This window comes from Mustela erminea, chromosome 15 (genome assembly GCF_009829155.1).
Source record: "Mustela erminea isolate mMusErm1 chromosome 15, mMusErm1.Pri, whole genome shotgun sequence".
In the NCBI taxonomy this organism is placed as follows: Eukaryota; Metazoa; Chordata; class Mammalia; order Carnivora; family Mustelidae; genus Mustela; species Mustela erminea.
The window spans coordinates 85215643-85326846 of NC_045628.1; the positions used below are offsets into that span (position 1 = coordinate 85215643).

Sequence of the window (111204 nt, forward strand, 5' to 3'; positions counted from 1 at the left end):
ATAAGCAAAGGGGAAAAAATGAAAGACCAATCAAAAAACAAACTCTCTTAATTATAGAGAACAAACTGATGGTTATCAGAGAGGAAGGGGGTTGGGAGAATGGGTTGAATAAGTGATGGGGATTAAGGAGTACACTTGTTGTGATGAGCACTGGGTGGTGTATGGAAATATTGACTTACTGTATTGTACACCTGAAACTACTATAACACAGTATGTTAAAAAAGAAGAGAAAAAGAGAAAAAAGTCCCTGAACTAGAGGATATCTCAAAACAAACAAAAACCCTCCAAAACTGAAAGCAAATAAAACAAGAAATGGGCGGGGTGGGGGGCGGGGAATACCAAAAACACAGAACAGAAAATCTAAGAATCCTGGGACAGCTATGAAAGGTGTTAAAATGAGCAATAGGAAAACCAGAAGAAAAAGAAGAGAGAGAAACAGAAGAAAAGCTTGAAACATTAATGTCTGAGAATTTTCTCAAATATCAAATACCAAACTACAAATCCACAAAGTTCTAAGAACATCAAGCAGGAAAAATTTTTAAAAACATTCACGGGGTACCTGGGTGGCTCAGTCATTAAGCATCTGTCTTCAGCTGGGATCATGATCCCAGGGTCCTGGAACTGAGCCCCATGTCCAGCTCCCTGCTCAGCGGGGAGCCTGCTTCTTCCTCTCCCACTCCCCCTGCTTGTGTTCCCTCTCTCACTGTGTCTCTCTCTGTCAAATAAATAAATAAAATCTTTAAGAAAAATTCAGCTAGGCATATCATTTTGAAACTACAGAAAATCAAAGTAAATAAAAATCTTGGAAGAAGAGAAAACAAACAGCCTGCCTATAGAGCAATAAAAATAACTTTGATGTTTGTTATTTCTTCTCCTCAGAAGCCATGCAAGCAAGAAGAGAATGAGTGAAACATTTAAAATGTGGAGAGAAAAACCTCACCAGTATAGAATTCTGTATCCTGCAAAAATACCTTCAAAAAGTGAAGGAGAAATCAGCTTACTCAGACAAACAAAATTTGAGAGACTTTGTTTTAAGTAGTGCATTCATGTAAGAAATACAGGTGCTTTCCCCCATATAAGAAATGTTAAAAGCATGGTGCTTTAGGGCACTGGGGTGGCTTTGTCCATTAGGCATCTGCCTCTTGATTTCAGCTCAGGTCATGATCTCAGGTTCATGAGATTGAGTCCCTCTGTGGGGCTCTGTGCTCAGTAAAGAGTCTGCTTGAGATTATCTGCCACTTCCTCTGACCCTCCTCTGCTAAAATAAATTTTAAAAATCTTTTTAAAAAAATGTTAAAAGATGTTATTTATCTTTTTAATTTTTTAAAAAGATCTTATTTATTTATTTGACAGAGAGACCGCACAAGAAGGGGGAGCAGCAGGCAGAGGGAGATGCAGATTCCTCACAAAGCAGGTGGAGCTGGATGTGGGACTTGATCCCAGGACCACAGAATCATGACCTGAGCTGAAGGCAGCCGCTTAACTCACTAAGCCACCCAGGCACCCCTATAGTTACCTTCTGATACCATACAAAGTTATTGTAGTATAATTGATTATATTCCCTATGCTATGCTTTATATCTCCACAATTAATTTTTTTATAACTTTAAGTTTGTAATTCTTAATCCAGCCCATTTCCAAACTCTCATCCCTTCTGGCAACTACCAATTTGTTCTCTGTATTTATGGATCTGTTTCTCTTCTTTGTTTCATTTGTTTGGATTTTTAGATTCCACACATAAGTGAAATCATATGATATCTGTCTTTCTATGTCTGACTTATTTCACTCAGCATAATACCCTCTAGGTACAACCCTGTGACAAATGGCAAGATTTCATTATTTTTTATGTCTGAGCAATATTCCATATCACATATCACATATAGCATATATAGTATCACTTATCAATAGAGTTTGTATATGTGTGTATATAACATATATGATATATATATATATATTATATATATACACTGCATCTTCTTTATCCATTCATCGATCAACGGACATTGGGTTGCTTCCATATGTTGGTTATTGTTTTTTTTTTTAATATCTTGGTTATTTGAAATAATGCTACAATAAACATAGGAGTGCATGTATCTTTTTTCATTTAGATTCAATTAATTAACATATAAAGTATTACTGTTTCAAGGGTACAGGTCTGTGATTCATCAGTCTTACACAACACACAGTGCTCACCACAACTCATACCCTCCCCAACATCTATCACCAGCTACCCATCCCCCACACCCCTTCCCTCTAGGAACCCTCTGTTTCCTAAGAGTCTTTTATGGTTTGTCTCTCTCTTTCTGGTTTCATCTTGTTTCATTTTTTCCTCTCTTGTCCTATGATCCTCTGCCTTGTTTCTTAAATTCCACATATCAGTAGATCATATGATAATTGTCTTTTCTGATTGACTCATTTCACTTGATATAATACCCTCTAGTCCCATCTACGTTGCTGTAAATGGCAAGATTTCTTTTTTTTTTTTTTTATGGCTGCTGCATAGATACTTTTGAATTAGTGTTTTCACTTTCCTTGAGAAAATACCCAGAAAAGGAATTGCTGGATCATTTCTATTTTTAATTTTTTTTAAAGATTTTATTTATTTGACAGAGAGAGATCACAAGTAGGCAGAGCAGCAGAGAGAGAGGGGGGAAGCAGGCTCCCTGCTGAGCAGAGGGCCAGATGTGGGGCTCTATCCCAGGCCTGTGAGATTATGACCTGACCCAAAGGCAGAGGCTTAACCCATTGAGCCACCCAAATGCCCTTTTTAAAATTTTTTTGAGGAAACTCCATATTATTTTCCATGGTGGCTACACTATTTCACATTCCCACCACCATGGTTCTCTTTTCTCCATGTTTTTACCAATACTTGCTACTTCTTGGTGTGTTTTTTTTTTTTTTTTAAGATTTTATTTATTTGTCAGGGACAGAGGGAGAGAGAGCGAGCAGGCAGACAGAGAGGCAGGCAGAGGCAGAGGGAGAAGCTGGCTCCCTGTGGAGCAAGGAGGATGCTGGGATAATGACCTGAGTCGAAGGCAGCCACTCAACCAACTGAGCCACCCAGGCGTTCCTTTTTTTTTTTTTTTTTAAAGATTTTATTTATCTGACATAGAGAGAGAGAGAGAGGGAACGCAAGAAAGGGGAATGGGAGAAGCAGGCTTCCCGGCAAGCAGGGAGCCCGATGTGGGCCTCCATCCCAGGTCCCGGGGATGGTGACCTGAGCCAAAGGCAGATGCTTAAGGACTGCACCACCCAGGTGCCCTACTTCTTGTCTTTTTGATACTAGACATTCTGACAGGTGTGAAGTGGTATCTCATTGTGGTTTTGATTTGCATTTTCTTTGATGATTAGTGTTGTTGAACATCTTTTCATGTGTCTGTTGGCCATTTGCATGGCTTCTTTGGAAAAATGTCTATTCAGGTCCTCTGCCCGTTTGTAAATTGGATTGTTTGGGTTTTTGGTGTCAATTTGCATGAGTTCTTTATATATATATTATTTATCCTTATCTGATATATCACTTGCAAGTATCTTCCCATTCATTAAGTTGCTTTTTTGTTTCATTATGGTTTCCTTCATTGTACAAAAGCTTTTTAGTTGGAGGTAGTCCCAATTGTATTTGCATTTGTTTCCCTTGCCTGAGGAAACAGATCCCACAAATATCACAGAGATTACTGCCTATGTTTTCTTTTTTTTAAAAAAAATATTTTATTTGCTTATTTGAGAGAGAGACAGAGGGAGAGAGAGCACAGAGGGAGAGTGAGAGGAAGAAGCAGACTCTTCAGTGACCTGGGAGCCCAGTGTGGGCCTCAATCCCAGGACCCTGGGATCATGACCTGAGCCAATGACAGACGCCTAACTGACTAAGCCACCCAGGTGCCCCTGCCTATGTTTTCTTATAGAATATTTATACTTTCAAGTCTTTAATTTAGGTCCTTAATCCATTTTGAGTTTGTGCATACAGCTGTCCAGTTTTTCCAACACCATGTATTAAAAACTATCTGTTACCTATTATTTATTCTTGCCTCCTTTATTATAGGTTGATTGACCACATGTGGATTTGTTTCGGGGCTCTGCATTTTGTTCTATTGATCTATGCATCTATTTTTGTGCCAGTACCATATTGTTTTGATTACTGTAGCTTTGTAGTATAGTTTGAAATCTGTGGGTGTGATACATCTAGCTTTGTTGTTCTTTCAAAAGATTGCTTTGGGTATTTGGAGTCCAAACAACTTTTAGGATTATTTATTCTAGTTTTGTGTTTAATACCATTGGTATTTTGATAGGGATTGCATAGAATCTATAGATTGCTTTGGGTAGTATGGACATATTAACAATTTTAATTCTTCCAATCTGTGAGCATGGTATACCTCTCCATTTATTTGTGTCATCTTTAATTTTTTTCATTAATATCTTACAGTTTTCAAAGTATAGGTCTTTCATCCATCTAGTTAAATTTATTCCTAGGTATTTTACTCTTTTTGAGCAATTTTAAGTGAGATTATTTCCTTAATTTTTCTTTTTACTAGTTCATTATTAATGTATAGAAACATAACAGATTTCTATATATTAATTTTGTATCCTACAAATATACTGAACTCATTTATTAGTTTTTGTATTTATTTTTTTTTCAAAGATTTTATTTATGTATTTGACAGACAGAGATCACAAGTAGGCAGAGAGGCAGGCAGAGAGAGAGGAGGGGAAGCAGACTCCCTGCCAAGCAGAAAGCCTGATGCGGGGCTCCATCCCAGGACCCGAAGGCAGAGGCTTTAACCCACTGAGCCACACAGGCACCCCTAGTTTTTGCATTTAAAAAAACACTTAAGGTTTGTCCGTCCTTCCTTCCTTCCTTCCTTCCTTCTTCCCTCTGAAGGGAAGAGGGGGAGAGGAAGAGAGAGAATCTTAAGCAGGCTTCACTCCCAGTGTAGAGCCTGAGGTGGGGCTTGATCTTATGACCCAGAGATCATGACCTAAGCTGAGATCCAGAGTCAGTTCCTTAACCGACTGACAGGTGTCCCTAAATATTTAGGATTTTCTGTATATAGAATGTCATCTTCAGATAGTGGCAGTTTTACTTCTTCCTTGCCAATTTGGAATCTTTTTCTTTTCTGATACTTTGTCTAGGTCCTTCAGAGCTATCTTCAGTAAAAGTGAGGAGAGTGAGGGGCACCTGGATGGCTTAGTCAGTTAAGCATCTGCCTTTGGATCAGGTCGTGATCCTAGAGTCCTGGGATTGAGCCCCGCATTGGGGGTCCATTCTCAGCGGGTAGCCTGCTTCTCCCTCTGCCTCCTGCTCTCCCTGCTTGTGCTCTCTCTCTGTCAAATGGATAAATAAAATCTTTAAAAAAAAAAAAAAAAGAAGAAGAAAAGAGTGATGAGAGTGGGCATCCTTCTCTTATTCCTGATCTTAGAGGAAATGCTTTCACCTTTTCTCTGCTGAGTATGTCAGCTTGGGTTTATCATATATGGCTGCAATTTTTTTTTAAGATTTTATTTATTTATTTGAGAGAGAGAAAACACAAGTGTGTAGAGGAACAGAGGGACAAGCTGACTCCCCACTGAGTGAGGAACCTGATTCAGGGCTTAATCCTAGGGTTCTGAGATCATGGCCTGACTCAAAGGCATTTGATTAACTGACTGAGCCACCTAGGTGCCCTTCATATATGGCCTCTATTATGTTGAGGTATGTTTCCTCTACATTCACTTTGTTGAGAATTTTTATCATGAATGGATGTTGAAATTTGTCAGATTTTTTTTTCACCTGCTAAGATGATCATATGATTTTTTAATACTTTACTTTGTTTATATAATGAGTAACATTGACTGATTTTCTGATATTGACCCATGCTTGCACCCCTGGAATAAATTCCACCTGATCATGGGGAATGACCCTTTTCATGTATAGTTGAATTTGGTTTACTAATATTTTAGCATGTATTGTTGAGGATTTTTACATTTGTGTTCATCAGAGATACTGGCCTGTCATTTTCTTTTTTGTAGTGTCTTTGTCTGGTTTTGGTATCAGAGTAATGCTTGTCTTGTAGAGTGAATTTGGAGGCATTCTTTCTTCTTCAATTTTTTGGAATAGTTTGAGAAGGATAGGTATCAACTCTTCTTTAAATGTTTGATAGAGTTCACCTATGAAGCATTTATTTCTGGGCTTTTGTTTGTTGGGAGCTTTTTGATTACTGATTCAATTACACTCCTAGTAATCAATCTGTTCAGATTTTGTATTTCTTTCAGATTCTTAGAAGATTGTATGTTTTTAGATACTTGTCTATTTTTTCTAGATTATCCAATTTGTTGGCATGTAATTTTTTTGTAGTTGTCTCCTATAATCCTTTGTATTTTCATGATGTTGGTTGTAACTCCTTCTCTCTCATGTCTGATTATATTTATTTAGGCCCTTTATCTTTTTCTCTTGATGAGTTTGGCTAAAGATTTATCAATTGTGTTTAGCTTTACAAAGAACCAGTTCTTAATTTTTTTTAAAGATTTTATATATTTACTTAAAAGAGAGTGAGAAAGAGCATGAGAGGAGAGAAGGTTAGAGGGAGAAGCAGACACCCCATGGAGGTGGAGTGTGATTCGGAACTGGATCCTGGAACTCAATCCTGGGACTCTAGGATCATGACCTGAGTGGAAGGCCGTTGCCCAACCAATTGAGCCACCTAGGCAACCCCCAGTTCTTAATTTCTTTGAACTTTTCTATTTTTTTACTTTTATTCTTTATGTGATTTTTTTTCCCAGTGTGATCTTCAGTATGCCTTTCTTATACTTCGGGCTTTGTTCTTCTTTTTCTAGTTCCTTGTAGGTGTAAGGATACATTATTTATTTGAGTTTCTCTTGTATCTTGAGGTAAACCTGTATTGCAATAAACTTTCCTCTTAGAACTACTTTTGCTGCATCCCTAAGATTTCTTGTTTTCCTGCATCCCAAAGATTTTGAAATGTTTCCATTTTCCTTTGTTTCCATGTATTTTTTACTTCTTTGATTTCTTTGTTACTCCCTTGGTTGTTTAGTAGCATGATGTTTTGCCTCCAAATGTTTGGGGTTTTTTTTCCATTTTTTTTCTAGTTTCATATCGTTTTGGTCAGAAAAGATACTTGATATTATTTCAATCTTGTTAAATTTACCGAGACTAGTTTTGTGGCCAACATATGGTCTATCCTGGAGAAAGTTCCTTATGCACATCAAAAGAATGTGTATATTGCTGGTTTGGGATAGAATGTTCTAAGTCCATATGGCCTAATATTCAAAGACATTTTTTCCTTATTAATTTTCTCTCTGGCTGATCCATTGATGTAGGTGGGGTGCCAAAGTTCCCTACCATCATATTACTGTTGATTTATACTTTTATGTCTGTTTATATTTGTTGTATATATTTACGTGCTTTCATGTTCTGTTTATGGAAGGTTACACATAAAGACAAAATTCTCTTACTGGATTGTACTCTCTTATTGGATTGATTCCTTTATCATTATGCAATGCCCTTCTTTTTATCTTGTTGTAGTCTTTGTTTTTTGTTTGTTTTTTTCTTTTTCAAATTTTTATTTAAATCCTAGTTAGTTAACATAAATGTAATATTGGTTTCAGGAGTAGAATTTAGGGATTCATCCCTTACATATAAGACCTAGTGCTCAACACAAGTACCCTCCTTAATACGCATTACCCATTTGGCCCATCCCCTGCCCACCTCCCCTCCATCAACGCTCAGTTTGTTCTCTACAGTTAAGAGTCTCTTATGGTGTGCTTCCCTCTCTTTTTTCCCCTTCCCATATGTTCATCTGTTTTGTTTCTTAAATTCCATATATGAGTGAAATCATATGGTATTTGTGTCTTTTTTTTTTAAAGATTGTATTTATTTATTTGACAGACAGAGATCACAAGTAGGCAAAGAGGCAGGCAGAGAGAGAGAGGGAAGCAGGCTCCCTGCCGAGCAGAGAGCCCGATGCGGGGCTCGATCCCAGGACCCTGGGATCATGACCTGAGCCGAAGGCAGAGGTTTAACCCACTGAGCCACCCAGGCGGCCCTGGTATTTGTCTTTATCTTATTTTGCTTAGCATAATATACTCTAGCTCCATCCACGTCATTCCAAATGGCAAGATTCCGTTATATATATATACAGATATATGTATATATATATCTCGCATCTTCTTTATCCATTCATTAGTCAATGGACATTTGGGCTCTTTCCATAATTTGGCTATTGTTGATAATTCTACTATAAACATATAATCATTGGGTGGCATGTGCTCCTTCAAATCAGTATTTTTGTATTCTTTGGGTAAAAACCTCATAGTGAAATTGCTGGGTTGTAGGGTAGTTCTACTTTTAACTTTTTGAGGATCCTCCATACTGTTTTCCAGAGTGGCTACACCAGTTTGCATTTCTACCAACAATGCAAGACGGTTCCCCCTTCCCCACATCCTCGCCAGCCTCTATTGTTTCCTATATTGTTAATTTTAGCCATTCTGACAGATGTGAAGTGGTATCTCATCATGGTTTTGATTTGTATTTCCTGATGATGAGTGATGTTGAGCCTCTTTTCATGTGTCTGTTGGCCCTCTGGATGTCTTATTTGGAAAAATGTCTATTCATGTCTTCTGCCCATTTCTTAAAGGAATTATTTGGTTTTTAAGTGATGAGTTTGATACATTTTTTTAAAAAGATTTCATTTATTCATTTGACAGAGAGAGGCAGAGGGGCAGGCAGAGAGAGAGAGGAGGAAGCAGGCTCCCTGCCAAGCAGAGAGCCCAATGCGGGACTCATCCCAGGATCCTGAGATCATGACCTAAACTGAAGGCAGAGGCTGAACCCACTGAGCCACCCAGGTGCCCTTGATACTTTTTATTTTTTTTTTAATATTTTTTTTTAAAGATTTTATTTATTAATTTGACAGAGAGAAATCACAAGTAGATGGAGAGGCAGCCAGAGAGAGAGAGAAGGAAGCAGGCTCCCCGCTGAGCAGAGAGCCCGATATGGGACTCGATCCCAGGACCCTGAGATCATGACCTGAGCCGAAGGCAGCGGCTTAACCCACTGAGCCACCCAGGCGCCCGCCCTTGATACTTTTTAAAAATAGATTTTGGGTACCTACCCTTTATCAGATATGTCATTTTCAAATATCTTCTCCCATTCCATAGACTACCTTTTGTTTTGTTGATTTTTTTCTTTTTAAAAAATTAATTAGTTAATTTATTTTTTATTTTTTATAAACATATAATGTATTTTTTAAAAATATTTTATTTATTTATTTGACAGAGAGATCACAAGTAGGCAGAGAGGCAGGCAGAGAGAGAGGAAGGGAAGCAGGCCCCCTGCTGAGCAGAGAGCCCGATGCGAGACTTGATCCCAGGACCCTGAGATCATGACCTAAGCCAAAGGCAGCGGCTTAACCCACTGAGTCACCCAGGCGCCCAACATATAATGTATTTTTATCCCCAGGGGTACAGGTCTGTGAATCACCAGGTTTACACACTTCACAGCACTCACCATAGCACATACCCTCCCCAATGTCCATAACCCCACTCCCCTCTCCCAACCCCCCTCCCCCCAGCAACCCTCAGTTTGTTTTGTGAGATTGAGAGTCACTTATGGTTTGTCTCCCTCCCAATCCATCTTGTTTCATTTATTCTTCTCCTGTCCCCTTAACCCCCCCATGTTGCATCTCCACTTCCTCATATCAGGGAGATCATATGATAGTTGTCTTTCTCTGATAGACTTATTTCGCTAAGCATGATACCCTCTAGTTCCATCCATGTCGTCGCAAGTGGCAATATTTCATTTTTTTTTTTAGATTTTGTTTGTTTTTTGGCAGACAGAGATCACAAGTAGGCAGAGAGGCAGACAGAGAGAGAGAGAGAGGAGGAAGCAGGCTCCCTGCTGAGCAGAGAGCCCGATACGGGACTCGATCCCGGGACCCTGAGATCATGACCTGAGCCGAAGGCAGAGGCTTTAACCCCCTGAGCCACCCAGGCGCCCCAAGATTTCATTTCTTTTGATGGCTGCATAGTATTCCATTGTGTATATATACCACATCTTCTTTATCCATTTATCTGTTGATGGACATTTAAGTTCTTTCCATAGTTTGGCTATTGTAGACATTGCTGCTATAAACATGCAGGTGCACGTGCCCCTTCAGGTCACTACGTTTGTATCTTTAGGGTAAATACTCAGTAGTGCAATTGCTGGGTCATAGGGTAGCTCTATTTTCAACATTTTGAGGAGCCTCCATGCTGTTTTCCAGAGCAGTTGCACCAGCTTGCATTCCACCAACAGTGTAGGAGGGTTCCCCTTTCTCTTCATCCTTGCCAGCATCTGTCATTTCCTGACTTGTTGAATTTAGCCATTCTGACTGGTGTGAGATTGTATCTCATTGTGGTTTTGATTTGTATTTCCCTGATGTCGAGTGATGTGGAGCACTTTTTCATGTGTCTGTTGGCCATCTGGATGTCTTCTTTGCAGAAATGTCTGTTCATGTCTTCTGCCCATTTCTTGATTGGATTATTTGTTCTTTGGGTGTTGAGTTTGCTAAGTTCTTTATAGATTTTGGACACTAGCCCTTTATCTGATATGTCGATTGCAAATATCTTCTCTCATTCTGTCAGTTGTCTTTTGGTTTTGTTAACTGTTTCCTTTGCTGTGCGAAAGCTTTTGATCTTGATGAAATCCCAATAGTTCATTTTGGCCCTTGCTTCCCTTGCCTTTGGAGATGTTCCTAGGAAGACGTTGCTGCGGCTGAGGTGGAAGAGGTTGCTGCCTGCGTTCTCCTCAAGGATTTTGATGGATTCCTTTCTCACATTGAGGTCCTTCATCCATTTTGAGTCTATTTTCGTGTGTGGTATAAGGAAATGGTCCAATTTCATTTTTCTGCATGTGGCTGTCCAATTTTCCCAGCACCATTTATTGAAGAGGCTGTCTTTTTTCCATTGGACATTCTTTCCTGCTTTGTTGAAGATTACTTGAGCATAGAGTTGAGGGTCTATTTCTGGGCTCTCTATTCTGTTCCATTGATCTATGTGTCTGTTTTTGTGCCATTACCATACTGTCTTGGTGACTATACCTTTGTAATATAGCTTGAAGTCCAGAACTGTGATGCCTCCAGCTTTGTTTTCCTTTTTCAAATTTGCTTTGGCTTTTGTGGTTCTATACAACTTTTAGAATTGTTTGTTTTGGTTCTGTGAAAAATACTGTTGGTGTTTTGATAAGGATTTCATTAAAAGTGTAGGTTGCTTTGGGTAGGATAAACATTTTAACAATGCTTGTTCAGCCAATCCATGAGTATGGAATGTTTTCCCGTTTCTTTGTGTCCTTTTCAATTTTTTTCATAAGTTTTCTATAGTTTTCAGAAGACAGTTCATTTACCTATGATTAGGTTTCTTCCAAGGTATCTTATGGTTTTTTGATGCAATTATAAATGGAATTGATTCCTTGTTTTCTTTTTCTGTGGCTTCAGTATTGCTGTATAGAAATGCAGCAGATTTCTGTATATTGATTTTATATCCTGCGACTTTGCTAAATGCATGTATTAGTTCTAGCAAATTTTTGATAGAGTCTTTCTGGTTTTCTACATAGAGTATCATGTCATCTGCAAATAGTGAAAGTTTATTTTCTTCCTTGCTGATTTGGATGGCTTTTATTTTGATTGTTGAGACTATAACTTCCAGTACTATGTTAAATAACAATGGTGAGGGTGGACGTCTCTGTTTTTTGTTCCTGACAGTGGAAGAAAAACTCTCAGTTTTTTCCCCATTGAGGATATTAGCTGTGGGTCTTTTATATATGGCATTTATGACATTGAGGTATGGTCCTTTTATCCTTACTTTGTTAAGGGTTTTGTCAACAGTGGATGCTGTACTTGGTCAAATGCTTTTTCTGCATCTACTGAGAGGATCATATGGCTCTTTATTTTATTAATGTGGTATATCACATTGATTGATTTGCAGATATTGAACCACCCCTTCAGTCCAGGAATAAATCCCACTTGATCATAGTGAATAGTTCTTTAAATGTACTGTTGGATTCATTTTGCTAGTATCCTGTTGAGAATTTTTGCATCCACGTTCATCATGGATATTGGCCTATAATTCTTTTTAGTGGGGTCACCTTCTGGTTTTAGAATTTAGATAATGCTGTCCTCTTAGAATGAGTTTGGAACTTTTCATTCCATTTCTATTTTTTGGAACAGTTTGATAAGAATACTTTTTTTTTTTAAGATTTTATTTATTTATTTGTCAGAGAGAGAGAGGGAGAGCACAACAGGCAGAGTGGCAGGCAGAGGCAGAGAGAGAAGCAGGCTCCCTGCTGGACAAGGAGCCCAGTGTGGGACTCAATCCCAGGACGCTGGGATCATGACCTGAGCTGAAGGCAGCGAGGCTTAACCCGCTGAGACACCCAGGTGTCCCAATAAGAATAAGTATTAACTCTTCTCTAAATTTCTGGTACAATTGCCCTGGGAAGCCATGTGGGTCTAGACTTTGGTTTTTTGGAGATTTTTTTTATTACTTATTCAGTTTCTTTTGCTGGTTATGGGTCTGTACAGGATTTCTTTCTGTTTCAGCTTTAGTGTTTGCATGTTTCTGAGAATTTATCCATTTCTTCCAAATTATCCAATTTGTCGGCATATAATTTTTCATAATATTCTCTTATAATTGTTTGTATTTCTATGGTGTTGGTTGTGATCTCTTCTCTTTCATTCATGATTTTATTTATTTGGGTCTTTTCTCTTTTCATATTGATAAATCTAGCTAGAGCTTTATCAATTTTACTAATTCTTTTCAAGAACCACCTCTTAGTTTCATTGAGCTATTTTTTTTTTTTATTTGACAGAGAGATCACAAGTAGGCAGAGAGGCAGGCAGAGAGAGAGAGAGGAGGAAGCAGGCTCCCCGCTGAGCAGAGAGCCCGACGCGGGACTCGATCCCAGGACCCCGAGATCATGACCTGAGCCGAAGGCAGCGGCTTAACCCACTGAGCCACCCAGGCGCCCCTCATTGAGCTATTCTACTGTATTTTTTTGTTTCTATATAATTTATTTCTGCTCTAGTCTTTATTATTTCCCTTCTTCTCCTGGCTTCAGGATTTATTTGTTATCCCTTTTCTTGTTCCTTAGTTGTAAGTCTAGGTTATATATTTGAGACTTTCCTTGGTTTTTGAGGTAGGCTTGTATTGCTATATACTTCCCTCTTGTGACCACTTTTACTGCATCCCAAAGGTTCTGGACTATCATGTTTTCATTTTCATTTGCTTCCATGTTTGTTTTTTTTTTTAAATTTCGTATTTAATTTCCTGGTTAACCCATTCATTCTTTACTGAGGTATTCTTTAACCTGCATGTATTTGTGGTCTATCCAAATTTTTTGTGGTTGACTTCAAGTTTCATAGAGCTGTGGTCTGAAAATATGTATGGTATGATCTCAGTCTTTTTGATTGTTGTTGGATCAACACAATCAGGCATACTTGTTGAGAGCTGATTTGTGACCCAGCATGTGATCTATTCTGGAGAATGTTCCATGTGCATTCAAAAAGAATGAGTCTTCTGCTGGTTTAGGATGAAATGTTCTGAATATATCTGTTAAGTCCATCTGGTCCAGTGTCTTACTGAAAGCCATTGTTTTTTTTTTTTTTTGATTTTCTGCTTTGATGATCTTTCTGTTGCAATAAGTGGGGGTGTTAAAATCCCCTGGTATTATTGTATTATTATCAATTAATTTCTTTATGTTTGTTACTAACTGACTTACATATTTGGGTGCTCCCAAGTTGGGGACATAAATATTTACAATCGTTAGATCTTCTTTTTGGATAGACCTCTTTATTATGATACAGTGTCCTTCTTCGTCTCTTGTTACAGTCTGGTTTAAAGTCTAGTTTGTCTGAGGGGAGCCTGGGTGGCTTAGTCAGTTAGGTGTCTGCCATCAGCTCAGGTCATGATCTCACAGTCAGAGGACTGAGTCCTGTATTGGGCTCCCTGCTCAGCTGGAAGTCTACTTCTCCCTCTTCCTCTGCCCCCAACTCCCCACTTGTGCTTGCTCACTCTCTCTCTCTCAAATAAAATAAAATCTTTTTTTTTTAAATCTTTTTTTTTTTTAAGTCTACTTTCTTTCATATAAATATGTCTACTCTGGCTTTCTTTTGATGCCCACTAGCATGATGTTGTCATAGAGGTCCCTTACTTACTCTAACTGTTAAAATTCCCTTTTGTTTTTGCTGTTCAGTTTGAAAGATTTCCACTATCCTGTCTTTTAGATCTTTGCTATATTCTTCTGCATTCTCTAATTTACTATTGGCTCCTCTAGTGTATTTTTAATTTCATTTATTGTATTCATCAGCTCTGATTAGTTCTTTTTAATATTTTCTATCTCTTTGCTAAAGTTCTCACTGAGTTCATCCACTCTTCTTCCAAGTTCAGTGATCATCTTTATGACCATTACTTTGAAATGTTTATCAGGTAGATTGCTTACCTCTGTTTTTGCTTAGTTCCTTTTCTGAGATTTTGTCTTATTCTTTTGTTTGGAACATTTTTTTTTTTTTTAAGATTTATGTATTAACTTATTTGACAGAGAGAGATCACAAGTAGGCAGAGAGTCAGGCAGAGAGAGGGAGGGAAGCAGGCTCCCCGCCGAGCAGAGAGCCCGATTCGGGCCTCAATCCCAGGACACTGAGATCATGACCCGAGCCAAAGCAGAGACTTAACCCACTGAGCCACCGAGGCACCTTGGAACATATTTCTCTGTCTCCTCTTATTGTATGACTCTGTGTTTTTCTCTATGTATTAAGTAGGTCAACTATGTCTCCTGACCACATAGTGCCTTATGTGGAACGTACAATTTCCCCTGGCTTCCAGAACCAGGCACTCCAGTGATGTTCCCTGTATGAGTTGCATGTACCCTACTATTGTGCTTGGGCCATGACTGCAGCAGATGCAGTGGTGGGCAGGACTGACTGTGAGGTCTGGCCATGACTGGCATGGGTGTCCTGTTGGGCCAGGGTGGCCTTCCTTCTGTGAGAGCAGGAATTGCTTTGGAGGGGTGGTGTTCCCTGGTGAGGTGCCCACTGGGTGTGGCAGAGCAAAAACTGCTTTTTTTTTTTTTTTGTCAGACAGAGATCACAAGCAGGGAGAGAGGCAGGCAGAGAGAGAGGAGGAAGCAGGCTCCCCACTGAACAGAGAGCCTGATGCAGGGCTCAATCCCAGGACTCTGGGATCATGACCCGAGCCGAAGGCAGAGGCTTTAATCCACTGAGCCACCCAGGTGCCCCCCAAAACGGCTTTTTGAGGGGTGTTAGTATGTTAGATGTAAAGTGTCAGAACTGATGTTCATCAGCTTGATGTCAAGTAGGCTGAAAGAGGGCAAGAAAAAATGGCACCCATAAGCTTTCTGTTCCCAGAGAAAATTTCTACAGATCTCTGTGCCAGTGGCACATGCCCTAAAATTAGTTAATAAGTCTTCACTTTTGGCCCAGGCTCTTTTCACACTACTGCCTCTGTGTTGGGTCTTGGAGGGGGTGAGATTGTGTGCAAGACCTTTAAGAGTAGAGTTTTGGTTTCCTCTAGGCCTCTGGCTCTCCTGGGGTTAAGCCCCGTTCATTTTCCTAGCCAGACATTATGGGAACTCATCTAGCTGGTTCGGATCCCCCAGGGCAGCGATTACCCAATGTGAAGCTTGAACTCTCACTCCTCAGGAAATACCCTTGTGCCAGTGACATGCCTCCTGCTTATGGGTTGCCATGGCAGGGTTTTGGTTCCTGATTAGGCAGTGTATTTGCCCCTCCAATGCTTTGGTTTTTTTGTTTATATCTTCAACCATGGAAGAACTGTTCTGCTAGTTTTCAGGTTGTTCCCAGAGAGAGTTTCACTATATAGAGTCACAGCCCTGCTGTGTCCATGGGAGGAGGTGACCTCAGGATCTTACTACTCTGCCACCTCCCATTTTTCTAGGAATTCCATATTTATAAAGGGGTCATTTTCCCCAAGAAGACATAACAAACTTTAACTTTTAATATGCCTAACAACAGAGCATCAAAATACATGATGGATAGAACTCCATGGAGAACTAGATGAATCTGCAATTACAGTTGGAAATTTCAATAATTTATCGGAAGTGGATTTATCAAAAGTGGATGGATCCATCAGGCAGAAAATCAGTAATGACATAGTTGAACTTAATAATACCATCATTCAACTGGATATAATTGACATCAGTAGACTACTCCATCCAACAATAGCAGAATACACATTCTTCTTAAGATCACGTGGACTGTGGGGTGCCTAGGTGGCTCAAGTCAGTTGAGTATCTGACTCTTGATTTCAGTTCAGGTCATGATCTCAGGGTTGTGAGATCAAGCCACGTGTCAGGCTCTGTGCTAGGGGTGGAGCCTGTTTGGGATTCTTTTTCTCCCTCTCCTTCGTCCCTACCCCTTTCTGAAAAAAAAAAAAGATCACATGAACCATTCACCAATATTGATCACATTGTTGGTCATAAAATATACATTAACAAATTTAAAAGAATAAAAACTGTAGAGGCAGGCAGAGAGAGAGGAAGGGAAGCAGGCTCCCTGCTGAGCAGAGTGACCTGAGCTGAAGGCAGAGGCTTTAAACCACTGAGCCACCCAGGCACCCCTAAATAGTATACTTCTAAATAACACATGGGTGAAAGAAGAAATCTCAAGAGAAATTTAAAAATATTTGAACTAAGGGAACATGAAAATGCAACTTGCGAAAATTTCTGGGATACAGTAAAAACAGTGCTTAGAGAAACATTTATAGTGTTGAATGCATAAATTTAAAAAATCTAATATAGTCATCTAAGTTTCCATGTTAGAAAACTAGAAAGACAAAAGCAAATTAAATCCAAAGTTAGCAGAAGAAAAGAAATAAGAATTAGAGTAGAAATCAATTAAATTGAAAAGCAGGTATTAGAGAAAATCAATAAAACCAAAAATTAGTTCATTGAGAAGATACATCAAATCAGTAAGTCTCGGGGTGCCTGGGTGGCTCAGTGGGTTAAGCCGCTGCCTTAGGCTCAGGTCATGATCTCAGGGTCTTGGGATCGAGTCCCGCATCGGGCTCTCTGCTCAGCAGGGGGCCTGCTTCCCTTCCTCTCTCTCTGCCTGCCTCTCTGCCTACTTGTCCTACTTGTGATGTCTCTCTGTCAAATAAATAAATAAAATCTTTAAAAAATCATCATAAGTCTCTAGTTAAGCTAACTAAGAAAAAAGAGAAAGGACACAAATTACTAATATCACAAATGAAAGAGGGGATATCTTTACAGATTCTATGGATATTAAAAGGATAATGAAGATATACTGTGAACCCCTCTATGCCCACATATTTGATAGCCCAGATGAAATGAACTAATTCCTGGAAAGACACAGTCTGCCAAAAATCACAGAAACACTACTAGACAATCTGAATAGTCCTGTATCTTTTAAAAGAGATTTAATCATTAGTTAATAACCTTCCAAAACAAAAAGCACTGATCCCAGTTAGGTTCAGTGGTGAATTCTGCGGTATGTTTAAGGAATAAGTTACACCAATTCTCTATAATCTCAGAGAGTAGAAGCAGAGGAATTCTTCCTGACTCATTCTATGAGGCCTGCGTTACCTTAATTCCCAAACTAGAGAAAGACATTGCAAGGAAAAAAAAAACACTACAAATCAATAATTCACAGGAACATAGCTGCAAACTTTCTCAACAAAATATTATCAAATTTAATCTAACAATATGTAAAGCAAGTGGCACATTGCAATCAAGTGGGTCTATTTTTTTTTTCAAGATTTTATTTATTTATTTATTTGACAGAGAGAGAGAGCACAAGCAGGGGGAGCAGCAGAGGGAGAAGCAGACTCCCTGCTGAGCAGGAAGCTACATGCCAGGCTCAATCCCACCCCTAGGACCACCACCCAAGCTGAAGGCAGATGCCCAACCGACTGAGCCACTCAGTTGCCTGAATCAAGGGGGTTTATCTCAGGTATGCATAGCTGGTCAACATTCAAAAATCAATTAATGTAATTCATCGCATCAAAAATTCAAAGAAGAAAAATCACATGGTCTTATCAATAGATGCAGAAAAAGCTATTTGACAAAATCCAACACTCATTTATTATAAAAACTCTCAGTAAACTAGTAATTGATGGTAACTTCCTCAGTATGATAAAAATATCTATAAGAAACCTACAGCTAACATCATACTTTATGTTAAGAATCTCAAAGCTTTCCTAGTAAAGTCAGGAACAAGACAAGGATATCCTCTTTCTCCACTGCCATTCAACATTGTTCTAGAAGTCCTAAATAATGCAATAAGATAGGAAAAGTAAATATAAGATATGGATATTGGGAAAGAAGAGATAAAACTATCTTTGTATGCAGATAAAATGATTGTGTATGTAGAATATCTGAAAGAATTGACAAAAAAACTAATAAACAATCATAGCAAGGTTGTAGGATATAAGGCTAATTTTCAAAAGCCCATTACTTTTTTATGTACCAGAATGATGAAGTGGAATTTGAAATAAAAAATACAATACCAGGAGCCTGGGTGGCTCTGTCAGTTGTGTGTCTGCCTTCGGATTAGGTTGTGGTTCTGGGGTCCTGGGATAAAGCCTCACGTTGGGGGGAGGGTCCCTGCTCAGCGGGGAGTCGGCTTGTCTTCTCCCTCTGTCCTCCCCTTGCCCCATTCATGCTCGTTCTCCCTTTCTCACATGCTCGCTCTCTTTCAGATAAATAAAATTTTTTTAAAAATACAATACCAAAGCAAAGGCAGTCTTAAGGGGGAAATACAAAGTCATCCGAGCCTCCCTCAAAAAAAAACTGAAAAATCCAGAATACAGCTGTCTTTACACCTTAAAGAACTGGAGAATTAACAACAAATTAAGCCAACTCCACACACAAAAAGGGAAATAATCAAGATTAAAGCAGAGATCAGTGAGGTAGAAACTAGAGATACAATAGAACACACCAATGAAACTAGAAGCTGGTTTTTTGAAAGAATCAGTAAGATCGATAAACCATTGGCCAAACTAATTCAAAAGAAAAGAGAGAAGACCCAAATTAATAAAATTATGAATGAAAAGGGAGAGAGACAACTAACACTAAGGAAATAGAAACAATCATCAGAAATTATTATCAACAGTTATATGCCAATAAGTTAAGCAACCTAGATGAAATGGATGCATTGCTAGAAAACTATAAAATTCCAAAACTGAATCAGGATGAAACTGACAACCTGAATAGACCAATATCTAGTAACAAGATTGAAACAGTGATCAAAAACCTCCCAAAAAACAAGAGCCCAGGACCTGACGGATTCCCTGGGGAATTCTACCAAACTTTCAAAGAAGAAATAACACATATTCTCCTGAAGCTGTTTCAAAAAATTGAAGCAGAAGGCAAACTTTCAGACTCTCTTTATGAAGCCAACATTACGCTGATCCTTTTAAAAGAGATCCCAGGCAAAGATCCCACCAAAAAGGAGAATTTCGGACCAATTATCACTGAAGAATATGGATGCTAAGATTCTCAACAAGATCCTAGCTAATAGGATCCAACAGTACATTAAAAACATTATCCACCATGATTAGGTGGGATTTATCTCTGGGTTGCAACGATGGTTCAACATTCGCAAATCAATCAATGTGATAGGACAAATTAATAAGGGAAGAGAGAAGAACCACAGGGTCCTCTTGATTCATGCAGAAAAAGCATTTGACAAAATCCAGCATCCGTTCCTGATTAAAACACTTCAAAGTTTAGGGATGGGGGAACATTCCTCAACTTCATCAAATCTATCTGTGAGAAACCCACAGCAAATATCATCCTCAATGGGAAAAAGCTGACAGCCTTCCCTTTGAGATCAGGAACACGACAAGGATGCCCACTCTCACCACTCTTGTTCAACATAGTATTAGAAGTCCTAACGACAGCAATCAGACAACAAGAGAAATAAAAGATATTCAAATTGTCAAAGAAGTCGTCAAACTCTCTCTCTTCGTAGATGATATGATACTTTATATGGAAAACCCAAAAGACTCCACCACGAAACTACTAGAACTCATACAGCAATTCAGTAATGTGACAGGATACAAAAATCAATGTACAGAAATCGGTTGCTTTCTTATACACTAACAATGAAAATACAGAAAGGGAAATTAGAGAATCGATTCAATTTACTATAGCACCAAGAAGTATAAGATACCTGGGCATAAACCTAACCAAAGAGGTAAATGATCTGTACTTAGGAACTATAGAACACTCATGAAAGAAATTGAAGAAGACACAAAAAGATGAAAGACCATCCCATGCTCATGGATCAGAAGAAAAAACATTGTTAAAATGTCTATACTGCCTAGAGCAATCTATACTTTTAATGCCATTCTAATCAAAATTCCATTAGCATTTTTCAAAGAGGTGGAGCAAATAATCCTAAAATTTGTATGGAATCAGAAGAGACCTCCAATTGTTAAGGAAATGAAAAAGAAAAACAAAACTGGGGGCATCATGTTGCCCGATTTCAAGCTTTACTACAAAGCTGTGATCACCAAGACAGCATGGTACTGGCATCAAAACAGACACATAGACCAGTGAAACAGAGTAGAGAGCCCTAATATAGACCCTCAACTCTATGGTCAAATCTTCAACAAAGCAGGAAAAAATATACAGTGGAAAAAAGACAGTCTCTTCAATAAATAGTATATTTTTGATATGTACAAACTGCTTCTTAAGTTTATAAGGAGAGGAAGAAGACCCTGAATAGCCAATACAATATTGAAGGAAAAGAACAGTTGGAGGACTAACGGTACCTAACTTTAAGACTTACTATTAAGTCACACTAATCAAAACAATACTGTATTAGAGAAAGAGTAGACAAATAGATCAATGAAACAGAATAGAGAGTCCTGAAATAGGCCATCATAAGTAAAGATCAACCAATCGGCTGGCAAAGAACAAAGGCAATATATGGAACAAGACTGTCTTTTCAATAATGGTGCTGGAACCATTTAATATGTGAATGGTCATTCAATATATGAATGGTCATTCACATTCAATATTAATATGTGAATGGTCATTCACATATTAAAAAAGAGGGAGAGAGAGAATCTATACACAAACCTTACAACCTTCATAGAAATTAATTCAAAAGGGATCATACACCTAAATGTAAAACACAAAACTTTAAAAATTCTAGAAGAAAAATTGAAGAAAATTTAAATGACTTTTGATTTGGTAATGACTTTTTATTATTTATTTTTAAAGATTTTATGTATTCATTTGATGGAGAGTGAGAGCAAGCACAAGTAAAGGGAGTGGCGGAGTGAGAGGGAGAACCAGGCTCCCTACCAACTAGGGAGCTTGATGTGAGACTTGACTCCAGGACCCTGGGATCATGAGCTGTGCCAAAGGCAGATGCTTAGTTGGCTGAGGCACCTAGGCAACCCATGGTGATGACTTCTTATATATAACACCATAGGTATGATTTATGAGAGAAAGAACTGATAATCTGAACTTCATTAAAATGAAAAACTTCTGCTCTGCAAAATACAGTCATGAGAATAAAAAGACAAGCGCATAGGTTGCAAGAAAATGTTTGCCAAAGACATTTGATAAAGGACTGTTACCAAAGTATACAAGCAACTCTTAAAACTCAACAATAACAATCTGATTAAGAAGGGGCCAATAGCTTTAACAGGCACCTCAGAAAAGACATATAAATGGCAAATGAGCATAAGAAGAGGTGTTCCATATGGTATATTATCTGCAAAATGCAAACTAAAAAATTTAGGTATCACTATATCCATAACAGAATGGTCAGAATCTAGAACAGTGACAACTCCAAATGCTGGCAAATGTGTAGAGCAACAGGAACACTCATTCATTGCTGGTGGGAATGCAGAGTGGTATAGCCACTTTGGAAGACAATTTGTCAGCTTCTTAAATGCTAAACATAATCTTACTGTAAAATCCAGCTATCTCACTGCTAGCTATTTACCCAAAGGAGTTGAAAACTTATATCCATACAAAAATCTGCACACAAATGTTTATAGCAGCTTCATTTATAACTGCCAAACTTGGAAACAACCAAGATGTCCTTCAGTAAGTGAATGGATAAATTGACTGTGGTACATCCAGACAATGGAATATTATTCAATATTACAAAGAAATGAGCTACTGAGCCATGAAAAGACAGAGGAATCTTAAATGCATATTACTAAGTGAAAGAAGTCAGTCTAAAAAGGCTACATACTATATGATTCCAATTATATGACATTCTAGAAAAGGTAAAACTATGGAGACAATAAAAACTTCAGTGATCTCCAGAGGTTGGTTGGGGAGAGGGACGAATAGGAGGCACACAGAGGAGTTTTAGGGCAATGAAAGTACTCTCTATGGGGCTCCTGGGTGGCTCAGTCGGTAAAGTGTCTGACTTTGTTCAGGTCATGATCTCAGTGTCCTGGGATTGAGCCCTGACTGGGCTCCCCACTCAGAGGGGAGTCTGCTTTCCCTCTTCCTCTCCCTTTGCCCCTCCCCCTGGTCCTGCTCTCTCTGTCTCTTTCAAATCAATTAAGAGAAAGCACTCTGACCAGACACATGAAAAAATATTCATCATCATTAGCCCTCAGGGAGATTCAAATTAAAACCACATTGAGGGGATGCCTGGGTGGCTCAGTTGGTTAAGCAGCTGCCTCAGGTCATGATCCCAGCGTCCTGGGATCGAGTCCCACATCGGGCTCCTTGCTCGGCAGGGAGTCTGCTTCTCCCTCTGCCTCTGCCTGCCATTCTGTCTGCCTGTGTTCGCTCTCTCTCCCTCTCTCAACACATTGAGATATCACCTTACACCAGTTAGAATGGCCAAAATTAACAAAACAGGAAACAACATGTGTTGGAGAGGATGTGGAGAAAGGGGAACCCTCTTACACTGTTGGTGGGTATGCAAGTTGGTGCAGCCTCTTTGGAGAACAGTGTGGAGATTCCTCAAGAAATTAAAATAGAACTTCCCTATGACCCTGCAATTGCACTGGTGGGTATTTACCCAAAGATACAGATGTCGTGAAAAGAAGGGCCATCTGTACCCCATGTTTATAGCAGCAAATGGCCACAGTCGCCAAACTGTGGAAAGAACCAAGATGCCCTTCAACGGACGAATGGATAAGGAAGATGTGGTCCATATACACTATGGAGTATTATGCCTCCATCAGAAAGGATGAATACCCAACTTTTGTAGCAACATGGACGGGACTGGAAGAGATTATGCTGAGTGAAATAAGTCAAGCAGAGAGAGTCAATTATCATATGGTTTCACTTATTTGTGGAGCATAACAAATATCATGGAGGACAAGGGGTGTTAGAGAGGAGAAGGGAGTTGGGGTAAATTGGAAGGGGAGGTGAATCATGAGAGACTATGGACTCTGAAAAACAATCTGAGGGGTTTGAAGTCGCGGGGGGGTGGGAGGTTAGGGTACCAGGTGGTGGGTATTAGAGAGGGCACGGATTGCATGGAGCACTGGGTGTGGTGAAAAAATAATGAATACTGTTTTTCTGAAAATAAATAAATTGAAAAATTAAAAAAAAAAAAGAGAAAGCACTCTGTGTAATCCGTAATGGTGGATACATGTCACCATAAATTTTTCCAGACCCATAGAATATACACTACTGAGTGAAACCTATTGGACTCTATGTGATCATGATGTGTCAATATAGTTCATCAACTGTAACAGATGTATCATTTTTGTGGGTTATGTATATAATGGGGAAAACTGTGCATATGTAGGAGCAGGAAGTATATGGGAAATCTCTGTACCTTCCTTTTAATTTTGCTGTGAATCTAAAACTGCTCTAAAAAATGAAGTTTGGGGACACCTGGGTGGCTCAGTGGGTTAAAGCCTCTGCCTTTAGCTCAGGTCACGATCCCAGGGTCCTGGAATCAAGCTCTGCATCGGGCATCGGGCTCATCTGCTCAGCAGGGAGCCTGTTTCTCCAACTTTCCCCCCACCTGCCTGCCTCTTCTGTCTATTATATCCCTGTCTGTCAAATAAATAAATAAAATCTTTAAAAAAAGTAAAAAATGAAGTTTAAAAGTGACAACAATAGGGACTCCTGGGTGGCTCAGTTGATTAGGATCTGTATTAGACTCAGGTCATGATCCCAGGGTCCTGGTATTGAGTCCCTCATCAGGCCCCTTGCTCAGTAGGGAGCCTGGTTTTCCCTCTGCCTGCTGTTCCCCCCCCCCCCCCGCTTTTGTACTCTCTCTCCGCCCTCTCTCTGACAGATAAATAAAATCTTTAAAAAAATAAACAAAAATAAAACTGACAACAGTAAGAAGATATTGTCATGAAGATTAATGAGTTAATAAGTGTAACACAATTGAAATAATGCCTGGCAGGTTTTGCTTTGTCACAGCTGGGAGTGGGGTGCTACTGGCATCTAGGTGGTAGGAGCCAGTCACACTTCAAAACATCCGCTCACAACAAATAATTATTTGGTACAAAATGCAAATAGTGTCGAGCTTTAGAAAAGATGCTCTAATGCTTCTGAGGTACCATGATGTGGATGGCCTGACCTAGGGAATGAATATACTTAAAGAAAAGAGAAGGACTTCAACTTGTGGCTCTCTAACATACTAAAGATTCCTAAGAAAGAGGGCGCTTGGGTGGCTCAGGTGGGTTAAGCCGCTGCCTTCGGCTCAGGTCATGATCTCAGGGTCCTGGGATCGAGTCCCGCATCGGGCTCTCTGCTCAGCAGAGAGCCTGCTTCCTCCTCTCTCTCTCTCTGCCTGCCTCTCTGCCTACTTGTGATCTCTCTCTGTCAAAAAAAAAAGAAAGATATAATGCCTGAGGAGTGTCCAGTGAGGTGTAAGAACATGAAGAGAAGATGATAGTACAGAGGACAGAACAGTGTTTCCAGAAGATATGAGAAAAGTGACCAATAATAACACTTAAGGTACCAGAATATTTTCCAAAGATAATACTGTAACTCATTTACTATGCACAATAACTCTGTTAAGTAGGTATTATTACCAAATTATACATGGTGAAACTCAGGCACGGGTCTACAATGGCAAATGGGGCTGAGAAGTCTGAGATTTGACTGTTGCACCTGGTAAAGTAGAGGCTGTCACCATTGCGCCAAGCGAGGTTTCAGAGGAATAGAATGTGGGGACAGACATCTGATTAATGTGGCTTAAGGAGATATCAAATTAGCAAATAGAGACAAAATATAGACAATTCTTCTGCTTTCACTGTTTCTATCTTTCTAGTAAAGAAATAGCTAAAGGATGGGGCGCCTGGGTGGCTCAGTGGATTAAGCCTCTGCCTTCGGCTCAGGTCATGATCTCATGGATCCTCGGATGGAGTCCCGCATCGGGCTCTCTGCTCAGCAGGGAGCCTGCTTTCCCTCTATCTCCCTCTCTGCCTGCCTCTCCGTCTGCTTGTCATCTCTCTCTGTCAAATAAATAAATAAAATCTTTAAAAAAAAAAAGAAATAGCTAAAGGATAACATAGGTCTAAGAAAGGGGTTTTTTCGTTCCTTTTTTTTTTTTTTTAAGGTGACAGTTTTATCAGCAGTTTGTTTTATTTTGCAGATGGACACAGTTGAATACAGATCAAGTGGCTGATTACTTGGGAAGGTGACTAGATAACTGCAGAAGCAAAGTGCTTGGAAGAAGATGCTATCCCATGGGTTGGCCTCCCAGGGGATCACTGGCAATTCATTCTTGTTACAGGAAGGCAGGCTACATATGAAATTAGGTTAGTTGATTTGGTGCTGATCGAGTGAGGCAATTTTATTCTGATTGTGCCTTTTTCTTCAGCAAAGTTAATAAATATTGACAATATTGGCTATGCATTCATATGCATTCCTACCTCACATTTGTGGTTGTAAATTTAAAGAGTGGTGAAAAGTTATTATGGGGGGGAAGGGAGAGTAAAGAAGAGGGAGAGCGGGAGAGGGAGCATAAGCTTATGTTTATGTTGGCATGAGAATTTTGGAGCTGGGATTTTTGCTGAAGGAGAGGGGATATGTTCTCCAGCTTGTAAGGGATCATTGAGAATGTCTGTGCCTCATCCTTAAATCCAGTGACACATGGGAAGTAGGAAAAAGGTCCATTTTTAGGGAGGGCTGTTGGGGAAGCAATCTTCAGAGGAAACCATATTCCAATAAAGCAGGAAGGTGAAGATGTTCAGAGAAAAAAAATAAAAAATAGGGGATTTTGCTGATTACAGAGAGTGAGTTTCCAAGCACTCAATAGGTGGCTTTGGAGCAACTGAGAGGGGTGTGGGGAATTGAGTCAGACTCAGGAATTTACAGACCTACATGGGGATTAGAGTCTGGATGATTAGAATTTGGATGGTAACTAAGGTAAATAGGGATTAGTCTCGATGGTATTTTATTTTTAAATTTTTGAATAGTTAAAAATTTTTAGGGGCGCCTGGGTAGCTCAGTGGGTTAGGGCCTCTGCCTTTGGCTCAGGTCGTGGTCCTGGGGTCCTGGGATCGAGCCCCGCATCGGGCTCTCTGCTCCATAGGGAGCCTGCTTCCCCCCCCCCTCTGCCTACTTGTGATCTGTATTTGTCGAATAAATAAATAAAATCTTTGAAAAAAAATTTTAAGGCATAATTTACATACAGTAATACTGACCCTTTTAGTTTACCAAGTTTTGACAAACACATAAAATTGTGTAGCCACCACCTCATTCAGAATATAGTTTCATCATTTCAAAAATTTCCCTGTGTCCCTGTGTAATCACCCCCCACCTTCAGCTCCTGGCAACCACTGATCTGTGTTCTGTAGTGCATTCCTTTTTATTGCTGAGCATATTCCATTATATGAGTGTCACGCTGTTTACCTATCACTAGTTTGGACATTTGGATTGTTTCAGTTCTTGTTGATTACAAATAAAGCCCCTATAAACAGTTGCATGTAGTTTTTTGCGTGAATACAAGTTTTCATTTCACTTGGATAATTAGAAGTGGGATTGCTCTTCTTAAGTGAGCATATGTTTAACCTCATGAGAAACTACTGAAATGTTTTGCAGAGAGTGAATTCATCTCTTTTTAACACTCACTGGAGTGCCTGCCCATGTCCCAGGAGATGTACTGAGTGGAACTGAGTAGTTTGGCAGACACTGCATGACTCACAAATCTTAAAATATTTGCAGTCTGACCCTTTACAGAAAATATTTGCTGGCCCTTGTTATGGAGTATGGTCTATAGGAGTTCAGAACTTCATAAGCAATTTCATGGAGTCCTTCTCTGAGGTGAATAATCAACAGTATAATTATTTTATAGAACGGATAGTTTTATCAGTAAGTATAATAAAAATCTTGCTGTTGATGGACAGAAATGAATGTCTTAAGGTTTCAATCACCGAGAAATATCTTCTTATTCAATGCCATGCGTAAAATTTGCAAGTTTTCGTTTTTCCATAGTCATTGAGAATTGAGCTGGATATCTAAAAGAATTTGGATATTCCCCAAATCATTATGTTTTCACACACTGGTGCACATATAACAATTTTTCTCATAAGTGCAACCCAACAGTCAGCTAATTTAGAAGGGTGGGAAACCGCATTTAGCGTAGCCTAGGAAGTGGTTTGGATCCGCACCTCATGTTATATTGTGCTCATGCGCATGTTAGTTATCGTGCCGTTGGCGTGCAATAATGCGCAGGCGCGTTGGCTCCGGCGCCGGCCTTTGCGGAGGGGCGGGACTTACAGCCGGCGTCTCTTCTTGTAACTGCGGGTGGTGGCAGCGCCATTTTGAACGTGCAGCTACCGCGGCGGTGATCCTCACCAGGCAGAGCAGCGCGCTAAGCGACTTGGTCGTCTTCTTTGACTTTTTCCTTCTATATTCCGTATTTGTAGGTATATATAGAGATACGGCTGTAGCTCTAGAATTATATCCGAAATCTGAATTGAACTAAGATGATGTTAAGGGGAAACCTGAAGCAAGTACGCATTGAGAAAAACCCGGCCCGCCTTCGAGCTCTTGAGTCTGCCGCAGGCGAGAGCGAGCCATCGGCCGCCATGGCCCTCGCGCTGGCGGGGGAGCCGGCGCCACCTGCCCCGGTGGCTCCGGAGGACCACCCCGATGAAGAGATGGGATTCACCATTGACATCAAGAGCTTCCTCAAGCCGGGCGAAAAGACGTACACGCAACGCTGCCGCCTCTTCGTGGGGAACCTGCCCACAGATATCACGGAAGAGGACTTCAAGAGGCTCTTCGAGCGCTACGGCGAGCCCAGCGAGGTCTTCATCAATCGGGACCGTGGCTTCGGCTTCATCCGTTTGGTGAGTGTAGTGCCTGGCTGGCGGGGTTGTGAGGGGGAAGGGGGCGTGAAGGGAGGCCCCTGTGAGGAGCGGGGCGCCGCGGGCAATCGTCCACGTTCTTCAGCCGCGGTGGAGAAAGCTCTTGTTCCAGCTGAGGCCTGTGCTATGGCCTGTGAAAATCGGGGCGCCTCGCGTCCTTGTTTTTCCCGCCGCGTTGAATTGTCCTCTCACCCAAGGCAGCGTTTTAGCCCGGAATTTCCGATTAGTGGGCTCGGTTTGCCGTCGCTTCTTGGTTGCTGTAGCCAACATTTTCTGCTCTGCGCGCGTCCGACTTTGCTTGCCCGGCGCTACATATAGGCTACGGCTAACCCGGCCCAGTTTGGGATTCTAGTTCTCTGATTCCCACAAGGGTCAGGAACGTTTTGGGGTGAGACTTCTTCCAGGCAAAATTGTGTTGTAAGCGAAGTAGATAATGAATTTGGAACGGAAGCTTCGTCTTACCAGAAATTTCATTGGGCATGGAGAACCAACCAGCGGACTCGCTTCTTAAAAAATTTCCAAATCATTTCCTTGGTTGCAACCAGACTTGGATGCGTTTAACGGTAAACCATGTTTCTCACCTGACCTCAGCGCAGCCCACCTTTAACTGCTTCGTTCTTAAACTCTGCAATATTGGGACGGTGTTGAATTGTTAACGTATCTACGGTAGGGTGCTCTCTTCCCAAACATTCTGGAAGTTTCCACGTGTTGGGGGGGTATGAATTATATACTGTTTTATATTTTACGTGCACATCTTAATGCTAAAAGAGCATGCATTTTACTTTATAGTTTAAACCTTAAAACTTTTCCAATAACATGCAAAATTTGTGCCTCCCTTAGATTTTTTTTAAATTCAGAGAGAGGGGACTTTCCTTTTGCAGGTCAAAATATCTACTTTATTTGGTTTTCCCATGTGCTTTGTGGTGAATTCCATCAGTGTCAGTTATATAGCTTTATTGTAATTCGTATTTAGATGCTGGATTTTTTTCCAACAAAATATTTTTCTTGGAGACATTTTTACACAAAGACTTCTTATGTTGTATTGCCTTTCTAGTTTGACCCTCAAATTTTATGTGCATGGCAGTTTGTGGAAGCTTTATTACTGAAGTTTTAACGTTCCAAATCGGGTTCTCTTCGTGGTTGGCCGAGGCAAAGTTTTAACATGTAGATAGAATTGATTGTAATTTAATAACATTGTATTTTTTAGGGAGAACATTTGACTTTTTTTTTTTTTTTTAAGATTTTATTTATTTACTTGACAGAGAGCTAGAGAGCACAAGTAGGCAGAGGGAGAGGGAGAAGCAGTTTCTCCGCTGCGCTGGAATCGCGACGTTGAGCTGGATCCCAGGACCCTGGGATCATAACCTGAGCCGAAACAGCGGCTTAACCGACTGAGCAACCCAGGTGCCCCTGAACATTTAAAATCTAAATGGCTTCAGGAGAAGGGTAAATCTTCACAGGGCATTATTAACAAGACGGGGAAATTTCCTTAAAATTGAAGTTAAGTAATCAGTGCATTTTGAACATGAAATTATAAGTATCTTTTGGATATTAGAGAAACTGTCATTTGATAAAATTATTTTTGATACAATTACAAAAGTTATCTTAAAGGAATTTAGGTTTCTACAATGAAATATTTTAGGCAGTTTTTAGTAAACTTTCCAAAAAGATGTTACTTAACATTTTCATGGTCTTTGTAGCCTTTGGCACCCTTTGGGTCTGTTTTAAAGTTGACATTCTGGAGAAAGAATGGTAGGCCTGGATTTCCTTTTGTTTTGGAAGCCTTACACTTAAAAAATAAGCCAGTAGTAAACATTTTGACATGAAAAAAACTTCTGTCTTTAAAGCTACTAATAGGGACGCCTGGGTGGCTCAGTTGGTTAAGCAGCTGCCTTCGGCTCAGGTCATGATCCCAGCGTCCTGGGATCGAGTCCCACATCGGGCTCCTGGCTCAGCAGGGAGCCTGCTTCTCCCTCTGATTCTGCCTTCCACTCTGTCTGCCTGTCTTGCTCTCTCTCTGACAAATAAATAAATAAAATCTTAAAAAAAAAAAAAATTGCTGCCTTTCAGTAAATTCTTAAAAAAAAAAAAAATAAAGCTACTAATAATCCTTTCTTTACTTTAGTATATTAGCCCTGTCCGATAGAACTTCTGCAGTGATGGAAATGCTATGTGTATGTGCTGTTCAGTGTAGTAGTTACTAACCACATGTGACTGTTGAGCACTTGAACTGTGGCAGTTGTGCTGGAGAATTTAAACTTTAAATTTTATTTATTCTTAAATAGCCACATGTGTCTAATGGATATTTGCTTTTAGTTTCTTTAAAAAGAATAAAAAGTCTATTGGATTATGAAATGGGGAGGTGAGGACTGCTCTTGTCTGCTTCTTTGGGGTAGGCTCCTCCAAACGTATCATGTGGTATTTTTTGTGTAGGCATGTTAAAAATAAGTCATTGGGAAATGAGAATTTAGCTTACAAGGTTTGACTTTATGGATAACTTTACTGTTTAATCTTAGCTCTGTGATTAACAGGTACATTTAAAAGCCTTAAACATTTCTGAGTGATTATGTATCTTTTTCTACTTAGGGAAATCATAGTGTATACCTGATTTGAATGTAAGTAATGGTGTAGTGGCTCTAGTGTGTGGTGGTGGTGTAGTGGCCCTATAATAGTGGTGTAATTTTATTTGATTTATATTTTTAGGTATATTTTTTAACTTGTTCAGCAATTAATCTTTAAAATTAAATTTTCTTACATTGGTGGTTGTAGTTTTTTGGTTAATTGATGAGGTGAGACAATATTTTGGAGACGGTGCAGGGTCAGCATTGCTACAATGTAACCGTGAGGAAAAAGAATTGAAGTGGCATTTCCTCATAAGGTCCTAATCCAGATTCTGAATCCATGGTACATTAGGGTTGAAATTGTTGTTTATTTTAGATACATTTTGTGGAATTTTAGACCCCCAAAATTCTTTTTTAGGATTTGACTGGTTACTGACATTAGATTTGCTAAACTAACTGAGAAGTTGTAGTGCATTTTTAAAAAAATTTGTTTATTTAAATGATCTCTACACCCAGTGAGGGGTTCGAACTGCAGACCCTGACTGAGATTAAGAGCCACATGGTTCTCAGACTGGCTCTGCCAGGAGTCCCAGTGGTGCATTTTAAAGATAGTTTAATGTAGTTAAAACTGGTTATTAGTTTGACCTGAACTCTCTTTCTTTTTTTTTTTTTTAAAGATTTTTTAATTTTATTTATTTGTCATAGAGAGAGAAGCGAGAGCAAGCACAGGCAGACAGAGTGGCAGGCAGAGGCAGAGGGAGAAGCAGGCTCGCTGCCAAGCAAGGAGCCCGATGTGGGACTCGATCCCAGGACGCTGGGATCATGACCTGAGCCGAAGGCAGCCGCTTAACCAACTGAGCCACCCAGGCGTCCCCTGAACTCTCTTTCTGCTTTTATCTCTTCCCTCCCCTACTTTTAGTTCAGTACTAAAACCAGATTTCTGGAGTGGTGAGTCACAAAAGTGTGGGTCCTTTCCAGCATATTCATCTCTCTCTAGTGCACTTATATTATTTTCCCTATCATTCATGCTAGCAATGCTGACCTTAGACCTAAAAATTGTTAACTGGGATTTGTTAGAAATGCAAATTCTGAGACCCTACCCTAGATTAGATCTACTGAATCAACTTGTGGGGTTGGGACCCAACAATCTTATTTTTGTTTTTGTTTTCCTTTTGAATATTTTATTTATTTATTTGACAGAGATCACAAGTAGGCAGAGAGGCACGCAGAGAGAGAGAGGGGGAAGCAGGCCCCCTGCTAAGCAGAGATCCTGATGCGGGGATAAGGCGTTGTACAGTCTCTGGGGGTCTCAATCCCAAGACCCTGAGATCATGAACTGAGCCGAAGGCAGAGCCTTAATCCACTGAGCCACCCAGGTGCCCCAATAGTCTTGCGTTTTAATTAGCCCTCCATGTTATTCTTATGCTTGCTAAGATTTCAGAACCACTATTGTAAATAAAGAGTTAAAAATCTACTGAATTTACATTAATTTAGCCACTGGGGACTAAACCCTCTCCCCTTGGGTTTGTTTTTAATAATGAAATGCTGTGTACTTCTTACGGAATGTCAAATACTAGAGAAGATCTTGTAGAATTTCCTTAGTGGCCTGTCCAGCATATAATTTCAAGTGCTCTTTTAGTTCAGGGAAGTTTTCTTATTACAGTTTTAATTCTAGTGAAAGGTTGTCCCCTAACACATTAAAAGTTTTCTTTTTTTTAAAGATTTTATTTATTTATTTGACAGAGAGAAATCACAAGTAGATGGAGAGGCAGGCAGAGAGAGAGAGAGGGAAGCAGGCTCTCTGCCGAGCAGAGAGCCCGATGCGGGACCCGATCCCAGGACCCTGAGATCATGACCTGAGCCGAAGGCAGCGGCTTAAACCACTGAGCCACCCAGGCGCCCCTAAAAGTTTTCTTATTACAGTTTTAATTCTAGTGAAAGGTTGTCCCCTAACACATTAAATGTAATCACTGTTAAACTTTTTTATGGTTTTTCCATATCAAACCGTACTGTACACATTTTGCTGTGATTTGAGGTTTTCATTTAATATCTCTTTGACATCTTCTCATATCATTGGATTGATTTTTAATGACCATATTGTATTTCACAGTATGAGTGGACTGCCAGTTACCCAGCCAACTTTCTGTTGATTGACTTTCCATTTTGCATCGGTGGATTTCCTTGTACTTATTAATTTAGTACTGTTGGCAGTGGTCAGTTTTAATCACTAGCAAACAATAAAAAGATCTGGTCTTTGTAAAGAGCCTTTTGAAAGGGTTCAGTGGACATCATGAGATTCTAATTCAAGCAATCTCTATCTTGGGGTAGTCAGTTTCTTGTTATTTTTTTATATTCCTTTTAAATTGAAAACCTGTAATTTTACTTTTTATGCAAAGTGACGCAGGGACACTAGCTGGAAGGAGGAATTTATAGTGTATTGGTAGTATGAATTATGTATAGATCTGGGGGTGAGTTACTTCAACCTGCTAGGCTTATTTCCCCATATGTGAAGAGGGGATATTAACAACACACTTTGTAAGGTTGTTGATGAGGATAATGGAAGCTAATTGTATAGGTGTGTATGTATATGCATATTTATGTATATTTATATGAAATAATGAGTGGCTAGCATATAGTATCTACTTAGTAAAATTTACCTTATCATTATTCTGCGGTATGAAGTAAAGAAATCTTTGGTTTCATTTCAAACACGTAATTTTAATTGAATTTACAGATAACTTTAGTACACATTTATAGCAGTGGTTCTTAAATGGGGTGGTTTTGTTTCCCGGGGGACATTTGACAGTGTCTGGAGACATTTTTCATTGTCAAAAGTGGGGGTTATTCTACTGGCTTAAACCTCCTGTAATGCACAGGATAGCTCCCCACAGCAAGAATTATCTTTTCCATAATGTCAAGAGTGCTGAAGGTGAGAAATCCTGATGTAGAATTATTAATGAAAATATAAGTTTTGGAAAAAAAAATATGTTTTGAAGAAGGATTATGGCTTTGAAAATTCATGACAGCATAAACATTTTATTTGGCCCAAAAGTAATTTAATTCATTGCCAACTTTAAAATAAATTACTTGAGGGGCGCCTGGGTGGCTCAGTGGGTTAAAGCCTCTGCCTTCGGCTCAGGTCATGATCCCAGGGTCCTGGGATCAAGCCCCGCTTCGGGCTCTCTGCTCGGTGGGGAGCCTGCTTCCTCCTCTCTCTCTCTCTCTCTGCCTGCCTCTCCGCCTACTTGTGATCTCTCTCTCTGTGCCAAGTGAATAAATAAAATCTTAAAAAAAATAAAATAAAATAAATTACTTGATTTAACATAAAAATTGGGACTTCCTGCTTCTCTTGGGGAAATAATATATGATGTTGTGAATATACTTGACTGAATCTGAGCAGGAGATGCCCTCTGGAAGCACTTTTCAGTTTTATTTATTTACTTATTATTATTATTATTATTATTTAAGTCTGGGAGCCCAGGTTTTTTTTTGTTTGTTTTTGTTTTTTAAGATTTTATTTATTTGACAGATAGAGGTCACAAGTAGGCAGAGAAGCAGGCAGAAAGAGGAGGAAGCGGGCTCTCTGCTGAGCAGAGAGCCTGATGGCTGGGCTCGATCCCAGGACCCTGGGGTCATGACCCGAGCCAAAGGCAGAGGCTTTAAATCACTGAGCCACCCAGGCACCCCTTATTTATTATTTTCTTAAGATTTTATTTTTAAGTAATCTCTGCTCCCAGTGAGGGGGTTGAATTCACAATCCCAAGATCCAGAGTGACATACTCTACCAACTGAGGCAGCCAGGTGCCCACCAGTGTTCAGTTTTAGAAAGTCCTCATCAGGTTCTCTTTATCCTCCTATCCTTTAACATTTTATTATGAAAAAATTTCAGATATATAGTAATGAACATCCTTTGATTCACCATCTAGATTCTCTAAGTTTTGTTATATATTTTTTTTCACTTACCTATTCATCTTACTCTACCCATCAGTTCTTGATTCTCTGAACACTCTAGCATGCTTATCATTAACTAGAGTCCAGTATTATTTTTTTGAGGTGTTTGAAACCTGCATACAGTGAAATGCACAAATTTTAAGTGTACAATTTAGAAAAATTTAATTCAAACTCCTATCAAGATAGAGAACATTATCATCCTTAAAATTTCCTCATGCCTCTTGCCATTCTCAGTCATACCCAACAATATTTTTAAAATCTACCTCTTAGAGTTGTTGGATTTTATATGACATATCAGGTACAAAGTACCTATCCCTTGTTAGATATTTATTGAATGGTTGTTGGTACATTTTTTTTGTTTTTGAGATTTTATTTTTTATTTTCAGAGGGAGATACAGTGAGAGGGAACACAAGCAGGGGGAGTGAGAGGGAGAGAAGCAGGCTTCCCACTGAGCAGAGTCTGATGCTGGGCTCCCATCTCAGGACTCTGGGATCATGACCTATGCCAAAGGCAGATGCATAATGACTGAGCCACCCAGGTGCCCCTGTTTGTTGGTACTTTTAAGAATAATTTAAATTAAAATTTTTTTTTAAAGATTATATTTATTTATTTGACAGACAGATCACAAGTGGGCAGAGAGGCAGGCAGAGACAGAGAGAGGGGGAAGCAGGCTCCCCGCTGAGTAGGGAGCCTGTCGCTGGGCTTGATTCCAGGACATTGGGATCATGACTTGAGCTGAAGGCAGATGCTTAACTAACAGCCTTCCAGGTGCCCCTGAAATTTTATTTTTAAGTAATCTCTATACCCAAGGTGTGGCTTGAAATTAAAACCTGGAGATCACGTCACATGCCCTACTGACTTAGCTGGTTAGGTCCCCCAAGAGTAATTTTTAGAAATAGCTTTTTTGAAAATCTGTAAAAAGGTTAGATTCATTTGTCTTTGTAAAATTAGTTCTGTAGATAGATTTCTGCATAAATCCAGTAATTTAAAGCTGTCATTAATATTTTAGGTATTGAATAAGGATCTATTATGACGTTAAGACTTAAATAAGACAATATATTTGTTCTCTTACAGATGCATATAAAACTTCTTTCAGTTCTTTCTGGAGAGTTCTCACAACACAAAGAAAAAGAACATAACTATATTGAACTTCCAATTTGTTGATTATGTTTAGATGTCTATATTCTATACCAGCTTTGAATTCTTCAAGAAGGAAGTTCCCTAGTGGTTTCAGCAATGAATGTATTTTCTAGTTTATAAATGCACGTGCACTTGATTTTTCTCTATAATGGGGAGAGCACATGGCCCATGAATGTACACGTTTGCTTCTGTCAATATAATGGAGAAATGTGTAGTCCATGAAAGTATTTCAGAAGTGGTTATTAACATCTGATAGGAGTTTTCATAGATGATAGAAGAAAGAAATAAAAAGGAAAGGGATTTTCTGGCATTGGAGGAGTGAGATGTTTTATTAAGATGTAAATACAGGGGGCGTCTGGGTGGCTCAGTGGGTTAAGCCGCTGCCTTCGGCTCAGGTCATGATCTCAGGGTCCTGGGATCGAGTCCCACATTGGGCTCTCTGCTCAGCAGGGAGCCTGCTTCCTCCTCTCTCTCTCTCTGCCTGCCTCTCTGCCTGCTTGTGATCTCTCTCTGTCAAATAAATAAATAAAATCTTTTAAAAAAAAAAAAAAGATGTAAATACAAAAACATGGAGTATATGGGAAATTATTCTGTTTTCAGTAATAGCTTCCAGTAACTGGTGCTTGGTCTGAAAAAGTAATTATTTTCTTTTAATATATGTAGGAGATTTAAAAAAGATTGCTTCAAATATTTAATAGCTGGTAATTTCTGAATAGATAATCTTTTAGTGATGACTTGGGACATTGGGGTATTTAAACATACTTATTTTTGAATAATTAGTACAATGCATGTGATACCAAAGTTGAATGACACAAAAACAAAGTGACCCTATCCGCCATTTCCAAAAGCTACCCAGCTCTTCTCCCTAGAAACCGCTATTTAAAATTATTTGTGTTACTATCATCTTTAAAAAGTGATTTTTCCTCCTAAAAAGGAATCCAGAACACTGGCTGAAATTGCAAAAGCAGAGCTGGATGGCACCATTTTGAAGAGCAGACCTCTCCGAATTCGTTTTGCTACACATGGAGCAGCCCTCACTGTCAAGAACCTTTCGCCGGTTGTTTCCAATGAGCTGCTAGAGCAAGCATTTTCCCAGTTTGGTCCTGTAGAGAAAGCCGTTGTGGTTGTGGATGATCGTGGTAGAGCTACAGGAAAAGGTTTTGTAGAATTTGCAGCAAAACCTCCTGCACGAAAGGCTCTGGAAAGATGTGGTGATGGGGCGTTCTTGCTAACAACGTAAGTTTTAAACATCTCATCGTCCTTCTGTACAGTTGCAAATGGGCTTCTCTCTGTTCTGAACTTCTTTCTTTCCTTGCACAGTTCATACTGTTTTGGCATATGGGTAAGTAGGTGTTGAATAAATATTCACTGAATATAAATAAGGAATTTTTGCGTATCTCCAGGAGGCAGGAGTCATACTTCAGACTTCAGTGTGTTGATTCACGCTTGATTGAATTTTAGAAAAGTTTTCTATTATGATTTTCATTCAGCTGACTGTATCTATTATATGCAAAGGAAAGTTTTATATTTAAATAATGGATGAATGACATTATAATCAACTTTATAAATGCTTTTTTTTAAGTCTTAGCGGAACTGGATTTGTTATGTATTATTAGGTTGTTTACAGAATTTCTGGAAATTCAAGAGAATCGAGCTTTGATGCTATGGTTTCAGCAGAAATACAGCTAAAAGTAATGCCCAACCTCTTCATGAGATTGATAATTTGCATGAATTAAAATGCACCCAATTTTGTGTTTTTTTTTTTAAGACTTTATTTGACAGAGCACAAGTAGGCAGAGGGGCAGGCAGAGGGAGAAGGAGAAGCAGGCTCTCTGCAGAGCAGGGAGCCTGACCTGGGGCTCGATGCCAAGATCCTGGGATCATGACCTGAGCTGAAGGCAGCTGTTTAACTGACTGAGCCACCCAGATGCCCCAAAATGCACCCAATTTTTTTTTTTTAAAGATTTTATTTATTTAATTTGACAGAGATCACAAGCAGGCAGAGAGGCAGGCAGAGAGAGGAGAAGGCAGGGCTCCCTGCTGAGCAGAGAGCCCAATGCGGGGCTCGATCCCAGGACCCTGGGATCATGACCTGAGCCCAAGGCAGAGGCTTGACCCACTGAGCCACCCAGGCGCCCCTGCACCCAATTTTAAATATAAAACATAATGAGTTTCAACGAGTGAATGTACTATGTAACTTAGAATCACAGTCAAATAGAGAACATTTTCATCATCCAAAAAAGTTCCTTTATTTTCTCTTGCAGTTATTCTCCACCCCTTAACCCTGTCCTAGATAGCTACTCATCTTTTGCACTCCTATAAATTAGTTTTGTCTTTTCTAGTTATTTCATATAAATGAAATAGTATATACTCTTTTGTGTTCCTTCCTTCCTTTCTTTTTTTAAGATTTTATTTATTTGAAAGAGAGAGAGAGAGCGTGAGCAGGACAGAGGGAGAGGGGCAGGCAGACTCCTAGCGGAGCAGGTAGCCTGACTTGGGGCTTGATCCCAGGACTCTGGGATAATGACCTCAGTTGAAGGCAGACACTTAATTGATTTAGCCACCAAGGCGCCACCTGTTTGATTTCTTTTGCTTAGGATAATATTTATGCGATTTCATTCATACTACTGTATCAGTATTTTATTCCTTTTTATGGCTGAGTTTTATTCTATTATGTGGACATAATCATAGTTTGGCCAGTGATCTAAGGGTCGGTCAATGTTCAAGTTGTTCTAACTGTTGGCGATTTTGAATAAAGGTTTACACAAATGGACATTTGTGTAAAGGCTTCTTGTAAACATTATGTTTTCATGTGGCTTGGGTAATATTTAAGGGTAAATGGCTGAATTTTCAGCTTTATAAGAAACTGCCAAATTATGTTCCAAAATGGTTGTACTGTTTCACATACCTACCAGCAATGAGTGGGACAGAGTTCTAGGTTAGTTGTTCCATACCTTCACCAACACTTGATATTTTTAGTCTTTTGGATAGTCTAGTGAGTATGAGAACTTCTCGTGGTTAGTTTAAACTTTTATTTTACTAACTACTAATGATCAGCAACTTTTCATGTGCTTTTTGGCTATTTTTATACCTCTTATGAAGTGTCTGTTGAAATTTTTTGCCTATTTTTTTTTTTAAAGATTATTTATTTATTTATTTGTCAGAGAGAGAGAGAGAGAGAGAGAGAGAGCGAGCGAGAGTGAGCACAGGCAGACAGAGTGGAAGGCAGTCAGAGGGAGAAGCAGGCTCCCTGCGGAGCAAGGAGCCCGATGCGGGACTCGATCCCAGGACGCTGGGATCATGACCTGAGCCGAAGGCAGCTGCTTAAACAGCTGAGCCACCCAGGCGTCCCTTTTGCCTATTTTTTAATTGGGAGGTTTGTCTTACTGATTTAAAACATCTGGATACAGGTCTGTTTTATGATGATTTCTCCCAGTCTGTGGCTTGCTTTCAAATTTTCTTATTAGTGTTCTTCAGAAAACAGAAGTGAATTATAATTTTATCATTTTTTTTTTTCTTTTCTGACTTGTGCTTTTTGGATCCTTGTATGAAATTTCTGCCTCTCCCAAGGTAGCAAGTTTTTCTTGTGTTTTCTTGAGACATTTTATAGTTTCTTTTTTAAATTTATACCTGTGGTCCATTTTGAGTATGATATGAGATAACAATTCATTTTTTTTCCCCATACAGATACCCATTTGTTTAAGCATAAGTAATTGAAAAGATGATTTCTCCTTTTTTAATCTTTTATCTTTATCAAAAATCTTGAGGGGAAGAATCTGCACTATTTTTTGTTTCATTGATCTGTGTGTCCGTTATACCAGTACCTTTTTTTTTTTTAAGATTTTATTTATTTATTTGACAGACTGAGATCACAAGTAGGCAGAGGGGCAGGCAGAGAGAGAGGAGGAAGCAGGCTCCCTGCTGAGCAGAGAGCCCTATTCGGGGCTCTATCCCAGGACGCTGGGATCATGACATGAGCCGAAGGCAGAAGCTTTAACCCACTGAGCCACCCAGGTGCCCCTACCAGTATCTTTTTTTTTAAAAGATTTTATTTTATTTTATTTTAGGTTTTATTTATTAGAGAGAGTGAGCATGTTAGAGCAGGGTGGGGGGAGCTACTGAATAGAGAGGGAGAAGCAAGCTCCTGGCTCATCAGGGAGCCCCTGAAACAAAGACAGATGCATAACTGACTGGGCTGCCCATGCGCCCCTTAAAGATTTTATTTTTTAGTAATCTCTACACCTAACATTGGGCTTAAATTTATAACCCTGAGATCAAGAGTTGCCTGCTCTACAGACTGAGCCAGTCAGATGTGCCCCACAACAATGCTCTAGTTTCTTAATTTATGCTATTTAAGCTTTTTTGCTAAGCTAATTTAATTTGCTTATTTAAGCTTTGCTTAAATAATTTGCTTTATTTAAAAATAATTTGCTTTATTTAAGCGTAATTTGCTAATTTAAGCTTTTATGCTAAAGTTTGAAATTAGGTAGTATCACCTTTTTTTTTTTTTTTTAATGGTTCTGGGTGTTGTTGTCTTGTATATCCTTACTTATTTTTTCTATCCATCCGTTTATTTCTCAATTTTAGTATAGTTAATGTACAATGTTATATTAGTTTCAGATTATTTTTACTGATTTTAAAATCGACTTGTCAATAAAAAGAAATTCTGCTGGGCTTCCGATTGAAATTGCCTTGAGTGTAGAGGTCATTGGGGGGAATATTGACATCTTCACAATACTGACTTTTCTATTCCATGAATGTGGTATATCTCTCCATTTATGTAAAAATACTTGTCAGTAATAGTCATGAAACCTCTTGCCGTATTAACATGCCATTCTTTCAGTTTTCCCACAGCAAAGTTCTTGATGTTCATCCTTAGTCTTTACACTGGATTTGATATAAAAGTTCCTTAGTTGATTATTGTATTGATTCCTTTTATCTCTGTTAGTAATAAGATGTGCCCATTTACTGTATTATTGGTTGGGATCATGGAAATATTTTAGGGTTTGGGGAACTGGCTACAAAGACCATGTAAAACATCTGTTTTTGGCCCCACAGCTTAGTTGTGTGATTTTTTTTTTTCTTAGATTTTTTAAGATTTTAGGCCTTGTTCCATTTTATTCACCTTTTGCTAAGATGTTATCTTCTCAGAGAGGTAACTTCTTTTTTCCCCAAAGATTTTATTTTTTTTTTTGACAGAGATCACACATAAGCAGAGAGGCAGACAGGGGGCGGGGGAGCAGGCTCCCTGCCAAGCAGAGAGCCCGATGTGGGGCTAGATCCCAGGACCCTGGGATCATGAGCAGAGGCTTAACCCACTGAGCCACCCTGGTGCCCCTCAGAGAAGTAGTTTTATCTTGATACAGTCATCCCCTCTGCAACATCACTTATAGTCTCCTTTCTCAATTTATTTTTTTTCTTAGCATTTACTGTTTTAATTTGTATGTCTTTCTCTGCAGTAGAATTTTTAAGTTCCATGAGGACAGGGGTTTGTCTTGTTCTACATTATGTAATCCTAACACGTATGTTCTTCTTTTTTTTAAAATTAAATTTATTTTAATTCCAGTATAGTTAACATACAGTGTTTTATTAGTTATGTGTGTACAGTATAGTCATTCAACAGTTGTGTGTCTTACTCAGTGTTCATAAAAATAAGTGTGCTTTTCCTAATACCCTTCACCTATTTCACCCATTCATACCCCCCTCCCAATCATCTGTTCTCTGTAGTTAGAATCTGTTTTTTGGTTTGTCTCTTTTTTTCCCTTTGTTTTTTCTTAAATTCCGCATATGAGCAAAATCATATGGTATTTGTCTTTCTCTGACTTACTTTGCTTAGCATTACACTGTCTTAGCACCTGTAGTGTCATAATTCCTGGCCACAAACTAAGCTAATAATAGTTATTTAATGAAGGAAGGAAAGAAGGACCTAAAGCAATAGGCAAGGCATAAGATTAGTATTTTTTTCACTGGAGGCTTTGATTAATTGGTATTTTTTTAAAGTTACACCCAGGCATTGGGAAGTATTTGACTATTTTTTACAGGTAGCTTTTGGAATCACTTAAAAACACTTTTGAGGGAATGGACAAATTGTTGAACACTGTACTGTCTCATCTTTCATAATCATGATCATAGTCATAAGCATTTGGATTCTCATAGCACTATTATTCCATTTTTTAGGTGAGAAAACTGGCCAAGAGATGTTAAGTAATTTGTATAAGATTGCACAACTGATTAATGGAAGATTTTAGTCTGACACTATATCCCTTTTATGCTATAAGTAGAATTTTTTTTTTAAAAGATTTTATTTATTTATTTGAGAGAGAGATAGTGAGAGAGAGCATGAGAGGGGAGAAAGTCAGAGGGAGAAGCAGACTCCTTGCTGAGCAGGGAGCCTGATGTGGGACTTGATCCTGGGACTCCGGGATCATGACCTGAGCTGAAGGCAGTAGCCCAACCGAGTCACCCAGGTGCCCTACAAGCGGAATTTTTAATATCTATCCTTTCTGAGAACATTGTTACTTAAACCTTCTAATGGAATTCAGGATGCTCTTTTCCCTGTTTGAGTGGCTGGAATCAACTGAAATGTGACCTCATATAATTTCCTCACTGCCGTATCTAAAGTGGGCTCTCTCTATTCTTTGTTGACAGCATTGTGTTTTTCCTTCTTAGCTCTTAAAATTATTTGTTTACTCATTCTTTTTTGTTTTGGTTTTTTAGAACACTTCAGGGATTGTTTTGTTTACCCTGATTCTCTAGCCGAAGGTAGGGTTGTCTTGGTACATTTTGGGTAATCAAGTATTTATTGACAGACTGACTCTCAGATGTCAAGAATAATACAAGTGATTTATAAGAGTGGTATCATAAGGATTTAATTTCTAAGTGTAGACTTCTTGTGTAATCAAAATGTCTCCTGAAAATACTTTTATCTCTCTTTTTAAAAATTTATTTGAGAGACAAAGAGAAAAGGGGGATGATAAAGGAAGAGGGACAAGCAGACTCTCCACTAAGTGCAAGCCTGATGCAGAGCTTGATTCCAGGACCCCCAAGAACATGACTTGAGCTGAAACCAAGAGTTGGATGCTTAACCTGTGGAGCTACCTAGGTGCCCCAGAATACTTCTAAATTGTTATAAGGTGCTGTATACTATATGCAGTTTTAGGTAAACAGTTTTGTACAGTGTATGTAATGACTAGTGCATAGTATGCAAACATGTGTTAATTAAATATTTATGCTATTTTAAAATTACAAAAAAGAAAGATGGCAGGAAAAAAAGGAGAATTTAGAACCTTCATCCAGGGGCGCCTGGGTGGTTGAGTGGGGTAAAGCCTCTGCCTTCAGCTCAGGTCATGATTCCAGGGTCCTGGGATCAAGCCCCGAGTCAGGCTCTCTGCTCAGCGGGGAGCCTGCTTCCCTTCCTCTTTCTCTGCCTGCTTCTGCCTACTTGTGATCTCTGTCTGTCAAATAAATAAATACAATCTTTTTTTTTTTTTTAAGATTTTATTTATTTTTTTTGACAGATCACAAGTGGGCAGAGAGACAAGCAGAGAGAGAGGAGGAAGCAGGCTCTCTGCTGGGCAGAGAGCCCGATGTGGGGCTCGATCCCAGGAGCCTGGGATCATGACCTGAGCCGAAGGCAGAGGCTTCTGCCTACTGAGCCACCCAGGCGCCCCTAAATAAATAAAATCTTAAAAAAAAAAAAAACCCTTCATCCATGATAATAATGGTATGTTTATATCTTTAAACATTCGAATTACACTTAGAGCAGAGATGCTCAGGCCCTAGAGCTACATAGGAATTGAGTAGGCATGATGCTAGCTGCTCATTAAAATTTCTCTCTGGCTTTTCTTGTTTTTTTTTTTTTTTTTTTAAAGGTTTTTTGTTTTTAATTATTTGTCCTGGGTTGTGGGGAGAATAAGTCAAGCAGGGGGAGAAGCAGGCAGAGGGAAAAGCAGACTCCCCGCTGAGGAAGGAGCCTGATATAGGGGTTGATCTCAGCATCCTGGGACCATGACCTAAGCTGAAGGCAGACCCCTAACCCACTGAGCCACCCAGGTGCCCCTGTTGCATATTTTTCCCCCTATGGACCATTACAGGTTAAATTAAATCAAGATACAGTGTTGTTTTTACCACTTGCTAACTGATACCCTAAAAATGATATTGTAGTTGTTCCCGTAGGAAGAGAGTTAAGCCCTTGCTCTAGGTTTTGGCGTAAGGGAATGTTGAGGCTAGCTAGTTTGATCTGTCAAGGCCACTGAAACATCATATCAGCAGTAATTAGTAATTTTTTAAAAAAGATTTTATTTACTTATTTATTTGAGAGAGAGCACGAGAAGAGGAGTAGAGGGAGAACCAGTTTTCCTGTCGAAGGGGAGCTCAGTCCCAGGGCCCAAGGATCCTGACCTGAGCCAGACGCTTAACTGCTGAGCAACCCAGGAGCCCCTGTAATGTTTTGTTTCCATATTCGTGTATTCACTAGAGTAGCACTTCAAGGACTTTTTCCTTTGCAGTCACAAGGTGGCTCATGTCCTGTGCAAGAGACCCTAGCTTTCATTCTGTCTCAGCTTTTGGCATACCTTCCTCACTAAGTTTAATCATTAATTGCTTTTTATTTATAGTGAGAGGTACAAGTTTTTTTCTTTGACTGAATACTTAGAAGCCATTGAAGGGTAGTTTATTGGCCTAATTTCAATATTGTTGTGTCTCAGGGAGTAGGGAGACACCCAAAGAGAGGGAAAGATAGGAGAACATCTGGTCTTTGGAGTAGTCAGAAAACACATAACATTTACTGGGTAAGTTTGCAGTCTTTTATGGGTGTGGTTCATGTCACACCTGAAACAATTACAATATTGACATTAAAGATCACTGATAATGGATGATCCTAACAAATGGAATAATGAAAAAATTTGATATACTGTGACAATTATTAAGATGTGACACAGAGACACAAAGTGAGCAAATGCTATTGAAAAAAATGATGCCAGTAGACTTGCTCAATGCAGGGTTGCGAAAACCCTTGTATTTGTAAGAAATGCAGTATCTGTGAAACCCAGTAAAGCAAAGCACAGTGAAGTGTGGTATTGCCTATATGTTACCTAATATACAGTCTGTATTGAAATTTCTCCTGTTCCTTAGTAGTGTCCTTTATAACTTTGTAATCTATTCAGTCACTGATAGCACATTGAATTTGGTTTTTATGGCTGTAATTTCCTTTTATCTTAAGTTTCCCAAATGACAAAAATGTCACTGTCATGATACTGACATTTTTGAAGAGTCCAGGACAAGTGTTTTTCAGAATTGCTTCATTTTGGATTTGTTTTCCTCTTAGACTTTTGAGGGTTTATACTGTTAAACTCTTAGCTTTGTAGGAACAGATTCCAAGACATTTTATTTTAGACTCTTGCCTTTATATCACTAACCTACTTTGGGATTTATTTATTTATTTATTTATGTTTCTCCTGATTAATAAGCTTCCTTTTTTTCTATGAAGTTTTCCTGACTCTTATATTTGAGTCTTTTTTGATATTACTAAAAATGCACGGGGCACCTGGGTGGCTCAGTGGGTTAAAGCCTCTGCCTTGGGCTCAGGTCATGATCCCAGGGTCCTGGGATCGAGCCCCGCATCCGGCTCTCTGCTCAGCAGGGAGTCTGCTTTCCTTCCTCTCTCTCTGCCTGCCTCCCTGCCTACTTGTGATCTCTGTCTGTCAAATAAATAAATAAAATCTTCCAAAAAAATGCATAGTATTTCATTACAGCTATGCCAGACTTAACTATTCCTTTTTGGACACTAGACATTCCATCATTAGACATTTAGGTGGTTTCCCTTTTTTGCTCTAATAGCTAACCTGTGGCAAACATTATGGACCATGGATGTTTGGTTGCTCTTTGTTTCGTGGGTACAGTTGTATTTTTTAAAGATTTTATTTATTCATTTGACAGAAATAGCTGAAGCAGGGGGAGCAGTAGGTAGAGGGAGAAGCAGGCTCTGCACCAAGCATGGAGCTGGATTTGGGACTCAATTCCAGGACCCCTGGATCATGACTTCAGTGGGAGGCAGACACTTAAGTGGCTGAGCCATCCAGGCACCCCAAATTTTTTTTCTTAAGTTTTAAAAAAATTTTTTAAGTAGTCCCTGGACTCAGTGTGGAGCTTGAACTCAGAACCCTGAAATCAAGAGTTGCATGCTCCATTGACTGAGCCAGTTAGGTGCCCCTTCTTTGTTTAGACTTATATGGCGCAAATGTAGCCTGGAATTTCCATGGAAAAGCTTAAGTAAATAGCTTACTTTTTTTTATTTATTTTTTTAAGTTTTATTTATTTAAGTGATCTCAGGCTTGAACTCAAAGCCCCAAGACAAAGAGTTATATTGTCCTCCAACTGATCCAGCCAAATACCTCTTAACTGGTTCCTTTTAAACCAATTGAACTTGGTAACCCAAACTTTATGAGGAAATCAAAGATTCATGAGTGTAAGATTAATTGTAGAGAGTAACTTTGAAGGAAACCTCTTAATCTGTTATATGATGTAGCTGAAATCCTTACTTTGTGTAGCATTACTTTATTTGCTAATTATTTGTTGCTTTTATTTTTCTTAAAATCCCTGCTTTGGGGGCACCTGGGTGGCTCAACCATTAAGTGTCTGCCTTCGGCTCGGGTCATGATCCCAGGGTCCTGGGATCGAGCCCCGCGTTGGGCTCCCTGCTCAGCAGGAAGCCCGCTTCTACCTCTCCCACTACCCCTGCTTGTGTTCCCTCTCTCGCGGTGTCTCTCTCTGTCAATTAATAAATAAAATATTAAAAAAAAAATCCTTGCTTTGTGTAGCATCACTTTATTTGCTAATTATTTGTTGCTTTTATTTTTCTTTTTGAGAGAAAAAATGTTTTGCTTCCTATAGCACTTCTCTTAAGTTACAGTTCTATGCTTTCTTTTTATTCATGAGGGAAACATTTTTTAGGGCTGACCGCTAGATATTTAAGTGATCTTTTGTTGCTAATCAGAGACAAACGAAATCTTTTTTCTTTTATTATTATTTTTTTAATGTGTTGACAAAGATTTAAAAATACCCAGTGAGTGAAAATGAAGTTACATTGAGTATTTTATAACTCCTGGCACTGATGAAAATTTGTTACTCTGTATCTGGGAGGGATTTAGTTACTGAGTAATAAAAATCTTAAGATTCTTTGACTGTTGGAGGTATATGTTAAGTAAATATTTTGACTCAAAGATTTGGTATATCACTTTAAATGTGGTTTATCACTTTATTTCTAATAACAAAATATTGACCAAATCTGAATTTCTTAATAGGGAATTAAGTAGATCATTTTTGTGGTAGATTAGTCTATAGTTATTTTGTGAATATTTCATGACACCAGGAAATGCAACACTCCTGAAAAGAATTTCTTTATTATAATTTTTAAAAAAGATTTTATTTATTTATTTGACAGAGATCACAAGTAGGCAGAGAGGCAGGCAAAGAGAGATTGAGGGGGGAAGCAGACTTTCCTGAGCAGAGAGCCCGAAGCGGGGCTGGATCTTAGGACCCTGGGATCATGACCAGAGTGGAAGGCATAGGCTTTAACCCACTGAACACCCAGGCGCACCTGTTATAATTTTTAAAGTAGTTTCTATGGGGCTCCAGCTCATGACCCTGAGATCAAGAGTCCCGTGCTCAAATGACTGAGTCAGTTATGAAAAAATTTTCTTAAAGGGCAGTAGGCTAGTAGTTGCCAGAGGTTCAGGGAAATGGGGAATTGATAGCAAATGAGTTTAGGGTTTCTTTCTAGGGTAATGAAAATGTTCTGGCATTAGATCATAGTGATGGTCATACATACTAAAGCCCTCTGAACTCTACACTTTAAAATGGTGAATTTTATGGTGTGTGAATTATATTTCAATAAAAATACAGACTAAATTGCAAATCCCCTGTTAATGGCAGAGCATTTGGCTGTGCATCCATGCTGTGTAAGAGCTGCTCAAAAATCTATAAATAAATTCAGCATAGAAATAAATGTGTATATTTTCTATAAATAAAATAATGGAGCAAATTGTTACAAAACTCTTTTTTACTTCCAAGAGTCATTTTCCAGTTGAGTAGCACAGGACTTGTCTTAATTCCTCCAGCAATTAGTTGAAATAGTGTTAGCTACCAAGTAAAGTTTAATTGACCCCAGTGATGTGTGCAGAGGGTTGGTGGGGTAGATGGTAGAGTGTCAGTTTTGTAAGTTTCCTCGACCTGGCAAATACCAGAATCTAGGACTCCGTGAAGGAAATAAACTTAGGTGGTTTATATTCAACACAAACCACATTGTTTTCACAGTTTCGATATAGAAAATCAGCTTTATCTTTTAAGATGGTGGGATAGCTGTTTCAGGTCTGTTTTGTTAACTCTTTTTCTGCATACAAGGGATTGTTCCATTAATAATTTTTTAATACCTTTTCTATTTTATACTCCTACTTCAAAAGGATTACTTTTCCATCATTTTATTTGCTTCATCACATCTGTCCATTAAATGGGATATAGATTCAGAAGAAATATTTCTTAATAACAACAACATTATAATACTGCTTTTGCTTATATAATAGGAAACACAAGAGTTACCAAGGCATACCTGCTGGAGGTAGAAGTATAAATTGCCCCTTACCTTTGCAGAAAAACACCCCTAAGCCTAATTATACTGTCAGTGTCAACTGGGTCCAGTTTTAGTTTATACGTTCTTTTTTGAAAAGTCTTAATTATTTGTAAAGATCAATAATTTATTATCTTAGAGGTCTTCAAAAGAACAAAAAAGAATATTTAAACTTTTTTTTTTTCCTTAAAATTTACTCTAAGGGTCCGCTGGTCCATTTTATAATCTAAGATAATATCCGGTCTAATTGTTCTATTTTTCCTCTATCATAAAACATCTTTTTTTTTTTTTTTTTAAAGATTTTATTTATTTATTTGACAGAGAGAGATTACAAGTAGGCAGAGAGAGAGAGAGGAGGAAGCAGGCTCCCTGCTGAGCAGAGAGCCCGATGCGGGACTCGATCCCAGGACCCCGAGATCATGACCTGAGCCGAAGGCAGCGGCTTAACCCACTGAGCCACCCAGGCACCCCAATCATAAAACATCTTATTTCATCTTTCTAGGGATTACTTTATCATTATTCTCTAATTCGCAACTATATTAAAGACTAAAATTGAAAAAAATCCTGCAAAATGGTATATATCTACAAGGATTATTTAGTAGTGAAACAAGTTGTTATCCTTACATAATCACTTTTTAATTCCATACACAAAATGTTGCATCATCTTTTAAGCCATTATGGTTTTAGTACTTTATATATAACACCTTGTTCCCACCATTCTGCTTCTAAAGAGATATTTGAACAAGTGAGGAAAGGTCAGTCACAAATATGTCAATCATTTTGTACCGGTTCAGAAAACATGGAAACCTTTAATGTCCACCAGTATTTATGGTTAACAAAATTACGGTGCATGCATACATCTGAAATGGTGCCATTTTTTTTTTTTTAAAGATTTTATTTATTTATTTGACAGACAGAGATGACAAGTAGGCAGAGAGGCAGGCAGAGAGAGAGGAGGAAGCAGATTCCCCGCTGAGCAGAGAGCCCGATGTGGGGCTCGATCCCAAGACCCCGAGATCATGACCTGAGCTGAAGGCAGAGGCTTTAACCCACTGAGCCACCCAGGTGCCCCAATGGTGCCATTTTTTATTGAGTGATACAGGATGTCTGAAGAAGGCATGGATAGGTGATGCATTTTGTGTAAAATTACGTATATCTAGTGGAAAGGAAAATCTAAAGAGATGTTTATGAAATATCAGAGGTCCCTTCCGAATGATACGATTTCACAGGACTGATTAATTTTATATAAAACTTGTTAATGCACCAGTATTAGTATAACAACCAAACTAATGATTGGTTAATTTGGGGGCAAAGTGTGGAGAAGAAAAAGTCTACAGATAACAACTCCAGATTTAACATTAATGGTTGACCACTTTGATTTGCTTCCTTATAGTCTTGTGTTCTATGAAATATTTTTCTACATTTATAAAAAGAGTAAGTAATTTTATCTATACACAGAATTTAAGTTAGGTTGTAAAAATTACTTTAGGGACACGTCGGTGGCTCAGTTGGTTAAGCATCCAACTCTTTCTTTTTTTTTTTTTTTTTTTTTGTCCCTGACTTTAATAAAAATATAGATCTATGAGACAAATTCTAATGAAACAGAATTTCTCAAATATACACATATATAAGGCAAATTTATTACTAAGAATGATGCTATTTTAAACAAAAATACATATTTGTATCACATTAAGGGAGAATCCATCTATTTGAACCATAAAGACTTGAATTGAGGCAAAGTTATTAATTTTTCAAATTTCTTTTCATTATTTTTAAAATGTCTTTTCTCTTTTGACCTATTTATATGCCAAATTATATTAACAAAGGCATCAGCTCTTGATTTCAGTTTAGGTCATGACCTCATGGGTCGTGAGATTGAGCCCTGCATTGGGCTCCAGCTCTAAGCTCATTGGAAAGTCTGCTTGAGATTCTTTCTCTCTCCTTCTGACCCTTCCTCACTTGCATTCGCTGTCTTCCTCAGATAAATAAATCTTTAAAAAAAACCCTTTTTAAAATTTTTATTTATTTATTTATACAAGATTTTATTTATTTATTTGACAGAGATCACAAGTAGGCAGAGAGGCAGGCAGAGAGAGAGGAGGAAGCAGGCTCCCCGTTGAGCAGAGAGCCCGATGTGGGGCTCGATCCCAGGACCCTGGATCATGACCTGAACTGAAGGCAGAGGCTTTAACCCACTGAGCCACCCAGGTGCCCCAAAAAACCCTTTTTTTAAACACCAGAAGATCAAAGTGAAATAAACAAGATGTCTGAGATAATGGGCAAGGGGAATTTTTCCAGGGAGTAGTGCATACTGTGAAACCTTAAATATTCACATTGCTTTTGCTTATGTAAATAGGAAAACAAGAGTTACCTAGGCATACCTGCTGGTGGTGGAAGTATAAATTGCTATGTTCACATTTTAGCATATAACCCAACAAAAAAAACAATTGAGTCCCTTTAGGACTTCTCTTGAACACTACATGTAGTCATTTTGTTTTATGTAATGATGAATGTGGTTGTGACTGATGGATCTTTGCTTACTTACTCATGTATCTCTTTAGAAATGGAATTCCAGAAACAAGGTATAAATATATGCTTTGGTCAAGTTTTGTCTCAGAGGGCTGTATTCACCCCCCATGTATTAGTGTGTCTGGTGGTCTGTATTCATATGTTGAAAATTGAAAATTTATGGTTTAAAAACTCAACATTATTTGAGAGTATAATAGAGATGTCATTATATTCTCTAATTTTGTTCACATTTCCTTGACTTCATAAAATTAATCTTGTCAGTTTTAAGTAATTCTGTCATGTTCTGAGTGTGAATGATTTGCTTAGTATGTTTTCCTTCTTGAGTCTCCCGATTTTTCTCTTGAGGGGTAATGGCCTTCTGGTATTAAAGTGGGGTGGGGGTGAGTTTGTCTTTGTTGGCTTCTGCTGAGGTGTAGTTTTTATCTGGGCCTATTATTCTGATGTTTGTGGTCCTGCAGTGGCTTCCAGTGGGTAAGTAGTCAATATAATGCATCTTCTTTCATTTGTCCTTGGGCCTTTCTGGGTCCTCTTAGAAGTACCATGTCCTCCCATGGGTATAGGAACTCTTAGCTATTTTTTTCTACGTGATTGGGTTGCATGTGATATTTGAAGCTGTATTTACTCATTCTTTATCACACTTTAATTTTTTACATGTTGTACCAATTGAGGCCTTTTTTCTTTTGGGTTTCCACTCAGTTTATCTGAGGTTTCTATAATCCCATTGTGTCCATCACTCCAAGGTATTCCACATTTGCTTCTATTTCCTTTTCTCTCTAAAATGTCTTTACTAGCAGGGCACCTGGGTGGCTCAGTCAGTTGAGCGTCTGCCTTTGGCTCAGGTCATGATCCCAGGGACCTGGGATCAAGCCCTCCATCAGGCTCCCTGCTCAGCTTTTCCTTTTTCCTCTGCCATTCACTCCACTTGTGCTCTCTGGCTCTCTCTGTAAAAAAAAAAAAAAAAAAGAAAACAAAGAAAAAACAATTAAATGTCTTTACTAGTCCAGGAGTCATTTTTTAAAAATAAGTATTTTATTTTTAAGTAACCTCTATACCCAACATGGAGCTCATACTCAAAACCCTGAGATCAAGAGTTGTGTGCTGTACCAACGGAGCCAGCCAGGTGCCCCCCCAAGGAATCTTTTTTTTTTTTTTTAATGATTTTATTTATTTATTTGACAGACAGAGATCACAAGTAGGCAGAGAGGCAGGCAGAGAGAGAGAGGGTGAAGCAGGCTCCCTGCCGAGCAGAGAGCCTGATGTGGGGCTCGATTCTGGGACCCCGGGATCATGACCAGAGCGAAAGGCAGAGGCTTTAACCCACTGAGCCCCAGGAATCATTTTTTTTTTTTTTAATCTATTAATTTGACAGACAGAGGTCACAAGCAGGTAGAGAGGCAGACAGAGAGAGAGAGAGAGGAGGAAGCAGGCTCCCTGCTGAGCAGAGAGCCGGATGTGGGACTCCATCCCAGGACCCTGAGATCATGACCTGAGCCGAAGGCAGAGGCTTAACCCTCTGAGCCGCCCAGGCGCCCAGGAATCATTTTTAATGATCACTTCCCCCTCCTTTCTCTCTCTTTTTAAAAAAAATATTTTATTTATTAATTTGAGAGGGTGAGAGAACATGGGCAAGCAGGGAGGAGGAGCAGAGAAATGAAGTAAGCACACTGCACGCTGAGCATGGATCCTGTCATGGGATTTAGTCCCAAGACCCTGAGGTTATGACCTGAGCTGAAATCAAGGGTCTGATGCTTAGCCCACTGAGCCACCCAGGTGCTCCAGTAATTATATTTAGTAGCAGTTTAGGATTTAAAATCTCTGCTATTCTCAGGATCTTCATTTATTTGTAAGGGGAAGCTTTTGGAATCTAGAAAACCCCTTCACCTCTTAGCCCTTGGGTTAATGCACAGATTTACTACTGCAATAGATTTACAGTTATTTTCATGGTAAGAGACTGGTAGCAAGGAAAAAAAAACTTTTAACATAGGCAAAGATCCTTTATTTTTGGTTAGCCTTACATAGTTTCAAAAAGTAGACAAAATTAACAAAACAACTGGTTGGAGGTGGTGCTCTAGTATCCGTAGAAGGCCCTATCCATAAGAAAGCTTGATGTGGATCTTCATGTACAGATGCCATTTTGAACCTGTCAAATGCATAAGCTGTATTCTGAGTGTGACAGTTGGGAGGCAGGACCAGGAAGAACCAAAGCCTCTTCTAGACTGGATTAGGCAGCCATGCCCTTCAGATGATATGAAGATGGTTGTGATGATAGCAATGACAACAGTCCCAGCTATGAAAAAGAGGGTGTCATCACTAATAGTTTGACAGTATCTATAAATAGATAGGTGCTTCTTTCTCACCCAGCTGATCATCCCTGATTCATTGTTTGGATGGGGCACAAAATCCTCTCAGAAAAACTGAATCCAGTGTATTCTTTTGTCACTGAAAATGCACCAGTCCTAGTATTTGCTCATTTGAAAAAAAACGTTAAAAATATTTTTGCATCATTTTGGAAATAAGTCGAACCTAAGCTACAAGAGAGTATTATTAAAAAGCACACATGGATACTGTATTCAGTAGTTGTGGTTTTAAAATCCTCTGCTTGGCTATAAAAGCCTTATAAGCAAAGCTAATGAGTAATAGTGCGAAAATTTTAAAATCAGCGTATCATTTGTTGATATCTGTCTGATTTTCCTGTTTTGTCTTCCTCAGTGAGTTTTCCCATCCTTTTGTTTTACTTGGGAAAGTAGCAGAGAAGGAGGATTTTTAAGTCCTATTACCCCACTGTTGTTTCCCCCTGTCCCCAACCTCCACCTTGAACGTGTCTTTGTTTTCTGGTTCCCCTCCTTCCCTTTTGCTTGGTTGCTTGGCTCATGTATTTTAGATGTCACTTTAGGTTTTTTCATTTTTATTATTTTTAAGATTTTATTTATTTACCAGAGAGCACACACAGTCAGGGAGCAGGAGAAGCAGGCTCCTCACTGAGCAGGGACCCCAATGCATTTCTCAATCTCAGGACCCTGGGATTATGACCTAAGCTGAAGGCAGATGCTTAACCACCTGAGCCATCCAGGCATCCCTCATTTTAGGTTTTAGAAAGGCTTTTCTGAGTAAGGCTCAGGGAGGCTGGGAGGTGGGAATTTGAGGTGGGTAGGATATGGGAGTGATGATTCCACAGAAAATGTGAATTAGGTACTCATTCTTTTCTGTTATAATTTGTAAAAGTTAACTATAGTGATTATGCAGGTTCAGAGATGTTGATTTACTCCTCTGTTTTGAGTGAGGTATGCTCTATAAAGCATTCATCTTTGACTTAGATGTTTATTTGTATCTTGATGCAAGTAAATGTTTACTGACTGATTTTAAGAATATGTGACATTTTTCTCAAGAGAGAAATTTCCCACATATATATCTTGGAATTATTATAAAGAATTTCTAGGGGGATGTTAATTCCAGACACCATATTAACTTTTACACTTTTACTTACCCAGGACCCCTCGTCCAGTCATTGTGGAGCCTATGGAGCAGTTTGATGATGAAGATGGCTTGCCAGAGAAGCTAATGCAGAAAACCCAGCAATATCATAAGTAAGATTTTATTAATAAAGATATTTTATTTGCCATCAAGAATATTTATTACATCACATCTGTTATCAAGTATTGTTGGATTATAAGGTGTTCTGTTCAGTCATATAATCTGGTTAGTAGAGTGTCCTGGTCTACGAGGAGTTTATTCTTCTTTTGTATATGAGTAGAACATTAACTTAGAAAAGTCTACTTTTATAATTGAGGCAGGTGTAGGTAGGTAGACGGAGGCTATCAGTAATTATATCAAGGAAACTATATAATTTAGACATTTCTTTAATTAGTATATTTTAAAAATATTTTTTAATTAGTGTATTTTAGGTATACTGTTTCTTTAATTAGTATATTTAGGTGTACTGTAAGTTAAAGGGAGACTTTTGGTGGGGGTAAAGCCTGGAAGATCCTAGTTACTTACCTAGGATAAGCCCACAGTAAGCAAAAAGAAAAGTAGCCTATTTTTGGAATGTGCATTATTCTTTTACCAGTTGCTTTTTGCTCAGTAATTGAGAAATATCTCTTATAAAATGCCATATTTTATTGTTTTAACCAGTTACTTGTTCATTATGCTGAATAAAACTAATATATTTGCATTCATGAATTCAATAAATACTGGAGAGCTTTTGTGCTAGGCACTGATCCACGTGCTATCTGTGCAACTTTGAACTGTTTTTTGCCTTCCTGATGCTTATATTTCTGGTGGTGGAGATACAAGAAATAGGAGCCAAAAATTATAAAACTTGTATTAAATTGTGAGAATTACTATTTAAAAAACTTATTAACATAAGGTGTAAAAACAGTGTGTGTATATTTAAAGTTGATGAATCCTGGCAAATGGTTTTCCAGAAATATACCAATTTTCTCTCCTTGGTGTATGTATAAAGGTGTTTTTCTTCATTGTGATAGAAAGATGAACGTATGATTTTAAGATTGATGGCAGATGTTCGAAATACTTTATGCATTACTTTAATAAATAACGTTAGACATCATTTTAATTAGCATATTTTTAGTGCAGTTGAATGGTTTTCTTTGCAGTTGATTTTTTTTTTTTTAAAGATTTTATTTATTTATTTGACAGAGAGAGATTACAAGTAGGCAGAGAGGCAGGCAGAGAGAGAGAGGAGGAAGCAGGCTCCCTGCTGAGCAGAGAGCCCGATGCGGACTCGATCCCAGGACCCTGAGATCATGACCTGAGCCGAAGGCAGCGGCCCAACCCACTGAGCCACCCAGGCGCCATGCAGTTGATTTAAATGAGTAATATGAATGCTTGTCATATGCCTGGGGCAGGAGATGTATCAGTGAGCAAAATAGACCAGAAATTCATGCTATGTGGGGGTGGTAAGGAGGGTAAAGATAAAATTAGTAAAACAGATATGGCAGAGAGACGGGAAAGTGGATGCTGTGGAGCAGAGTAGTGTGCTGTAGTGTACGGGTGGTTGGGGAAGCCCACCTGAGAGGGTGACATTTGATTAAGAGCTTGAAGGAGTGGGGAGGAAGAAGCTAGCTATGTAGGGTCAGAAGTGGGATGAAGTAGAATAGTGATCTCAGCGGAGGAAATAATAACTCTAAAGGCCTTGAGGGAGGACTCTGGCAAGTTCTAGGAATAGTAGAAAGGCCAGTTTAGCTGGACAATAGTAAGTAAGGAGGGGAAATAGTAGGGAGGAGGTAGGGATAGGACCTTGGGAAGAGTGTAGATTGTTGTGCCTTACTGCCTTGTATTTTATGAGAAAGGAAGGAACAGCATAGTGACTTAACAGGAGCTTTTGGGCTACCGTTTTAAGAATAGATTTGTAAAGAACCAAGAGTGGAATTGAGGGGATGGTAAATTAGGAGCCTGCTGAAATGGGAGCTTATAGGGGTGATGGTGAAAAGTGGTCAGAATCTGGATATAGTTTGAAAATAGACTTTGGATTTTGCTGATGGATGTGGGAGAAAGAGAGTTAAAAGCATAATTACATGGTTTTTGGCAGAAGTAACCAGGAATATGGAAACTGCTAATGATCGTTCTAGAGAATCTTGTAGCCTGAGCAGTTTTGGGGGAGGAAGTTCAGGAACCTTGTTTTAGACATGGTAAGTTTGACATGGTTTTGAACACCCAAATGGAGATGTCCAGTAAGTAGTTGGATTTGCATTTGGAATTTAGATGACCTTTCTGAGGTACAGTTACTGTATGTGATATGTAACTATGTCAAAGGATTGAGCCCTCGAATACTCTAGTATATAGAAGTTGGGACGCACAGGAGGGATTAGCAAAGAGTGGAACAGTCATTGCTGTAGCGGGGAATCAACCAGAAGTGTGTCCTGGAAGCAAGGGAAGAAAATATTTTAGGGGAGAAGGATCAGTAGTATAATCATAATTCCGAACCATTTTAATATCTCATATAATGCTATTTAATATCTCATATAATGCTATTTTTCAAAGACTTAACTATGATTTCCTAGTCACTTGACTTTTTTTCTGGTTACAGTTTACCATTACAAATTTGAACTAGAGCATACTTGGGGATTCAAGAATCAGAAAACTGGAATTATAAGGGCATTACAAAAAGTGGAATTTATATGCATATAGGAATATTTATTTATATAATGATTTAATTACCCAGCAAACCTTACAAATCTCATTATAGTTCCAGTTTTGCTACTAAAGAGTTATGCTCAGAAGGGTATGTTCACAAAGCCCAAGCAACATGATTTAAAATTTAATTCTAAATCTTCAAATCCATATTGGAGAAAATGAAGATTTTTTAGTATTTGTGATTATAGTCAAAGTCTGATTTAGGAACTACTGACAGATAATTCTTTGAGAAAAATTAGTAGGTGGTTGATTCCCACCCTCTATTCCTTTGCCTTTTCCAGTCAGGGTTTTCAAAGGAAAAAGTCCAAGTCGGTTTTTTAGGTATATAATACCAGGGGTTAACTTTGATTTTCCTTATGTGCCTCTGAAAATCTTTAATGCTGTTTCTTGTTATTATATCTTTTCTTCTGTGACAGCCTCCCTTTTTATCTCCCAAATTTGTCTGCCTACCCATTTTCCCTAAAATAAAAGTTAAAATTTAGGATTATAAGGCATCTATACTTTTACTGGTGGGATAGGGATTATGTTTTTATTAATATTTCTTTATAGAAGCTATGATAGGGAAGAATAATTAAAAATTCTTTGAATTTCAGGTACATTCATAAATCTTTTTTTCTTAATTTTTGGTCATTTGTTTGCTGATCTTTTATTCGTTCAAGAAATAAATGTTAATTGTATACAGTATGCCAAATAACTGTGCTAAGGTTAATTGAGGTACAGCAATGAACAGACATATTTATAAGTGAAGCCTTTATTTTTTGGCATTGCCTATTAATCTAGCACAAAACACTCAACTATCTGCTTTTATTACTATTCCTAAAAGCTAATACTTTTAGAAAAAAAATTTGATCTAGACTATTTAGGGCATATTTGTTTCATGTGTTGCAGGTTACCTTATGTAAAATTATTTGTTGAGTGAAAATCAGAAAGCCTTATTAAAGTTGATAATTAGGGGAGTGCAGCTTGTAGTATCAGATTGCTTAGGCTTGAGTCCTGGTTCTCTTCTTACTAGCTGCGTTCTTGGGCATTTTCTTAAACTCATGGTTGTTAAAACATGTATTATAATACTGACCGAGGTAAATCATGTGGAGTACTTACTTGCCTTTCACAGTGCCATGAACATTATAAGTGCTTAGTAAATGGTAGTCCTTATTATTCATACTTGTTTTGACTTTTTAAACATACATTTCTGTATGTTTTCAAATGTAAACTTAGGGAAAGAGAACAGCCACCACGTTTTGCTCAACCTGGAACCTTTGAATTTGAGTATGCATCTCGATGGAAGGCTCTTGATGAAATGGAAAAGCAGCAGCGTGAGCAAGTTGATAGAAACATCAGAGAAGCCAAAGAGAAACTGGAAGCAGAAATGGAAGCAGCTAGGCACGAACACCAATTAATGTTAATGAGGCAAGGTAAAAATGGGTTTTCATGTAGATATAGTATTTCTTTTTTTAAGGCTTATTTATATTTCCCAGGGATACCTGTTATTTAAGTTGCTTGTTATGAGTTTTGAGCTAGTTGGAACTTCCACTGTGTTAGAAACAAAAATCTCCCTTTTCTAAGAGAACTTCCTTTAAAAAAAAAAAAAAAGCAAAAATATTTTATTAAAATAAGTTTTTGGGTGCCTGGGTGGCTAAGTTGGTTTGTTTTCTTTTTAAAAGATTTTATTTATTTATTTGTTTGTTTTTTGTTTGTTTTCTTTTTAAAAGATTTTATTTATTTATTTGACAGAGAGAGAGTGAGAGAGGGAACACAAGCAGGGGGAGTGGGAGAGGGAGAAGCAGGCTTCCCACTGAGCAGGGACCCCGATGTGGGGCTTGATCCCAGGACCCCAGGATCATGACCTGAGCTGAAGGCAGATGCCCAATGACTGAGCCACCTAGGCGCCCCACAGTGTCTTACTGTTGTTCTTAACTCAGGTCTTGATCACAGGGTTGTGAGTTCCAGCCCTATGTTTAAGAAGGAAAAAAAGGGCACCTCAGGGTATGTAGATTTGGCATAAGTCACATATCAGGATTTTGTTTTGGTGTACACCTGACACTAATATAACACTGTATGTTAACTAACTGGAATTAAAAAGTTTTAAAAAAGATTTTGTTTATTGGAAAGAAGAATTATAACAAATGCTGGCAATTTAAGATTGTACTGTGGGTCAGAAGATTACAGATCACAGATGGATATTCTTTGGCAGGGGTGAAAAAGATTCGTGTGTGCTGATAAATATGGGGATTCATGCAGACTGAATTCTTTGTAGTTGGCAAGAATATTTGAAACATTTGAAACAGAGCTCACTGAACCTTTAAGAGCGGTCTTAATGGGTGATCATCTGTTTTCATATTCACTGGTCAAATACCTAACATGACAGGCTGCTTAAATATATGTAGAAGCTCACTTATCCCCTATCTTCTTGGTGGTTTCCTTTTACGCCTATCTTTCTTTATTGTTTATCTCTTCTCCTCTTTTCTGTTCTTTAGTTCTCCATATAATTTCTTCTGGTTATTCCTGTCCCTCATTTTTCAACTATCCATAATAGGTTTTATATTTCTTAAAATAAGCATTTGATTGCTTTCTATTTGGCTGTTAATTTTTTTTTTTTTTTAATTTAACATTTCAGTGTACCTACTTTCTCTTGGCTACCCCTAGAGATGAAGGCACCAGGATGCCTAGATTTCTTCAGTAACCTTCTTATTAGACTGTCATTTAATCCTGGTCTCCTCTGAACTGTTCTTTATACTAGAGCCATATTTCTTTTAAAGGTCAAAAATATGATCATCTTTCAGTCCTTTTGTTAGATTCTTGATTCCTAAAAGTCTGCGGTTTATTTATTTTTTTCTGATCACTAAATATTTATTGAATACATGATCAAGTCACTAAGTAACTGCTGAAACTATAGAAACTAGTCAGACATTTCTGGTTTCACTTGGATGCTAAACTTAGCAGTTCTGTAAGTTTACTCTTCTAAGAAAATTGAACTCATTTATATTACATGATATAAGTCTCTTATCTAGCAGAAAATTTTAAATTGTTTTATAAGATAAAGTTATAGAATCATTGACTGCTTAGAAATGGAAGAGAGATTTTCGAGGTTATCTAGTCTGGTGGTTTTGTGGTTTTAAAATTTGGTTATACATCACAATCACCTGGGAAATTTTTAAAAATTTAATTTCCTGGGCCCCATGATTACTCTAGTACTTCTGTCCAGTATGAATTGTTTTCTCCTCATAGTCTGCTGGGCACTTTGCCACTGTCTAAGGTCATGTTATAGTTAGGATATAACATTGATTAAATATGGAAGCATTTGTACTACAAGATACTTGTTGCTGATGATGACAAACAATAGTGTAATAGTCATTACTTCACTTATTTTTTAATGTCAGCTGTAGAAGACACTGAGATATTTGAGGATATAGTGATGACAAAGAACATTTCTTTTGGCCTCTTATATAAAGCTCTTCTGAACTCTTAGATTTGCCTCATCCCTAAGGCTTAACTTTTGAAGCAGAATAATTTTGCAAAGTTATTTTCCATGAACTTTTTTTTTCCACTGCTTTTTGTGTGTTTCTTTATAACCCCTGTTAACAATATTTTGGTTTACAGTATTAGGAAAGCACTTTGTGTAGTGTAGCCTACTCCTTCTGGGTTTACTTCTGTTGAAGTACATCTTGTATTTTGGCAAAAGTCTGCAGGTGATAAATTTTAGCGTTTGTGTAAAATTTTTTAAAAAATTTATACTTTAGTTCTACAATTTTATATTTCATACAGCATTTCTAAGGATTTATTCAGGTTGAGGAGGAACTTTAGGTAATCGTTGTTCTGTTGCTGTGCAGAAACAAACAGCTCTTTAGTTCACCTATCATGGAAATAGGAAACTCAAATAGTGTAGAAAAAGTGTCTCCTCCCCTTCCTTCCTCCCACTTTCTACTGTCTTGTAGGAATCATAGTTTCTTTTGTACCTTGCAGTTTCTTTTGTATATCCCTTAATAAAAAGAAAACTTGACTATGTCAGTAGATATGTATATGTATTTATAACCAAAAACTCCCCTATTTATCTTTTTCTGTACCTTGCTATTGTACTTTCTACAGAAGATCGGCTTCATCTTTTAAATGGGTGCATGATACTATTAAATGGATATAATTAATTTAACTCATCCTCTGTTGATTGATATCTGGTTCTTTTTCCAGTTAGTAACAGCAGTGCTTCAGTGGATATTTATGTATGGATCGTAGCAAAATTTTGTAAATTTTTTAAAAAATTTTGTACATCTTTTTTATTTTTTTAAGGATTTTATTTACTTATTTGACAGAGAGAGGTCGTAGTAGACAGAGAGGCAGGCAGAGAGAGAGAGAGGGAAGCAGGCTCCCTGCTGAGCAGAGAGCCCAATGCGGGACTCGATCCCAGGACCCTGAGATCATGACCTGAGCCGAAAGCAGCGGCTTAATCCACTGAGCCACCCAGGCGCCCATTTTTGTACATCTTAATTCTTAATAGATACACCAATATGTTTTAATAATTGTACTTTTAAAAAAAATTTTATTTTTTATAAACATATATTTTTATCCCCAGGGGTACAGGTCCGTGAATCGCCAGGTACACACACCCCACAGCACTCACCAAAGCACACATCCCCCCTCCAATGTCCATAACCCCACCCCCCTTCTCCCAACCCCCCTCCCCTCAGCAACCCTCAGTTTGTTTTGTGAGATTAAGAGTCACTTATGGTTTGTCTCCCTCCCAGTCCCATCTTGTTTCATTTATTCTTCTCCTACCCACTTAAGCCACCATGTTGCATCACCACTTCCTCATATCAGGGAGATCATATGATAGTTGTCTTTCTCTGCTTGACTTATTTCACTAAGCATGATACGCTCTAGTTCCATCCATGTTGTTGCAAATGGCAAGATTTCATTTCTTTTGATGGCTGCATAGTATTCCATTGTGTATATATACCACATCTTCTTTATCCATTCATTTGTTGATGGACATCTAGGTTCTGTGCATAGTTTGGCTATTGTGGACATTGCTGCTATAAACATTCGGGTGCACGTGCCCCTTCGGATCACTACGTTTGTATCTTTAGGGTAAATACCCAGTAGTGCAATTGCTGGGTCATAGGGCAGTTCTATTTTCAACATTTTGAGGCTCCTCCATGCTGTTTTCCAGAGTGGTTGCACCAGCATGCATTCCCACCAACAGTGTAGGAGGGTTCCCCTTTCTCCGCATCCTCGCCAGCATCTGTCATTTCCTGACTTGTTGATTTTAGCCATTCTGACTGGTGTGAGGTGATATCTCATTGTGGTTTTGATTTGTATTTCCCTGATGCCGAGTGATATGGAGCACTTTTTCGTGTGTCTGTTGGCCATCTGGATGTCTTCTTTGCAGAAATGTCTGTTCATGTCTTCTGCCCATTTCTTGATTGGATTATTTGTTCTTTGGGTGTTGAGTTTGCTAAGTTCTTTATAGATTTTGGACACTAGTCCTTTATCTGATATGTCGTTTGCAAATATCTTCTCCCATTCTGTCAGTTGTCTTTTGATTTTGTTAACTGTTTCCTTTGCTGTGCAAAAGCTTTTGATCTTGATGAAATCCCAGTAGTTCATTTTTGCCCTTGCTTCCCTTGCCTTTGGCGATGTTCCTAGGAAGATGTTGCTGCGGCTGAGGTTGAAGAGGTTGCTGCCTGTGTTCTCCTCAAGGATTTTGAAGGATTCCTTTCTCACATTGAGGTCCTTCATCCATTTTGAGTCTATTTTTGTGTGTGGTCCAATTTCATTTTTCTGCATGTGGCTGTCCAATTTTCCCAACACCATTTATTGAAGAGGCTGTCTTTTTTCCACTGGATATTCTTTCCTGCTTTGTTGAAAATTAGTTGACCATAGAGTTGAGGGTCTATTTCTGGGCTCTATTCTGTTCCATTGATCTGTGTGTCTGTTTTTGTGCCAGTACCATGCTGTCTTGATGATGACAGCTTTGTAATAGAGCTTGAAGTCCGGAAATAATTGTACTTTTGTACCTTGCTAATGTTTATTTAATCCTTTCTATATCTAAATTCCATTATACTGTTATAGGTTATTTTTTTCCTTCTCCCTGTTTTTGATCATCAGCATAAGAAGCAGTTCGAGTTTTCTTCATTGTTATTTTTGTATTATCTTTGTTCCTATAGTTTATAAACTTTGAGTAGATGAGATTAATTGCCATACATTTGTTATTACTCTCTCCTCTTCCACCACTGGAATTTTAGCTGTTTATGTATGTCCTCATACTGATAAATCAAGTAGAGGAAGTAAATTGCCTTTTAAGTGTCTTTTGATCCTAATTACTGGAGGGGGAAAAAAAACAAGGATATTGGCATAATTTATTCCTCCTTCATTCTCTTTTCCTCTCAAATTTTATTTTGCATCTGATTTGTCTACATTTATGACATTAAGTTTTTTCTTTTTATTTTATTTTTTATTTTTTTAAGATTTTATTTATTTATTTGACAGAGATCACAAGTAGGCAGAGAGGCAGGCAGAGAGTGAGAGGGAAGCAGGCTCCCCGCTGAGTAGAGAGCCTGATGTGGGGCTTGATCCCAGACCCCCGGATCATGACTTGAGCTGGAAGCAGAGGCTTAACCCCACTGAGCCACCCAGGCACCCCAAGTTTTTTCTTTTTAGTGTAAAAGCTGATTTTGTTTATTTTCTGGTGTTGCAGAACATTTAGTTTTTACTTAGTAGTTTTCAGTTACGCAATACAGTATTATCAACTCTAGTCACTAAATTGTATGTTGAATTCTCAAGCCTTATTATTACAGGTGAAAGTTTTTACCTTTATATCAACCTTTCCCTATTTACCCCACTTCCCAGCCTCTGACAGCCACTTTTTTACTTCTTTGTTTCTATGAGTTTTTCAGATTCCACATGTAAGTTCTAGGCAATATTTGTGTTTTTTGGGTTTTTTTTTGGCATATTTTAGTGAGCTATAATGCCCTCAGGGTTTATCCATGGTTTGGAAACGTAGGGTTTCATTTTCTTGTGGCTGAATAATATTCTTTTTTGAGTATGTACATATGTATGTACGTATACACACCACATCTTTATCCATTAACTCGTTGATGGACATTTAGGTTGTTTCCATGGGTTCACTGCTCTGGATAATGCTGGAGGGAACAGGGAAGTGCACATAACTCTTCAATATCATGTTTTCATTTCAGCTTAATGTTCTTTCATGATAATCCTCACATGTTGAAATCTTAACCCTACTTTAAATAGATGAACCATGACTTTTCTGTTCATTTGATTGATGTTTATCCTCATGATTTAAGGAAGGGTTCATAAAAACAACATTCCTTGCAGTCTGTGTCTTCTAAAATACTATGTATGAGCCTTATATTTTATACTGGTGTTTGAAACTCATGATCTTTTTCTCTCTTCCTTTCTTAAGTACTTGATAGCATGTTTCATTGTCTTCTAACATTGAATGTTTCTGTGGGGATGTTTTTCTGAAGTAAGCCTGAATTTTTTTCTGTCTCGTAAGTGACTTGATCTGGATTCTTCTTCTATTTTATTTTTTGTTTCTTATTATTTATTTTGTTTTTTTTATTAACATATAATACATTATTTGTTTCAGGGGTACAGGTCTGTGATTCATAGTATTACACAATTCACAGCGCTCATCATAACACAGACCCTCCCCAGTGTCCATCACCCAGCACCCGCATCTCTCCCACCCTCCTTCACTCCAGCGATCCTCAGTTTGTTTCCTAAGATTAAGAGTCTATTACGTTTTGTCTCCCTCTCTGGTTTTGTCTTGTTTCATTTTTCTCTCCCTTCTTCTAGGATCCTCTGTCTTGTTTCTCAAATTCCTCATATCAGTGAGAGCATGTGATAATTTTCTTTCTCTGACTTATTTCACTTAGCCTAGTACCCTCTAGTTCCATGTCATTGAAATGGCAAGGTTTCTTTTTTTGATGGCTTGATAATATTCCATTGTATATGTATATATATATCTCCCCATCTTCTTTATCCATTCAAGTGTTGATGGACATCTAGGCTCTTTCCATAGTTTGGCTATTGTGGACATTGCTGCTATAAACCTTGGGGTGTATGTGTGGATTCTTTCTTCTTAAGTCAAGTCCAGTAATTTAACCCAGGATGTGTTCCCTGCCCCAGATATTTTGTTAATTTTTTTTCCTTTTCTTTTTTTCTTTTTAAGTAAGCTCCATATCCAGAATGGATGGAGCCCAACACAGGGCCTGAACTCAAAAACCCAATATCAAGACTTGAGCCAAGATCAGGAGTCAAATGCCCTTGTTAAGAGAAATTTTAAACATAGTGTTGAAGGAATTTTAAGGTGTTTATTACTTAGATTCTGTTACTAACATTTTATTGTACTTTATTATATTTTTCTGTCTTTTCGTTCTAGTAATTAAGATACATCTTGTTTTAATAGCATAGTGTTTTCAGCTTTTCTTTGGGACTAAATACGCCCTTAAAATCTATAGATTCAGTGCCTGTATTTCTGGAAATCAGAGAGTATATATGAATTGAGAAAACACAGTCCAGATCAAACTTTAAATTTGTCTTTATTCCCATAATATTCCCATATATTTATAGTATATTGAAATTATAGATGTAATTTTATGTTCTTTGTCATTAAATTAGGAAAGAACTTTCACATATTTTTTTGGCCTAGTAAGAAGTAGTGCTGCAGCTGATTTCTTTATGTGTATGGATGGATGCCTTTGGATTTTTTTTTTTTTTTTTTTAAGAAAAATCCTTGTGACTGTGATTTACTGCATCAAAGATTGAAAACATCCCAGATATAGATATATATATATATATATCTATATATATATATAAAAATTTTTTTTTTTTGGCAACTTATTCCCCCATAGGGTATTACTTTGGCACTATACAAATATGTAAGCTTTATTAAAATTTCAGGAACTTCAGATATTAGCAACTTGAATAATTTACTAAATGTAAATGGTAGTTTTGCTTTAAGTTGATAGTGCTCTTATATTGGATAATGTACTTTTATGAAAACTTTATTCTTGGATTCTTTGAGCTATATTATATCAGTGTTAACGGATGAGGAAATACTACCTGAGAGGTTAAAGTAGTTTTCTCAGCCGGCACAGCTTAGAAGGAGAAAGTCCATTTGTCAGAAGACAAATGTTTATGTTTTTTTCTTACCCCTGGAAGAAACTGTAATGCATATTTTTACATTATTATATATGGTAATTTGTCCCTGATTTAAGAGCAGCTAACCTGCAAAACCATGACAAAATTGTTACAGGATATACTGGATAGGCTTTTCTTCGATAATTAGTGATCGTAGTACACTTTCTATATTTTGGCTTATTGGAGCATTTCCTCTTAGGAATATAAGCAGATTATATATTTTTGGTGTCTACCAGGTTTCTCCAGCTAAAGCAGTTATCTAATAGTTTTATGGTTCTCAATGTTTGTACAGTGGATCAGCCCTGGTGCTTCAAAAAAAAATTGATGTCTCCATCACAAGATTTTGATTTAATTGGTCTGGTTAAAAGGTACTTAGATAGTTCTAAAAAGCAATTAAGGTTGACAACTAATGGTCTCAATGTTTGAGATCATTGTAGTAGGTTTTGATGGTTTTTAAGGTAGCTAAGTGTTTTGAGGCATCTTGTTGGAATCCCCTGATCACTACCTTACCCTTGCTGGATGGTTATAATACATTGATAAATCTTAATCTTTTTTCTTTGACATAAGTAATACATAATTCATTCTGTTTTCAGTCATTAAAATGGGGAAGATAATGTTTACCTTGTTAGGGTTATGATGCCTACTTTGTTATGGTTATATTATTAGGGCTATTGGCACGTAGAATAACTAACTGTTAGTATTTTGTTTTTTAAGTTTTTGATATAGTGATTTATTAAGAAATGCTTAATTGAGGTAATTTATGTTTACATTAGAAATTTCAGATAATGTGATAAGAGGAAAGGGAAATAAAAGCAACCAATAATTGTGCCACCCAGAGTATTTCGATATTTTTTAATCCATATGTGTATGCACACATAGTTTGGTAAGATATTGCTAAGATTTTTATAGCACATGGGCAAAGATGTACTTTTTCTAATCTTAAACTACTCTGGAACCCCTGTTCTTGATGATATGTTAGGGATTGGTGACTGTGGGACTGTTCATCTTGTTTATTTTTAAATTTTTTTTTTGCAAGATTTTATTTATTTGACAGATCACAAGTAGGCAGAGAGGCAGTCAGGAGAGAGAGGGAGAATCAGGCTCTCCACTGAGCAGAGAAGCCCGATGGGGGCTTGATCCCAGAGATCATGACTTGAGCCAAAGCAGAGGCTTTAACCCACTGAGCCACCCAGGTGTTCCTGTTCATCTTGCTTAAAGTAATCTTGTTAGTATCAGAATTCAGCCCTTCCCCACTTATAAGAATTCTCTCATTGCCTTTTTTCATAAGAAATTGACTTTGTGTGGGAGGAATCTTATGCTAATTTTATTGGCAGAAATACTCTTTGGAAGTTAAACAGTGTCCCATTATTCTTACTGTTTGTTCTTATGTGCCTTCTGCTCATGTCTCCCAAGGCATCTTTCTGGGCTTTATATTCCCAGCTGAATATATGAAAATATAGCTACCATTTTTTCAGTTTTTAGTATATTCCAGGCTTTACATTAAAACAGTTACTACCCATTTTAATTTCTTAAAATTAGGATAAATTTTATTGTTTTCTTACATATGAAGAAACAGGTCCAGAAAACATACTTACTTGACTAATTACATAGCTTATAATCTTCCCATTATAAAATAATATACAAAAAAAGCTAGCTGTATGAGTATGAATAAGTTACTAAATGTATTGCCAGCAATAGAGAACCTGTGTGATTATGGATTTAAAAAATACAGAAAGGGAAGGTAAAAATATTAATGTATAATCAATATTTTATAGATCTCATGAGGCGTCAAGAAGAACTCAGACGCTTGGAGGAACTCAGAAACCAAGAGTTACAAAAACGGAAGCAAATACAACTGAGGTAAAAGAACATCATTTAATATATATGTGAATATATGTAGTTTTCATTGTGTTTTTAATAAAATTCCCTACTGCCTACTATAAACAAGTTGTACAAGTTGGAAAATACAGAAAAAATAACAAATGTATCTATATTTTGACTGTACTCTGGGAATCATTCTATAAATTATTATAATTTTTGGAACTATGATTTTTTTAAGCTGGTTATGGACATTTGATTGCATTCACTGTGAACTTACCTAAGGGGCTTAGGTATTGCATATAATTTGTTGTAAGAATGTACTGTGATTTACTGGATCATTTTTCTAGAGATGGACATTTTAGTTTTTAGTTTCAGTTTCTGGTTTTTCCATCTGTATAATACTATTGTGAATGCTTTTATATATCTTTGTGCTTCTGATAATTTGCTTAAAAAAAGGTTTGTGGGAGTGGAATACATGATAAGGGATATGGGTATTTAAAGTCTCAATGTAAAATGGGCAACTGTAATGGTCAACTTAGTCTTCTAGGTTAAATAAGGACCTTGAGGAGTGGTTGATCCAAGATGTATTAAAAAAAAAAAAAATTAACAGGGCACCTGGGTGGCTCAGTGGGTTAAGCTGCTGCCTTTGGCTCAGGTCATGATCTCAGGGTCCTGGGATCGAGTCCTGCATCAGGCTCTCTGCTCAACGGGGAGCCTGCTTCTCTTTCTCTCTCTCTCTCTCTCTCTCTCTCTCTCTCTCTCCCTACCTCTCTGCCTACTTGTGATCTCTCTCTGTCAAATAAATAAATAAAAATCTTTTCAAAAAATAATAAATAAATAAAAATTAACAGCTTTTCTTGTACTAGCAGTATTTAATTGTGAAATATGAGATAAATGTTACTCTTAAAAGTTGTTAAAAATCAAAATAGTTAGGAAATGTTATGAACAGAACTATGATAGATTAAAGAAAACTTAACATTTTGTTTTTTTGTTTAAAAGAACTTTTTTTATTTCTAAAGATTTTATTTATTTGACAGAGAGATCACAAGTAGGCAGAAAGGCAGGCAGAGACAGAGAGGGAAGCAGGCTCCCCGCTGAGCAGAGAGCCTGATGTGGGGCTCACATCAGGCTTAGTATTCCAGATGATTGGTGTGCATCATAAAGTTCGAGAATCACTATTATATAAAATTATATAAAATTCCCCATATAATTTCCTTACACAAGGGACCTTTTTCCAATTTCTTCATCTTTGTTTTTTTTCCTTTTTATGTTGAGTTGTAAGTATTTAAGTATGTTAAAGTGTGTTCTACTTGTACAAAGAAAAAGAAGCCTTCCCTCCCAAATATAAAACTCTGACTCCATGTTTCCCTTGTATTTATATTTGCCAGTTAGGCTTTTAGAATTAATAATCTTACCCTTCATTTGCCAAAAAATAAAATAATTTAACCAGACAATGAAGGAGAATCATAAGAAGGCATTAAAAAAATCCACACAAATGGGTGTTCCTGGTTAGCTCAGTCATAGGGCATGCAACTCAGTCTTGGGATTGTCAATTTGAGCCCCACATTGGGTGTAGAGATTACTTAAAAATAAAGTCTTTAAAAAACAAATGAATAATTGCAATTGCAAGTAAGTAATATTGCGTTTCAAGGTTAAAGCCTCTGCCTTCAGCTCAGGCTCTCTGCTCAGCAGGGAGCCTGCTTCCTCCTCTCTCTGCCTTCCTCTCTGCCTACTTGTGATATCTGTCTGTCAAATAAATAAAATCTTAAAAAAAAAAAAGAATGTATATACTTTTTTGAGCGAACAGATCAGTAAATATAGGTAAGGAAACACGGGTTTCTCATTGTTGGAGAAAGAAAAAAGAGAAAAGGGCTAAAACTAAAATGAATCCTGTGATGATGAATTGGGATCAAGGTTATCAGTAGAACTCAGTGGTATTTAACTTAGAGAAGTACAGATGTGTGTAAATATGTAAATTCACACACATACATACATACATTCCATAACTCCTGTCTACCTAGAAGCAATGATGGGATGCCTCAGTAACAGCACACATAGAGGGCCTAGATTCTTGTTCCAAACACTATTCTCTAATAAAAGGAGCTAGGGTTTTGTGGAGAAGTACTTGATTCCTGGACTAAAAAGTCCAGCCTGAGCCTGGAATGTTGTACCAGGGAATAAGAAAGTACAGGTGTATCTCTCATACACTGCAGGTTCAGTACCAGACCACTGGAGTAAAGCAAATATTGCAATAAGGTATATCAAATGCATTTTTTTGCCTTCCCAGTGCATGTAAAAGTTATACACTATAGTGTAACAAGTGTGTAAAAGCATTAGGTCTAAAAAAATAAACACACCTTAATGAAAAAACACTAATTGATAAAAAGTGCTAACCGTCATCTGAGCTTTCAGTGAATTACAATCTTTTTTTGGGTGGAAGGTCTTTCCTTGATGTTGATGGGCTTCTGCCTGATCAGGGTGTTGGTTGCTAAAGGTTGAGAAGCCTGTGGCAATTGTGGACTCTCTTTCAGCTGACTGATCAGGGTGGTGGTTGCTGAAGTTTGGGAAGGCTGTGGTGGTTTTTTACTTTATTCCCCAAACGATTTCTCTAGTTGTGATGCAGTTTCATAGCATTTTACCCACAGTAGAACTTCTTTCAGAATAGGAATCCTCTCAAACCTCTCTTACAGACAGACATACCTTGGAAGATAACTGCAGATTCAGATCTAGACCAGTGCTGTAGAGTGAATATCACAATGAAGTGTGTCACATGAATTCTTTGGTTTCCCAGCACGTTAATATGTACACCTATAAACTGTAGTTAATGAAGTGTGAAATAGCATTATGTTTTTAAAAAGTGCATGCCTTAATTAAAAAAATACTAATCAGGTTGGTGGTTGGTGAAGGTTGGGTGGTTGTGCTAATTTCTTAAAATAAGATGATACTGAAATTTGCTTCATGAATAGTCTTCCTTTCAGAAAGGATTTTTCTGTGGCATGTGGTGCTGTTTAGTACCATTTTATCCACAGTAGAACTTCTTTCAAAATCATGAGTCCGTCCTCTCAAACCCTGTTGATGGGTTATCAACTACATTTATGTAATATGTTCTTTGTTGTCATTTCAACAGTCTTCGCAGCATCTTCATCAGGAGTAGATTCCATCTCAAGAAACCACTTTCTTTGCACATCCATAGAAGCAGCTCCTCATTTGTTTAAAGTTCTATCATGGGATCGCAGCAATGTGCTCCCATCATCAGGCCCCACTTCTAGTTTGCTTGCTGTTTCCACCACATCTGCAATTACTTCCCTCACTGATGTCTTGAACCCCTCAGCCTGAAAGACATCCAGAGGGTTAGGTCGGAATGAGTTTCTTCCAAACTCCTGTTAATGTTGATAGACCTCTTCCTGTGAAACACAGATGTTCTTAATGGCATCTAGAATGGTGAATCCTTTCTAGAAGTTTTTTGTTTTACTTTGCCCAGGCCCATCAGCGGAGTCATTGTCTACAGCAGCTATAGCCTTATGAAATGTATTTATTAAATGTATTTATACATTTATAATATGTATTTATTAAATAATAAGACTTGAAATTGCATTTGCTCCTTGATCTGTGGGCTGCAGGGTAGATGTTGTGTCAGCAGGCATGAAACCCGCATTAATCTTGTTGTGTATTACCATCAGACCTCTTGGGTGACCAGGTGCATTGTCAGCGAGCAGCAGTATTTTGAAAGGGATCTTTTTTTCCTGATCAGTAGATGTCAGCAGTGGACTTAAAATACTCAGTAAACCACGTTGTAAGCAGATGTGCTGTCATCCAGGCTTTGTTGTTCTATGTATAGAGCACAGGCAGAGTGGATTGAGTGTAATTTTTAAGGGCCCTAGGATTTTCAGAATGGTCAGTGAGCATTGGCTTCATCTTCAGGTTACCAAATAGCATTAAGACATTCAGCCTATCTTTTGAATCCAGGCATTGACTTCTCCTCTATGGCTATGAATGTCCTAGATGGCATCTTCTTCTAGTATAAGGTTATTTAATCTACACTGAAAATCTGTTGTTTAGTGTACCCACTTTCATTAATTATCTAAGCTAGATCTTCTGGATAACTTGATGGCAGCTTCTGGATCTCTGCTAGCGTCAGACCTTTTCCTGCAGCTTCCTCACTTTTTTCACCTTTTTACAATTGAATAGCATTAGGGCCTTGGTCTGGATTAAGTCTTGGCTTAAGGAAGTATTGTGGCTGGTTTGATCTTCCATGCAACTACTTAAAAGTCCTCCATTTCAACAGAAAGGCTGTTTTGTTTTCTTACCATTTGTATGTTCACTGGAGTGGTACTTTAAGTTTCTCTGAAGAACTTTTCATTTGCATTCACAGCTTAGCTAACTGTTTGCTGTAGGAGGCCCAGCTTTTGGCCTTTTTTGGCTTTGGGCAAGACTTCCTCACTAAGCTTAACCATTTCTGGCTTATGATTTAAAGTGAGAGACATGCAGCTCTTCACTTGAACACTCAGACCATTTTAGGTCTAGGCATCAGCCTAATTTCCATATTGTTGTGTCTCGGGGAGTAGGGAGGCCCACTGAGAAGGAGACAGATGAGAGGGAGAGACATGGGGGAACAGCTTGTTAATGGAGCAGTTAGAACACACAAAGTATTTGATAATGTTTGATCTTATATGGGTATGGTTTGTGGTATCTCAAAACAATGAGCAGTGTCAAAGGTCACACATCACCATTACAAATATAATAATAATAATAATGAAATATTGTGATAATTACCTACCAAAATGTGATAAAGAGACTCAAAGTGAACAAGTGCTTTTGGAAAAAATGGGGCCAATAGACTTGCTTGATGTAGAGTTGCCCCAAACCCTCAATTTGTTTAAAAAAAAAAAAAAAAAAACCACCAAAAATCTCACAGTATCTGTAGTGCACAGTAAAGCAAAACTGAATAAAACAAAGTAGGCCTGTACTCATAAAACATGGGGCATACTGAAACTACACAGGAGGCAAACTGAAGGTGCTCCTAAATGGTCAAAGTTGGAACAGTTTCAGCAACAAAATAAGAAATTATAGTATTAGATTTTAAACTGTAGAATAAAGCATATAACCATGAATCCATACTGATAGAAGTAAATAATTCAATGAATAAATAAATGGAAGAGAATGAACAACTCTTTTTATAGTAGAATTCCAGTTAATCAGTATGGAAGGATTGAGAGAAAAATCACCAGTGGGAAAGACACTGTAGTAATAATTAGTTACAGACATAAATAATAAAAAGTTACAAGATTTACTGACCAATGTTCAAGTTTCTCTTGAAACTTGAGAAACACAACTTGAATACACATTTGTATTAGGTACAAATGGAAAAACAGTAAATGTAGAGTGGAGAAGCGATAGCACCATTACCATGTATTAAGGTTCATATCACTTGTAGTAAGACATCGGTACCAGGAACTTCTTGATACTATTCAGTCAGAGAGATACATTGTCATTTCTTTGGGCGTTTTTGGCAAAAAATTTATAACCTCAGGCTAGTCCATGAGGAAATATAACAGGAATCCTGATTAATGACATTGTACAAAATTATCAGTTCTCTTTAAAAAAGTGTCAAGTTCACTCTGAAGGGAGTGGAGAGGAAGGTGTTTTGCGCACCCAGGCTGGAGACCGTGGCCTGGCTCTGTGTGCATGGTAGACCTCTCCTGCAAGGCTAGGAAGTCAGGGTGGCAAGTGCTAGACACCTGACTATGGCACCACCTGGGTGGGCTTCTGCCTCAGCTGGGCATGGTATACCCTGAGAAACTGCTGCCCCACAGGTCTAGTACGAGTTCTAGCAGTCAATGACAGAGCAGGGCTCCCATAGCCCAAGTACCCCAACAGCACTGTGCGTGCATTCCTGGAATGCCCCCAAGCTTTTCAGTGCCATCGCCTGGGTTTTGCAATGGCACATGATGGAGCTAGGAATGTGGTCTGCTGGAGGAAGGAGCGGTGTCCAAGATGGTAGAACAGAAGTTGAGGAAGAGTAGGAGAAAAGGAAGAAAGAGAAGTTGAAAGAGAATGTTACTAAAGGAGACCAAGGAGCACATCCTGAAGTTGTAGGAGAAGCTTTTGGTCCTACAGGAAGAGAAGCCACGGGCTTTTCTTGCAGCTCAAAAGTTTTACGTGAATCTGTGCCCGGCCACTTTTAGCCCACCCACACAGAGGTTCTTCAGCCTTGTGGTGCCTTGTACTTAAAAAAACAGATTGAACATGGTAATCAGCAGATTGGACTTCCCTCCCTATGCTCCACGAATCTAGTTTCTGGACTCCTTGCCTCCCCTTGGCTTCCTCCTGCAGATGCAACCAGCAGGAAAGTCAGGCTTTTTGCCTTTCCTGCTGCTCCTGCTGCAGATACAATCAATGGAAAAGTCAGACTTTGCACCTCCCAGCTAACTAGGCCCTTGGCTCTCAGCATAGCCAAAACTTGTGATTCTAGCACAAATCATACTTTATTTCCGACCTCACCTCTACCCTCTGCTGTGGGTGAGCATTCTGTTCTGCCCCAGCCCAGCTCAATGAAACCTACCTATCTGCCACTAGGAAAAAAAGAAAGTCAAGTTCATGAAAGACCAAGAAAGACTGAATGTGTCTAGGAACTTATGCTAATAATTGTCAAATATATCCTGTACTTGCAAGACAAAGCAAATAAAATTATAGCAGTTAAACTGAAGAAATACAGCTGACTGAGGCTACTGCTGTACAAGACTGCTTTAATTGTTAACAAGCCAGGAGTGTAGACTCTGCTTTTTTGTTTGACCTTAGAACATTGACAAAACTGGCTTAAGAAAGTATATTTTGAGAGAAATAATTTATTTGGAGTATGCAGGTTTCCAGTTTTCCTTTCAGTGCTTCAAATAAATTACTGGGTTTCTCGTAGGTCACTTAATTTTTCAGAGGCTGTGGCAGTGAAGGAATACTAGGACAGGGGATGATGATCTAGTTCAAGCTGTGACTTGACCACTTAATAGTTCATTTATTTCTTCATTCTCTTACCACCTTTCTGCTCATTTTATGCCATTTGTTATAAATATCTTCTGTACTGAGTCCTTGAATAGGTGTGGAGAGCATAGTGCTAAAACAAAGAGTAGCAGGACATTGTTATCCATTAGTTATATCATAGCTTACTTTCTAGATCAAAATCATAGAAAAATATATGAGACCTGAAAATAATTAGTGGGTTCAAATTAAATTGTAAAATTGAGGTTTTATCTATTTCCAGTTGTTACAACATGAAGGATGTTAAAATTTGTCATACTTTTTTAGTTCCATTTGTAAATGTTATCTAGGAAGTTATCTATCCTTCACCTGAAGAGACAGTAAATATACATATAAAAATATTCATTAAAGCATCTTGTGAAATAGAAAAAATGAAAATTGGTTATGTGTGTGTATATATATATATATATATAAGATAGGGAATATGTGACTATTATCTGTAAGTTCTGATTATAGAATTGTTAGTGTGGCATCAACTTATTTAAAAACAAAATAGAAATTCTTGAATTTATGGACAGAGGACTGGAAGGAAAAAAATAACTGTTTTAAATGATTTTACCTTTTTACTCCTGATTTGTAAATCTGTTCTCACGTTTTATCAGAAAAAAAGTTGCTTTAAGAATGGGAGAAGTACATTGCAAATTTTGTTTAAAATACTTCATTTTTTTTTTTTTAATTTCATGGCAATACAAATATAAAATAAAACTCAGTGATATATATGTAAAGTAAATGGTCCTGTTTCTCAGTTTATTCCCAGTATGATGTAAACTTTTTCTACCCCCCTCTGTGGTCATACAGGTGATTTTTAAAATCAGTAATAGGAATGCTGTTTATTTACTTGCTTTTTTCTGTGACAGCTATATTTTAGATACTATTTTGTTTTAGTAAATGCAAATGTGCCTTTGTAACAGTTTGTTTTGTGTTCCTTGGCATTAATGAGCCATACTTGTTTCCCATTTATAATTGATCATGTCTTCAACTTCTTGCCTTTAATGCCACAGTGTATATCTATGTTTACATATATTCTTGCACATTTATATAGATATTTCTTTTTAGTTTATTGGAAATGGACTTGCCCATTTAAAATTCTAATACATGTCTTAAGTTATCCCTGAATAAGTTTGTTGTTGTAATTCTGAAACCAAAATAACTTTGAAAACCAAAAGCTTTTTCATGTATCATTTAGTGGCAGGATCTGACAGGAGCCTATTTGATGAGAAAACCTGACCTACATTTATGTAGGTGTCTTGTCAGACCTTTATTATTTTCAGAAAAGTGAATGTTCATCTTACTGCAGAAATACCAGTGTGTTTGATTGTTGGGTGCTGTCCCAGATCCTGTTAATAATATAATAATTGTAGGGGCGCCTGGGTGGCTCAGTGGGTTAAGCCTCTGCCTTCGGCTCGGGTCGTGGTCCCAGGATCCTGGGATCGAGCCCTCCCTTGGGCTCTCTGCTCAGTGGGGATCCTGCTTCCCCCTCTCTCTCTGCCTGTCTCTCTGCCTACTTGTGATCTCTGTCTGTCAAATAAATAAATAAAATCTTTAAAAAATAATAATAATATAATTGTATATGGATCCTTTTTTTTTTTTAAAGATTTTATTTATTTACTTGACAGAGAGAGATGACAAGCAGGCAGAGAGGCAGGCAGAGAGAGAGGAGGAAGCAGGCTCCCCGCTGAGCAGAGAGCCCGATGCGGGGCTCGATCCCAGGACCCTGAGACCATAACCTGAGCCGAAGGCAGTGGCTTAACCCACTGAGCCACCCAGGCGCCCCTATATGGATCCTTTTTGAAATCAGGAAAATTCAGTTTCAAAACATACGTAGTAGTAGAGTTTTTGGATGGAGGATTTTTACCTCTACATATATATGTTTTCAGCTGTGTGAATATGAAAATATTTTCTTTACCATAAAATTTATGTGTGTGTTAATGTCTAAGAAGTAGATTTCCCACTTTATTTAAAATTCAGTTTATCTGAATAGAAATATGTATTGGGGACTTAGAGAAAAATCTCAAAATAGTCTAGGTTTTGCTTAAAATCCCTTAGGAACATTTTTGCTTTGTGGTCTGACCCAGACTCCTCTAACAGCTGGGTTTTCTGTTGTCCGTGGGAAATAACACCTTTTTTTTTTTTTTTTTTTTTTAAAGTTCATGGAATTGGTTTTGGGGACGCATTCTACAGGAAACAATAGTATCTTGAAATTCGAGTCTTAGTGTAGGAAGGTACTTACAAAAGCAATGTAGAAAATGAGACAATGAGAGGACATCAGTATTATATAGTCTTCACTCTTGAAATTGTTTTTTGAGTAGAGGATATATATACTTGAATTTGCATTGACATCAGTGCCAATATAATGTGAGTCTATTCGGTATTATTTTGTAGGGTTTTTTTCTCTTAGTCATAACTAGTTACTGACTTATTTGTAATTCTGAACACACATAGTTCAATATTTTTTTCTCCCACGTACCTCTAAGGCTGAGGTTGGCATACTTTTTCTGGGAAAGGGCTAAGGGCTAAATAGTAAATATTTTAGGTTTTGCAGGTCATACGGTCTTTGTCTCAACTACTCAGCACTGCTCTGGCCCAAAGGTAGCTATAGACATTAAGTAAATGATCGTCTTCTAAAACTTAATTTATAAATATTTATAAAAACAGACGGTAGGCTGACACCTGTTCCAGAAGTTTTCCTCAGTGGGTTGATAAAATGGGGAAGAGAGGGTTTGTTATGGGTTCCTTTGACACACACACATTTTTTTGACTAGGCAGTTTTGTTCTTTGTAATAGTCTCTATCAGGATTGGTTCTGAGTGCCTTTAAGAACTCTATTATGCCAGTGATAGATCCCAGGCTTTTCTCTTTATACAGTAATAGAATGCATGTTTGAGCTATTGGACTCCTGATTTCTTGACTATAAATATATGAACCATCTTAGTTACATGTTATTACTCTGTATTTTTATTTATTCTAGTTATTTTATTTCTTTGGGATATTTGATTTATTAAAGGCTTAGAGCAAACTAGAAGGAAAGTAAATATATTAAGTCAGTCATCATTTACAGATTTTGTATCAAGTAACTCATTAAATGATTTTGTTTTACCTGGAATAAAATACTTGCTCGTAGCTTGCATGTCAACTCTGCTGAAATTTTTATTTGAAAATCTTTCAGACATGAGGAAGAGCATCGACGCCGTGAGGAAGAAATGATCCGACACAGAGAACAGGAGGAACTGAGGCGACAACAAGAGGGCTTTAAGCCAAATTATATGGAAAATGTAAGTAAAATACTAGTTAACTGAAATTATTTTATATTGTCAGGTGGACAAGGCATATTTAGAATTCTTTGGATATTTGTTTATATATTTTTAAATCTTTACGAATTTGTCATGTTCGTTTACGTTAAACTAATGATTTTCTTAACCTCTTACAGGCAATAACTTATAAGTAGTTTCTGAAGATACTATTAATGTTTTATAAAAAGGATGTTAAATTTTTTCAATTTTTATCTTTTTTTAATATATGGTTCTAAATTAGAATTCTTGGTAAATCTATCATCTCTACTTGATTGAATTTCAACATTTATTGATAATAAAAATTCTTTAGGGGCACTTGGCTGGGTCAGTCAGAAGAGCATGAAGCTCTTGATCTTGGGATCCTGAGTTCAAACCCCACATTGGGCATAGAGATGATTTAAATAAATAAACTTAATGGAATGACAGAAATAAAAAATTCCTTATATTGGAGGATACTAGACAAATACAAATGTAGGCCAGTATGTTCTCATCACCCAACCATGACAACCAACCGCTACATATCTGATCTTTTCATCTACCCACCCTTCCTGAATTATTTTTTATTAAATCCCTGACTTTATATGGTTTTATTAGTATGTGTTTCAGTATGTATCCCTAGAAAATAAGGACTCTTTTTAAAAATATCTTTGTCGTATCTTAAAAATTGTTACTTCTTTAATATTAACTAGTAAAACCCACATGTGCCCAGGTTTTATAAAGGTTTTTATTTTGTTTATAACTGGTTCAAATTGGCTGACAAATCCAGTGTTTTTAGTCTGTAGGTTTTCTCTTCACCTTTTAAATTTTTTCCTTAATTTTTTAAGAAACAGACCCTTGTTGTTTCTCACATCCTGGATTTTGTTGAATTTATCCTTGCAGTGATGTTTAACAAGTTTCTCTATCCCTGAGTTTCTTTTAAATTGGAGCTCTGAAGATTTGGTCTTACTGAGGTTTTTTTGGGAAGGCAAAATGGTAGGGCAAACAAGGATACTTCAGATATGTTAAAATCCACATGTTCTTAATGTGAACTAACAAGTCTTACTATTCACCTTAGATGAGTGCCATTTTTAATAGTCATTATTCTGAAAAATATTTACTGGTGTTTTCTTCCCTAGCTATTCAGAAGTCATTCTTTAATAAAGTTTCTGAGGCTAAAAGTATTAATTCAAGTCACTGACTCTTGCGGACCTTCTGCCCCCATTCTTCTGTCCCTTGGAAAAATTTTAAACTTTTCTAAAAAAGAATACACACAGTAAAATGCACCCTAACTTGTATAACAACAACAAGAAATTTTTATCTTGGTTACATCAAGTAAATATCCTTTGACTAAAAATTTTGTGGCATTTAAATTCAATTAGAGAGGTTTCTTACTATTTATAAGTTACACTAAATGTTTAATTTAATTGATTTTTAAATTCCATTAACAGGTTAGTTGAGTTTTCAAGCATTGCACATTTTCTCCTAATTTCTAGCATTTCTAGCATCAATTCTCTTTTTCCTACTTGGATACATAGTCTTTGCCTATGACGTATTTTAAATGTGGTCTTAGGTCTTTTGGTTGTTAAATGTGAACATAATCTGTTGGATTTATCAATGTGAGGATATTTTATGATGTTATAAAACTATGTGGAATTAAATTTTTTTGGTCCATATTTTGAAAACTAGTGACTAAGTTTTTATTTTCAAGTATAATCAAGATGTAAACCACATATAATACATTTCCTAGGAAAACTTTATTTTGTTCCATTGAGGATTAGGAAATTCTTCCTTGTCCTTTTATGTACTTGAACTTTTCTTTTCCTAAAGTACTTGCTTATAGTCAGATTTGGTGGAATTAGCTTTCTTACTATTTTTTTGGCATAAATTTTGCTTTCTTGGAACATATGTGTAGCTATTTGTAATGTCATATACATAAATAATTTAGGGGACTAAAAGTAAATGATTAAGTAAAATGTATTCTCCTGTTACATTTAAGTTGGCTATATCATAAATTTGTTTGTAGGCTCTTTATTCTTTGAAATTATTTCATAGAAATTTTTTAAAAACACACCAGTGTTTTTTATATTTGTTCAGTGGCATATAATATAGGCATAATTAATGAAGGACAGATTTTAAATTTACCTTTCTATTCAAAAATTATTTGGAAATGTTGCTATAATTTAAAATTGAAATACTGCAAATTCTTGTTTTAATTTTAAAACATTTGTATGTTTAAAATTAATTTTTTGGTGGGTAGAATTTTACAAATTACCGATGAACGTTGAGAATAAATGAATTACATATTTAAAATATTCATGGTGGGTTTATTAAAGCATTTCAAAAATAGATCATTTATTGAAAATAAATTTCTTATTGAAAATGTAAATGTTATATTTTAATGTTAAGGTATTATTATTAAGATATTAAGATATCTTTGTTTTCAGGTAGTTAAAGTATAATTTGTATATTTGAAACATCGTAAGATTAATTTGGCTAGAGCAGAAGTCAGCAAACTGTAACCTAGGACCAGTGCCCAGTTTCTGCCACTCTACCACAGAGCTAAGAGTGGTTTTACATTTTAGAGAGTTGATAGATAAGGAAAATAAGAGAATATTAGAGTATCCGTGACTCAAAAAACACAAGATACTTAATACTCTTTGACCCTCTACAGAAGAAGTTGGCTGAATCCTCAGCTGGAGAGTTGGTGCTAGGTTTTTTTGTTTTTATGTTTGTGTTTCTGTTTTTAATTAATATTCTTGTTAGGCCACAAAGTTAACTATATTCTTAATTTTCTGAAGAGGAACCATACTTAAGGTAGTATGTAACAAAGAATTAAATATTTAGGGGAAATACAGCCTTTGCCAGATTTTTAGGTTTTTTTTGATATTAGAAATTATGGATAGACAGAAGTTTTTCATCATTTTGGTATCAGTTTTAATTGGTTTCTAGCTTCATAATGCTTGTTAATATAAGCTAATCAAGCACTGAAGAAATGTTAACAAAAGTTCTTTATAGGTCTTGACTGTTTTGTGTTAATAGACGAAACATTGAGGTAATTGTTGTATCAGTTACTCTTCATTTACTTTAAAACCGTCTTTGGAAAAAATTGTTAAATTTAATGTTTGTTTTTGTTTTTAAAAGCTTTGAAATTAGGCCCTCTTATGTGCTTTCTCTTTTTTCACTGTTCAGTTTAAAGGGAGGAATCAAATGGTAAGTGTTCAGCTTGCTCAAGTAGTAAGAGTAATTAGTATAAAGCAGATTTACTTGGTTTAAGATGCCACCTCTCATTTCTTTCTAATATTCCTATTAGGAATATTCCGACACAGATAGTAGTATGGACTTTTGAAGTAGAAAGTAAGAACTGATTTCCATATTTTGTGTCTTGAAAAATAATTTTTTTAAATGTAATAAAATACGAAGGAAAACATACATCATGTCTAGTCATGTTTTTCTTTGTTAGCCTTCAACTTTATCATAATTTAATGACATGGATATGTTTTTAAGTGTTTTAAGGATATGTCAGCACCTCATCAACTAGAAGTCATGAAATAATACCTTATTTCTTAGAAGTCAAGCTCTTTGATAACTCTGGTAATTATAAATAAAACACGTTAATTTTCACTTGTAGCATAATGTATTTTTGACAGCCATAACAATGTATTTATTTTTATGCTGTGTTTTAAATACATTTAAGTTTATCTTTACTTTTACCATACTGTAGAGTGTAATACCAAACCATTTTCTTGATAGTACTTATTGGGTTGAAATTTTCTATTTACCACAGTTTTAAAACTTTTGGACACATCACAGTAAGTTACAGTGTTAGTATAAAAATGTATGAGATTATCTCTTATGAATGTTTGTGATTTTTTTTTTATTTTTGTTAAGTTGCTCCACTTAATATAGATGAAGTAGTTTAAACATTTTAGTTCTTCAGTTTACCTGTTTTTATCTGTGGATTCAGTTTGTGTTGGAGTAAAGTGAAGATTTTAATTAGAATTTTTTTTAATGCAGTTTCTTAGAGTAAGCTTTGCCTTCTTGGGAAAAATGATAATTTTATAAGAACATCTAAATCTCATTCTAGCTTTAGCAGTTGCATCAAGTAGTTATAAAATACTTTGTTTAGGTAAATTGGGGCACTGTTTATATGGGATGCTGTTTTATTTTAAAACTTCAGGAGTGTTTTTTTTTTTTAGAAGTTTGTATTTGATGTAAATATTAATCTTTGTTTTTTAGTAAATAAAAGAATAGCCCTTCAGATCTGTTTCAAAACACATACATGAATTGATACTGAAGAATTTTTACTTTTGTTTGAGTAGGTGGGAATAGCCCTGGATGTTTAAACACATGTGCATAATAAACCTGGAAATAAATGTATATTATATGCTAGGGCAATAATTTGATTCAGTTATGTTTCTTTGTCAGAGTAGTTCTAGTATATTATATAGTGAGGCCAAGACCATTAAGGAGAAGTAGCCAGAGGCTAAGGGTGTAATGCCTCTTCCATGGTAGTGTTTTTCAAATAGTGCATAATAAACCCTCAGGGAGGTTTTTAAAAACGTAGGTTGTTCCCCTTAGGTCTCCAGCCTACAAATTGATTCATTTCATGATTACAGTAGAATCTAATACATTCTCCATTGATCACATTTTTGGCTAAATTTAGTAATTTTCAACCTGTGCATCACATCTTCTCGAACTTAAAAAAAAAAAAATGTCTGAGTTCAATTCATCAAATATTTTTGATGCAGTGGGTCTGAGTTGGAGCCATGGAATCTGCATTTTAAACAGCTCTTCAGTCTCTTTATTTTCATTAGCAAAATAGAAGACAATTGGCTGTATCTTGAAATGAGATATAGTTGAAATATTGAAATAAGAATATTAGTAGTTGAATTTTTTATGGATCCTGGGAGTTTGAAGGGAGGGCTCAGAGCCAGTCAACATGGAGGATAGGATTTATACACTTAATGGAAGTACCCCAGCATTTTATGTGAACAGTGCTGTGTGGGATTTTGGTGTGACAACTTTTAGTTCAGCTTTCAGCCTATATATGGAGGAGGTATTGTCTCAAATGATGGATTAACTTTTTGTTTTTTAAGTATTTCATCTAGACTGGGGGTTGACGGACTGGGATAAGCCAGGCCAAATCTGAACATTGCCTGTTTTTGGAAAGTTTTATTGGAATACAGTTGTGTTTATATTTTGATTATGGCTGCTTTGTCCAAAAGTGGTAGATTGACTAGTCAAGACACAGCTGTATGAGACTGTATCAAGACCCTTTGACCTGCTAAGCCTGAAATACATACTGTTTCTTTGCCAAAAAAGTTTGCCCACCCCTGGTCTAGAGTCCAGTCTGGGAGTTGGGGGTAATCTATAAAAAGTGACTCATCTTAACCAAACTCCAAAGAGTTTGTGAATTAAAATGCAAATTTATTAATTAATATGTTTTTTTCCAGTGTTTTTAGAAGGCTTATTGAATAGAGCACCTCATATCTTAGAATCAAGGTCCCTGAAGAATCCAAATTAGTGTCCTGAAGGTTTATTGGTAGTCGTGGTTATAAATCAGAGCACAAGTTACTGGAAGAACTGATAAAGCATCACTACCCCATAGCTGATTATCTTAGAGTTTTCAGATATTTTCTTAGTAGAGACATAAAGCATTGTTCTTTCATTTGTTACGCTTTCTTGATCAGTACTGCGAAATTTGGCCTATTTAATCAGCCTTTTCTTTGTTAGTCTTTTTTCCTGCTTCTTGAGTGGGCATTGTTTCTTTTCTCTGATTTGATTATGACCCAGTTTTCCCTGATGTGCCATGTACAAAATCAAAACAGAAATTCTAGCCAGTAATAAAATTTCATTAATAGGTCCTGACACAGAGAACTGACCATAATCATTAATTACTAGCGAGTAGGTACAAATATATTTTCTGAAATGATTTTTGAATTTTTGAGAGAAGTTGCCATTTTGTGGTTTCCACCTGGGCATTACTCCTCTTTATATATAAATTTTTTAGCTCTAACAAGTGATTTAATTGTATTGCAGAAGAAGATTGTTTTTTGGAAGTCTAAACTCCTGAAGCATTCAAACAAAGGACATACTTCACAAGGAGTGTTTATAGCATCTTTATTTTTCTGTGGATATGACCGAAGAATTATTTGCTGTAGGGTTTGGTGTCAGATTTAGGTTTGACTTGCTGGGTAGCTAAGTATACCTCTTGCTGTTGATAGTGGCAGTCCAGTTCCAGTGATTTAGACATGATGGTAAAGATCAGAATTGATTCTACCAGTTATATTGCAGTGATTTCCCATATAAGGCTCTAGATGTAAACAGGTTTTTATTAATGTTTTCATTTATTTATTTACTAAAATAATTTAATGTGTTTCTTACAGTGAGCCAGGAACTTTTCTGGATATTTGGGATGGAGCCTAATTGGAATTAGACTTGTAGTCAAGTGAAAACAAAAATCTATAGGTGTTTACATTTGTAATGTTTACATGTACTTTGGAAGTGATCTTTAGGGATTTTGACAACTGAGAGTATTTGAATTGAAGATATGTATCAAATTTAACCAGCTATGGAAATCTTTGATCCTTTCACTTCTCTTTGAAACTTCTCAGGATTTTTTTTTAAAGACTTCATTTGTTTATTAGAGATCACAAGTAGGCAGAGAGGCAGGCAGAGAGAGAGGAGGAAGCAGGCTCCCCGCAGAGCAGAGACCCTGATGTGGGGCTTGATCCTAGAATGCTGGGATCATGACCTGAGCCGAAGGCAGAGGCTTTAACCCACTGAGCCACCCTGGTGCCCCTTCTCGGGATTTTTTAATAGGGGAAAACATAATTTTTATTCTGATTGGGACAACTGAATATGGGTACTATTTAAATATGAGCACAATAAATTGCCCAACTGTGAATCATATTTAAAAGGTAATAATAATGTACCAACTAAATATTGATTTAATCAACTGGAAGAACTACACTCAGAAGATGGAAAGAGAAAAATGGGGATTGGGTGCATATAAGAGAGCTAATTTCTTAAGCTAAATATTTAGATATCTAAAGTAAAAATGTTTTAAAAGAAAATAAAATTGTATAATTTAAAATATGGAGACAGCGTCTGTAAAGAACAAAGTATTTTCCTCTGGGAGAAGGAATCAGGAGTAGATGGAAGTGTGACTGAGGACAGATTTTTAAAAAAATTATATCTTAAATTATGAGTGTGTGCCTATAAAATTTTAATTAGTTTAATAAAAATATACATCTTAAAAAAATGAAGTTACTTTTTTATAGTAGGCAGAAAAACGGGCTGGCTCAGGCAAAGCAGGATGGATGATTGTCCCAATCATATAATTATAAATAATTGTTTTTTCATTCATACTTAAAAGACTTCCGAATAATTCCAAAGGGAAATGCTTATTGAGCCTTCCTTAAACTCTACACACACTTTATCAGAAGTCACTCTATTGTACTTAATTATTTCTGTGTCCAGTTAGATGATTAGTGTCCTTTTTTGTCTTACCTTCCATTAGAGTTTCAGAGAGGCTTATAATCAGAAAAATTTCTTTATCTCTTTCCTCCTGGAGAATGTACTCAAGTGTATGCATAACCCTCTCTGACTATACACCTCAGCTGTATCCTTTTCAATATTCTTTTTTAATGCTTACCACATTACATTCTAATTATTTTCTGACTTTGTTACCAACTAATTTGCCTCTTTGAATTTTTTGAGTTTGAGAGTCTGTGTTTGTCATATTGTAGTTACTTAGACACGAATAGGGAGAATTAAATAGTTGTTTGATGTCCTGTTTTTCAAATACCAGTCCTCCTCAGTCATACGATTTTCACTCTTCTTTTTGGGTCACAATACTTTGGTATTTATTGAATACTAATGTCTCAGATGTTAAGCCTTTGTAGTTTTGAAACATAGGTGGTGTTAAGACTATTGATATTTTTGTAGACTTCATAATGGAATCCCGTAACAGTAAGTTTTTCAAAAATAGTCAAATAACAATTTTTTTGTTTGGTTTTCAGCACACCTAACTTTTCATTATTTGGATCCCACTTGAATATCCTATAAGAGCATTAGACTTACAGGAAGATTTAGAGGTTTCCATTTAATAAGAAAATTTGTTCACTGTTTTACTATTTCGGAACAGAGTGCTTGGTACCTTGGAGGATACAGAAATGAATCAAGCTCAGGGTCAGGTCTTTGAGGATTAGGTGTAGAGTATCTACGTAAAGTATACAGAGATACAGCTAAAAAGTTTTGAGAGTTAAGAGAAAGATTCTCTGCTAGGGAACGTGAAGAGTGCATTGAGTAGCCTTGGCACTGTTGTAGATATTATTTTGGGTTTTAAAAAAAATATGAATGGTTTATTATTCCACTGTGTTGTAGATATACATCATGTCTTTTCATTTGAAATGGTCAGTTGTTCTCATCTTTGTTCAGAATGATAAGATCTTTCAGCTCATGTTTACCTTTCTGGAGGGGTTGAGAAGAAGAAAGTCAAGATTGGCAAATAGAAATGTTAATTAAAGTAAACACTTTTTGAGATGTCACATATGTGTGATATAAATAATAAGATTTTTAGGTATTAAGTTGAATTAAAAAGATTCTAGGAAGACATAAAAATTCAACTTGTTACTTCTGCTTTGTGACTTAGCATTATATTTAGAGCCACCCTGAAACAGGAGTTGTTCTACAAGGTGATTGTGTAAAAAAAATTTTTTTTAGGTCAGCCTCCATCTAGTATCTTTTGTACTTTGTATTGAGGACATAAAGTTCTGCTAGTATCACCTGAAATGCCAGAGTTTTATATCAAATCTGACTAAATAAATGTGAATGTTAATATCTCTCTGTAGTTATTATCTAACTATTAGTGATGGGGTAGGAACTTGGGTTTGTGAGCATGCTCTGCTGATGAAATGTTTTTATTTCTGTTTAAAATTTCAAGCAATTGAAAGTATATGGGTAAGTCTGCCTATATTTTGTCTTATGATATCCTGCACTATATTGTACATCATGTTTCATGTTCTCTGTTTTCTGGTTGTAAATTTACCTTGTTTCTCACTAAGTAACTTCTTCATTTGGCCTATTACTGCTTCTTAAAATTCTGCTTTTAAACAATTGATATGCTTATTATAGTAGTTTCTCTTATAATTGTATATTTTAAATACTTGGATTTTATTTAGTTACCACTGAAATATTTTTAGAATTATTATAAATGTACCTGTAGCTTTGAGTTATCTACTTAGGAAAAACATAATTTGTTAAAATTTCAGTGTTTCTGGCATACTGCTAAAATAATGTAATGCCTAATATCGTTAACAGAAAGATTCCCCATTAAATATATACTTTAATTCTTTATACATCAGAACACATGTGCTTTTGTTTGTTCCTTCCACTGCTTTCTTCTGTTGATGGGGCCAGTTTGGCATTTCTTCTTATACAGTTTATATTAGTCCTTCTGTTTCATCTTTCATATCATAGTCTGACCAGTCATGATAGTTGTTTTGACTTTGGTAAGGAAATGTACTGGTTAAGAGGTTATGGGTGAAGAAATGCGACCCAGTTACCAGTATTATGTGAGCTTTTTGATAGGACACTATTCAAAATACTATGTTTGTGGCTGTAGCTGATACCATCGTGGTTGATTTCTTTAAGAGTTTAGGATAGAATAACCAAATCTGAATAAATATTTCTAATCAGTTTCAATTTTTAAAAGCATCTCTTTAAAGTTTGCCATAACAGTTGAAAAGTGATGGTGATAATGATAATTTTGAAAATGTCCCTTGGGTATATGATTAAAAATATTCTTAGTTGAATATGAACTTGTTTTAAAAATAATTTGTTTAAAATATTTTTTCCCTTCCGTCTCTTGATACATGATGATTATATGTAATTATATTTAATTAATCTTCAGTTAGAAAACCACCCTAGTTATTAAAAAGCTGCAATTTCTGTATTTGACAGTGACACCAAGCATAATCTTTTAAAGGTACCCAAACCAGGCTTTAAAAATACATTGAGTGAGGGGCACCTGGATGGCTCAGTGGGTTCAGCCTCTGCCTTCGGCTCAGGTCATGATCTCAGGGTCCTGGGATCGAGCTCTGCATTGGGCTTTCTGCTTGGCAGGGAGCCTGCTTTTCTTCCTCTCTCTGCCTGACCCTCTGCTTAACTTGTGATCTCTCTCTGTCAAATAAATAAATAAAATCTTTTTAAAAAAAGTACATTGAGTGAATGTAGATTAAGAGGTTCTTGTCTTGAGGTTAATGAATATAGTGAGCTAAGATATCAGCCTTCCTACTTATATTTGTTTCCTCTTACTTCTGATTTTAAATTTAACAAGTAACAAATCTTTATTATTCGTAACTTTAATAGGGATGCCTGAATGGCTCAGTTGGTTTAGCATCTGCCTTCGTCTCAGGTCATGATCCCAGGGTCCTGGGATCGAGTTCCATATTGGGCTCTGTGCTCAGTGCGGAGCCTGCTTCTCTCTCTGCTTGCCGCTCCTCCTGCTTGTGCATGTGCGCTCCCTCTCTCTCTCTCTCTCTCTCTGACAGATAAATAAAATTTTTAATAGACTAATTTTTAGTTTTAGATTCATAGCAGAATTGAGCCGAAGATAGAGATTTCCCATATACCTCCTTCCGCCAACATGTATCCAGAGTCCTTCACTATCACAATGGAACATCATTATTGCCAAAAGAAAATAGTTTATGTTAGGGTTCACTTTGGTGTTGGGCAGTCGGTGGACTTTCAGCAAATGTACCCGTTAAGAATCCTCTGCCCTCTGTCTCTTCATCCCCCTCTCCTTCCTAATCCTGGGGACCCACTGATTTCTGCTACTTTCATTATAGTTTTGCCTTTTCCAGAATGTCTTATAGTTGGAATCCTATGATATGTAGCCTTTTCATACTGACTTTTTGGTAATAAGCATTTTAAGGTTACTCTGTGTCTTTTCATGGCTTGATAGCTTGTTTATTTTTAGTGCTAAATAATGTCTCATTGTCTGGATGTACCAGTTTATCCATTCACCTACTGATGGACATCTTGATTGTTTCCAGGTTTTAGCAGTTACGAAAAAGCTGCTATAAACATCCATGTGCAGGTTTTTGTGTGGTCATAAGTTTTCAGCTCCTTTGTATGAATACCAAGGAGTATAGTTGCTGGATTGTGTGTATGTAAGATTATCTTTAGTTTTGTAAGAAACTGTTAAATTGTCTTCCAGAGTGAATATGCCATTTATAATCCCTATCAGCAGTGAATGAGAATTCTTAATTCTCTACATCCTTGTCAGTACTATGTGTTGTCAGTATTTAGGATTTTGGTCGTTCTAATTGGTGTGTTGTGGTATCTCATTGTTGTCTTAATTTGCAATTCCCTAATGATACATGGTGTAAAATTTCATTTTAACAGTTATAAAACTGAGGGACATTTTCCCAGATATCATGGAATGTATGTATTCAAATTGAGGGTAAAAAACCATCACAGATTGTATTTATTGAAAGATTGTCTTAGGTTGCTTAAAACATAATTCCCCCCTGCCCTGAGGTCTAGTAGTGAATAGTATGTTTTGGAAATTACTCTTTTTAACTACTTGAAGTAAAAATAAAAATGTTAAGCATTTTTGCTTAACATTCTCAAGCATTCTCTGTATCATTATGATTGAAAGTTTGCATGCTATTATTTGTATCAGTGGGAACATGTCTTCCCTTTTTAGTTTACAATTACTTCATTTCTATTAAGAAAATATTACTTTGTTGATGCATATACCCTTCAGTATTAGAACTTTTTAAATGAGGGAATAATTTCTTGTCAAAGAGGCCTACCTTTTATTTTGAATTTTTTTCTTTATACCCATTTTCTTAATATTTCATGTAATTGATTTTTCTTTCATTTTTAATTTCCAAATACCCTGTTTGTTAGATAGTATTTCAGCTGCTAATCAGTTTCTCTCTTGAAAGTTAGATTAGCTATCTAATAATCTTTATTCTTTTATGTGAACTTTTCTAGTGAAGGGAAAGATCTATTTCCAGGTACTAAAAACAATTTATTTTTAGAAATTCTTAATTATAAAAAAGTTGAGTCTTGTTACTTCCCAGAGCTTAAGATGTTTCTTTAGAATTATATTTCCCTTAGTAGATTTAAATGTTCTTTATCAGTGTTTTTATATCAGGAATTTTGGCATTTTCTTTATCAAGACACAACCTAGATGGTATGTGGTGATCCTTTAACAATCCCTTGGAGGCTTTTTCAGAAATGTATGTGAAAGATCTTTACAAATTAAAGAGTAATGATCATGGTCATTAAGACTGCATTCATTCAAACAGGAATTTACATTACTCAGTGTCAGATTAATATATCTTTATCATTGATTGCAAAATGTTTCAGTTGATACTATGTTGAATCATTATGTAGTGTACTTTTCTAAACCTTAGGCATTCATATTCTACTTTTAGACTCACCTTTGTGTACCATGTGAATCCTTTAAATTTGGTTATCTAAAAAAAAGAAACTATAGTATCTTTAAGTTCATAGGTTGATATTTTGAGTATTAAGTATTAAAGGAAAAGATCCTATTCTACACAAAATAATGTGAAGTTCTTCACTGGTTTATTTACTTTACATTAGTGCAGATTTTCTGCTTTTATTTTCATGAATGAATACTGACTAGAACTTAAAAGCATTGGTTCTTAAACTGTTTGGTATTGAAATTTTTTTACACTATTAAAAATTAAGAGCTTTTGTTTTGTTTTGTTACAGCAGTGATTACCATATTAGATAAGAGAAAGTTGAAAGAAAATCGGTAGTACTGGGAGCACTGGCTTCACTTTACATGTTTGCAGATTTCCTTGACGTTCCACTTATATGTAGTGGGAAGAGTAGTATTGTTTTATTGTTTTGTAAATTTGCTTAATGTTTGGCTTTATAGAAATGGCTGGCTTCCCATATTTGCTTTTGCATTCCATCTGTTGCAGAATGCTCTTTTGATTAAAGTGCATGAAGAAAAACCAGTTTTACTTAGATAAGTAATTCGTAAAATGGAGACGAGTATATTTTAACCTTTTCAGAGAAGTGTACCTATTTTTGTCTTCATTGCATTACAATCTATTGGGCTACCTTGACTGGATTATTTTTTTTTAACCTATGCACGATTTTTGTAACGTCGTATACCAAACATTAGAAAAATATTGATCCATTAAGTTATGTGCATCTTCTAAATTTTAATACAGTTTATTACACAGAATTAAAAACAAATCACTAATCTTGTCAGAAAATGTCTGCCAAATGCTGTCCCAAAGTGGAACATTCCTGTGATACCTTTTGTTAGCCAAAAAATGGCATAAAATGAAGAAACAACTACCGTTAATATTCATATGAAAAATTTTTGGAGTTTCTTACCTGGAATTACAACTCTTAGGCCTCTCTGATAGGCTTATTACACATCTTGCTACTGATCCACAGAATAAATCTAGATTAAGCACAGATGTTCACACACCGTTCAAAGCTATGACAGCTTGGTGATGAGAGGCTAAGTATAGTTCCCAGGGAGGGTGCTTCATAGTACTTTTTGCTGCTTCTAAAATTGCTTGCTACAAAACACACTGAACTTTATGTTCACTTTTTGCCTTTTTCCGTAGAAGTAAGAATCCCTTTTTGGTTAGCAAAAGCAGGTACTACAAATGTAGGTCTTTCGCAAAAGCCAAGTGGCATAATACTTCTTTAGAAAAACAAGGAATACCTGTACACAAGTCAGTAATCATAGTTTGTCAGATGCTGTCTTACTCCGTTTACAACCCAATCATATGAATGTTTTTCTTGAAGAACCACCCTATTTCAGAATGGAGCAGAAGTGATTTATGTATATATCCGGTTTTGGATAGATTATTAGAAAGACATGTAGGGATTCAGTAAAAATAATTCTAACTGCTTCATCTACATATTCTAGTTGAAATTTTAAAATTAGTTGTTTGGGCAGACAACCTCTCCTCTGCTGTCCTGCCCGTTGCTCCCTTGCAACAATAATAGTTACTAGTGGGGCATCTGGGTGGCTCAGTGGGTTAAAGCCTCTGCTTTCGGCTCAGGTCATGATCCCAGGGTCCTGGGATCGAGCCCCACATGGGGCTCTCTGCCCAGCGGGGAGCCTGCTTCCATTCCTGTCTCTCTGCCTGCCTCTCTGCCTACTTGTGATCTCTGTCTGTCAAACAAATAAATAAAATCTTTAAAAAAAAATAATAGTTACTAGTAAAAATTGAATATAAGTGCCTTAATTTTTGCTAAAATACCAAGATTTTTGCCTCCCAATTGCTTGTACACCATTCCTACATATGTTGATAGACTGAAAAGCCCAATTAGATTATAGTTTTATAATTGTGTTCTAATGTTTATTAAGACATGAAGCAGTTTTGAATTTGTGCATTTCCCGAAAGGGTCTTGTGGACTCAGTACTCTGCCAGCCACGCTCTGAGAGCCATTGTTTTAATGAATGCCGCTTTGATGATGTGGTTCTGGAAATCAGTCATACTCTGCTTGCTTTTTTGGTCAGCTGTGAATTTAAGCATACTTCAATGACAAGCTCAGGAATACATATATATAATTCTTTTAATGGAAAGGCACAACTTGTGAATAAAAATAACTAAAAACCTTGCCTTTTGTTGGGTTTTGTTGGAATCCTTGAAAAAAATGAAGGTGTTTTGTGAAGGTAGAAACTTAAATGAACTCTATTTTGGCAGAATTTTTATGTTAGTTCAACCTTGAGTAAATTATTTAACAGTGCTGTACCTCAGTTTTATGATCTCTAAAATAGGGTAACAGAAGACCTACTTGATAGAGTTGCTGTGAAGAGTAATTGAATTAATTGAATCATTTAAACCAAGTTTTCAGTTTTAATCATAGCTTTATTATCTCATTGCATAGTAATAAAGTACACTTATTGTGTAATCTTTATCAAGATTTTGTTTACATGTAAGTTGTTTCATGTCAAATCGTGACTCTTAATTTTTGGTAAAGTAGTAAAGCATTAAAATTCGTATCCCAAAAATACCGTGTATTTTATGCACCAGTTCTAATTTCAGATATTAGAATTCATAGAAGTGAGGGTCTTGTGTAATGCCGTGTATTGCCTTTTGGGTGGGTACACAGTTAATAGTGAACTTTCTCCTTACCGTTTCTCCTAACTGATACTTGATAAATAAAGTTAAATGAGAAGTACTGTCTTAATTTTCATTGCTAACCTGTACCTTTAAATATAATCTCTGACCTTTGCATTTTACTAGAAGTATGTAGCAGTGGATTTTTAGAAAATGACAGTAATCTTTTTTTTTTTTTAATTTCTTTTCAGCGTAACAGTATTCATTGTTCTGGCGAAAATGACAGTAATCTTAAGATACGACTAGAAAGTTGAAAACTTCTTTTGCTCCTTTTAAAATAGTTAAAAAATGATCTCTCATCTAATTATACTGTCTCTTTTTCTTAATCTTAATGTGTGAAGCTATATAAAACAGTACTCAGTAATTTTCTTTAAGGAAACATCAGTATTAAAGAAATTGAGTATATATGTATCTAATGAAAAATGCTGTATTATATGTATTTTAATGCAGTGATAGGCTACATTAGCATGGATTTTGTTAAGACATTCTGATTATTTCATTTAAAGACATTTTAGAACTGGAAAACCAGTTGTTTCTTTTTTAAAGATTTTTATTTTTAAGTGATTTCTACACTCAACGTGGGGCTCAAACCCACAACCCTGAGATGCAAGCGATGCGTGCTCTTCTGATGGAGCTAGTCAGATGCCCCTGGAACCAGTTTCTAATAGAGCTTCAGAAAGGAAATGTAATGGTCACTGTTGAATAGTTGATTTAAAAAACCTAAGTCTTGGGGTGCCTGACTGGCTCCGTCAGTAGAGCATGTGACTTTTGATCTTGGGGTTGTAAGTTAGAGCTCCATGCTGAGTGTAGAGATTACTTAATAAATAAAAGCTTTTTAAAAATCCAAAATGTATTTGATATATTAATCTCTTCAGAATTCTATTAATGAAGAAAATAGAATAATAGAACAGTTTCTTTTTCAAAGTACTGAACTTTGTGAATAATAAAGCTAAACATTGTTATTCTGGAAAATTGTAGGTGCAGATGAAATTATCAGGAGATAATAAAAACTTTATCTCCCTTTTTGTTCCCACCAGTGAATCCTAGGCATCCAGTTAGGATGTCAGAATATTTAAGGGGGATTTGAAAATTGAAGTCTCAATTGAAAATTGAAGTCTCATACAATAAGATTATCTTAATTACTCTTTGTTAGGGGTTAGATATTGCATTCTTCATCTTCATTGTTAAGGCAAATCCAAAACTAAAAGTTAAACCCTTGTTCACCTAAGATGTCATGGTCAAAAAATCATGCATTTTACTGTGGTGCTGAAATGGAACCAGCTTTTCCATAACAAGTATCTGCTATAAATAATACCTGGAAGGTTTTGGACATGCTGAAGCAGTCTGCATTTTATCAGGTTCTGGTGATGAGGAAATGACAGCTTGGTTTGATGATAAAATAGTATTTTCCATACAATAGAAATCCATCCTATGAAATCGTCTAGTTGTTTTGCTAGTTAGTATCCATCACTAACCAAACGTTTTATGAGAAGAGACAAATTTTAGTTGTAGGAAAGTTTTAAAAAAATAGCTTTGAGAAAATTTGGGATTTATGTTTTCTACATAATTGACAAATATTTCTTCCTGATGCTATGTAAGTGATTTATTTTTTTTTAACCACAGCTTTATGAAAGGTTACATTTTGAGGCATGCCCATTAGCTTAGAAAAGGGCAGTAGATCTGGGCTTATCTACCATATACCATAGGCTTTTACTTCCTCTTTTTCCTAGTGTTTTACACTGGTATTTTGTATTCTTAAAGAATTTTAATCACATTTTAATAAAATTGCTTTTAAAAGAAAAGCACCTTTTTAAGATTTAGACATTTCTACTTTGTCTCAAAATGTGTTTTATGATTGCTACGTTTAACACACTGGTCTGATAATGGAAAAGATCATAATAGTGCAAGTTTGAATTACAGAATTGGGGTAATTTCACCTAGAGTTTCATTGAAGTTAATTCTGTATAACTACTGTTAATAAATGAGTTAATAAATGAGTTTTTAGAAGGAGTTGAATTTTACTGAAATTTAAAAGTTTGTCATTTGCATGACCTTGTGTATCACAGTTAACCTCGAGAGCATTTTGTTTCAGAACTTGCTGACTGTGTAATAACACTTATTTAGATTTCCAAGTAAAACCCTTGTTCAAATAAAGGAAGCAGTGTTAGGTTGAACTTTTAATAATCGTGTGTTGTGGAGACTTTTCATGGCAAATCTTTAGGTCCTGGGTGAAAAACAGTGCTCAAATATTTGAACAAAAATGCAAAGGTGTATTAACAATGAAAATTGTCTATATAACTTTATTTTTGGCTTAGTACGCTATAGCTGTTTGTTTTGGATGTTTGAATACATTTGAATATAAAAGGGGTAGTGGTCATTTTTGTTTTAAGACAAAATTTCCTCGTGGAAGGAAAAAAATAATGGGCCCTGGTGGTTATTAATACTAGATTTTTCTTTTTTTGGAGTCTAAGCATATGTCTTTGCTCTCTTGAACATTAAAAACATTCTGTGATAGATTTTATGTAATTTGACACATTGATAATCTAGTAGTATAAACTGAGTGCTCTAAGCACTGTGGCATACCAGACCTGGAAGACTGAAGTTTCTTTTCAGTGTTCTTATTAAGTAAGTCATGTGGAAAATTTTAATTTTTTAATGGAAAGTGATGTCCCAATTTATTCTTTTCTTTTTGGTTTTAGATGGGAAATGTAAAGTCATAAGATCGATAGGTTGACTGTGACAACTATGCTTACTTACAGAGAGAACAGGAAATGAGAATGGGTGATATGGGTCCCCGTGGAGCAATAAACATGGGAGGTAGGGATTTGAAGCAAAAGCCTTCTGTAACTTGTAATTCTTTGGGGAATTGTACATGCTGTTTGTGGTATCTACATATCAGTAGCAAACTAAAATTTGGAACCAGCGCTTATAATGGTGAAATTTCTTATATTAAGTTGAAAAAATACAAGTATATTAAAACTAATATGCTAAGGAAGAATTTTGTTTCATTGAAGGCTAAAAGGTATATTATGTTTTAATAGACTTAATGAAAGGAACCTGTAACCAGGTTTTGATAAAACCTGAAACCTGTTCAGTCATTCCATGGTGTAATATATCTATGTTGCATTTTTAAAAAATCAAATTTCATGCTTTCAAATTGGCTCTTTTTACCTTTCTTAGAAATTTTGATAGTTGCTGAATTTGTAGGGGTTTTAAACTTCTTGAGAGTATTTTATAAATTTTTATTGGTAAGGTAATGTTTTGTGTATTAGTTATTTTTATTTATTTTACTGAATGTTTAGCTTATTTTGCCCTCACCTACCATATTGTGCACAAAAGTGCACTGTTCAGAGGCATCTGTGACATGTCAAGAAAATTAGATATGTCTTATGCATCTGGGCTGATGCATATCTTTAGAGATTATGTAAAGTTTTGAAGAAAGTACCTACATTAGCTTCTCCACTATTGAGGGAAGCAGTAGATTTGAAATGTCATACACTTAAAAATTAGATAAATTTTTAAAATACTTGTTTCATATTGTCCCACAGAAGCTGTCACAAAATTAAAATCTTTACATAACTCAAAGTATACATATTACATTACCATTAGCATGTAGTACTTAGGATATATAGTGTATGGAGTAAAAAAAAAAAGTAATATGTGGGATGAACATTTTCTGTGATCTACCTTTTTTCCTCTGATTTCTCGTGCAGTTTATTTGCTACTTTCAGTCAGATCATCTGAAATTGTTCATTGCTATATATTTTGTCATTTTTCTTACCTACCAGTAAGAAGTTACTAAGCATTTCTGGTATACAAAGGAAGCATGATACATGACCCTTACCTATAAAGATCTTAATTTGAAATTAGTTATGGATACATAAATTAATTGGTGAACAAAGAATACATAAGTTCTGTAGGTACAGTTGTAGGACATAAGTTATAGAGACACAGTTGAATATCTGGTAATGTACAAGTACTTCAGTTTTATTTTGTCTTTTAAAAGTAAGTTGTAGAATAGTGTATAATATAATACAGATGGTTTATTTAAGCGTTATAAATGTGAGGTTATGGATTGGAGGTACTTTAAAATGCCATTATAATTATTAGACTGTCATTAACATTAGAAGCAGCTGAAATATTTCAGATGTTGCTGAGACCTTGGAAACATTCTAATTGACTTTTAGCAACTTTGTCAGAAGAATAATGAGAGTGTATACCTTTAGTTTCCTTAATTAGTTAGGAATTTAAGAGAACTAAAATTTTTTATGGCATTTTATTTCATTAGAGAACCATATTACAATTGAGCACTTTCTCAACTCCCCTTAAGGTCCAGTCCATTTAATTTTCTCCAGTGTACATTTTATTCAATCCGAGACCTTGTCCTGATGGCTTACTAGAGTTATGAATCATTATCATGCAGTTGAATGCCACTGTTGAATCAGTAAATTGTCATATTCTTATCAAATTACATTGATAGAATGTGGCAAAAGATCTTCTGGTGTATCACCAGTGTACTGCCAAGTAAAACATAGATTATAAAACTGTTTTCAGGGGACCAGATAATTCTAACATTTCTTAGATCTTTAAATTTACTTTAAGTAAAGTAATTAAAGTAAATAAAAAGTAATTAAAGTAAAGTGATAGAAATCTTAATTACTAGAAATAAGACTCTAATTACTGATAGTTGGAAATGTTATTTTTGATTTATTATACCCATAGTTGTATAGTTATATTTGAATCTTGCAATTTAAGTGTAAAAACTATATTTTATTAAAAAGAGAAGAAAAGCCTAATCCTTGATCTGTTCTTTTTAGGGAAAGTTAAGATTCCTTATAGATAGTGTCTCCATTCTTCCTCATTTCCATGTGGGACATGTCATGGAATTCTAGTAAAAATTTTTATTTATAGCTATGCTAAGGGAATAGAAATATTCTTGGATAGTTACAATGTTCAGTTTGTTAGCAGGGACATTTTGGGATTAAGGAAAATAATTTCATCTCATGAAGTGGCTAAGTTCCCAAGGATTGGGTTGAGAGTGGTAGTCTGTATATTGCCAGGGATGGTAGGGAGTAAGAAAGACTTTTTCCTTCCAGTTGCTCCCTGGGCTCAGTCTTATGTAGAAGTCAGCTGCATTTGGTACTAGATAGAGTTCTGGGTTTGAATGAAAGTATCAATCTCCTGTTATAATGTGTTTTTGAGAAATTGAGTTCTGAGGGTTATAAAATTGACCTATAGAATGAAACACTAGAAGAGAACTCTAAGTTGGAGTTTGTCTGTTACGAATTTTTAATGAAATAAAGTATGAGTACTTTAAAAATAAAATTCAAAGAAGATTTGTTAAAATGTTGTATTTGAAACCATTATAAATACAATATTTCAGCTCAAACACTATTGGAATTAACATGAGGTTGGGTGGATATCTTTTTGATGGAAAAATTTGAACTATACACGATTATCCCCATTTCTATAATTTTTAGTATGTCGAAAAAATTCAGATAGCTCTGTTAATGTTTATATTTGCTTTTAAAAAATAAGCTTTGTCATGATGGCGCTTTTCAGTTGTTCTGCTTAGATTGCCTATTGCTGTAATGTTTCAAGTTAAAAAATAGTACCTCCTATAATTTTGGAATATGTTCAGTAACTTACATTAAAGTCAGGAGGTTAGTTTTAGTGAACTTTATATACCTACTTATAGTTTCCAAGTACTAATCCTTGGCTGTTAATTTAAGCTGGTATAATATAGTTACCATTGTAAGAGAGTAGTTTCTTAAAAAAGCAGACTATAACAAGTAATACTCATTTTTTAAAAAAACTTTGAAGCTTTGACAGTCTCAAATATCCTACAATAACTGATAGTTCTCTCATTTGTTTTATATACATTTGATTTTGGGTTGAAAATTCTGTAGTGTAGGTAATGCTCTATTATGGAGTAGATAAAATTAGGTGCCCTGTTCTCAAAGAAGGAAGTGATTTTGATAACAGTCGTTATATAGTTTGCATAAGTATTGTTAAGTTTTTAATGTTTACTAAACTAAGATAGGACAGCTCTAAGTATAGATTGTTTTGCGTAGATGCATTTAGCCCAGCACCTGCTGGTAACCAAGGTCCTCCTCCAATGATGGGTATGAATATGAACAACAGAGGAACTATACCTGGCCCACCAATGGGTCCTGGTCCTGCCATGGGACCAGAAGGAGCTGCAAATATGGGAACTCCAATGATGCCAGATAATGGAGCAGTGGTAATGTATCATAAACATTATTTTGATTATATTCAGTAATACATATTTTTCTGCCCCAAAGGTAACTTCACACTTAACATAATTTGGCATCATTTGTCTTGGCAGTAAAGGTCACGATGCAGTGAAGGAAACGTAATTTTGTGAAGTTCTATATTGACTTATGAGAGGCAATTTTTATATATAACAAGAGTTAATTTACCATTCTTGGCACGCTTTTGTACTCAATTATATGGCAGATACATATTAATTACAGTTATCTTTATATTGCTTTTAGTGTGTATCCACCTCTTAGTATTCACTGTAAAGGCCAAGTATTTTAAGATTGTGTTCTTTTCCTGTGTGGACTCCTTACCTTTGGTGGGGAATGAAACTCCAGTATGTGTGAAAACAGGTTTTAGTAAACACTTTTAACGAAAAGATCACTTACGATTAATTTCAGGGAACTTTTTTAAACTATAAAATAATGTATATTAAAATTTTAACGTGTATTTTCAGTTTACATTTTGCAGTCTTACAGAATTACTCATTTTGTATTTGTTACAAAATTTAAAAAGCATACAGTTTATTTCCTGGTTTGACAGTGTGAAGATATCTTTGTTTGGGTCAAATAATTATAAAAGCAAAATTTTTCAGTAGTTCTTATTTTATTTGAATATCAGTAGCAAGACTCGTAACTTCTCTCATTTTCCTTGAAGTCTATCACTGTTTAAATGAGGCTCTTGGCAGAACATTTTCTCATTTGGTTTTTGTTAATGGTTGTTCTAAATAATATTCAGAAAAGGAAGATTGGTTGATTGTATGTTTTGAAAAGGCAGTTTAGTTTTGGAATTACACAGCAGATGTTAAGGCGTCATTGCTGCTAAGAAAGAAAAAGCACTGCCAATTAAATTCAGACATGCCATCAAATATAAATCCATACTGTTTTAGAGATGTTAAAAGTGAATGTGCATCTTAGAATTGATGGATACAGTGTTTCATCATTTTTAAAACTTAATTACTTTAATGCAGTCTTTTAAAAATTTGGAAAAATTAGACATGCCAGCAGTTTTTTTTTTTTTTAAATGAGTGTTTATGTACAGAGATAAAAAGGCAGTGCCATAGTATCTATGATTAGATGGCACATGATATAATTAGTGTACTTGTTTCCTTCTTTGGAGGCTTTATATTATAGTAAAATGTTGAAAAGCTAAGTAAAAACTTTTACTACTTTGGTTAAGTTTTTCTGTAGCATATAATCAATCATCTGTAGTAACTTAAGAGTAATAATAACTGGCCCATTTTCCCACCCCTCTCCCTGAAATTGTGACCTTTATTTGAATATCACCCTTGGTCTTTTTCACAGTGACATTTTACTACTGCATGTAGGGATTTCTGGTCATCCTTTGAGATTAACGTATATTGTTATTGTAAAGTTTTCCAAAGCATAAGTTTCAGATATTTATTTAATTGTGCTATTAGTAGTACATATTAGTAAACTGTCAGGTTTTAAAAACTGTATCTGTTTTCCCATTAATAGTCTTTCTGGAAAAACACCTCAAAGGTTTTAATGCTGAAATTTAACTCTTTGTTTTTGTACTAGTACTTTTTTTGTTAAAAGCATTACTGTTGAAATTTTTAAAATGTTAATTTTTTCAATGTGATGCTGCTCCCCAGTTTTACCTCTTGGATTTTCAAAAAAAATATTTTTTATTACACAGCACAGTATAAGCTTTTAAGAAAAAGAGAGATCAGAACAGTGTTGTAATACTGATTAGGTTTAAATGGCACTCACTTACTTCTTAAAATCAGTTCTTTTTTTCATGAAATTGGGGCATAGCATTAGCAATTGTAACTCTTCACATGCTTTTTTTTTTTTTTTTTTTAAACGTAGTAACTAATTAAATTGCTCCTTTCTTCCTTCTATGTGTGATCCTGATTCTGCTGGACTTTCTGCTGAACTTCATGACACCACCACTTGGGATTTTGCCAATTTTTCTTGTCACTTACATTTGGCGTGTTCCAAATGGACTTCATATTTATTATGTGGTATTATAGCACAATGATAGATTTCCTCAAGGACCATCATCTCAGATGGGATCACCTATGGGGAGTAGAACAGGTTCTGAAACCCCTCAAGCACCAATGAGTGGTGTAGGTCCTGTTAGTGGTGGTCCTGGTGGTTTTGGTAGAGGAAGCCAAGGGGGCAACTTTGAAGGCCCTAATAAGCGTCGTAGATATTAAACATTATTTCATTCCTGGCTACTAAGAGAAAAAAAACCTCAGTGGTATGCCTTTACACTTTTACTTGTTACCTGGAAGAAATGGTTTTATTGTTAATGTATGTAGACTTTAAAGTTTTTTTTTGTAAAACTTGAGGTTTTTGTATTTTTCTTTATTCATACATAACCTTTGTAGATTAGAATGGTAATGATGATGCTCATCATTGTGAATGTTAAAATGTGTTTGTGACTTTAGCTAAATATACATATGCCATAGAACTGTGAAGTCTGTGTAGTTACTTAATCTTAATAAAGAAATCATTTTGGATAATTTACAAATGTTATTAGTAGTATTCTCTCATAGTTTTACTAAACTTTGCTGTAACAGTAATACTTTGGTTGCTTTAATTAATCCCAATGATTTAAAAATGAAAATGATTTTCTCCTTTTTAGTTTTTGCAAGTAGCACTGAAGATAGAAGCTTAGTGAACAAGCTAATGTCAGTAAGGGGTGGATAAAAATAGTACGTTGGGGAGGGATGTGGGAATGGGTTTACATTTGTATAAAACCATGATGTTCTTTCTGTGAAATCAGAGTTGCTGTCTACATTTCATATAGATTCTGAATATTCAAATATTCTGAGAAGGAATATTAAGGATATCTTTGTCCTGTGCTGATTTTTTCAAATAAACCTTTTGAATCTTGGAAAAAAAAAAACTGTTTGGAGGCAAATCTCTTTTGCTTTTAAAATTATGCCTATTTGTAATCTTATCTGCCATTATTTGGTGTCCGTATCTAGATCTTACCCTTTTAATTTTCTTTTAAAATAAAAAAATACTGTTAGGTTGGATTTTAAAAGAGGATTTGGTGTGGTTTAGAATTGGTTATTTCTTGAGAGTGTTTACAGAAGTATTAAAGATGGATTAACTTTGTGGTGTTGTAAATATCATCCTATAGTTAAGTCCAGTAAACTTGTCTGACAGGCCAGTTGTGTTTGTTTCCAAGGAATACAGTTCAAGTGGTGATTTAAAAAAGAAAAAATTAATTTGAGAATGGCTGAGATCATTGTATCAGATTAGTTCCCTCTACTGTCAAATAGGTATTTTGAAGTTTGATTTTCAGTACTAGGAATAAACTGGTTTTTATCCCATTATAATTGTTATTCTAAAACAAAGTCCTTGTTATATTTAAAGTTTTGTATGTTAGCCATGTTTAATTTAAAATTATGTTTAAGGAATTATATATTTACATTAAGCCACAAATCTGATGCATCAGCTATTGATTATAACATAGTTATTTCTCACATTTTAGTGTGTTACTGTATCATGCTTTTAGCATTTTTATGAAAACTATTCTGTTTTAAAATGAACAGTATGTAAAAATTAACTTGTTTTTGCATGGTATTTGTTTATGCTGGAAGGCATACTTTGTAAAAAAATAAATTCGGTTAATTTAAAATCTTGCATAAAAGCAGTTGTGAAGCAAAATTGAGATGCATTCTTTTGTAACATTTTTCTTTTGTACTGTTTCACATATTTTTTAAACACATCTGTATGGATAGAATTATTTTCTAAAATTTGCAGTATTCATAGGCTTTTGTTTTTTGGCAAATACTTGAAAACACGATTTGGAAGTTGTAAGTAATAGTCAAAAAAGATTGTTCTCATCACATTTTCCACGTGTATGATGAGTTGACAGGGAGTGGAATTTAATTAGTTGCAGTGTAGGGAGTTTTAACATTAACTATAATTTTTAAATGATACCTATTGCACCTAAATATACCTTTCCCATCATCTTTATTTTTATTCATATAATCCCAGGTAATTGCTAGCTTTGTATTTTGCTTCAAAACTGAATTAAGAGTGGGAAAGACTTGATCCTTTGATGTTAATACCAAGCTGTCTTTGGCCAAGGCTGTGAAATTCTGTAACATTGATTCAAGAACATTTGAAAGCCAGTACACAAAGAGATGTCCTTATCTCCTGAATGTTCTAGTGTCCGGCTCAACTCTGGCTCCAAGAATAAAGTTCTACACAGCTTTTTCCCTGCATCAAGAAAACCTTTGTTCCAGTATTTACCAAGTTTACCCTGGGAACAGTCAGCTTCTGAGTGACAGTCAAGTGGAGCATCTGTGAATCCCCAGTTACTCAGTTTTTAGTGTTTTTGTATGAACAACTTTGTGGCTGGTTCAGTCAGTATTTTTTCTTGTGAATTAGTATACAGACTGAGGAAGATATTTGAATATCATTTGCTTAAAAGCAGTAGATATAAAAATAAATAATATTAGCTTTTCTAAGTAAGTGTGAACTTGTCATATGCTACCATAATTTTCCATAAAAAGCTAATAGGAAACAATCTTAGAATTTCACAGTATCATGTTTCTTTCTGTGTCATAATTTACTGAATTAAAAGTCTGTAGGATTTAGATTTCATATGCTATTATTATGTAAGTAATGTATATAAAATAAACACCCATTTTTCTAATTATTTTGTCAAAATTTACCCATTTTTTGTTTGCTTTGAAGATAAATAAATTGTTTTTCTTCTTGCCAGATCTAGTTTTTTTGTTTTGTTTTGTTTCTTTGTTTTTTGACAGACCTAGTTTTTAAAGAACTTTTGGTTCGTCCAGATTTCAGAAAACCCAATTTGTTATTCCTTGAAATTTTGGATTTTTCTTTTTAAAATGAGTACTGAGCACTCAGTGAAAGAAATTATTTAACCCAACGGTATCCATAATATTAGAGGAAAAAATAACCTGTTTTCACCAGAATTGCTATTTAATATAAGAAATAGAAATCATCAACAAGGACATTAATGGAATGTTAGATCTTGTCTCTCAAGTACTAATTGAAGTTACATCTTCACATTTTATTCAAAACATACTTGTTGAACATTTCAGTAACTTGGTATTTAAAAGTAAAGTCTATAATAATTACTAAGTAATTAGTGTGAATGATTAATGGTCCCTAGTTAATATTTGGGGGTTTGGTTGCTAATTGCAGCCAAGATTCTGAATTAGAAAAAGATACGTGTGTGATTGAAATAAGTGTGTGATTGAAAAAAAAAAGTCTTGTGAATGTGATGTTTATGTTTAAACCTTTTTTAAAAGTTTTGAAATTTAGTGTCAAATGGGACTATAAGAAATAAAAGGGATACATTTTTTTTACAAAAACAGTGGAAATTTTCTGGGGAATATTGTGGTATTTAAATGTTTTGTGTGTGTTGTTGTGTTATAATATCTCATAATATGTTAAAATATGTTCCTGAAATATAAGAAAGTGCTAATGATTTGAAAGACTATTTTCAAAAATAAGTTCATGAACACCCACATATCTGACTCCTAAATTAAGCAATTGTAAGTATGTTCCTGTGCTTACTTCATTGATAGATGCTTGTTGACATGGACTTATTTGGGACAGGGTGGAGGGAAGAGGTGGAAACTACTTCAAAGTAAGTAGCAAGTCCATCACTTAAGTTAAATAGACCCGTTTGGGTTTATTTCATCCTAAATAAATGATGATTAAATACATCGAGAGTAGTGGCATACTTTCAAGAGCATTATTACCTTTCCTGCACCCTTCAGAACCAAATTTCTAAAAACAGGAAACAATTTTTGTATGCTCACTTTACATAATTGTTGTTCACAGTTGTGTAAAATGAAACACACAAAGCTTCCCAGTTGAGTGTGGACTAGTAATTTTTAGAACATCACTCTGGGGATATTATATATATTTTTTTATAGTATCTGATCTTAAATTTTTTTAATAGTGTCTGATTGAACTCTGTTTATGTATTATATATTGTATTTTTTTTATTTGTCAAAAGCACTGTCTTCTACATGTAGAAAAGCCATCTTGAAATTTTGTTTTCTTGATTACTGAAAAACTATTAATAGTTGAAGTTTGAATCTTAAAAGACTGAATATTTAAAGGCAGAACCAGAATGTCGTTACCTTGGGAATATTACTTCTTGTCTTTTTCTGTAAAACCATGTTTAGATTATAATTATCTTTAGGGATTCCTTTTGGTTGAAACTTACTATTTGATTATTTTTTTTTTTATTTACCTGGTGGGATCAGTGGAAGATACTGATCTTCCAAAATACTGATTTGTTTTATGATGTACATTTTCCCTTTTCAATAAGAGAAGCCTGTATTTTCTAGATGCAGTATAGTGCATTTCTTAAAGTAATCTTGCCAGTTTGTAGTACACATTTTTTAAAAATTGTTTTTCAGATATAATAGTTTTATGGTTTGAATCACTGTTACTCTTACCAGTTCTCACCTCTGCAGTAGATACTAGATTTGTTGACTGTGTTGATATAAAAATCTTAAGTTAGAATTACTGTTTGTCTTCTGAGTTAAAGAAGTGGATTTTAAAAGGTGGTATTCTGCATATATGTGTATGTAAAATTTCAGTTGTGTTTTCTACAATATAATTACCCAAATTTCATGTAAGACACTTCCATCTCATAAAGACTAATTATAATTAGTGCGATTAGGTAGAATTAAGAAGTGTACTTAGTAGGAATGCATACTTCTTAAATTTTCAACTTATTATTATTTTTTTTAAGTATCAGTTGGGACACCTAGGTGGCCCAGTCGGTTAAGCATCTGCCTTCTGCTCATGTCATGATCCCGGGTTCCTGGGATTGAGCCCCACATTGGGCTCTCCGCTCAGCGGGGAGTCTGCTTCTTTCTCTCCCCCTCTGTCCCCCTCCCCCAGCTCGTGCTCCCTCTCTCTCACTCTATCTCAAATAAATAAATAAAATCTTGAAAAATAAGAGTATTGTCCATTAATAAGAAATGGTTTTTATTAATTAAAAACAAGGGTTCTGCATTGCATCAATAGTAATGTGTGGACGTTACTTGAGTAGTGATGTAATGGACCTGGAGTTTCTTAAATTCTCTGTGTAAGTGTGTTTGCAGATTGAAGACTTTGGAATTGATACTTACATCTAACATTTGTTTCTAGCTCTGAAATTATTTCAGATATTTAAGGTAGGAAATACAAGGATATAAGTATCAAAACTTAAAGGAGTAGCCACAGTAATTCATTATGTTTCATGTTATATCTGTGACTGGATCTCTTAAGACATAGTCATCCTTGTTTCATCTTCCTTATGCAAAATGTCATCCTACCAGACATTTGTGAATGTGAATGAGGGTTTACGTATGTTTTGGGGATTTAGAAGAACCATGTAAATACAATCCTTTCACTATTAACTTTGCCAAGTTTGGCCTATGAGTTACTCTCATTTTTATATGCTTATTTAATTTCTGCAAATTATATTATTGTACATTGTGCCAAAATAATGGTAGTTAATTTTTTGTCAGGGTATTTTCAGATTATTAGGTAACATTAAATCAGCATCAAATGTGACACATTGCTTAGATTTACAAATGTTGCTTGGTGTTTTATATGTAATGAGAAAAAGTAAACAATCTCACACAGTGATTGTCTTTTAATTTCTGACCTTCTTAAAAGTGTTGGAGGCGGTAGTAACTTGCTCAGTGGTTACTTAGTCTATAATGCTAATTCTTAGAATTGCTTACAATATATATATATGTTCATGGACTGGTTAGAATATTTAAACATTAGGAATCAGCAGTTCAACAAAGTTGAACATGAAAATCAGAGTAATTGTCCACAAAATGATATTTTTGCAGTCATATAGAGTTTATGGGGGAGCCATGTCATTCAGAATTGCACTATATCCATGTATTTATTGTACCAATATGTATTGAGGGGTCCTTTTGTTTGCTGTACCCTTTCCTAAGGCGGAGATACAGGAGTGGAAAAAACAAAATGCCTACTCTTAATTAAAAACCAGCATCCATGTGAATATCCTTTCAGATTGGTAGTTCTCACACTTCAGTGTGCATTACAGTCACCTGGAGGGCTCATTAAAACAGATTTCTGGGCTCTACCTCACAGTTTCTGATTCAGCAGGTCTCAGGTAGGGCTGAGTTTCTAACAAGTTCCCTGATGAAGATAATGTTGGGTTTGGGGACTCTTTGAGAATCTCTGTTCTGAAGTGTTACTCAAAAGAATCATGGTAACTTTTTGGTTAGTTGGTTTTTGTTGCTGGTAGCATAGGTGATTGTCCTGGTACGTTATATGTTATTTAGGATCTCTGGCCAGTCATTGAGACCATTCAAAACTCCCAAACGTTTCCAGATACTGCCAACTGACAAGTACTGCAAAAAAGTCCATTAATTATAAGTGGGCTATTGAGTGCTAAATCTTACACATAAGATTTTTGAACTAGGATTTTTTGTGTCACAATCCTAGTGAATTCAAGTGAAAATAGATTACAGAAAAGTACAATTTGAAAATTTTGTAAAGGTTTCTCACTTAACCGATTTTCAACTACCTATACAGTATGAGAAGTGGAACACTGTAACAATGTTTTTATATAAGTATATTTGAAGATGCCTGGGGTGCCTGGCCAGCTGTAGGACTCCTGCTTGACCTTGCTGGGGTCATGAGTTTGAGCCCCATTTTGGGTGTCATGGTTATTTAAAAAAAAAAAAAAAGAAAAATGTTGAAGTGCTTATACCTGACAGATGAAGGTTTTAGAAAACACTCTTGGTCTTTGCTTACCATCTTGGTAAATAATGAATATAGTGACACTCTTTTGATGAGTTAAAATGTTGACTCAACCTTTCTCTTTTGTGAACTGATCTTTTAGTTGACTAGATTGAAGGTACAGATTTGATAAATGCATTTTCCAAGACAGTGAGTATATTTATTAAAATAATTTTCTATTGGTTTGCAGCTTTAATTTTAATTACTCGTTTTAGAAAGTAATGCCACCAAGGAGTTCAGTAAATGGAAATTGTTAAGCAATTTTATGGTAAAGTTATAGCCTAGCTCATGAGACCTTACAAAGATTTATGCTGCATGTATGTATTATTCAAACTCTATTCAATACATTAAATGTAGTACATTAAAACAATTAAATTGATCCATAATGAGAGCATATAGTTGTGATACTGATTATAGTTCCTTTAAAAAATTTTGACTATTATTAGTGCAAAGAAACAATCACCTGGTTTATAGCCTTTTAAATATTTCAGCAGGTAGTTTCTAGAACCTTGTGTATGTCTGCTAAAATCTGTGTATAGGAAACAGAGAGAGACTTGTTATTTCGATGTCACCTGGGTGCCCCTCTCGCTCTTGCTTCCCAAAGATTGCCATACTATAACGTCCTCTCAGTTTTACCAGGAAATCCACATTGACCAAGCATTTTGTGGTTTTGTGAACTAGAAATGGGATTGAATCTGAGTGGTTACATATCTGTCCTCAAGGAAATCAACCCATCTACCTTTTATCTTTCAACTTTGCATCAACCTACCCCCCCTCCTTTTTTTTTTTTTTTTTTTTTAAATTAAGGAGTCAGATTCCTTGCTCCACCGGAACCCAGGATTCAAAGAGACTACTAGGTTTCTTCCCCAACATGGCTTATTACCCTATTTTCCAACTGTGAAATTCTCATGTAGTCTATTGAGAGTAAAAGTTTCTTGAATCTGTTTTTTAAAAATTACATGGATAGATTTCTTACACATTTATTTTTCCTCTTCAGTTATTTATTACTAGTTTCCTTCAATCAAGAAATGATTAACTCCTGTGACAGTACTTGGACACTACAGTAAATTATATTTCTACAAGTCAGTGCTTTATTTTTAGGAACACAAATGCAGAAAAAAGGTAAAATTTGAAAAAGCAAGCTGTTAATCTACACTGAAGTTTTCTTTTTTTTTTTTAAGATTTTGTTTATTTATTTAACAGCACAAGTAGGCAGAGTGTTAGTCAGAGAGGGAGAAGCAGGGAGCCCCATGTGGGGCTCGATTCCACGATCTGAGCCCAAGGTAGCTGCTTAACCTACTGAGCCACCCAGGCGCCCCTATACTGAAGGTTTCTGATTCATGTTGTGGTTTCCCTATATAGCAATGTCCCCTAATCTGAGGAAGAAACATTCTAAGACCCCCAGTGGAAAAGCACAGACAGTACCAAACCCTGTACGTACTTTTCCTAATTAACAGGCGTTTCTGCAGTAAAGTTTAATTTATAAATTAGACACAATAGTCGGAGATTAACAGTAATGAGATAAATATACAATTTATCAAAGATACAATTATACTATAAATAAAAGTTATGTGAATGTGGCCTCTGTCTCAGAATATTGTACTGTATTCAATGCCTTTGATGATGTGACATAGCATTTGTGATGAGATAAAGTGAGGTGAATGTCTTAGGCATTGTGATGTAGCATTAAGCTACTAGTGACCTTCTGACCATATGTCTGAAGAGTATTGTCTACTTCCAGACTCTGGGTAACTGAAACGGTGGAAAGCAAAACTACAGATAAGGAAGACTTCTGTATTCCCTGCACATCTGATCTCATATTTAACAGCCCCAATTATTATCCCACTAGACAGGTATAAAAACTTTAGATTTATACTGGTTCTGTTGCTACTATTAGAATAACACATGATCATTAATTAGGAAAATTCAGAAATCCTTATTTTTTTTGTTTTCTTTATATTATGGTATATTGACTTTGACCTGGAGCCATTAAATCTTTTAAAATATTAGAGGAGGTCAGAAGGTTTTAGAAAACGACATGCTCCAAATTTGGAGGGATAGGAAGTATAATATAGAAAACAAGTATTCAGATTATTAATTTCTCCCTTGCTATATAACATGGATATATTTTTAGGAGGAACTCGTTTATGTCCCAGTATTTGTGCTACAGTGTCAGAGCTGAGGTAAACTAAGATATAGTTAGGTTCATATTATGATCTTTTAGACCTCTGAATGGACAAGATACTCCCTAGGTTGATTGAAATTATAGATCTTCAAATTTGAATTATTTTGCAGCTACTTGAACCATATGGAAGACGACCTGTCAAAAGCAGTTTCTAGTCATTCATTTTTTGGATATTACATAAGTATGATGTACATGTTAAATAATTTAACATTTAAAACATTCAGTAGTGGTTTTCTGCTGTTGCCGTATTGACGGTTTCTTGCAGTTTGGGCACTGCAGATAATAGCTGTATGCAGAGTAGAACAACCCTCA

General features: G+C 36.3%; 1 protein-coding gene and 2 long non-coding RNA genes across 3 annotated transcripts in view; all 3 read left to right on the top strand.

The window, feature by feature from the left end:
• Positions 1-17867: 17867 nt before the first annotated feature.
• Positions 17868-26156, top strand: LOC116574583. The gene is made up of 2 exons (XR_004279379.1): positions 17868-17968; positions 25571-26156. It is a non-coding gene; the product is annotated as an uncharacterized LOC116574583 (long non-coding RNA).
• Positions 26157-27712: 1556 nt separating this feature from the next.
• Positions 27713-104413, top strand: PSPC1 (paraspeckle component 1). The gene is made up of 9 exons (XM_032315377.1): positions 27713-28274; positions 36880-37181; positions 54585-54680; positions 58465-58661; positions 68184-68268; positions 78427-78532; positions 96435-96492; positions 99750-99919; positions 101954-104413. The coding sequence occupies exons 1-9, from the start codon at positions 27909-27911 to the stop codon at positions 102137-102139; spliced, it is 1566 nt and encodes a 521-aa protein (XP_032171268.1). The 5' UTR covers positions 27713-27908; the 3' UTR covers positions 102140-104413.
• Positions 104414-109971: 5558 nt separating this feature from the next.
• The window catches only part of LOC116574582, a 19339-nt gene continuing 18106 nt past the window's right edge, over positions 109972-111204 (top strand). Inside the window, exon 1 of the long non-coding RNA XR_004279378.1 lies at positions 109972-110560. This is a non-coding gene — a long non-coding RNA (uncharacterized LOC116574582). The remainder of the gene's footprint in view (positions 110561-111204) is intronic.

Coding starts and splice junctions, on each gene's coding strand:
- PSPC1 (XM_032315377.1), top strand. CDS start 27,909: ATGATGTTAAGGGGAAACCTGAAGCAAGTACGCATTGAGAAAAACCCG. Junction 37,182..54,584: donor GGGGCGTTCTTGCTAACAAC/GTAAGTTTTAAA, acceptor TTACTTACCCAG/GACCCCTCGTCCAGTCATTG. Junction 99,920..101,953: donor TGCCAGATAATGGAGCAGTG/GTAATGTATCAT, acceptor GTGGTATTATAG/CACAATGATAGATTTCCTCA.